This window comes from Mytilus trossulus, chromosome 12 (assembly GCF_036588685.1).
Source record: "Mytilus trossulus isolate FHL-02 chromosome 12, PNRI_Mtr1.1.1.hap1, whole genome shotgun sequence".
NCBI lineage: Eukaryota > Metazoa > Mollusca > Bivalvia > Mytilida > Mytilidae > Mytilus > Mytilus trossulus.
Window position 1 is genome coordinate 46,687,910 of NC_086384.1, and position 124,371 is coordinate 46,812,280.

General features: G+C 32.5%; 4 protein-coding genes across 4 annotated transcripts; 2 read left to right on the plus strand and 2 right to left on the minus strand.

The window, feature by feature from the left end:
- The first annotated feature begins 974 nt into the window (after positions 1–974).
- On the plus strand, positions 975–7,910 carry LOC134692696 (uncharacterized). Its single transcript, XM_063553175.1, has 5 exons — positions 975–1,190; positions 2,436–2,570; positions 3,084–3,236; positions 3,728–3,851; positions 5,293–7,910. Exons 1-5 carry the CDS (start codon positions 1,134–1,136, stop codon positions 5,451–5,453), a joined length of 630 nt encoding a protein of 209 aa, XP_063409245.1. The 5' UTR covers positions 975–1,133; the 3' UTR covers positions 5,454–7,910.
- A 12,917-nt stretch (positions 7,911–20,827) lies between these two features.
- LOC134692699 (uncharacterized) lies at positions 20,828–84,555 on the plus strand. Its single transcript, XM_063553178.1, has 34 exons — positions 20,828–20,949; positions 25,752–26,058; positions 28,114–28,301; positions 30,983–31,200; positions 33,069–33,384; positions 34,113–34,261; positions 35,020–35,353; positions 37,503–37,591; positions 38,881–39,018; positions 39,956–40,051; positions 40,935–41,018; positions 45,629–45,774; positions 47,869–47,965; positions 49,222–49,380; positions 50,438–50,557; positions 51,986–52,123; positions 54,155–54,309; positions 56,219–56,425; positions 57,334–57,468; positions 59,060–59,230; positions 60,344–60,512; positions 61,181–61,333; positions 61,734–61,914; positions 62,822–62,903; positions 63,299–63,388; positions 69,887–70,019; positions 71,474–71,575; positions 74,532–74,651; positions 75,198–75,379; positions 77,932–78,071; positions 79,374–79,526; positions 80,386–80,484; positions 81,982–82,073; positions 82,395–84,555. The coding sequence occupies exons 1-34, from the start codon at positions 20,901–20,903 to the stop codon at positions 82,500–82,502; spliced, it is 5,100 nt and encodes a 1,699-aa protein (XP_063409248.1). The 5' UTR covers positions 20,828–20,900; the 3' UTR covers positions 82,503–84,555.
- A 4,255-nt stretch (positions 84,556–88,810) lies between these two features.
- Positions 88,811–96,184, minus strand: LOC134692700 (zinc finger MYND domain-containing protein 12-like). Its single transcript, XM_063553179.1, has 8 exons — positions 95,952–96,184; positions 94,264–94,405; positions 93,400–93,571; positions 92,770–92,939; positions 91,825–91,947; positions 91,260–91,383; positions 89,980–90,125; positions 88,811–89,051 (listed from the first exon to the last, which is right to left on the minus strand). Exons 1-8 carry the CDS (start codon positions 96,056–96,058, stop codon positions 88,932–88,934), a joined length of 1,104 nt encoding a protein of 367 aa, XP_063409249.1. The 5' UTR covers positions 96,059–96,184; the 3' UTR covers positions 88,811–88,931.
- A 5,146-nt stretch (positions 96,185–101,330) lies between these two features.
- On the minus strand, positions 101,331–114,202 carry LOC134692702 (ADP-ribosylation factor 2-like). The gene is made up of 5 exons (XM_063553187.1): positions 113,901–114,202; positions 104,943–105,020; positions 104,045–104,118; positions 103,582–103,819; positions 101,331–102,527 (listed from the first exon to the last, which is right to left on the minus strand). Exons 1-5 carry the CDS (start codon positions 113,992–113,994, stop codon positions 102,250–102,252), a joined length of 762 nt encoding a protein of 253 aa, XP_063409257.1. The 5' UTR covers positions 113,995–114,202; the 3' UTR covers positions 101,331–102,249.
- Positions 114,203–124,371: the final 10,169 nt, after the last annotated feature.

The window sequence follows — 124,371 nt, forward strand, 5'->3', positions numbered from 1 at the left end:
AAGCTCTAACAATCCTCCTCGTATCTGATGCAGAAAAACAAACACAAATGAAAAAAGTTTATGTATATTCACAGCAAATAACATATACTGCAGTAAACAGGTATTGAGAATAGTGTAGGTTTCCCTACTGCAACAGACACCAAGGGGCGGTACTCAAGGAGCTGTGGTATTTACACAGTCCTCCTCGTGTCTGAAGCAGACAAGAAGGCCACATAATTAACAATTTTTCGAAATAAATTTACATGCAGCAGTGAGAATAGACTTATCTTCTGTGTTCATAAGCCATATCAGTTTATCTCTTGCGTTAAGAGTTAAAAAGTTGGGGCAACTTTTAGTTATCTCTTGAAATAGATGATTGCGGTCATCATTAAATTTAACACATTGGAATAAAAAATGATATTCATCCTCCACATCTCCGGAGTTACAACGAGTACAAGTTCTGTCATTTAGGAGAGTACCCTGATACCTTCCAGACTCAATTCTTAAGTGGTGTGATGAAATTCTTAGCTTTGTTAAGCTTCGTCTCTGTTCAAAATTGCCAATAATGGAAAGATATTTTTCTCTTCCAAAAACTGATTTAAATGTAACATAAGTTCTAAGTTTACCATCTGAATGCTTTACCAATTCAGTGTTCCACAATATATATCCAGCAAGTGATAATATCAACCTATTGATATATTTAATCTGAATTTCTCACCCTTTTCATATATCATGAAGCATGAACTAGTGGCCTATTCCAGCGGCTCATTCCTACCAGTCATTACACAGGAAGTGCCCCCCCCCCTCCCCCACTACTAAGGTAGGCCTGAAAATTTTATTACTACTTTTAAAGTAATAGGAAAGAAAGAGGATCCTTAAAATTAACATACAGTCTATCATCAAAGGTATAGGTTGCCAGACTGACCTGACCTTATTTAATCTACAAGTTATTTGGGTTAAAGTTTTTAGTATTCACACGTGTATTTGTTTTGATTATCCCGCTACCGAGCGAGCCTCCGTTCAGCTATCCAACCAATTGCTTTGTTTTTGTCATGTGATAACGCCTTCCAAAAATACATTGGGATAACCTCGTGCTGAATCGGCAGATTATAGGTCCTACTTAGTTACTGATTTTGCAGAAAGTAGATCAAAATATGGCTGAAGAAAAGACCAAACTTACCAGAGATGGAACAATGCAAGTGACTGCAAAGGTTGGTTGAAATTCGTCGTTGATTAAAAAATATATCCTTGTCCAAATCGAATGGGAAAACATAAAAAAAATGTCGGTCACCGGCATTTTTGTTATGTCAACAAAATCAATGCAAACTCGAGAAATCTTACTTGTCAGTAAATTTTATTTTAAAGGCACCTTGGCAAACTTATTTTTAGAGTCAAGTTCTTGTTTGGATTCGTCGATTTATTGTACCTTTGTCAACTAAATGGTTAAAAAAGGGGAGGGGTGGTTTGGATTTCCCATGTTTTGACTGTTTGACTCCCCTAAAATGCTCTATTAATATTTTGAAGAAAGTAGTTCATGTCTTGCAAAGATGCATTTCAAAATTTATCATTGAAAACTTAATCTGTGTCAATTTTTAAAAGATACAAGTGGTATTTTCTCTTTTTTTGATCTATCAACATGTTCAAACAAGCTCAATCCAGTTCTGTACTACCATAGTGTTCCTAAAAAACATAAAAACTCAACACAAGTAATCACAATCCCATGCATATCAAATTTTGTTGTCAGCTTCCTTAAATTGGTGTCAACATTTGCATATATCACTTGCAGCTAAATTAAAACCAGGTTATGCCCATCTGCAGATTGAGCATATAAATGTAATATAGGTCGTGTCGCTAGATTGTGCTATTTATACAAATTATCTCCCTTTGCAATTCAATTGACATGTTCACACATTATTTCGAAAAGCATTTGAAATTATCAAAATCAAGAAGTATTTCTGAATATAAATAAGCAATACAGCAGTCTCCACGCTGAGTAGCAGCCCAGGCTTGTAAAATTGCTCTCGGGCCTGTAAAAATCATATCTACAGGCCAACAGAATCAAACTAAAAAAATTCAAAAATTGAGCTCCAGGCCTGTAGATTTAACAATTCATCATGAAGACTGATACAGTTGCACGTTTATGTGATTGAATAATTTCCCTTTATGTCCCTTTGCAGATTGCAACAAAATCTTTTCCAACTTCTAGTCTGAAGACCATTTTCTTGTGTGTTTACGCAAAGTTTTGAAAAAACTAAGTTCTTAACAAATTTTACTTTTCTGGGGCATAGAACTTGGACACGCCAAAAAAAACCTAAAGTGGCACTTAAAAGTGGCATTAAAAACACCTACAATCAATCAATCAACAATGCTCTCCTCTTCCTCATATGAGACAAGCTGAATTAGACCTGGTTTGTACTTTCCTGCATATTATACATGTAGCATATTATTTTTTTCAGGAAGGAATAGATTATTTAGAATCCTCAGGGAAGGAAACTTTATTAGTAATGTCCGGTTTGAAAGACCCAGAGCCAGAACCACCTGCAAAGAAAACAAAATTGGCTAAAGGAACAACTATGGTTGGAACAGCAAAGGTAAGTGATCAATAAATGAAAAGTAATTAGATATATCTGAAGGTGTGGTATGAGTGCCAATGAGACAACGCTCCATCCAAGTTACAATTTGTAAAAGATTACAATTATAGGTCAAAGTACAGTCTTCAACACTTATGCCTTGTCTCACAGCAAGCTATTAAGGGCCTTGAAAAGAATTGAAAAATTTTTTAACGACTTTGTCTGATTTTGAGATACAAGTCATCTGAATTTTTGGCAGAAAGTGATTCTCTTGACACCTTCACTAAAATTGATTTGGCTCGTTTAATTTCACCAGTTCACATAAATATAAATATTTTAAAAACTTGAACCACACACTTTATCATAAAATTTTCATTGTATATATAGCAGTTTGACAAACACTTATTTTGATCATTGAGAAGCTTAATATTTCCTTAACAATAGAACGTAATTAAAACATTAAGCTGATTTTACAGAGTTATCTCCCTATAGTGTTATTTACTATCTAATGAATTATATTTTGTTCATTTACAGGAGGCTGATAGGTTACTTGGTGACAATCGACCAGATGCTGATGCCATGACAAGAGGTCAACAAAAACAGATTGATGCAATCAGTAAAGAGGCCCCATCCACCCCAAAGAAAGCTAAACTGGCCAAGGCAGGCACAATGGCTGTCACTGCTAAGGTAATAGAAAAAATATAAAACGGGTAGAGATATAAATGTACCTTGTCACAATTCCATTTTGATCAAAAGAAAGAAGATTCCTATCGTAAAGGCACTAGTACTACAAACCTTACATTAAGAGGCTCCAGCCGTCTACTCACTGTTCCCATTTAATGCATTGTTGAGGTTATAAAAGAAAAAAATGTGAAATGAAAGGACCATTAATTTAAGCAAAAATAACATCCCCTGAATATCAAGGAGACATCTCAAATAAATCCAATAGGTATGTACGAAAATTAAAGTCAACCTCGCCAACAAAAATTGCTGCAAGATCATCAAACATAATATCATTGTTATCATTGAATTTCACTTTCAAGACTTTAGAGGAAATTAAGGTACTATAAAGTGAAATAGAAAATATAGTAATATTGTACAACAAAAAACAGAGAAAAAACAAAATAGGGAAATGTTTGACATATTTTGTTTCTTGATTCATTTGCAAATACTTACAGGAAGGAACTGACTTATTAGGAAAAGAGAAACTTGGAGACACAAGACAGGAAACAAAAAGGAAGGCCCCTGCAGCCAAACCAGCCATGAAAAAAACAACCACCATGGAAAAAACAATAGCTGAAGGTATGCAAAATAATATATATATATGTTCATAAGTACTGTGGATTCATTTATTTCGTGGAGACTGGATTCAGGAAAACTGTTTTTGTAGATATTTGATTTTATTGTTTTGCCCAAGTCTACATGTAAGCCTATAGAAAATGTGTATCATTGATATCTACGAAATCAACGAAAATTGGTATCTATTATAGTAAATAAATACACAGTATTCATTTATGATAGGTTTGTTTTTGCAAATTTCACTTAATAAATAAAAAGTTAAAAGTTCACATTTGGATGAATGAATTTAACATACAGTCAGGGATATAACTCTATAGGGTTATTACAGGAAATAACATACATTTGTTATTGTGGACTAAAAAATCAAAGAACTGTGTTAACAGACGTATGTTACATGTTTCAAAGGGACAATATACATTTTAAGTTTAGTTAAAATGTATACAAGTTCTATTGATATTACTATTGTCTTTATGTATACTTAACTTTTGAAAGATGTTCATAATATTCCAATTTTGAATAGTACACCTATATTTTATTACAGAAAAAACATGCCCGTAATAACTAAAGGGTGTTATCACAGCTTCTCTATATCACTTCAAAGCATTTGCTCAGACATAAATCATGCTTAATTACAATATATTTTACTTTATTGTAAGAAATAATGACCAGAGCATGTAATGAGGTTCTGCGCAAGTTTCTCAGTAATTCCCAAGTGTCTTATATAATAAATTACATTCCTTTAATAACTAAGCCTTGTTATCACAGCTAAGTTAATTCCTTAATAACCTTGTCTCATTGATTAACCATGGTTAATCAAAAATGTATTAATTCAATTTAAAAATTAACTATCAAGGCTATGCATTTAGTCTAAATTTTCATCTCATGTTTTACAATTTACAAAAACAAAATGATGCTTAATTAGAGGATGTTCTAAAAGCTTTGACTACTTTGTTACTTCTTTTTTGCCTGAATGTATTTTTTTACTAAGCAGTTTAAGGGGAGATTACTCAGAAATATTTTTACAAATGAATGTTTGGTAACTTTACATATTTTGTTTGTTTCAAAAAAAAGTTTTTCTGTAAGTCCACTCTATTCTCATGTTTATATTAAATTTCAAGAGTAAACATTAACTTTCATTTTATTTACTCAAACATAGTTTTCCACCCATAATCTATACAAAAGTTGACAATTTTGCACACACGCTGTAGTTAAAGAATAGCTTGTGAATCCATACTATATTTGTTAATGACATTGTTGAAAAAAGAACAATATGAACAGTCACTATATGTAAAGAATGAAGAAAATTTGATTGTAATACAACTAATTTTTCATGAATTATATTACTTAAATAGTTTCAATGGGACATAACTCTTGCCCTCTCCAACAAATTTATAAAAACATGATAATAAATCTGTCATTAATTTTTAAATGCATTTTATTTTAGCTGCATGGACAGTACCTGATATTAATGTAGATGAAGGAAGAAAAACGAGATCTCAGGCAAGTGGGGCTGCTAAACCTGCCATTAAGCGTGATGGAACCATGCAGAAAACCGCCAAGGAAGGAAAAGCGTTTGTAAAGGCAGGAAAAAAATCAAAGAAATAAATGCATTTTTTTGTCAGACATGAGTAAATGTACATTTTGTATTTATATTCTGTACCCATACAGTTTTGTATCTGACGTTAAAATATTTTTCCTTCATTTTGTAAAAATATTCAGAACGCATGTACTCTGTAAGAATAAAATAGTTCTTTGTTTCTTTAAATTTTTTTAATGAAAATGCTTTGACAATGAAGTCCTTCCCAAAAATCATGTATGAAATTATGGAACAGTGAATGATTTTATGTAAGATTGAATTTTTATCTAAGTCAACCTTATAATAACTTTTGAGAACCCATGGCATTTGCATGGGTGGCCACAATTGTAAGAAGCCATAGATAGCCATTTAAAGAAACAAAGAATTGTTCTACTTATTAACCTGTTCTCAATTGTTGTCGTCTGCTTCTGACATAGTATATCAGTATAATGTTGTTTCACCTGTATGTAGATATAAATGAAAGGCAGCAATACATCCTCATTGTCATGGAGTGCCTGATGTTCACTTCCATACATCGTATCTTATTGTAACTATTTTTAGTTTTAGTCCAGCTGGTTTTGTTTATCACTGCTGGGTAGTAAAAGAACTGTTTCAGAATTTAAAGGATTATGGGTAATTTCATTGTTAGTTCCCAAATTTGAAAATGATGTCAAGTCATTGGTTGATTTCCATTTTTGCAGGACATTGTCAGAAAATCACAGGGTTTGGTGTAAGCTTTTGAAAATATAACCCAGAATGCATTAGATTCTAAAATGGCAAATTGACACATACTCTTCATTTACACAATTTATCAGGAAATCCCATCGTTTCATGTATTTAATGTCAACCACTGTTATGCAGTTTGTATGCTTGTGTATAAATAATTTTGAAGACAAATTTTTTGAAAAATAATGAATTTGATAAAAAATGACTGTTTGAACAATGATTTCATTGTAAGAGTGGAGAATTTTGACAACTGACAAATGAACTACATGTATTTTGCAACATATTTACATTTTTGTTAATGCTTTTTACTATTACATATGTTAAAGTTCTATAATTAAGAGTTGTGCTTTTTTATTTCATTTACCGCAAATATTTTAAAGATTTTTTTATATATTCCTAACAGCTATATACAGTTTTTGAGTAAAACCAGATTTTTGAAATGATGGGGGGGATTCTAATATATTTTTCCAATAAAAAAGATGAATAGAACACTGTAAAATTACTTCATAAAGCGGATTAGCTACCATTTAGATTGAATACTTTACATGTTTAAGTTGATGAAAATGGAATGATTTTCCCAAGATATAGTTAGATTCTCTGACAAATTGAAAGGTTTCTTACATTTCTATAAAATTCTGGTATGCATTGCGTATGTAATTAATGTCAATTTTAAGAATCTTCTGTAAAAGCATTTGTAATTGTATGGGAACAGCTGTAAAACATTGTCTATATTAAATATATATGCAGCCAAGTCACATTGAAGTAAATATTGAGATGATTTCATGAGGAAAAAAATGATTTTAAATTTATATAATTAAATGTTTTTAAATCAGTTGTATGTAACAGTAGCAGATTTATCACTATAAATATATCATGATTCACATTTTATTTCACTTCAAATGTACTATGATTCACATTTTTATTTCACTACAAATGTACCATGATTCACATTTTTATTCTACAACAAATGTATCATGATTCACATTTTATTTCACTACAAATGTACCATGATTCACATTTTTATTATACTACAAATGTATTATGATTCACATTTTTATTTCATTACATATGTACCATGATTACATTTGATCAAAACATAATGGCAGTATCTATTAATAAATGGTACATAAATGTAGAGTAATTCATCAGATTACATGTGAAATTATTTGTGTTTGACTTTTTGTTGAAACCTTTTTACTTCTTCTGTTTGTTTTTGGTCTTGTTATGTGTTCAAGAGAAACATATCACAGTTTATGTTTCTTTTTTTTACCTTCGATATCTGAACAAATATAATTTTACAGAAATTTTATATTGACCTTTTACAAATTTTATTTTGTTGAAAGCATTTTTAAAGTTGTGTATTCTTTTTCATGTTGAGCATGTTAAATTTCACAAAAAAAAATATTTGCTCAGTTTTTGCTAGAAAAGAAAGGGCCATTTTGAAAAAAACGACGGTGTGAAAATAGTAATTTTCAAGATATTGACAATCTTGTTGGGACTATTCTATTAAAATTGAAACAATTTACTTTTTAACAACATACTTTCTATAGGCAACTTTTGATACATCCATTTGACATACAATCATTCGTTGTCCACAATGTCCAAAAACAAAAAAAATATTTTAATTGAATAGTCCTGACTTGTTACCATGAAATTTTTAGAATTTAATTTAATTATATAATTTTATTTAAGTGTGATATGTTTACCTGTGATTTTGTAGATGCAATGTTATTTGAATAAAAGGAAGATTTATAGTTTTATCTTAGTTATTCTCTTTTAGAGGTCCATAAGTGGCCTATTGTAATGCAAAATTTTGGTCCCTATCTAAACATACTTCCATTTATTTAGCCATCCTAATATCCTATCTGTTAGATTTATATGTTTTTATGCCCCACCTACGATAGTAGAGGGGCATTATGTTTTCTGGTCTGTGCTTCCGTTCATCCGTCTGTTTGTTCGTCTGTCTATTACACTTCAGGTTCAAGTTTTTGGTCAAGTTAGTTTTTGATGAAGTTGAAGTCCAATCAAATTGAAACTTAGTATACATGTTCCCTTTGATAAGATCATTCTAATTTTAATGCCAAATTAGAGAATTTATTCTAATTTCACAGTCCAGTAAACATAGAAAATGATAGTGCGAGCATAGATGCCAACCATTACGATTTTTGCGTAGTTTCTCCGATTTTGCTATAAAAACTACGCTATTACGGTCAAAGTCGAATAGTTACGGATTACCAATCATCTCCGTTCAATTTTGTAAAACACGGATTTATATCATTACTTTTCCGTCCTGGTCCAGTTTTTAGAAAACGCCAATGTAATGCTTCCGGTTTCTCGGGAGTTATCAACCTATTGTCGAGTAACTAACTGACTTCCGAAGGGGCAAACTTGCATTTTATGAGTAGATTTCCCCCTTTCTCTACTTCTCCTTGACAAAACGAAAATGTACGAGTCGAGAACATCTATACTACATATAATACATACTACAGACAACATTATAAACGACAAATTTTAGTGCACATTACCTTGCAACCACTCGTCAGTATTTTTTATTGGTAAGTGCACGTTTATGAATGATTACTGAAAACTTTTCAAAAATACGGAAAATTTCATAGTTTGTTACTGATTGTGTCAAAAGGGGGTTGGCATCTATGTGCGAGTGGGGCATCCGTGTATAATGGACACATTCTTGTTGATACTGTCTTGGTGGTCTGGTTGTAATGGTTGCCTTGAGTGTAAGAGATCATATGTTTGATCTGAGGCCAGGTCAAACAAAAGACTTTAAAATTAGCGAGTGAGGGCAAAGACAGGTCATCTCAGAATCAGAATGATGTGTCTCCGTAAGGTGACATGTTTATCTGCAGACTGTTCCCTTGTGAGCGAGCATGTTAAAAAATCTGGCTTAGAGTGTGGGTCTAGTTCAAAGCATGATTTTAAAATTTGAGAAGGGAAATGGGGAAAATGTCAAAGAGCAGATAATAATATAAACATTACATAAAGATATTCTCAATCTTGAGTTATTTTCTTTTTTGACAGAAAACATGTAATTGAAATATGCAATGCATAAACGTCTGTGTTTGGTTTTATTTACAGAATAGAAAATAATGGGTTAAAATATGAAGACTATAAGAGTAATGGGATGCTTCTAAAGAGAAATAAAGAGACCATATATATGAATGAGAAAAAAATGGAACAAACTTAAACTCTTTTGAGATATATGTTTCATTGGCAATCATACCACATCACTTTGTTTTCATATTCAGCTGAATTAGAAATATGATTGGTAAAATTGTTAATTATTGAAGGCTGTACAGTGACCAATAGTTGGTAATGTCTGTGTCATTTTGTCTCTTGAGGATAGTTGTTTCATTGGCAATCATACCACATCTTTTTTATAAGTCAAACAATCCAGTTAAGACAAAATCAGAAAAAAAATCCTGTAACCTGCCAATTGTATCCAAACTGGGTAATTAAAACGTTAATATAAGACTGTTAAAGAATCTGGGCTGATAACTTAACCAACAGCATTAAAATAGGAGCAATAATTGATTTAGAAGAAATTTTTTACAAAATAATAAACATTTATACATTTCTACAACTTTATCTAAAGCATAAATTGCATTTCGGTAACTGAAAAATCGACTTGATGTTTTTTACACAAACAAAAACAAAATCTATATAGGTCAACACACAGTCTTCAATAATATGTTCAAAAATGATGCTGGAAGTTCATCTTTTGTCGAAGACAAACATGTCTTTCAAACAAAACAATATTTTGTGTGTGAAATTGCAGTAAAAGTAAATGCTTGATAAGGCATTATAATAATTGGGACCATATTCTCTTAGAAACCTCTAGAAATATTTGTATTTATGCATTTTAAATTAAACTCTTGTAAGAAAATTCAGGGATCAAGCTACGTCAGTGTATATCGAATCGAGAGAGTATTCACTTAAAAGTATATATGCATTTCTTCTGATGAGATTTCTGTTGAAAGTTTAATATGAACGTTTTACATTAAGTACCACTAAACTCAACTTTATAAATGATTCATATAACAAGTTCAAATCAAACCTGCCAGACAGAACTGTACGAAATGAACATCTTACAATAATTGCATGCTCCAAATATAGTCGGTCTATTGCTTGAAGTGTTCGAGAACAGACATAATTATTAAAATTAAACACTGAACAATGAACCATAAAATTGAGGTTAAGGTCACACAACGCATGCTCGATGCAATCATTCAATATACCGTTTGATTTTCAAATATAGTTTACTTTTATTTTATATTATCTGAGAAACAGGCAAAATCTTAAAAACAATATCAAGATCATATCAACCCTGTCAGACAGACAAATCATTCTCCATACTAAATATGATAGACCTATTGCTTATTGTGTCCAGAGACATATATACATATGTCTTTGTAGTATCTGAGAAACAGACTTGACCACACAAACTGAACCTTGAAAAGAATCCGATCATGAGGTGAACCTTGGACACTAATCCATGAAAGGAATTTGATTATCAGGTGAACCTTAAACACTGATCCATGAAACTTTTTGAAGAATCCGACCATCAGGTGAACCTTGAACACTGATCCATGAAAATAAACTGATCATCAGGTTAACCTTGATCCCTGATCCATGAAAATAATCCGATCATCAGGTTAACCTTGATCACTGATCCATGAACAGAATCTGATCATCAGGTGAACATTGATCACTGATCCATGAAAAGAATCCAATCATCAGGTGCACCTTAAACACTGATCTATGAAAAGAATCCGATCATCAGGTGCACCTTAATCACTGATCCATGAAAAAACCCAGATCATCAGGTGAACCATGAGCACTCATCCATGAAAAGAATCCGATCATTAGATGGACCTTGATCACTGATCCATGAAAAGAATCCAATCCTCAGTTGAACACTGATCCATGAAAAAAAACTTTCATCAGGGTAACCTTTGATCCCTCATCCATGAAAAGAATCCCATCATCAGGGTAACCTTGAATAATGATCCATAAATAAAAAAAACGTTCTTCAGGGTAACCTTGATCACTGATTCATGAACAGATTCTGATCATCAGGTGAACCTTAAACACTGATCAATGAAAAGAATCCGATCATCAGGTGAACCTTAAACAGTGATCAATAAAAAGAATCAGATCATCAGGTTAACCTTGATTACTGATCCATGAACAGAATCTGATCATCAGGTGAAACTTGATCACTGATCCATGAAAAGAATCCGATCATCAGGTGGACCTTAGAACATACTCACCCCTTCTCGTCCAATGAAAAGTCAGTTTTTCGCCCTCTAATTTTCATAGTACATGGTTTTCCATGCACTATGAAATGCTATACATGAATGACTTTTCATTGTCAGTTAATTATTAAAGTGAACTCTTAATAACTGCACTAATGAAGTGTACAATCACCTGAGGCATTTTGCCTTGGAAAAGAGCCTACTGATTTAAGATGAAAGAGCAAAGATTAAAACAAATTATGTTGAATTTTGCAAATTTTCATAAATGTTCTAATGGTACACATCTATACTATTAAACGAGAAGACCTCATTTTGGGTGTCGCTTCTCTTCTTTCCACAATAAATTAATCATCATGCCTCTGTGTCCTATGGGTACAGTGCATAATCGCATTTGTCATCCATTCATATGATTATTCAGATTGAGTTATTTTTGGTAAAAAAACGAGAAAAAAGACGTCCGGATATGTTTCCGTCATTGGGCGAAATTTTAAGTCAGATTAGACTTCCGGTTTGCGTTTTTCTGTATACTTTGAACATACATTAATACTACGAATACAGTGTATTTTCTGTCTTATATCCATCAATGGACGAAATTTAAGTCAGATTAGACCTCCGGTTTGCTTTTTTCTTTTTACTTTGAACAAGTACATATACTACGAATAAAGTGTATTTTCTGTCTGATATCATTTTCAAGTTTACTATCCACGGCAGTCACAGGGTTTATTTAATAGAGAGGGTATGAATAATATATCAATGACCGCTGTGGATCAAATATTAAACTGAGAATTGACTGTAAAAAAAATACACTTTCGGGATGTCGAGATATTTAATTTGTATAATAAATTCAAAACCTCGGGATTTCATGTGTTTAAGCCCGGGATATTGGGATTCAGGGCCCCTCCGCAGTGGTGGATCTAGAAATGTGCATACGCAGGGGCCTGTTGACTGCCTAAGAGGGGCCCGCTCCGGTCGTGCTTCAGTGATTCCCTATAAAACCAACCAATTATTTTCCATAAAGGGGGTCCTAAAGTCCTAAATCCGCCTCTGCCCCGACCCCCCCCCCCTTTAATGAATGTTCATTATATACAGATAAGCGCTAAAATTATTCATGTGTCATTAAAATTAATAGAGAACAAACAAAAAAAATGATTTTTTTGTGGAAAAAGGAGGACCCGGAATAGAAAAACAATTATCCTGTCCGTAAAAAATTAACTTTTAAAGGTCACCTTCCGCCCTTCAACGATAAGCAAAATCCGATACTGCATAGTCTGATATAAAAGGCTCCGAAATGACAATGTAAAACAATTCAAATGAGAAAACTAACAGCCTTATTTATGTACAAAAAATTAACGAAAAACAAATATCACTGAACAACTGAATTACAGGCCTATGTTCATAATACATGTACACTAAATGTAATTATGTTCATAATGAAATTAATAGAGAAAAAAATGGGAATTTTGGAAATAAAGGAGGAGGTTTAAAAAAAACATTTTCCTGTCCCCAAGGACCTATGACTTTTGATACTTTTCCTGAAATTTTCAAGTCATTAAATCTTTTACAAAATTCTTCCTACAACACTTTACATCATTTCAAATACGCTCTGAATGCCCGCGATTTCGCGGGTGTGTTCTAGTATATAGAATAAATAAAAACAATGGGGGTAAGATTTATGGGTGAAATAACATTTATTTATTATAAACCGGGCATTTGATGGATATTTTTTCTTTCAAGAAAACAATTTTAGACAGCTGATATATAAAGCAAAGGAATTTTTTTTACGGAGAAACACAATACATATAAAGTTATCAATAAAAAAGTTAGCATTTAACGTTGAATGGTCTGAATCTAAATGCTTATACAGAGTTTTATATTTATAAAAAAAAATCAAATTTCAAAAAGGGGATTTATATAACATTGTGTTGCCTTTCAAAATAAAAAATCTCAAGATATATTGGTATTAAATTTTACCTGAAACAGAAGAAAACAATTTATCCATTCGGTCCTCACAAACTATGTCAGTGCTATTTCATTCCATTCATTGAAATGATGATTACCTATGTTTTTGTTCATTATAAAATGTGAAATCTTTTAAAGGTTTGAATATTACAATGGGAAAGGCTAATTTTGTAAGGTCACTCGAAAGTGTGAATTTGTTCTAAATTGGTCAGAAAATACTTGGTCATTTTTTAAAGGCAGTGCTTTAAGGCCTGACTTTTAAGTCATGAGGTTCATCTTTTCATACGCAATCTATGCAGGGGGTCTTTTTGCCAGAAATAGATCCGGAAATGTTCGAATTTCTCCTATTCTTTTTATGGTAGGATATGGTTTTTGTTTCTTTCATTTACATTGGGGACTAAAGAAACGATCAGTGTGTATTGTTCGTTTTAAAGAACTTGTTATTAGTGTGTATTTTGCATTATAAGCAGTCAACCTGACTACAAACTATCATTATATGTATTCCGTGTGGAAAGAGGTCGGGTCAATTTCGAGTGTTATCTGACATCTAAAGATTCTTTCAGACGTTGATAAAACAATGAAAAGTCGACTGAACATGATTAATATTGCATCTTCTATAATTCAAAGCGGAATTCGGTTTATGAACGAGAAACCGTAAAGCGTTTTCAATTTCGGTATTAGTTATGTATGTTGTCTACGTATTATCCTGGTTCCCGGTACTACGTTCCGGGTATTAGCTATTTGATGTATGTGATGTGTAACATTACGATCGGGTACCAGCCAATCTACGTGTGTATGTGTACATGATTTCCCGCCAAAATGACCGACATACAGCTATGGAAAATAGTCCATAAACGTTCCGTATAATGATATGCAAATTCATAATTAATCGTAACTTTTTTTATCTTTGTATAATAAATATAACAAAATGGATTCCACAAAATTGAAGATAGCATTATTTTACGAGGATTTCTCATATTTTTCTCACTTCCGGGCGCAGTAATACGTATGTTTTGAAGAAGTTCGAAGAATTTGACAAAGTGAATTGAGAAGGAAACGGATAGATATACGTCCTTGCTATCAGGTAAAACAATTTAAATGTACAGAACAAACACATTTACTTCACACAAATAGTACAGGCTTAAGCTTTTATTGTCTTATACACGACTGTAGTCTAGTGTTTAAACGACGGCGGTGACCTACAAGGTACGGGTCATACTGGGTCAAGTCTAAATATGTAAACATATCCACGTGCTATTAGGTAGAAAGCATCGTAATGCAATATCTACAATTTTTCCTCCTTTATACATCGTTTAACCAGATATATTTCTCCTTTATACATCGTTTAACCAGATATATTTCTCTTTCAAATACACTCATAAAACACGGGTTGTATGTATGTATCTTTTCTAGTGTTTTCTTGTTCTTATTAAAGTTCATTTGTTGATGTTTAAATATTTTTGAACGACTGAACACAGGAGTGAATGAATGCAACAACTACATATACTGAAGACTTGGGCTGTACAATGATAGTGTACGTATATCATGCTGATAATTATTCTAGCAGTAATTATATTAATTTAGGATGTAATGCCAGGAATTCATGAGCTATGCCTCAGGCTTTCTGAAAAAATATCAATGACAATGTAAACAGGAACGAAACATTGACACGAATGATGCTCTCTTCTATGTTATAGTTATTTAGGTATGTGTGTTGCACAAGTTTCAAAAAAACTTAAGTTATAAAACTTTTTTTCAGGGCACAAACCCACATTAAAGAGACTTGTCTACTGCCATACCCATCCTATTTTCATGCACCATTTGCAAGCAAGAGACTGAATGGTTTGCAAAATTAAAATTCAGGACGGTGTCCAATTAAAACAAAAGAACTAAACTGGATGAAAATTGTAGGAGAAATCTAGAGGAAAGTTTTGATTTGTGAAATTGGTTTTCCTGAAAAGTCATTCATCCTAGCCTGCAGGAAGGAACTATAACTGTCCACCACCAACTGACGAGCTAATGTGGAGCTTCACATATGGAATTACTCAAATACCATCAATGTCTATGTTTTCAGCACAGATTTCACAAGTTATGACACAGCTGTGCTTTTTTTATACCTGTTAAAGAGTTGTATACTAAATTTTATTTTTTTATCAATAAATATATATTGTGTCATTTAAGAACTTGTATTTTGCCAAAAGATGCATACTAGTGAATGAAAGTGGTGCAGTTCATTTTGCTTTGGTATATAGAATTGAATTACAATTGTTCATGTTATTGGAATGCTTATAAAAATAAGGAGATGTGGTACAATGTATTATGTATATGATATTTAGTGAGTTTATCAAGCAAAAGTGAATAAGAAATAGGTATAAGCAGTTACAGGTACTACTGTACAATCTCAAACAATGAGAAAAACTCATACCATAAAGAGAATTTCATATTTACAAGTAAGTTTTGTTTTTGCGTTGAATAATTTTCTTCTATTGTTTTAATTGCAAATATGGGAAGTGGTTAAAATGCTAATGAGACAGCTGTTATGGCCACAGAGCCTTAATTGAAAACTTCTTTTTCATTCATGCCGGTAGATTTTGTCTGGAGTTAGAAACATATCTGACAACTTTTCAAAATGCACATGGGGGTTTTACGTGAAAGATGGTTCATATAGTCATACAAAACCTTCAAGGGGGCCTTCAAATGGAAGCAGGACAAGTCGCCCCACTGGTTAATCGCCCCACTTTTAAAAAAAACGCCACAAACTGATTTATCAAATCGCCCCACATGTGAAATTGGTTAAATCATGTTTAATATTACTCCTGCCAACTCGTCCTACTTATAAAAAAACGGTAATATTAAGATTAATATATATATAATTAAAAATAAAATCTCGCACCACTTTAATGAAAACTAATCTACACAGAATACAAACAAACCGAAAATTAATTTGATTACTACAAATGTATTATTGATATATACTGAAATTATATATAATTTGTTTTAGATTGTTGAAGAATAACTGTAAGTTTTGAAGCTTAGTAATTTGCATAACAATTGAAAAGAAACCTGTTAAATGTATCATAATGCAATATAAGGAATTGAACTTATATTCAATGGGATAACATCTTTTTCCATAAGTGGGGCGAGTTGGCATTACTAAATTCATCCTGGTTATTAATATATTTATCTAGATTTCACCGATTTCCATTAGGTGTGACCAGTTGGCAGGATTAATATTAACGGGATTTAACACAGTTCACAAGTGGGGCGATTTGGTAATCCAGGTTGGGGCAGTTTTTTTGTCAAGCCTGATTTTTTTCGCAGAAAGCTCGACATAGGGATAGTGATCCTACGGCGACTGTGATGTTAGCTCAGTTCTTAAAAGCTTTATATTTTAGAAGGTGGAAGACCTGGATGCTTCATACTTTGTATATGGTTGCCTCATGTTACGAAGTTTACGTCAGTCACATGTCAAATGTCCTTGACCTCATTTTCATGGTTCAGTGACTACTTGAAAAAAAAGTTAAAATTTTTTGTAATGTTAAATTCTCTCTTATTATAAGTAATAGGATAACTATATTTGGTATGTGCATACCTTGCAAGGTCCTCTTGCCAGGTATGTGCATACCTTGCAAGGTCCTCTTGCCCGTCAGACAGTTTTCACTTGACCTCGACCTCATTTCATGGATCAGCGAACAAGGTTAAGTTTTGGTGGTCAAGTCCATATCTGAGATACTATTAGCAATAGGTCTAGTATATTCGGTGTATGGAAGCAGTGTAAGGTGTACATGTCCAACTGGCAGGTGTCATCTGACCTTGACCTCATTTTCATGGATTAGTGGTTACAGTTAAGTTTTGTGTTTTGGTCTGTTTTTCTTATACTGTTTGCAATAGGTTTTCTATATTTTGTGTATGGAATGGTTGTAAGGTGTACAGGTCTACCTGGCAGGTGTCATATGACCTTGACCTCATTTTCATGGTTCAGTGGTCAAAGTTAAGTTTTTGAGTTTTGGTCTGTTTTTCTAATACTATATGCAATAGGTCAACTATATTTGGTGTATGGAAATATTTCATGATCTACATGTTAGGTGCACAGGTTTTATTTGACCTTGATCTCATTTTTTACGGTTCATTGCTCAGTGTTAAGCTTTTGTGTTTTGGTCTGTTTTTCTTAAACTATAAGCAATAAGTCAATTTTATTTGTTGTATGGAAGAATTGTTAGCTGTACATGCCAACCTGGCAAGGTTTATCTGACCTTGACCTCATTTTCATGGTCCAAAGGTCAATGTTTAGTTTTCTTGGTTCATGTTAAGATTATGTGACAGTTGTAATAAAGCTTTATTATTAGGACTATCAACATAATATCAATGATTAGTAAAGAAGGCGAGACATTTCAGTGTGTACACTCTTGTTTTTAAAGTGGGGCGAGTTAGTGAAAAAGTGGGACGATTTGTCATGGATTCCCTTCAAATATATTCTAATGTGGTTTTTGGCTTCTTCGTGCATTAACAAGCTCATAGCCATTGTTGAATAAATTGTTTTCTTTAAAATAGTCGACAAAATAGCTCTTACAAAATTGCCATTTGGGAGCCTCGAGCTCGATGGGGGAAATACTCTGCAAATACTGACAGTTGGCAGGTATGGTCATAAAAAAAGTTGACATGTTTCTATGTACATTTACCGTTATGTTACTTGATGTTCTTGCTATACACACAGTACAGAGACTAGTCAATCTTTGTGAACTATTTTTTATGGGAGTCATAGAATATGCGTATACAATCAATAATTAAAAATAGTCTATTTATATTGAAAAGAAAAAGTTCTTATATGTCTAAAGAAAAGGGACGAAAGACACAAAAGGGACAGTCAAACTCATAAATTTAAAGCAAACTGACAAGACCATGGCTAAAAATGCATTTCATGGGAGGCACAGACACTATATACTATCTCCATTTTGATTTTTAACATACTATAACCTCTGGTTAAAAAATAATAGGCAATATAAATAATCAGTTATCCCCTTCAAATAGATGAAAAATCTAGAGGAATCCGGATTTCATCACCTCCTGACAAATGTAAATGCCAGGATGTCCGGATCTGAGAATACTGTAAACAGTAGACTATAGATATAGGTGAACTAGGTACAAAAGAACTCTAAATCTTAAATTCTACAAACCACCTCTGTTCTATGGAAGATAATGATATAACTGGACTAGAAATACACACAACCTGTAATTAACTGCCTTTACAGCGCTTTCGCGCTTTGATTATGAAGATTTAAGCCCTCGGCTTCGCCTTGGGCTTAAATCTTTATAAAACATGACCAAGTATCGTCTAACCTATAATTAATCACTGATCCATGAAAAGAATCCGATCATCAGGTGAACCTTGATCACTGATCCATGAACAGAATCTGATCATGAGGTGAACCTTAATCACTGATCCATGCAAAGAATTCGATCATCAGGGTAAACGTTGTCTGATTGTAGATAAACTATGATGTGGTGTTTGGGGAAGTTGTATTGCGAATTCACTTAACCGTGACCTCATTATTGTAGTTTATTGGTTTTCTTGATAATGTCTATATTTGTTTGGTACTCGGGTATTTGTAACTATACGAACTATATGTATGTCAGGTATTTTTCCTGTAAAGAATGACAACAAATGGAAGTTTTTAACGATATTGAATGGCTATACAGCCCTTGCACGGTCGGTATAAAGAATGAGTAAACACGTTCGCACTTTTAAAATGCAAGTCTGCAAGTGAGTATAATATTCTGATTGGCTTACAGGAGAAGAATGTTTTATTTCCAATTAAAGACCATAAAGTGCATAAAGTCACATTACAATATAAACAATGAGATTTAAAACGGGGGAAAGGCAGGAGAAACAATAGTCCGAGATTACTCTGACGTCCAACGGCCGTTCGGCTGGGGCCGCGGGTTGTCTGGCAAAACAGCCGTTGAACGTCAGAGTAATCTCGGGCCTCAGCTTGTTCGGCAAAACAGCCGTAGAACATCAGAGTAATCTTGGGTCCAAGCTTGTCTTGCAAAACAGCCGTTGGACGTCAGAGTGCAAATTCAAAAGCCATCATATCATTCTTAAAACTGCCATCACATGACTACGCGGTAAAAGAAGATAAGAAAAACAAAGAGTTACCACAAATGGTAAAAAAATACGAACAAGTATATTTTGTTATATTTTTTTATTTTTCTTATTCTGTTTCAACTTTTGAATATACTTTAGATTGCCGGGAAATTGAGAGCACACAAAAATACACCAACCACTTTCATTTTGGTGCATATACGCAGTCAGCTATCTATGAAGTTTCTCTCAGATTATTTGTTGTGTTTTGCCGCAATATGATGACAATTTAAAAAAACTCGGTCATCAGCATTTTTTCATATTTTTTCGTGAAATACGCACACATTATCGACATCGCAACATCATCGCCAAAAAAACGGCGCACACCTTGTCATGATTAAAAATATGAAATGAAAAAAAAATACAAGAATGTCATGCACAGGAACCCCTTTTTATTACACGAATTTTCTATATAGATTTTAAATAAGATTATGTTTAGGATTGATAATGAGACAACAATCCTTGAAAAAATAAATTGAAATGGATGCCAGCAATTATATATGCAACCGTACGACCTTCAACAATAATCCCCCACCCCCTAAAAAACTTGCAGTATTATCTTTAAAACGTTTTCAGTGCGTGACATTTGTTTGCGTTCCTTATCATTGTTATAATAAATTAAAAATCAGTCGATGTTTTTATCGTTTTAAAAAAGTGCATTCTATCGTCATACATAAAAAATTACCGTTAACGTCATTTGGCAAGAATTTTTACCGTTATTCGTCATGAAGGTACCCCCAGTACCACCCTCCGACTTCATCTCCCGTTTTCACGCGCAACTTAGTAATTTGGCCCTCATGTGTAATGCTTTGTGAGGGTAGTAAATACCCTTTTAAAAAAATACTGACTTTACTGTCGGGCTTCAAACTGATATTTTCGGCTATTGTTTGCCACCTATCTCAAATTTGTTTAAAATTTTACCCTCTTGTTGTCAATTAATATGTCATGTTGAGCTTTTGATTTTGGCATTTAATATGGAACTTTCACGGTTTTGAATTTTCATTGAGTTCGGTAAATTTGAAAATGTATGTACACGCGGGAAAATCAGAAATATTTCGTCAAAATTCAAAAGAGCGGGTAACCAGGAAAATAACATCGAAAGCAAATCCGATGATGAAAGTAAACCCAAACGTTGAAACGACGCAATGCCCGCATATGCTACTTTATTAAAACATGAAAAGGAACACCTTTTTTGAAATAACAACGGAATTAAACCCTTTCAATTTTCAAAAAAAATATGTTGCTTATTTTAAAAAAGATACGGCATTATGCTATTTTGCTTTGGCGGATTGATATGTGTGACGTCATAAAACGTTTAAGTGCGTTCTAGATGAATCAATGGCGGGCCTTTCATAAATGAATTCATCTTTTTCACAATGAATATAATTTATAAAAGTCAGCTCTTTGCCATCTGTTTGTATATTGGTAAGTGATATAAAGTATTGTTTGGTATTTATACAACATTTCTATATAATTCCATACAATAGAAGCTATATAGGGTACGTTCTACATCAACGACAACGTCAATGATTGAATGAATGGACGGAGTCATGGAGTAGGACGGACTTGCAAGATAGTTTGTGGTTTGCAATGTTCTATAGAAAGAGACAAGAAGATACAAAGGGAATCAAAGAAAATGACAACGGAAGGAAACGAGATATAGTTTAGTTCGCCGTGTCGAATCCAGATTTTTTTCAGAAAAAAAGGGGGAGAGAAGTTCAAATCAATTTTTATTTCATATTTGTAAATAAAACCAAGTGAACGTCATACATTCGTGTTCATTTGTCTATTTTCTTTTCGTAAATCATGTAAAAGGAAGTGGATTCCTATCTATTGATCTAAACCAACCATCCCGCCCAGTGGTGCAAAGTTGTAAGTTTTCAAAACTGAGAGTGCGTTACTTTCCCCAATCGCTTGAGGTATTTTCGCACTTTAGCGATGGAACTTCTCTGTCCTCATAAATCATGCTGTGCCGTGGAGAATTTCCTTTAATCACATTAATTTTCTATAATTTATGTTACTAGTATTTGTTTTTCTGAAATTATTGAATTATTGACGACCCAGGCAGCATTATGCTTCGAATCACTGCGGTCTTGTAATCTCAAATGTTTATTGACATTGTGAAATGATGGCTGTGCTTGTATTTGATGGAGTAGTCCGATTTGTTGTAACTTCAATGCCTGTTATGCCAGGACCGTTATGCGTGGTATAAATAATAACCAGATAACACTGACACTTGTCTCAGAAAAATAATTTCCCTATATACCTTTTATTTAACCTATAGCTGTACAATGTAACCTATGGAAGTGCAACCCGAGTATAAATCCCAATAACCGAAAATTATACCATAGCTATCCATGGTATAATTTTCACAATTATACCATGGTTTGGTGTTTTAGGAATTCAAAAGAAAAAAAATGTCGAGACCTGGCCGAGGCCGCCTGAATTTTTTGATAGAAACAACAAAGTTAGTGTGGGGCCACTAAGCTAAACTGCCCGCTTTGCACCAGCTGAAATAAATGATTGCTTAGGGTGGGAATCGAACCCACATACACCAACTCTGTTGTCCTATATTTTAAATGAATCAAGATTCGCTCCCAGAACAAACAAAAAAGGTTTAAAAATATGTTGATTTTCGGTTATTAAATGGCAAACTTTCTATAGGTTCCATAGTACAGCTACATTTACATGAATCACATCTAACCGTTTGTTTGGCAAGGCAAGTTTTTTGGAGATGGAGGCGACAGGGAGCACAGCACGCTCCTTTTGAAGAACTTTAAATATTGTGAACAAATAATCTTTTAATAAGTACTTTCAAAAGTTTGCTTGCTTTACCCCCTCCCCCACTTTAAGGTCAAGGAACAGTAAAAGGGCTATGTCGCAGATTTTGCTAAAAATTGGCATACAACCTTGGCTCGTTGAACTACAACTGAAAATCGAAAAAATAAACATTTACCTCTTTTATTATCTGAAAAATTGCAGATTGATTTCTTTTATCAAACACTGCTCACATCTAGACTTTTAATGAGGCTACTCTATGTTGGCCGTTAAAATTAGATAGCGTTTGTCAAGTTACTCTAAACGGGAATTTATATATGTTAGATATACTTCCCAGCTCTAAATGAGCGATTTCTTTTTTTTTTAATTATATCGTCGCATGTCAATGAATTTTATCGAGAACATTTTGAAATCCTATTTAATTAATGTACGCTATTGGCAAGAGAGGATATGACCTTTATCGGGACTCCGGGATCGGGTGTCTTAAGCTCGGGATTTCGAAATTGACTCTTTCGGGTTCCAGGATTATTTTTTTCTTCTTCGATTTTCGTGTTTTAAAACCCGGCATTACAGGATTTCGTGTTTTTAAACCTGGGATAGCGGAATCAGGACCCCTCCTACTCATACCCTCCCTCATGGACTTTTAGTTTAAAGTTAAAAGTGGAATAATTCATACAAACTCTCAGACAGATTCTTGTGAAATTAATTTCCTTAACATCATTAGTTAATATAAAAAAATTAAAACATTTCGAGCATTTTGAAAACAAATAATAAAATCAAAAAACCTACCCTTTGCAATTCAATTGTATGTAAGTTTGGGATTGCAGCAATCTTCCAAAATATCAGAAATCTGTACTAGAAAGTTCTTGTGTCCTTATCCAGAACATCTTTAACAGTTTTTTTCATCACCAATGTAAAGATGCATCCACAGCTGTCGAAAAATCTTTCCAAACTGAATACCCGCCGTTTCTGAAGCCCGTGCTAGTTTTAAAAAGTAGGCGGATCCTTAAGTGAAAGGTCCGAAAAGGGTTATTTTACAGATTCTTATTAAAGTAATTTCGATGTAAACAAACAAAAATATGTGAAATTCACAATTTTTAACAGCAAAGAATGCAATAGGTTAAAACAGATATTTCATATTTTTTGGACAGTTTTGTGGTGTTTCGTAAATTATACCATAGCTTTTGTTGAAACCCCTCGGCAACCTCACTCGACTTCGTCTCGTGAGGTAAATGCCAGGAGTTTCAACAAAAGCTATGGTATAATTTACGAAACACCACAAAACTGTCCAAAAGATATGACATATAACACAAGGTACTGATCTTGCATTGTAGAAAAATGTTAGGCGGTGACGAACTTACGTTATATGCCACTTTCTAGTCTGTCAACCCCATTAAAACTTGTTATATCATAAATCTAAATTAATTTATATCTTTACAATGGTGTATAACATGCCTACATTTGTTGTCTGAATCATCCGAAGCAATCCTACCGAAGTATGTCCAAAGTATGTCTAACATAATAATTTTGCCAACTGCTGAAGAAATCTGAATCGGCAATAAATGCATCATGTCTCCTAATATATCCTGGTTTCCGATTGGTCAATTTCATGGGAAAGTCCAAATGATTATCAGAGTTATCTGATTTTGTTTCATTTTCATACCTAAAGTCAAGAGAGAGTCCATACCTAAAAAGCACTGTTAAAGTTCTGTTCAAATTGTGACTGTTAAAGTTTAGTTTGTGAGTCCAAATCCCCCCCCCCCCCCCCCCCCTGGAAATTCCTGGCTACAAGCCTGTAGCTCTTTTCACAAAATATCTTGAGTCTAAAATATTTTTTAACAATTCAACTAAATATTTTTATCGTAAGATCGTAAGATTAATTTTAAGATTTTTTTGTGAAAAGGGCTACAGGAGTCTGAATGACATTGACGTCATGGGAAAATTTGTATCTTTAAAAGAGACAAATTTTCCCATATTTACTTATTAGACATACCACAAATAACACTTGTGAGGTTTTTTTTCAAGCTATCTTATACAATTTGTACTGACTGGGAGATACATTCACGTTCTATTCAGACCAAAAATAAAAGTTTGTGAAAAGGGCTACAGGAGTCTGAATGACATTGACGTCATGGGAAAATTTGCATCTTTAAAAGAGACAAATTTTCCCATATTTACTTATTAGACATATATAGATTCTTACACTACAACAAGTGTATTACGATATTTCGTAATACACGAGTTATAGTGTCGGAATCTGTTTCTCTAATGCTTTTTATCGTTCTTTTTCAAAGATTTTCAGAAAATTGTGGTCTTTATATGCGACTTCATCAGGCAAGGTCGCCTTATTTGATGACGTCACAATAGGAAAATTGAGAAGAAAACAAAACATTTTGACGTCATAATCAAATTTCGACTAATCATTTGCAGAGAACAGATTTTTCACTAGTGAGGAGAAATATTTTTCTCACACCGGTCAGGAAATGTGAAAATAGCACAAAAATTAGAGAGACCACAAATAACACTTGTGAGTTTTTTTTTCAAGCTATCTTATACAATTTGTACTAAATGAGAGATATGTTTTATTCAGACCAAAAATAAGTTTGTTTTGAAACAGTTTTTTTTATAATTAATCATTTAATACTGTGAGAAGTTTATTGCTAATTTTGTGTAGGTAGACGAAATAATTACGATTGACATACTTAGGTAGGATTGTTATGGATGATTCTGACAACAAAAGTAGGTGTGTTATACACCATTGTGAAGATAAATCAATTAAGATTTATGATGTCACCTAACAAGTTTCAGTAGTTGACAGCTGAGAAATCGGCATATAACAGAATTTTGTCACCGCCTGACATTTTTCTAAATCACGAGTTAAGTACCTTGTGTTATATAAAGGTATATAGGAAAAAATATAATTTTGAGAAGAGTGCTTGTGCCAGGTAACAGTTAACGATAATGTTTATTTGGCGTTGGAATACAAAATGATTATGATTGACATACTTGGGTAGGATTTCTTGAATGATTCGGTAGATTTCCAATAACCAAAGTAGGCATGTTATACACCATTGTGTAGAAAAAATATAGGTCACCCATGAGTTAAAAAGATAGTATTTTTGCAAATGGAGATCATTTGGAGCTTCTTTAATTCTTTAAACATATCAAAGTCATCTGTGGCCAAACAGAATCGATTTTTTTGGTTGATTTTTGTACCATATCATAATATCATAACTCATAGTGTTATAAATAAGATTTGTAACGAAAAAAACAATGTTTGTTTTTTGTCTGAAATTTTAGTACCCAAAAATGCAAGTAAAGTACCGTTTGATATATAGGAAAACAAATTATGAGACAAGTGCCTGTGAGTCGTGAATGCGTAGAAGAAGTATAGAAATAAGTTACTTTTGAAGATGCATTTTTTAAAATACACTTAACTTTTCTTTCAGTCCCTTTGATATATGCCGTACCAACTCTTGTACTTGATCCAAATTATTCACCTCCATCTTCAATCCCAGCTGATGCTGATAGAATATACAGTGTGTCATTAGGACATATCATTAGTAAAGGTGTCATTGCCAGATTGGACGATGGAACAGGAACAACAATTACAGACACAGCCGGCTTGACCTTTACTGTGACCTCAATAGATTCAACTGGTGCATCTCCTGACACATTTGCAACTGGTGGAGCTAACCTTTGTCAGTATGCCAACAGAAGAGAATATCCGAACACGTATGAAGGCAGAGATTATAAGTAAGTGATTTATTATTCTGTTGTAAGGCCTGTATGGCTTCACAATGGTGGATCCCCCCTTTTTTCGGACGATCAATGCAATTGAATGGGAGCATATAGTTGGAACCCCCCACCCCACCCCCATTTAAAATGGCTGGATCTGCCCCTGCTTCACTATATTTTAACATTAATTTGTTGTTCTTCTGATCTTGATATTTTTGAATTGATTTTTCAAGAAACACAAATTCCTTTTGTTGTTTCTTTAAAGAGGTAGTGAAATACTCAGCTTTTATACTACACAACAATTTATTTTATTGTTAACAAACTTTTATATCCCTATAAGGGCTGTTATACAAGTCCAAAAATAAATGTAAAAAGGAGGGGGACAGAAAGTACTTTTTATATGACCCCTGACTATGCATTAGTTTTTAATTGGATATTTCCTTTAAATATTTCTTAAAATAACTACCACCCATCAAATTTTAATAAAAGAGCCTTCCAACCCCCCATACAATTTATTCTGGAAAAGCCTTAAGTTCACACTACTAAAGAAACTGGTTTTTCTGTAAAACAACTATAAACTACTTATATAAAATCTAATGCTTATTTGCAGTACTAGTATGGTAAAATTATACACTACATGATGTTAACCAGAGTTGGAGAAAACTTATTTTGACCTGTCTGTCTTATGACCTGTCAGTCTGTCACAGAGTTCGCGAAAAGTGTCAGTCCTCAGGATTTCACCACCAAAATTTTGCATAGGACTGACACAGTTTTAGTATTTTTCAATAGATTAATAGTGAGTACCAGCAGATTTTTTTCAAGGACCACCAGGGGAAAACAGATTGCGTGAACTCTGAATGACCCGGTCATAAGACCAACAAAGCATGATCATTTGTCAGTTCTACAAAGTTTTAGCCATTCCTACAAAATCCTGAAATAAAATTAATAACATATTTATCAAAAAAAACTTTTATTAATATTATTTTTATTCTTCACACCAACCAACCATTTTGCCCACAAGCAAATTAACAATGAAGGATCAGTTCAGGGGTTGAAGTCATAAAACTTTGCTCAGTGCTTGGAGCACAAAAATCATGCTCGAAACATGAAATCCAGCATTTTGATTGGTTGAATTTCTAGTATGAGTACAAAAAACTTTCGAGCACAATTTTTGTACTCAGACTCAAGAATCAGGCCTTGCTGTCATAAAACTTTCGAGCAAGAATAACTTAGATTTTTGTACTCAGACTCAAGAATCAACCAATCAAAATACAGGATTTGGTGTTTCGAGCATGATTTTTGTGCTCCAAGCACTGAGCAAAGTTTTATGACTGCAAGGCCTGCTCTTCTGATTGTTCTTATTTAAAGTCATCTTCACTATTCATTTCATCATCTAAATCTACAATATTTGTTGCTCCATTGGATTGTCTGCCAATGATGGCTCTATGAACAAATTTAGTAGCCTAGGCCACGTGTAGATCGCAGTGCTTTGGTTTGTTTATAATAAATCTGTAAACCAGTACAGGAAATTGGCAGTGTACATCTGTTAACCGATGTAAACACTCAATTATTGGAAAACAGTTGCAGTATATATCTAATGTAAAAAGGTGCCAAAATGTGTACTACAATGGCCATTTTTATATCGGTCATTGGGTCTCGCACAAGCCATCAAAATACTGGTCCAAGCCTAAGACATTTTGACGGACATAACTGACCAATTTTCGCGAACTCTGCATAACATGTATATAGAAATCATTAAAGAAGATGTATGATGGCTAAATGAATTAACTCTCCACTACAGACCAAATGACACAGAAGATACCAATTGGTCACTTATGGCCTTCAACAATGAGCAAAACCCATTTTACATAGTAAGCAATAAAAGTCCACAAAATGACAAATGTAAAATAATTCAAACAAGAAAACTTCTGGCCTGAATTATGTAAAAGTATAGATTATTTATAAATTATAGCCCATATCAATTTGATAAAAAACAAAATTCAGATTCCACAGTAATACAACTTATCCCAGTTTTCAATTTTGATGTCAGATATTATCTTTTTCTACTTTCAGATTCTACTGTAATACGACTAGTCCCAGTATGGTTATAGAAGGTATCCCTTTGCATGATGGGGTTCTAACAGCTGATGGATTATACCATGTACACACAGCTTTACCCCCAAACAACCGCCAATTTGTTTTGTCCATGGATTATCTTGGAACCACTCTATCTGTAACAACAAATGCAGTTGAAATAACAAGTTAGTTTTTATATAGTTACAATATAGTATAAAATGCAAAACACAATATGCATGTTTATGTTTTATTATATGGTCTATTCTGGAAGAAGAAAAAAAGTGTGTGTGGGGAGATTGGGGGGGGGGGGGGGGGGGGGGGGGTTTGGAGGTTGGATGGCACTTGTGTTATTTTTGTACAGGTGGAGACAGGTCAGGAAGTTCAAATTTAGTCATTATGTGTGTAAAGTAATAGCAAATGAATGTTTGGTGGCCATTTACCCTTTCGCTGACAAGTCCCGTTTTACCTGGATCTGAATACCTCTTTTATATTTCCTGCTCAAACAGTGCAAACATGAGTTATCTTTCTTTGATGAATATCTTGGATAAAAGTGTAAACATGGCGCCTCGGTTTGTTGAAAAACGTGTCAAAATCAGAGGAAATTTACGCATTTTACGAGAATTTGAAATGAGGGAACATTTTTTTTTGAAAGAATATGGAAGAATCAAAGCCAAACTAGTATACTTTTTTGACATAAGATGTCTTTTTATGTACAAAACACTTGGAATCGACATCGATCAGTGTGATGAAGTTGTACAGCCTCATAAAATTTTTCACAATTTTGCCGTTTTGGATGAAAAAATTACAATTTGGGGTGAAAAAGTTGAATTTTGAGAATTTCACCTAAATAATGCCGAAAATTTTAAAATTTGAATATTTTATGAAAAACAAATTGTCAAAACATGAACAAAACTGAACATGGTGTTAGTGAATGAAATAAATACACAATTAATTATAAACAAGTTTTTATTGACATTTATTATGAAGATCTTCCACTAGAGTAATAGTAGCCAGGGAAGCCATCGTCTCAGAGTAGCTTCTGTCAGGGCAGCAATTGGTGAAAGGGTTAAGAAAAAGAGCCTTCCAACTCAGCCATATTGGTTTTTTTTATAAGTTACTTTAGAATCTGATTATAATTTTGTTGGTATTAATTTTTGTGGTTATTGAAAACTGTTATGTCAAGGATTGATATTTCACGGTTTGGCTATTTGCTCCTAATGAAACTGAAAATTTGAATTAATAGACCACTTTCGAGTTCATCCGTCACCGGCAAAAATTTGTCAATTATGCACGCCTTTATGACGTCATTTACCAGATAGAGGGGCTCGCCTGTATCCCTGCACTATTTACGTTCATCAAGCGTCTTAGTGATCGTCTTTGTGCAGGATAAACTAGAAATAATTGTTGCTCTGTAGGTACTTACTGACAATTCCCTAATGACAGCAGTGTTGATTGTCAATTTTGAGAATTCATTTTGCCGAATAATTCGTACAATATAGAATTATAGTTTTCCAACCACTCGCTCAACATTGGAAGGAAGTGACGACGCCCCTAAACGCACAAATGACGGTGATAAAGGCGCGTATAATTGACGAGTTTTTTCCGGTGACGGATGAACTCGTAAGTGGTCTATTAAGTTTTTAATTTGAATTTGTGGTTTTCAGCTACAAATGAATTCCATGAAAATTTACTTTCAATAAAAATTTATGAATCCACAGTTCTTTGTATAATGCAGTCCATTAGACAGAAAAAAACCCACAGTTCTCATGACATTGGAATAAAAAAAATCCTGGGTTATGTTGGCACAGTAGTTGTACTGAACACCTTCAATTTAGTGATTAATAATTACAATATTTGAATAATGACAGAAAGTTTCCCCCCTCACCTCATCCACTTAAAAAAAATAGTGGTTTTGAAGTATGTTCAAATAAACTTCAAACATCAGGGAATGTTTTAACATAAAAGTAGCTTTGCCAAAACAGAATTAGAAAAATGAGAAAAAAAGTTTGTTAGTAAATATTTAACCTTAGACTCATTCCTAATTAAGTTCAATAGACACTGGTCATCGACCAGTAAAAATTGGTTTGGTTTAATTGAGTGATATGCAGTACTGGACCAAGTGAACAGTAATTGTTTTTAATTTATTTATAAGATATTATGTGTAAATGTCCAGAAAAAAAGAGTATGGTCCAATAAAAAAGAATGTTTTACCTGACCAAAAATCAATTTGATTTCTTGAAGCCTTGTGGTAACCACTGCTTTGAGGGGAGAATTAGCTTGGTAAAGCTGTAAGGCCAAAAAAAATATACGTCTGTACACGGTTACCCGACCGTCCCTATTTTTAGCGGCGACCCTAAGCCATTTTATTTCCGTTGTAAAGTGAAAAATAAACTGAACTTGTGTTAAAAGTGAACATTATGTTGCCTGATACATCCCAATGTCTATAATCATGAATATGATAGCTGTTTTAAGGAAATTCACGATTCATGTGATGAAATAAACAATTTGCCGCCATTTTTTTGCAATCAATATCATAAGGAAATAATCCAACCATTTAAAAATACGGGTTAACTTGACCCATGGACAACTCGGACCACGGAAAGACCCTAAACCATGGCGAAGAAAAAAAATGGGAAAAAAAATGAAAATGAAAATACCGACCTACCTACCCTATTTATTTTGATGATGTAACCTTAAACAGACATATATTTTTTTTTGGCCCAATAGAGACAATGTTTATAATCTTATTTGTCAGATGAAAACATTAAAAGTACTTAAACACTGAAAACTTGAAAGTATACTTAACAATGCTTAAAACACATGTGTAATTTGATACATATTAATGAATATATCTTCATGTATATAGCTCCTGCAGCCAAGATGGGGATTACGGTCTGGCCTTCAACTGGAACAGTGGCCAATACAGATTTTGACATAACTGTTGAAATACAAGATAGTGCCGGTGTCAAAGTGGCAACAGGTATTGATGCCACACTTCCTGTTATGTTGCAAGTGGCATGGTTTGAAAATTTACAGTTGTTTAATGGAAAGGCACCACTCGAGGACATGTTGTATGAAACAAAGGTAATTTTGTGGCCCCTAATGGGGGTTTCCAAATAATCAAATAATCACCAATATTTTAATACCAATATAATCACATAATCGTGAAATTTTTTGTTTACAAGTTAACCCTTTCCTTCATAATGACGCCTTTTGACGCCACCCCCTTTACTTCATAATGACACCTTTTGACGCCTGTGTAGTACCTCAGTTGAAACACTTTGACTACAAAGTGTCTGCAGTAGACTTAATAAAATTTGTATCCAATATGAAAAGGAATATCATAGGAAAATCGGACTGAAATTTATTGGAAGAAATAGTTGTTTTTCGCAATGCCTTAATACTTAAAAGCATATGTTCAGCATTTTATTAAAAAAATCCTATGCCAATCAGGTATGCAAAAAAAATATTTCAATGGAGGAAAGGGTTAATTAAATAATAAAAAAATAGATAATATCAAAATCATGAAATATTTGGTCTGGTAATCAATTAATCACTATAAAAACAGCTAACACATAATCAAAAACCCCATGCAGAGATACATAGAATAATAGGTAGTTGAGTTTTTGATACTGACTATATCATGTGGAATATCTAGACGAGCCCGTTAGGGCGAGTTAAGATCTTCAACATGATATAGTCAGTATCAAAAATTCAACTACCTATTATTCTGGTTTAATATCAGTAATTATGATGTCACACAATGTATTGCCTAATATTTTCAGTGATACAGCCAGTACGCTGATACTCGAAAATATTAGGCAGTAAGATCAAAGGGAAAATATACGAATTACTGATAATCAATGTTACTGAATAGGCCATTATAAAATAATTCATGGTTTCCCCTAACGCGCACTGGGTCATAGTTTTACCGCCAGGTCATTTAATTTTTCTGGGGAAAAAAATAAAAAAAATTTGCAGAGACAATAAAAATGTGTCAGATGGAAATATGCAAGATTAAATTTCTGCTGTAGAAGAAAAAAATTGCTGGGTCTTTAAAATTTTCCCATGTTAGGGGAAACCAACAATTAATTTTCCATGGCCTTAGTAATTAATTTAACCTTTTGATATGTTACATCTATTAAAGATGAATCTAATATGATATATGCTGTTAATGTCTGTCTGTCTGTCCTAACTAGCACATCTCACAATAATTTTAAGTACACGATCAAATTGTTCTCATAATTTTATAAAAAATACTGGTTACCATTTGACACATGGTCTTTGAAGCTCACTAGACTGATCAATTAATCACCAGTGTTTCAGCATTAGTTTGATGAGATTTTTACCAGACGGCTGCGTCTTACTAAGTAACCTCTAAACCTCACTTTCTGCATAATCAATGTAACAGTTATGTTGAATTTATGAAGCCCGCACTTAGTGGCATTATGTTTTTAGGTCTGTGTGTTCGTTTGTATGTCAGTCCTGCGTTACTGCTATCAGGTTAAAAATTTTGGTCAGGGTAGGTTTTGATGAAGTTGAAGTCCAATCAAATTGAAACTTAGTACACATGTTCCCTACGGGATGATCTTTCTAATTTTAATGCTTATCTTAATGAGTTTTGACCCCAATTTAAAGGTCCCCTGAACATATAATGATAGTATGGGTGTGGCATCTGTGTACTATGGACACATTCTTATTTTACACATGTATCTTTGAGAATGTCAATATTATATTTTGATATGATCTGTATCAAATAAATCAGACAATTTCATCACACAGATTTTTGTTCTTTTATTGTAGGAAAGACTTTCAGGAACAGCTGCCAAACTAAGTTGATCCAACTAAATATCTTGAATCAACATTGCCACAGTTTTCATAATTATATTTGCCTTGGTTTTTGGTTAACTGTTTACAGTGCTTACAGTGCTTTGATTGTTCTTTTATTGTAGGAAAGACTTTCAGGAACAGATGCCAAACTAAGTCGATCCAACTACCAGATGTACATCGATAAAAGAGCTGTAGCTGGTGAAGTGACTTTTACTGGTGTCCGTTTGTTAGATGTCCACAGCTGTGCCAAGTTGAATTTAACCATGAGAATGCCAAATTATCCACATTCTAGAATGCCAAATACCTACAATGATTTCATAATGAATAAGGTATTCTTCGATCTCTATGCCAGTGATGCAACAAAATCTAAAATTTTGTTTCATATGAATGGAACAAGCGATGGAGCTGTATTTGTGACAGACTGTATACCAGTGACAGGTAAGTGAATTAGTGGTAACCAGTTATACTTATGAGGGTCTATACAGGATTTTCAGAATAGGGAATTCAATAATGGGGCTAAAAAATCAGAATCAAGACAAGTAGACAAAAAATAAATAATTAGTGAGAAAAGGCCCTACTCAAAATAATGTTTATTACTGCAATATATAGTAGCTCTTTTAGTACAAAAATGTATTAAAATGTATGTCCTGAAAAAAAGGTCTACATCAGCAAACTTTAAATTTTTTTACTTGTGTAGGAATTCATAATTTTATAGTTATATATTATATGCAATTTTGACCACTTTGAATCTCACCAACAAAATAAGACTTTTAATAAGATATGACATTAAAATACTAAATTGAATCTCACTAATCAAATTCGACTTAAGATATGACATTAAAATACTAAATTGAATCTCACTAATCAAATACGACTGAAGATATGACATTAGAATACAGCTTTGAATCTCACCAATCAAAGAAGACTTAAGATATGACATTATAATACAGCTTTGCATCTCACCAATTAAATAAGATTAAGATATGACATTAGAATACAGCTTTGAATCTCACCAATCAAAGAAGACTTAAGATATGACATTATAATACAGCTTTTCATCTCACCAATTAAATAAGATTAAGATATGACATTAGAATACAGCTTTGAATCTCTCCAATTAAATAAGACTAGATATAATGACACTAGAATATATTTTACACTTTCAGAGCAGACGGCCACTGCATTAGAGATAGTAACACCTTCAGGTGATATCATTCCAAAGATTGGTGCCAACTTTCCCATTGAAAGTCCCATTGTCATACGGGCACTTGATGCATCAGGAGAAAGGGTTTACTCCGGTTCTGATTCTACTTTAGTAAGTACATATTGTTTTATTTCAATATAAGAATCTACACCATAGACCAAATAAAGTATAAGTATATAACTATAGGTCACTGTACAGCCTTCAAAAGATGAGCAAAAACCATACTGCACAGCAAGCTATAAAAAGGCAAAGAAATTACAAATGTAAAACAATAAACAAAAAACAATTGTGCCATAATGATATAAAACAATAAACAACTGTTTGTGACAGGTGCATACACAGGAGCTCAATTTTTGAAAAAAAATTAGTTAGATTCTGTTGGCCTGTAGATATGATTATTACAGGCCAGAGAGCGTTTTTACATGCCTGGGCTGCCACTCAGTGTGAAGACTGCTATATACTGCTTTAAAAATACTCTAAAAATTCAGTGACTGACCAGCTAACCTGAAGCAGCATGTAAATGTTTCTATTCTCAAGACACTACCTTTGTATTGTGTAATGAAGGGTGTGGAAATTATAGGTCTGACTAGTACATTTTTAACAAAGAGGACATAACTACAGCTGATGTTACTGTATGCCTTAGTAATGACCTTCAGACATTCCAATGTCAAAGTTATAGCCTATGGTGAAGGTAAAGACTATAATTTCAATTATAACATGTAAATGAAGCTACTTTTTTGCATTTCACTGTGAATAGTGTATACTTATATTTATGATGTGATGGTAGCTTCTGTTAGTTCTTGCTATTTTAACATACAAGAAATATTTTTGTAACTGTACAGCTACTTTTATTGTTTATTTTATTAAAGAACATAACAGGTACAGCTGATGTTTCTGTATGCCTTAGTGATGACCTTCAGACAATTCCAATGTCAGAAGGGTTAGCTACTGTAGTAGGCTCTATATGTGAGCCTCATGCAGCCGTCACCCTGAGCTTTGATGCCACTAGTGTTGTCACTCCTGGACCACTCAGCCAAGTTCAGGTTGGACCTGTGGAAGTGACCAATGAGATTCATCTTGCTGCTTATTATTCGAACTATGATTCTGGATCCAGTTCCAATACAGGAGCTTTCTCAGAATCTTTTGCTGTGTATGCAGTGGAGGATATTAATGCTGGAGTTATGTACCCCACTATATTACCAGGTAGGTAGTCACTCTTTTTCAGAATTTATCAAATTTGTATTGGATAGGACTGAAACTTATTGACCTTATACAGAAAAAAATTTGAAGGCCATATAGTGCAGGTTTAAGTTATCAATATATTTTTTTTTATTAAAATATATTTGTTTATTTGACTCTGATCAAATTTCAATGTGCGTCTTGTTCTAAAATCAGTGTCCAAAAATGTTTTCTAACATCTATCCAAGATGACATAATGTATTACCAAAATGGCCGCTGCTTCTCACCAATGTTGAATTTAATCAAATTAATAACGTTTGATCTCATTTGGTTTCTTTTTACATAAAGGAAGCTTATTGTTTTCATATAAATTTGTATCAAAATAAAAGGAAAAACACCAGGAAATAACCAAAAAACTACCCATGACATCATAACACAAACATGGAAAGATAACGGAACGACATCAAAAAGACAAATTAAACAGTCTCAACAATAATAGACAGAATTAAAAAGTACAGCCAATTGTTGAAAAGTATTATCATTTGGCCTCTAGTCTAGTGTGTTTTCTTTAATTTTGATTACTTTGTATTTTTCAGAGTTTATTGAGGTAAATACATATTCAGGGATCTCCATGGCCTGTTTAATGATGGCGTCCCGACATCGTTCAAATGTCTTGCGCCATCGTTCAAAACTGTGATCGTTTTTATAGCCTGACGCCAATTTTTTAGCAATTATAATCAAATGCATGTAATTGCATAACCCTCAGACATTTTTTTTTATAGTATAATCCAATACAGTTCTAACGCCTGAGGGAATTCGGATTAAGAATGGTAATCACTTGTACCTGAGCTTGGACAAGTAGATCAACAAACCAGACAGGAGAATATTATCTGAAGATAGATGATTCATTTGTCGAATAATTCAACAAGTTTCCGCAAATGCCTATGAATTCAGATTAAATAAATATATTAATAATCCAGTTACAAAGTTTAACAAGTCGAACACATGCTTTTATTTTGACTTACGCAATCAGCCTCCCCCTTTTTAAGAAGTACAAAATAAGACATAGAACATTAATTAGTATTTCATCGCAAATAACTTGAGTACTGCTGTAGTGTAACAATAATATAGAATTACTTTAACAGTTAAAAAGTAAAAACTTTTAATATTCCCCGTTAAGAAATATCGTACCGTAATTCCGAATTCATTTCGTATAAATTGATACATCCGTGTTTCCGGTTTCTTTTCAGACTCGCAAGATGCATGTTGCTAGATTAAGTCAATAAAAACCTTTTCATTTGACAACGTTTGCTTTACAAATCTTTTTTAACTTTAACATAACCTGTACGACTCGTTTTGTCGTTTCTGCAAACTAGCCATACCAGTAATGGGTTCATGACTTCTGAATTTGACAGTGTCCGTGAAAAATAAGCTCCACAAATTTTTAACCCCCATAAAAATTACTAAAAATAGCAAGAAAACTACATGGGAACCTTCATGATAGCTATTGGTCATTCTCGACCAAGGTAAAGGGAGGGGGAATGAGGGCTTGCCATTTGAAGGGTTACAAACGTCAATTATTGAAAATATATATACTTCTATATACATACGAGTCTAAATTGAAAACTACGTTCAAACCTATGATTGCGTTGGATAAAAATCGCAATTTTTATACGTGTGCATGTCAAACAAATTTCGTTGTAGAAGGGTCTAAAAACAGCACAAACAACATTTTCCAAAAGACCAAAAAAGTGAAAAAGTATACTTCTATATACATGATATAGTATTTATAATGAAAATTCAAATAAATATAATTTAAATAAGCAATGAATTAGCATCTTCACCTATCCTTATGTGAAGGGATGAAATAATTTTGATCGCGCTACACTGTACGGCGTAGAGACGGTTTCTGATTGTGAAAGTTCCTCCATCGTTCAATTTTCTTCCATGGAGATCCCTGCATATTTCATTGAACATTTAAATTCTTGGTATACCTTTTCCTCAAAATTATGAAAATAAACAAAAGTTGGTATCCAAAAGATAATAATGAATTCACATTACTAAATCTGAATTTCTCCCATAGGGCTGTTCCACAAAATACTATTGTTTATACATGAAGTCATGATGTAGAGAACGCATTGTAAAAGATTTTGTGTTTTAATTATATTCACAGGTAGACAACTGACCATGCATTCATACAATACCAAGAACAGCCCAGTTGTGACTACAACAGCTTTTATGGAGATGTTAGATCATGCTAAGGTATTCCATTTTGTCTTCTTTACTCCTATATCATCCTTCTCAGTTGCACAGTATGTTGTACCATATGTAACCTCAAGTTTCCAAAATATTCTATAGAAACATTAAAAGCTGCAACCCTATGCTTTATACCTGTTCTGATGTAGATTGTCATTTGTAAAATTTCAATTGTGAAAAGAAAAAGAAATATTCAGACATGTATTATTTGTATCAGAAAATGAAATTCTTGTAAAATTTTCTATGAATTGATCAGCAATGAGCTGTTTTTGTTTATACGTTTTTTTTTATACAGGAACTGTGGATAATAAGGAAACAATGAGGTTTTACCGATATTTGATTTCTTTGTTTTCCCAAAGTTTGCATACAAACTATATAGAAAATTTGTACTCGTTGACACATTAAAACTTTTGGTTTATCTATATTACTCGTTTATAAACCCACGTAAATTGGTATCTCACAAATAATAATGATTCAAGAGTATATTTAATGGTAAAGTATGTTTTGATATACCTTTTTATGCCCCATTTATGGGCATTATGCTTTCTAGTCTGCGTCCCTTCGTCCTTCCCGCTTCGTGTTAAAATTTTGGTTAAAATTTTTGGTTGAGATAGTTTTTGATGAAGTTGAAGTCAAATCAACTTGAAACCGTCCGTTTGTTCGTCCATCCTGCTTCAGTTTTAAGTTTTGGTTATAGTTTTGGTTATAGTTTTGGTCGAGATAGGTTTTTGATAAAGTTGAAATCCAATCAACTTGAAACTTAGTATACATGTTCCCTTATATATGATCTTTCAAATTTTAATGCCAAACGAGAGTTATTACTCCATTTTCACGGTCAACTAAACATAGAAAAAGATTGTACGGATGGGGCATATGTGTACTGGGGACACCTTCTTGTTTATAAGGAATATAAGATTTGTAGTTGTTCACCAGTCATAATCTATCCTTTTGTTATGTTTTTTTATCCTGGATGGCCTCTATTACAAGATCTACCTATTGTATTTATTGTTAACCTGTTCTCCTCCTCAACATGAATGAAATATTTGCCACTGGACATTAAGGGCTGTTCCAAATGTAAAGGTATAGGGGAGTTGGAAGGCACTTTTTATTTGACCCCACCATGCATTAATTTTAGATTGGATATATCATTTATATGTTCAAGCAATCTTTTTTAAATAACCCACCCATCAATTTTTAATAAAAGTGCCTTCCTTTCCCCTGACACAATTAAATCTGGAAAAGCCCTAAGCAACCAACAATCAATCAATCAATGTAATATTTAATTATCATTGTAGAAAACACCCAATGAAAGAGTAAGAGGGATCGTAGGATTTGGCAGCAACACAGTAACAAAAGGAGTTTCCTCCCTTTTAAATTTATACCAAATGCCAAATATAGCCACAAATGAAGATGAGTTTTCCTTCAGTGAAAAGGTAAATATATTTTAACTGAATCAATAGCATTATAATAGTTTTTATATCACAAATATATCTATTAGACATGTTATTATTATTCATCCAACAAATTTTTCTGTCATACCTTTTCTTTGATACTATTGGACGGAGCGATCATATTTGGTCAGCTCCTTGGCAGTAATGGTTTGTTATATGTTAGCACATTTTCGATCAGTCAGAAACTACTTCCTGTTTTCAAATAATATTGAGTCTTCAATATGTTAAATGACCTTCAAGTTTGTTGTCACATTTTTCTCAAGTACTGCTGAACAGAAAATCATCAGATTTAGTCTGCAGCTTGGCTGAAATGAAATTTTTTTGAAAGCAATTTATTTTATATTTTTTTAAACGTAACAATATCTTTATTGCATATTTGCTGTAACAATTTACTAAGTTTGCAGCTTTAACTAAGTATCCCTCATGTTAGCTTACCTAATAGTTAAGAGAAGCACTATTTGGCAAGGTATTATTTATTCATAATATTAGTATTCATAACATAAAATATTTCACAAAATATATTTCATAAATTATTGTGATTGAAAGCTTTTTTTATAACTTTTAGATAACAAATAAAGATTTGATTATCACCCTTTGTTTAAATTTTGATTGATATGTAATGTCCTTTTCAGTGTTTTATGAGTGCGCACAATATGGAGCCAAATTTATTCATTATTATACCCCTGTTTAATGAAAAGAAAAGAACACTAAATACATTTGATATTTTTGTGCCTTTTACAAGTGAAAACGGACTTCTTTTAAAACAAATAGAATTTTAGGCCTCCAATTTTTCATAGAATTTGAATGTTATCCTAATCACAAATTGTTCAATATATGAACAAAGTAAGCAAGCTAACCAAAGTCTCAATCTACAAGCAGTAGGAAATTAGCTCTAATTGTATTACTTTTCCTTTTTCAGAGTGCTTATCCCTATTACAACAGATTATCATGGAACATGGGATCTCTATCTCACAGTGTCATGATGTCGTGTCGAAACAGAGGCTGGAAATATATGGTTTGTAAAATAAAACAGTAAGGCCAAATGAAAATATATGTGTACCTTTTGTGTGGTTCCAGTTACCTGACCAACCCTCAAACTTGTATTTTCATTTCTGAAAAAATAAATTTTCAAATGATCAAATTTTGAGGATTGTGAATTAAAATATTTAAAAACATACATTTCTGCCATCTGAATTTCCATCTGACAGAAGTATCTGTTATGACTAAATGCAAGAATTTATAACAGAATGCAACAAAAGTAACTAAAATCATAACATGAGTAACTAATTACGTAACATGACTTTATTTTACACCAAATCACATGTAAATGGTGAACCTTCAGTTGGAGCATTTTAAATAACGGAATTAATTTCAGTTAATACTTTTTTTAAATGACCTAGAGACACTATTTTTTAAAAGTATGTGACTGGAACCACACATATATTTTTATTTGGCCTAATGTTAAAGAAAACTGAATGAGACAACAAAGTAGGTGATTAGGCCCTTTAGATCATTAAGCATTATGTCGTAATCGTGCTTTTGTCATGGTTCAACAATTAAAATTTTCATAAAATTTTGAAGCAAAGGAGAAAGAATTTTATTGAAATGCCAACTAGGACAATTACAATAAGGAAGCAATTATTTGAATTAAACAAAAGAGGGGCTGTATTATTTTTAATTTTTTTCTTCTCCCTGATTTTTGGCTATGGAGAGATAAGAGATGTAAATGCACATGGAATTGAAACCTAGGAGAACAAATGTTATTGAAATGTCAACCATTTTATTAATACATGTACTGGAAATGAGAAAAAAAGGGGATGCAGAAAAAGATTTGGTCATGCAGAGTTATAAAAATTGTAAATGCACATGAAATTAAAATAGTCTTCTTGATTTTACAGAGCATCATAAGGACTGTGGACTTTACTATTGACACTATTTTCTTTGAGAAGGCCAAACAGTTTGGTATTACAATCTTAGCAGAGGTAAGAGTATTTGTGATGATTAAAATGTGAGGGCTATTCCATCAAAATGTATGGGGGAAGGTAGGAAGGAAAGTTTAATTAATGAATGTGTGTCGTTGGTCTTTTTTCAGTATGCTTCTATTACCATTATGCAAAATTATTTTTAAAAAACTTCATAGTTGTTTGGATATTTTTTAAGCCCCATCCTACCCTCCCTCATACATTTTAATGGAATAGCCCTAAAATAAGTTTCAAATTTGAACCAAATATTAGAGCTCCCTGTCTTAAACTGTAGTCACTATAAGTGATAATTTTTGTCGAGCCTGCAACTTTTGTTGCAGAAAGCTCGACATAGGGATAGTGATCCAGCAGTGTTAGCTAACTTCTTAAAAGGTTTATATTTTAGAAGATGAAAGACCTGGATGCTTCATACTTTGTATATAGATGCCTCATGTTACGAAGTTTCTGTCTGACATGTCCAATGTCCTTGACCTCATTTTCATGGTTCAGTGACCATTTGAAAAAAAAGTTCATAATTATTGTAATGTTCAATTCTCTCTTATTATAAGTAATAGGAGAAATATATTTGGTATGTGCGTATCTTGCAAGGTTCTTATGCCCGTCAGACAGTTTTCACTTGACCTCGACCTCATTTCATGGATCAGTGAACAAGGTTAAGTTTTGGTGGTCAAGTCCATATCTCAGATACTATAAGCAATAGGTCTAGTATATTTGGTGTATGGAAGGACTGTAAGGTGTACATGTCCAACTGGCAGGTGTCATCTGACCTTGACCTCATTTTCATGGTTCAGTGGTTATAGTTAAGTTTTTGTGTTTTGGTCTGTTTTTCTCATACTTTATGCAATAGGTCTACTATATTTGTTGTATGGAATGATTGTAAGGTGTACGTGTCTAGCGGGCAGATGTCATCTGACCTTGACCTCATTTTCATGGTTCAGTGGTCAAAGTTAAGTTTTTAAGATTTGGTCTTTTTATCTAATAATATATGCCAAAGGTCAACTATATTTGGTGTATGAAAATATATTATGATCTATATGTCAGTCCTGCAGGTTTAATTTGACCATGACCTTAATTTCATGGTTCATTGCACAGTGTTAAGTTTTTGTGTTTTGGTCTATTTTTCTTAAACTAAGTAATAGGTCAACTATATTTGTTGTATGGAAGCATTGTTAGCTGTACATGTCTGCCTGGCATGGTTCATCTGACCTTGACCTTATTTTCATGGTTCATTGGTCTTTGCTTAGCTATCTTGGTTATTGTTAAGTGTATGTGACAGTTGTAATAAAGCTTTATTCTTAGGACTATCAACTAATATCAATGATAAGTAAAGAAGGCGAGCCATTTCAGTGTGTGCACTCTTGTTTACTTATTTCCTGTTTCTGTTTATTTACCTGAAAACTATTAGTAAGGTAGAAACTATAGACGAGCAAACTTTTTGCCATGTGAGCGAAACCAGTTTTTCACAGTGTAGATACTATTCTGTACGCTTTCCGGAAGTCGCGATTTTCGAAGCGAGAACGTTTTGGATCACATTTTAAATTTGTCGGATATACTATATTAAACGGTAAGATGTTCATCTGTACATTGCTTAATGATTAATTCAGCTGACATCGATATTCACAAATGGTTTATAATTAAATTTAGCACATTCATTATTCGTATCTTTGCCTTAATTAAGAGATTTCCAAGTGCATCACTAAGGAAAATCAGTCGGTGAACCTAAATACAATCTTTTTGCACTCTTACTGTACAAATTAACGTAAAATCCAGACTTAATTTACTAAATAGAGTATATTTTAAGTGGTGGTAAAAGTTTCAGCCAGATCTTTGAAGCCAGAAATAAGAAATTTACACTTGTTTGAATTTCTCACTGTACGATCAGTCGAGCTTGTATATTTTGAAACTGTATGATCAGTCTTTATTTCACTGTATTCTAGTAGTGATTTCAAAGTTATTTACGATACATTAGAAGATGTCATTTTTCTAAATAACACAAATATATTTTAATAAATGCACATCCTGTAAACTTTTCAAACATGTTTTAGCTTGATAGGGTGTACTCGACTTACTACATTAAGTATAAGGATGTTTGAATGTGGCTGAAATAAGAAGAAGGTTAAAATTTGTTTGTTTATAGAAGTTTCAGAAATGTCCTCCGTTATACTTAAAATTGTACAAACACACAGATTTAATTGTTACTATATAAAAATGCATGAATTTACAAACATTCGAGGCCGTACTGTAGCCTATAATTGATCACAGTTCCTTCACTTTGTTTTTGGATGTAGATCTGTCTCTTTCACACTCAATTGTTCACCACTTTGTAAAGCGATGGTTTATAGTGATAATGATGTCCGTCTTTCCGTTCGTCCGTTGGACTGGAACAACATGTTTCGCCAGTTTTGCAAGCGCATCTCCTCATAAACCATTTAATATACATTGGGGTTTCCAGACATTTTTAAATGGAGAGGGGGTCCAATCCAGGAGAAAAGAGGATTCCAAATATATGTTCCCATACAAATGCATTGAAAGTTAAAAAAGAGTTTCAAACCGCCGGATCCCAATTTTCTTGAATCCGTCACTGGTATAACTATTAATTATTTTTTACTTGGATTCCGTATCATAAATTACAATATAAAAAAGAAGATGCGGTATGATTGCCAATGAGTCAACCGTCCACAAGAGATCAAAATGACACAGCTATTAACAAATATAGGCCACCGTATGGCCTTCAACAATAAGCAAAGCCAATACCACAAAGTCGGCTATAAAAAGCTCCGAAATGACAATGTAAAACAATTCAAACGAGAAAATTAACAGCCTTATTTATATAAAAAAAAAGGGATATATTTCTTATTTTATTAAAAATATTTTAAGGGGTTTCTTTATATAAGATACGGACTTGAACATTGCATTATATGGGGGCACCCATCAGGTATTTCCAACTGTGACCTCCAAAACGAATTGTTAAACTTTTCTAAAATCGCTCCATTTTAAATCTATTAATGTACTATGGACCTTCTATTTCGAATTTTTTATAAAAATATTTTTGATGTTTCTCTATCTAAAATACGGACTTTGTCATAACCTCATATTGGGCGTACCTATTTTATATCCACAACTTCCTTAAGACACTTGTCATAAATTAATGAATATTTTTCAGATTCCTTATCATTTAATTCAATTGTGTACCTCTTATTTTGGTTTTTCGAAAAATCATCAGTTTTTTATTTCCATGATATGGACTTTTCCCTACCTTATTGGGTGGTACCCGCTTACTATACGCAACTTTCAAAAACTTACCATATACTAGTACTAGTATTAATAAAAGTATAAACTTTCTCATATTCGTTATTAAATGATGCCCCTGTGTACCTATAATTTAGTTTTTCTGGTGGTTTATTTTTTTCCAAAACATGGACTATAGAAGTGGCGGGGTATTATTTCGTTAATTCTTTCCTCAATACCTAAAGGTTTTAAACAAAGCTTTCTCTATCTATTTTTTGTCATTTTAAAAGAGACATGCTTGATGTATGTAATCACCAATTGGTCAACGGTAGACGGTGTAAATAGTCTTAAAAATGTAATAGTTAAACAGATAACTGCAACGACACACTAATACAAAGTCCACAAGCGAATCATGTATTGCTTTATAGGCATTTGATTTTAAGTAAGACTGACGAAACAAAAATATAATTATTTTTCCGTCTACAAAAATCATCAGAAATATATTTGTATTGTCTGATGAAAGAAATTACACGTTATAGTTCCATGGACATAATCATAAATTATATCACATAGACACGTATATACCTTCAAATTGCCGTTGTTTTTCAGTCAAGGTCGTTAAAAACTTCCATTTGTTGTTGTTTTTTTCTTCAAAATCACGACTGGTCATACAGACAAAAAATCTGAAATCGCTACTAGAATACAGTCAGTTTTAGACTGATCGTACAGTAATTTATTTTGGGATCCTCAATGAAAACATATTTTTTTATTTGAAATACGAACATTCTACTTAAATACGGTAGGAATATTGAAACAGTATATATTTTACTGTAAACTGATGCAAATATTTGCAATAAAAGATTATTTGCTTTGTACTACGAGAGCAAAATTGTCAATCGATTTCACTTTTTTCTATGAAGTTGGTGTGATGCACGCGTATATTTTATATTCTACTGCATGTTTTTGTTACAGTTACTGATATTTATGATGTTGTACATACATTTAAGATGTGCAAAGCACTTTATAGATATAGGAGTAAACAAATGATGAGAAAAAGCACCCAAAACAAAACCGTTCTGTTAGCCAGTTTGAAATCCTCGCTTCGAAAATCGCGACTTCCGGATAGCGTACAGAATAGTATCTACACTGTGGTTTTTGTGAACCAATTGTTTAATAGCCAGTCAGAGCATGGCATTTTTTTTCTTCAGATTTTGAGACATTAGTGAGACAATGGATATTTAGATAGAACCATTATTTATTTTTGTAAAGAAATCTTTCATATAAAACTATTCAATGTGTCAAAGATTTTTCTGGATTTTTGTGTTAGGACAGTAGAGCATTTTTGTCTTTCCAACAAATCAAATTGTTTTGTTATAAAATAGGTGGCTATTCCAAAAGTATGGGGAGCTACTTATACACCTAATGCCTTCAACAGTTCCTTAGAGAAGATCAAAGATGCAGGGAGTCGTATTGTCTGGATGTTTGTGATGCCACCAGTCAGCTATTATTTCATGAGAGAAGCTATTGAGTAAGTTTTAAAAATTACCATAGTTGGTCCTGTATAATCTGCACTTTTTTACCCAAAATATGAAGTTGATATAGTGATGGGTATTATACTATAGAAGGTTTTTTATTTTTATAAACCTGATTTACAAAGTAAAAAACAGTTCTTGATTTGTGGATGGAAGGTGGGTGGCTTTCAGGCATGGTTGCCAAACAGTATCTATGCATTTAGTCCTGAACCATTCACCCAAAATCTTTTCAAATTTTAGTATGTTGTTTCTGATGATAAAATTGAGGTAAATTTCCATATTGACAATTTTCACTTTTATCGTTTAAAAGTTAAGGTCTTTGTGTATTGAAAAAATGCCAGGACACAAATAGCTGTAAAAAAAGTCAGGTTTGCGGTCAGTCTGACAGACTCTTGTTAAAATTTGGAATCATGAGAGACACAGGGACTAAACTTGGGAATTTCAAGCTAGGAGCCCAGACCAGATATTTCATAATTAGTTTGTATATGTTCAACTAAAATTTAACTGAAAGTTTAGGGGCCCAGCTCAAAATCTAGGAGCCATGGGCGACTGGGCCCCCTTTAAGTTTTGTTCCTGAGACACAATTGATTGCTTCTTTAAACTTACCGGTACACACCTAGTAGTTAGGCAAACTTGACAGAAGACAAAAAAACCGAAGTCTTCATTTAATTTAACCCCTGTCTGAAATAGTTTACACGATACATGTGTTGCTGTTTTTCAGTATTTGATTTTAAGTTGCACACACACGTACAATCATAAGATTCAGATTGTGCCAAAAGATAATTGTCCTCCCAAATGTCACGGAGCTGTTATAAGGCCCTTGCTACTTTCATGACTTTCTCACACATTAAATAGTCATTCATATCCAGATCACACAAGTATAGGGACAGAATATAAACAAACACAGACATAAATTAGCTTCTAATTAGAAATTATTACAGTTAAAACACAGCTGCATCATACATTAATTTAATGGTCAATCAGACAGTCTGCTAAAGTTCAGTAAAGCAACAAATCTACAAATACTTAATATGCTTGACCATAGTAAATTAATGTAGGCAATTAAATACCAATCTTAGATAAGAAATAAATATGGCAAAGTTTCACCCTATGACACAAAAAGGGATGCTGGCCCTCTATTAAACTTGTAATTTTTTGTATAAACTGATTGTACTTAGAAGAATCCACCTTATTATGATATAGACAGTGTCTGGCAAAACTTCTTATGTCTTATATTTAAGTTTTTTTACATTTGTTTAATTGAATATTAATCTATATTTCTCTTCTTCAATTCATTAAAATTATTGGAAACAACACCTTAACCCATTATTTGACGTATAATTTGCAAAATGCCCAAATTTTGTCTGACCTATGCGAGGGTCAAGACTAAATGAGTAAATCCTTAAAATTGGGAGCTCAAAAAGGGCAACTAACTTGTAGTTGGATTGACTTATACTAACTTGACTTGAGTACCAACATTACTTGACACAAACTCAGGAACGGATACTAATAACTTATTGTACGTGAAATCTTGTTTCTGAACACACACATTGATTGGAATATACCAATCAAGTCTTATATTTAAGTTTTTTTACATTTGTTTAATTGAATATTAATCTATATTTCTCTTCTTCAATTCATTAAAATTATTGGAAACAACACCTTAACCCATTATTTGACGTATAATTTGCAAAATGCCCAAATTTTGTCTGACCTATGCGAGGGTCAAGACTAAATGAGTAAATCCTTAAAATTGGGAGCTCAAAAAGGGCAACTAACTTGTAGTTGGATTGACTTATACTAACTTGACTTGAGTACCAACATTACTTGACACAAACTCAGGAACCGGTACTTATAACTTATTGTACGTGAAATCTTGTTTCTGAACACACACATTGATTGGAATATACCAATCCTGGAACATGAGTTTTACCATCATTTTGGTTTTAGTCACTGATGTTCCGAGCCTGACCCAAAGTTATGTACATTAACTACAAAATTAGTCAATTTTAAGTGGTAAAATACAACTTTCTTTTATTTATTGTGTAAATAATTTATGGAAAAACAATCTTTGATTATTTATTTTACAGTAAAGGAATGGGCGGTATAGATGGATGGCAATGGAACATGTTGGGTCTGTTCGGATGGGCCTTTCCTTGGGCAAACCAAGGTCCAACATGTATGGGAGTAAGTACTTAAACAAAAGGACTTTTTCCAAAATTAATTGAATTGGTTTGGGTTGGAAGGCTATTTTATGAATTTAGAATTAATTTGGGGGGGTGGGTGGGTTTAGACAGATATGTTTGATGTGAACCAAGGCTCTGTGTTAAAGTCCCTGCTTTGACATATAATTGTTTAAAATTGTTAAAATTGCAACTTTGATGGATGGTTGTCTCATTGGCACTCAAACCCCATCTTGTTAAATGTATGTCTTGGTAGTCTTAATCATTTTACTAAATTATCAGTAAGAATTTATGCATTGAGGTTATAAAAAAAACTATCTTTCAACCCAAAACAACTCAATAGATGTGTACCCTTTGTGATAAATCATGGTGGGGAAAAACCCCACTAAATCACTATTTGAAGAACAGGATGCTGAAAGAAATTTATCTTCTTGAAATTTAAAAATAGTCTCATTTTGTTCCTTAATTATGCCCCACCTACAATAGCAGTGGGCCATTATGTTTTCTGGTCTGTGCATTTGTTCGTTCATTTGTCCTTCCTTCCGGTCGTCCCGCTTCAGGTTAAAGTTTTTGGTCAAGGTAGTTTTTAATGAAGTTGAAGTCCAATCAACTTGAAACTCAGTACACATGTGCCCTATGTGATCTTTCTTATTTTGATGCCAAATTAATGTTTTGACCCAATTTTCCTGGTTCACTGCACATAGAAAATGATAGTGCAAATTTCATGTTACAGTTTTTGGTCAAAGTAGTTTTTGATGAAGTTGAAGTCCAATCAACTTGAAATTCAGTACACATGGGCCCTATGATACACTCTTTCTTATTTAAATGCCAAATTAGGGTTTTAACTTATTTTCCCGGTTCACTAAACATAGAAAATGATAGTGCAAATTCAGATTAAATTTTTTGGTCAAGGTAGTTTTTGATGAAGTGAAGTCCAATCAACTTGAAACTCAGTACACATGTGCTATGATACAATCTTTCTAATTTTAATGCCAAACAAGTTTTTTTACCCCAATTTCACGTTTCACTGAACACAGAAAATGGTAGTGCGAGTGGGGCATCCGTGTACTATGGACACATTCTTGATACTAAAATTCCAGCAAATAATATTTTTAAAAATTAGATTAAATTTTTGGTCAAGGTAGTTTTTGATGAAATTGAAGTCCAATCAACTTAAAACTTAGTATACATGTTCCCTGTGATATTATTGTGATACTAAAATTCCAGCAAATAATATTTTATCACATTTCTATATTTCAGAATATAACCTGTTCACAAGGTATGGTCGGTGGTCACTGCTGGATTGTTGGCTATGATATGACCATGGAGACTCCTGTATGGAGAGGCCTGATAGAAAAACATCGTCATGCCTTCAGGAAGGATTATCTTGGAACTGTTCCTAAACTACCTTTCACTGAAGTAAGTTATATATAAAGAAGAAAAAATTGTGTCAGTTTTCAAAACCAAATAATATTAGTTATCTTGGAGTAATCAGGGTGTACAGAATTTTCAACAACGGTGTCAAATTCCGTACACCCCTGATTACACCAAGATAACGAATTTATTTCTTATGAACAATTCCTTTACTCATTTTGAAACCAGGATATAAAATTGTAAAAATGGTAATGAAAACTTTCCAGCGTAATATTTTTTCAATGTCCATGCTGCTGCTCATTGTCAAATACTTTTATTACTTTATTTTTGGAATGATTCAGAAAATTTTTGTGTTCTTTTGAGTTTACGAAAAAAAAACCAACATTTTCTTATTATTATTCATTTTCTTAATTTTATAATCTTTTTCTTTATTTCGACTTTTGGCAGAATTCATTTAATTTTTAAATTTGGCAAAATTTTATTTATTCCCCGGGTGAACCAGGGTGGGGTGTTATTTACACCGGGGTAGTCAACCAATCAGATTGCAGTATTTTTGCTGCATAAGAAATAATATCTGTTATTCAATTACTATAAATTCAGAAATTATTGCAATTTTGTCATTTTAGAAAACCCTTTTTAATTCATATAAAAAATTTAAAATGTGAGTTCAAATCATTGCAAATATAACCCTATCGCATTTTTAGCAATAATAAAAAAAAACGCAATAACTTCTGAATTTACAGTATTGGAATATTTGCAGTGCTTTGAAAAATCTAACGATGATTCACCTGAAGAAGAAAAACAGCAAATTTATTCCAACCAGAAACATTTCTGAAAATAAAATGGACTTTATTACTTTGTTATGGCTATTAATTGAGAGAAAAAAATGAATAGGGGATAGGAGAACAAAACTTTTTTTTTACCCAACCACCCCCTTTTTTTAATTTTTTTTTTCATTTGTAACAAAGAGTATTTTCTTCAACCTCTAATACTGACAGAAACAAAAAAATATCATGCAATGTCAAAACCTTACATACATTTATGCCTGGAATTACCATAAAAAAAAAGCTTCTGTTTCTAATTTTTCTAATTTTAATTTCAGATTCTTGCTGAATATTCCCTTGCATATGATGCTGTCAAAATGTTTGGAATGGCCATGTCAAAACTAATTAATGATTCTAGGACTATAACAGGACCAAGACTTACAGATGAAATAAGAAATGTAAGCAAAGTATTTAAAAAATCTGATGGCTGTTGGCTAGAACCACCATGTATCATCAGTACACCGGATATAGGTACTATTAACCAAGCAGGCATGATCGATTTTGACCTTACACCGTAACAAAAAATTTTGTCTTGCTGTATCAATATTCAATGCACATTTCTCAACATTTGAAATTCCTGCTTCCAAATAATTTATGCATCGATTTTTTCCTTTTTATAAAACAACTTTCTAATAAGAACAATTAACTTGTACATGCCCAATTAGTTGTGAATGTCAACACTAACTTTTAATTTCGATACAGTTGTTGGGACATTTACATGTTTTATCTGAAATAAACCTAATACAGGGCAAAAGTAATTGTTACCATTGAATCATAAACCTACCTGTGATAACTCATTCCTTGAAACTTTTTGGGTAATAAACGAGTGAAAATAAAGTTTTTGTGTATGGTGTACAACAACTAAACTATGCACCGTATATAAGGATTTATGTGGTCAGCTAAACACCGTACACAACTCTTCTTTAGGGATAAAATATAGAAAAATAATATATGTATGAAAGATTTCAATGCCAATTATTGAAACAGCTATACTTGTTATATTACACAAACATTGACGGTCTATCAGAAAAAAAGTTTAAATGAATATAGAATTATATTGGATGAGACGAGGGCCAACTTCTTTTACAAGTATTTCCACATGCTTTTAGTAATCCCTCTTGTTTAGGGAAAATGATGAGACATCTCTAATCATCAACCTACGACTAAATCATTTCTTAAAACAGCATTGCAATTATGTTAAGATTTAAATACACATTGGTATTTAGGGCTATTCCAGAAAAAAAATGTATGGGGGGGGGGGGGGGGGGGGGGGGGGAGGCACATTGTATTAATAATACATGGGTGATGGGTATCAGAGCAACTTTTCACACTATAATGCACTATAATTCTCAATTACAATTGTCTGGGTGGCGGGTGCTGACGAAAACTGCCTTCCAACCCCCCATACATCTTTTTCTGGAATAGCCCTTATGTGAACAAAACAAAGATTTGTAATATTTATTTTTACTCTCTGCCAAACAGGAGAAAAGCTCATGATCAGCCAACTCACATTTTTGGTCTTGTTTCTAGAGCTCTTACAAATAAATCTTATATTTTCCAACAATGTACATATATTGCATATAGGTTTGATTTTTACAGTGGGCATTTGATAATTTGATAGCTATAAGAGAGTATTATGATTTTCTAGATTTTAATGGATTTAAAATCTGCCATTTTTTACAAAAGAAAATGCCTGTACCAAGTCAGGAATATGAAAGTTGTTATCCATTTTGTTTGCTATTTTTGAGCTTTTGATTATGAACTCACAGATTCCATATTTTTATGACTTACTTTTGAAATGTTAGTTTTATTTCTCAATTTTGTAGATTTATATGGAAAAGAGTTTAACAGGTGAACTACAATTAAATGCAAATGGCGATAGACCAGGATATATTGGAGTCATTGTGAATGTAAATCCACATCCGTTCTCATGGCCAGAGCACATTAATGCTTATCCACCCACTGTGAGTATTATATACTGTAAAATTCGGAAATTATTGTGTGCTTTTAATTTTGTGAGTTTTTGAAGACTGAGAAAAAATGCATGCGCTAAGACTAATAATGTGATTTCATTAAACACTTAATGGGAACTATGTTTTCTGGTCTGTGCTTCCAAGTCTTTCTGCCCCGTTTCAGGTTAAAAAAAATTGGTCGAGGCAGTTCTTGATGAAGTTGAAGTCTAATCAACTTGAAATTTTGTAAACATGTTCCCTTTGATATGATCTTTCTAATTTAAATGCCAAATTAGAGATTAGATTTTACCCCATTTTCATGGTCCTATGAACATAGAAAATTATAATGTGGATGGGTCATCCCTGTACTGGGGATACATTCTTGTCTAAGAGTGTTTTTATGCCCCACCTACGATAGTAGAGGGACATTATGTTTTCTGGTCTGTGGGTCAGTTCGTCCGTCTGTCTGTCCGCTTCAGGTTAAAGTTTTTGGTCAAGGTAGTTTTTGATGAAGTTGGAAGTCCAATCAACTTCAAACTTAGTACACATGTTCCCTATGATATGATCTTTCTAATTTTAATGCCAAATTAGAGTTTTTACCCCAATTTCACGGTCCACTGAACATAGAAAATGCTAGTGCGAGTGGGGCATCCGTGTACTGAGGACACATTCTTGTTTAGTCTTCATGCCTATCTGATTTCAAAAAAAAAAATAATTCATAGGACTATAACAGATGGCAGGCAATCAAATATATTCTTTTTTTATTGCCGTATAAATCAAAATAACATTACAAGTAAAATCTTAACCCTTTCAACACTATACACGGCATATACTGAGATGACAAAAGATTTTTCACCAGGATTCTTAAACCATTCAGCTGTTATTCTGGTTCTCTCTAAGTTTTCCTTGTTTGAATCAAGGATATACATGGTCTCATTTGTGCTTGAAATCTCGGCAATTTTTATAGTAAAATTATGCAGTAGAAGGAAAATAACAAATATTTTGACAAATGCAAATGGCAGAAATCTGAAACAAAGCTGTAAATATGGAAATAATTCAGCATTTCTATGGCGAAACTAACAATTCGGATTAGTTAAAAGGTTTCTTGTTATCTCAATGGGTTTATAACATTTAATTGGTGTGGGAAATATGATTTGATCGATCATTACGACCAGGGAAAAAGAAGGTTGACTAAATTTTTTTAGAACGGATCCATTTATTTGTGCCACGATTACATATGTTGTGTATGCTGCAATACACTATGGAATCGAGTAACTGGTGTCTTCTTTATTATATGGCAGATAAAACAACAAAATAAATGAAGACTAATAGTTAGGTTTTTTTTCAAAATTCAACACAAATGTAATAAATTACCCCTTTAACCTGTTAGTTACCTTAAAAAAAATTCAGTAAAATAATTGCCTAACATTACATTTCATGCTCTCCTGAGCTTTTTTCATGCAATAACTTTCTCTGTATCTTATATAATAAAAAAGATACATTCTGAAAAGGAATATACTGTTCTAATGAATGAACACCCAAAAAATGCAGCAGCAGCAGCCATTTTTCTAATTTTTTTGTGTAGCGTTGAAAGGATCAAAAGTAGAACAAACGACACTTATATTTATTGTGTAATGGGCCTGATAATCACAGGGTGGACACTAATTTAACAAGCCTTGGCTGTTGAGCTTGTTGTTAACCTTGAAAACTTCAATATATAAAATAAGAAGATGTGGTATGATTGTTAGTGAGAAGACTCTCCACCAGAGACCAAATGACACCTATAAATAACCATACAGTCTTCATCAATGAGCAAAACTCTCCACCAGAGACCAAATGACACCTATAAATAACCATACAGTCTTCATCAATGAGCAAAATTCATACCTCATAGTAAGCTATAAAATGTCTTGAAATGACAAAATTTGAACAATTCGAACAAGAAAACTAACAGCCGGATTTATACTATTTTTACAATGAACCCAAAAATGGAGAATGATATACAGCAACAATTGACAATGACAAAATGATATACCTTTACAGACAGCCATGTTCACTAGAATGATATTTATGGACAGTGATACAGCAACCTCACAGAGAGAATATAGCATGCAGGCTAAACGTCCAATGGATATGATATACGGGATGGAAGTAGCTAACTATACCATAGCTTTTACAAAATATACAAACTTAAGGCGGTAAGTGTATCTTGGGCTGTTTATATCAACATGATCTAGACATCAATTTTGTAATGCCCCCTGCCCAGCTGTAGGAATTGTGAATTTTACAAGTCTTACTATCATAACTTCATTGATTGGCTTATGTATTGATTTTTAAGAATTTGCCATCTCTTTTTCTGTCAGAGATCAAACATTTTAAAAACATCTAATGTTTTTAATTATTTTTCTAACATCTAGATACATGAATATTTGTAACAAACAAAAATAAACCTTAACATGTAACTTTTGAGCTCACCTGGTCCGTTGACGTTAACTTTTACAAAAATCTTCTCCTCTAAAACTACAGGGCCAAATGTATTCAAACTTGGCCACAATCATCCTTGGGGTATTTAGTTTGAAAAATGTGTCCAATGATCTGACCGACCAACTAAGATGGCCGCCATGGCTACAAATAGAACATAGGGGTAAAATGTAGATTTTGGCTTTTAACTCTGAAACCAAAGCATTTAAAGCAAATCTGACATGGGGTTAAAATAGTTTATCAAGTAAAGATCTATCTGCTCTGAAATTTTCAGATGAATCAGACAACCGGTTGTTGGGTTGCTGCCCCTGAATCGTTAATTTTAAAGAAATTTTGGCGCTTTTGGTTATTATCTTGAATACTATTATAGATAGAGATAAATTGTAAACAGCAATAATGTTCAGCAAAGTAAGATCTACAAATAAATGATCATGACCAAAATGATCAGTTGACCCCTTAAGGAGTTACTGCCCTTTATAGTCATTTTTTCATAATTTTTATACCCCCCTTTAATTATACCCCCGCTTTAAAAAAGGAAGGGTATACTGTTTTACCTCTGTCTGTCCGTCCGTCAGTCCATCAGTCAGTCCGTCCCATGAATATTTTTCGTCGCATTTTTCTCAGGAACTACAATACAAGGATTTCTGAAATTTGGTTTCAGGGTTAATTTAAGTCAGCTATACGGTGTGATGTGTTTTCAGATTGATCACTTGAAAACTTCCTGTTTACCGACACTTGTATGATTTTACACATGATAGCCAAGTTGAAAATTTTCATCACACTTTTCTCAGGAACTACAATACAAGGATTTCTGAAATTTGGTTTCAGGATTTATATAAGTCAGCTATACCGTGTGATGCGTTTTCAGATTGATCACTTGACAACTTCCTGTTTATCAGCTATACCGTGTGATGCGTTTTCAGATTGATCACTTGAAAACTTCCTGTTTACCGAACACTTGTATGATTTTACACATGATAGCCAAGTTGAAAATTTTCGTCACACTTTTCTCAGGAACTACAATACAAGGATTTCTGAAATTTGGTTTCAGGATTTATATAAGTCAGCTATACCGTGTGATGCGTTTTCAGATTCATCACTCGACAACTTCCTGTTTACCGAACACTTGCATATTTTTACACTATTTATATTATCCACTTGCGGCGAGGGTATCATCAGTGAGCAGTAGCTCGCAGTTTCACTTGTTTGTAATCTTTTACAAAAATCTTCTCATAACACTACAGGGCCAAATTTATTCAAACTTGGCCACAATCATCCTTGGGGTATCTAGTTTGAAAAATGTGTCCTGTGATCTGACCAACCAACCAAGATGGCCACCATGGCTAAAAATAGAACATAGGGGTAAAATGTAGATTTTGGCTTATAACTCTGAAACCAAACCATTTAGAGCAAATCTGACAAAGAGGTTAAATTGTTTATCAAGTCAATACCTATCTGCCCTGAAATTTTCAGATGAATTGGACAACCGGTTGGTAGGTTGTAACATTATTAACTTATTAAATTTACATAATGTTTATTATCAGAGTCTGTGATTTTAGATATTAAAATACACTTGTATGACCAGAATCTATTAAAATTTAATTATTTATGAACTCTTACTTTTAGGTTTAATGGTTCTGAAGGAAGAATTGGAACATGGTCTTTAAAACTAGAGCAATTGCCATCACTTAATGGAACAGCAGTAACAGAAGAAATAATTGAAAAGAGTGTGGCCCCTTTTTATTGTACAGGAGGTTGTGGAGGAAACAGAACTGATGATTTTGACATAACACTATATGAGTTTGGTCACTGTGCCAGCTTTAATATTTGCGAGTGAGTATGACTCCTATGGCTCAGGAGGCAGACTTTGATTAAGGGAAACAAGACTAAAAATCGTAATTTTTTATGCCCCACTTATGATAGTAGAGGGGCATTATGTTTTCTGGTCTGTGGCTCTGTCCGTTTGTCCCGCTTCAGGTTAAAGTTTTTGGTCGAGGTAGTTTTTGATGAAGCTGAAGTCCAATCAACTTGAAACTTAGTACATGTGTTGCTTGTGATATGATCTTTTTGATTTTAAAGCAAAATTAGACTTCTGACCCCCAACTTAACAGTCCACTGAACATAGAAAATGAAAGTGTGAGTTTCAAGTTAAGTTTTTGGTCAAGGTAGTTTTTGATGAAATTAAAGTTCAATCAACTTGAAACTTAGTACGCATGTACCCTATAGTATAATCTTTCTAATTTTAATGCCAAATTAGATTTTTACACAATTTCACGTTCCATGGAAAATGAAAATTATAGTGCGAGGGGGGTATCCGTGTACGAGTGGGACACATTCTTGTTCCTAATAAATTTTAAGCTTTTGGTTACATAGATATTAATTTCCAACTTTTTGTTTTATGTAAATGCTTAAAAGACATGTAACTAGACTTTTATAAACACATAACTGATATAAAGAGATATCTCCCTGAGTAAACTATCCTGGATTCCTACCAAACTTGGTCAGAAGCTTGTTTAGGATCATAAGATAGTATCCAGATTCCAGAAGTAAATTCTGAAGGGAAAAAAATCCTTGTTTATCTGTATTTTACTTATAAATGGACTTTTCTGCCAGTTGACATTACATTGACTCTTCCGTTAAGATTTTGATAATTTTCTTAAAATATCCTGGATTTTTACCCAACTTTGACAGAAGCATGTTTATGATCAAATGTAACTTTTATTTTCATGTCTGTGTTGTAGGTGTAACGAAGGTTACTATGGCTTATCATGTCAGGACATGACCTGTAACTGTGTAAATGGAGAATGTCTTATTCCATTAGTATGTGTGTGTGAAAATGGATGGACTGGATCAAGATGTGAAGTACCAATCTGTGGGTAAGTTATAAATAGATCAAACCTAGGTGTGAAGTACCAATCTGTGGGTAAGTTATGAATAGATCAAACCTATAGGTGTGAAGTACCAATCTGTGGGTAAGTTATGAATAGATCAAACCTAGGTGTGAAGTACCAATCTGTGGGTAAGTTATGAATAGATCAAACCTAGGTGTGAAGTACCAATCTGTGGGTAAGTTATGAATAGATCAAACCTAGTTGTGAAGTACCAATCTGTGGGTAAGTTATAAATAGATCAAACCTAGGTGTGAAGTATCAATCTGTGGGTAAGTTATAAATAGATCAAACCTAGGTGTGAAGTACCAATCTGTGGGTAAGTTATAAATAGATACTAGTGAGTCTTTCTTTGTTGTGATGTTACACTATTGCTTCAGGTAAGGATGAAGGTTGGTACCTATTAAAACATATAAACCCGCTGCTTGCACCCGTTGTTTACTCCTGTCCTAAGTCAGGAATCAGATAGATATAGGAAGATGTGGTGTGAGTGCCAATGAGACAACTCTCCATCCAAGTAACAATATAAAAAGTAAACCATTATAGGTTAAAGTAAGGCCTTCAACACGGAGCCTTGGCTCACACCGAACAACAAGCTATAAAGGGCCCCAAAATTACTAGTGTAAAACCATTCAAACGGGAAAACCAACAGTCTAATCGATTTAAACAAAACGAGAAACATGTATATATTACATAAACAAACGACAACTACTGTACATCAGATTCCTGACTTAGGACAGGTGCAAACATTTGCAGCGGGATTAAACGTTTTAATGGATCCAAACCTTCTCCTTTTTTCTTTAACAATAGCATAACATCACAACATAGAAAAACACAATAAAATATCAATTTGCAGACTTAACTCAATCAAAAAACGTATGATTACACAATGAACGAATAAATTTGATCTGCAAAGGTTGTTGTTTATTGATGTGGTTCATAAATTTGTTTAGTTTGTCGGTTTTTTTTAAAGATCAGACCATTGGTTTTCCCTGTGATAATTCAAAGATCATTTATTATTGAAGTGAGTCCTGGGAGGCAACTCCCCCCCCCCCCCTTTTTATGAAATATTCTATTGGATTTTACATATATAGATATAACTATGTGAATTCTTGCAAGTTAACTACTGAAGATGAGGTCAATATTATACCACATTAATAAGAAATGGTTAGGAAACAAATAAATTGTTTAAGTGCTGTTTACTCAAATTCATTTACTAAATGCAACAACGTTGTTCTATTTGTATTCATTATAAGACTTATTTGGAACTTTCTTTGCAATACCTAAGTAATTTTGTATACCATCTCATTACAAAGACTGTTGATTTTTTTTTTAAACCTACTGCAGATTCTTTTATTTTTGAAGACTGAACAATAACTGAAATAATTGTGCATACTTTTGTGGTTTTGGAAAATTTTGCATACATTCCTTTAGAATTCTGTTGACCATATATTTAAATTCATGGTTCCCCAGTTCCAACAAATTCACGAAAATTGAAATCCATAGAATATAATAAAAGCACAGTAATTATTAATACAAAATATGAAATGAAATATTAATAATGGTCTTTTTTTTTCAGTTTTGACTGTGGAGATGGTAAATGTTCGGGACCAGATACCTGTAAATGTAACTCTGGATCTGTAGGAGCACAATGTAACCAGTCCATATATGTCGTGACGATCATTCCAATATTATGTTTTATAATATTTATTGTTATCTTGGTCTTCCTCATCAGATGGTTATTAAAAAGGTAAGAATATTCCAAAAATTTATTTGTTAGGCCATGGAAAATTAATTGTTGGTTTGGCCATGGAAAAATAATTCATGGTTTCCCCTAACCCGACCGGGTCACTGTTTTACCGCCGGGTCATTCAATTTTTTTGTGAAAAAAAAAAAAAAAAAATTTTTTTTTGCAGATACAACTAAAAGTGTGTTGGAAGTATGCAAGATTAAAGTTCCGCTGTAGAAACAATACATATAGAAATAAAATTATGCATGGTTACAAAAAAAAAAAAAAAAAACCTGCCTGCCGGGTCTTTAAAATTTTCCCATGTTAGGGGAAACCAACAATTAATTTTCCATGGCCTTTCCCCTAACATGGGAAAATTTAAAAGACCCGGCAGGCAGGCTTTTTTTTTTTTTTTTTTGTAACCATGCATAATTTTATTTCTATATGTATTGTATATGTTATAGTGGAACTATAAACTTGCATATTTTCAACACTTAAAGTTGTCTCTGCAAAAAAAAAAAAATTTTTTTTTTTTAATTTTTATTTGTTTTTTGCAATAAAATTAAATGACCCGGTCGGGTTAGGGGAAACCATCAATTATTTTTCCATGGCCTTATATTTCTTTTCTGCTGATCTTGGTTTTTTTTAATTTCACCAAACAGAATGGCATGTGATCTCCTTTTATAGGGCATTTGCTATTCAGTTATGGATTTTGTCTCTGGCAAACAAACAAACATGCCTTCTAAGGCAAAAAAAGGTATATGTGCATGTGTTTTCAGTTACCCCACTGATTCTGATGGTAAACTTCCGGAAGGGACATGTATAATACCTAAATTCAACTCAGTACACAGACATTTTTTTACTGGATTTTGACTAAAAAAAAAGAAATTTATAGAAAAAATTGCCAACCTACCAACCTTATTTTAAAAAAAAATGTTAGTGGAACCACACATATACTCTATTTGGCATAACTCAGAGACAGAACTAAACTATTCAGACATTTGGTATTTCAAAAAATACATAAATAAAAGAATTTGAAAACTTGGCACATTTTACTTTATTTCTATAGTTTGAGTATAACCCTGTTGGAAACTTATTTTGTTTTTACATTTATTGTATTTATTTGATTTTTAGACATCATTTACGTCAAGCTTTGAAGAACTTAGATTGGCTGATAAAATGGGACGAAGTAGTTGTTGGTGACACCAGAGCCATGAGTATTATGTCCACAGCTGGTGATGATTTTGCTACATCTGCTAAAAGTAATATGTGCACTTGGAGAAGTCAAAAGTGTTATATCCAGGTATAAGCAATTTCACTTAAAAATTGCAACGAAAATTATTTCTTACTATTTTTATACCCCACTTATTCATTATGTTTTTCGTTCTGTGCATCTGTTTGTTAGGCTTCAGGTTAAAGTTTTTGGTCAAGGTAGCTGAAGTCTAATCATCTTGAAATTTTGTACAAATGTTCCTTATGCTATGATCTTTGCAATTATACAGCCAAAGTGAAATAAGAATAGAGTATTGACCCCGTTTAAGTATTTCTATTTTAATTTCAATATTTGCATTATCAAAAAAAATCGAAAAAAATGGTAAGACATAATTCTGTGTTTAAGTTTATTAACTTCATAAATATATAATTTTTATGCCCCACCTACGATAGTAGAGGGACATTATGTTTTCTGGTCTGTTCGTCCGTCTGTTCGTTTGTCCGTCTGTTTCGCTTCAGGTTAAAGTTTTTGGTCAAGGTAGTTTTTGATGAAGTTGAAGTCCAATCAACTTGAAACTTAGTACACATGTTCCCTATAATATTATCTTTCTAATTTTAATGCCTAATTATATTTTTTATCCAATTTCACGGTCCATTGAACATGGAAAATTATAGTGCGAGTGGGGCATCCGTGTACTTTGGACACATTCTTGTTTATAAACTATATTTGATCATCAGTAATTCATATTTATTTTTCAGAAATTCAACTGTGATACTTTGTCAGTGGAAGATGAAAATCTGAGAATGGAAGTTGTCGCCATCAGAGAATTGCGTCACAATAACTTGGTTCAGTTTGTTGGTGCCTGTTTGGAATATCCTAATGTGTGTTTACTGTCAGAAGTTACACCAAAGGTAACAGTTCAATAGTGAAGGCAATTATTGGAAGGTCTACTTAAATAAATTAATTAAAGCTAGGGGTCTCTGTATGTGTTTGGTACATATTTAGAAATAGATATGTATAAGGGTATCAAATGCATACTTAAAATCTGACTAATATATACTGTGGATTCATTACTATTATTTTTATACCAATTTTCGTGGATTTTGTGGATAATGGTGATCCACGAAATTAAATGTTCAACGAATAACAAATTTTCTATGGGCTTATATGCAGTCCCCAAATGATATGTAAGTTTTCATTAATCCACGAAAATTGGTACCCACAAATATAAATAAATCCACAGTAGACCACATAATTTGTTGTTATTCATGATATTTGTGTTTTTATTAATACTTTTAATTTTGCTTGCAGGGAAGCTTGGAAGATCTTTTATCCAATGACAATGTTAAACTTGGATGGGACTTTAAATTCTCCTTACTAAAAGACATCTGTCGTGGAATGCACTTTCTCCATTTATCAGAGATACAATCCCATGGAAGACTCAAGTCATCAAATTGTCTAGTAGATAATAGATGGACATGTAAAATATCAGGTATGGAAAAAGTAATGATATTCACGCTTGAATTATAGGTTTATCAAAGACATTTTAATGCCATATTTATGGGCATTATGTTATTTGATCTGTGTGTCGGCTTCAGGTTTAAGTTTCTGGTCATGGTAGTTTTTGATGAAAAAATGCCAAATTTCTCAATTTTTTACTTACTTGGCATGCAACTGGAAGCAGTTGTTTCCTATGCATATTTCAATAACAAACAAGATCAGCAGTCATTTGGCCTCTGAACTTCATGTGTCAGACTTCGAAAAGAAGCCCACCACTCAACAAAAAATAGCCCACTTTCATTTGATTTCAATTTTGGAAGTTTGTATTTGAGCTCAAACTGAACATTAAAATGGAGAAACATGACAATAAATTAATTTAAATGTGTACGATTGAGATAACGCATACACTTGGTATAAATAAATGTCATACAGTAGATCTCCAAAAGTATGGAGAGCAATTGGAGCTAAATATTGGTATATTGAGTACAGCTGTAATATTACAGCCGCCTCATGGTAAGGGTTAAGAACAATTTTCTTTAATTCATATTAAAAAATTCAAAATGCAAGTTAAAAATATTGCGATTATAACCCTGTTGCATTATTCACAATACTTTTTTAATTAACAGTATTAATTTAACATGTGTATAAAAATAAAGGGATGTGGTATATTTGTCAATGGGACAACTAGCCACCAAAAATCAAATGAAGGGGGTGTAAGAAATTGTAGGTTACTGTTTATACACCAACATTGAGATAAGTCCATACCAAATAGTCTGCTATAAATGGCCTCTACATGAAAAATATGAAGCAATTCAATCTTAAAAAATAACAGCCTAATTTGCAACTAAAAAATATAGTTTTACGATACTCTATATATATATTTTCTGGGTTTTTTTTAGGATTTGGTTTACCCAGTCTTAGATACAATGGACCTAGAAAGAAGTTACCTGATGATGACGAATTTACTGAAAAGAAATTAACGTTTGTTTTAATTTGTTTATAGATTCTTGTGAAGAAATAAATATTTGTTTTTATAGTTTCATTTACTGAACACTTGTAAATCAATTCTGAACTGAAATCGGCATTTTATTAAGGGTTGATAAATATTAAGACTTGCAATCTGATATCTTGTTCATATATCTCTTTTAATGCAGATTTTTCTGAAATTACAATAATTATTCCAACATTTTTGTCCAATTATCAAAAATCTCAATAAAAAATGCACACAATAATTTCTGAAAGTACAGTGTATCAAACTTAGAATCAGAAATGCAGCCACATGTGAAATTTTGCCAGATCTTTTTTTGATTCTTACTTCATTTCTTATAATATAAAAAAAATATAGTTTTGATAATTTGACAATTTCTCTTTTCCAGCTCATTGTTTTGGACAGCTCCAGAATTGTTGCCAGGCTGCAAAAATATTGATGGTGTTAAACAGGGGACTAAGCATGGAGATGTGTACTCGTAAGTATGTGACAGAAAACACATGAGAAATGCTGCATATCTGCTTTCTCTCCCAATTTAAGTGTGAACTACACAATTTTGACCATTTGTCACAATGGCCAGATCGTTATCATTGAAAAAAACTCTAAAACACAATTTTGTGAAATTCCACATGAAAAAAAATATTTCCAGATTTTCAACTATTCATTTAAATTTGATTGGACATTATCAAATATATCAAATTTACCTATACATATTTTTCGAAACATCCTGGCACTTTTAATTTCTAGGAGGTGAAATTCTCAGGATTTTACAATAAACTCTATGGGAAAATACAATTTTTAATTCCAATTTGAAACCAAACGGTAAAAGATATCACAAAGATTTTTAAAAGCCATATCTAATATGACAAGGAGATTTGAAAAAAAATGTTCTCAAAATTAATTTTAATGATTCAACAAAAAATAAATTGAGTTGTAAGTTTGTGTACCTATATATGGTAGAACCCAAGGATTTGCCACAGCTTCAACTCCAATATTCAAATAGATAAACACAATCTAATCATCTGATTGGTCAATCTTCAGCTGTGATGCAAGCATGAAATATATTTACAGGTTTAACTCTGCCTACTTATGTTGTAAGCAGATGTCAATCTTTAATTACAATGCTTGAGAAAACTTAAGGTGGTACCTTGCACTACAGGAAGATAACTATGTAAAATCAACTAAACGTTTTATTTAAGTTGTGTTGTAAAGGGAATGTTAAGCTTCTCAATGATCAAAACTGGTGTTTGTTAAACTGCTATATAACCAGTGTAATTTTTCTGAAAAAATGTTTGGTTCATAATTTTTGAAATTTTTATACTTTTGTTGAGGGGTCAAAGTAAATACTTTGTCAAAATTTTATGTAAATTAAATGAATGTAAAGTCAGCCATGTAGTTGAGAGGAAAAATAAAGAACTGAAGAAGGCCAATGGCCGAAACGTCTTGAAAAATTGGTTTATTTAAACAATTATATAAAGTATGTTCCCTATTAGAATTTTGAAAACAAGGATAAATTAAACGAGCCAAATTAATTTGAGTGAAAGTGTTGTGTACCACCTTTAATACTGTGGATTCATTTATTTTCATGGATACTAATTTTTGTAGAATAGGAAAAACTTTGATGGTCATTGATATTTAATTTGGTGGTTTTGACGATGTCTGACATGTCTGCATACAGTACTTGCAACCTTAGGCGTTACTATTTCAGCGATCAGTCAGCGGTCATCGATCAGTCACCGATCAGTCAAGTTCGCGTCAAACTCACGTCAGCAATCCGTCAGACTTATAGTAAAAGTAATTGACTGATCGGACGGATAGAACCGATCGACCTTGATGACGGATTGACCTGTAATACGTCACATGATAAACTAATACAAATTACGGAATCTTAGTTTCGTTTAGTTAAATTAAAATGGTGACTAGTGAAAATCGAACGTTCAATGATCATGATGATACATTTTGCTTTATTAATAATAATTTAGCAAAGTTTTATTAAAAAGAAATGTACAGATAAAACCCAACATAAAAATTATTATTAAAGAATGGTCTTTTTGTTTTATTTAGGTTATATATTTTCAAACCCGGCGGGTTCTAAAACGGTGTCTACATCACGATTTTGATTTTATTATTTTCCAAACATACTCGGTAAAAGCAAAATGAAAGGATCAGTCAATGAAAGATGTAGTCTATATTTTTTTTTGTATCCTTATCATGATAAAATTCTTTAAAAAGAACTTATCATAATCAAGGACTTTTTATATTCCTGTCACAATGGAAGCCTATAAAATTTTAATAAAAGAAGACTAATTTTGGATATTTTAAACAACGCGAATAAGATTTAAGTAAGATTTATCTGACAATCTTAATGTCATGAAAAAAAAACTATTCTTATCTATATAAAGTACAAAATCCAATGGCGGTCAATAATTTTTAGTAAAATGAAGAAATATTTACATTTTAGGCAACGCATACAAAATTTAATATTTTTTTCCTTAAAGTAGGCATATTTTATGAAGAACAGCCAATCCTGATGTACAAAAAGAACGGAAATGATATGACGGTTAATAATTTGTATCAAAATAATCAATAACTGCATTCTAATTCCACAAAAATATTGTGTAAGCATTTTAATTGTCATTATATTTCAATTTTGATTAGAAGACTTGTCTCAAGATGGTACAAATAATTGATTTCAAATAAAATAGCATCATTTTTAATAAAGAGAAGACTTTTTATTGGTTATTTTAAACAACACCAATAAAATTTTAGTGTGATTTTTCTGACACTCTTTTAATTTCATGAAAAAAACTATTCTAAACTATAAAAAGTACAAAAAATCCAATGGCGGTCAATAATTTTTAGTAAAATGAAGAAATAATTGCATTTTAGGCAACGCATATTAAAATTTAATATCTTCTTCCTTAAAGTAAGCATATTTTATGAAGAACAGCCAATCTTGATGTACAAAAAGTATTGAAATCATATGACTTTTAATAATTTGTATCAAAATAAATCAACAACTGCATTCTTATTCAACAAAAATAAAAGTTTAAGTATTTCAATTCTCATTATATCTCAATTTTGATCAGAAGACTTGTCTCAATATGGTAAAAATAACTGATTTTAAATAAAATAGCTTCATTTTTAATAAAAAGAAGACTAATTTTGGTTATTTTAAACAACGCGAATAAAATTTTAGTATGATTTCTCTGACACTCTTTTAATTTCATGAAAAGAAACCTATTCTAATCTATAAAAAGTACAAAAATCCATTGGCAGTCAATAATTTTATGTAAAATGAAGAAATATTTGCATTTTAGGCCATGCGTACAAAAATTTAATATCTTTTTCCTTAAAGTAAGCATATTTTATGAAGAACCGACAATCCTGATGTACAAAAAGTACTGAAATATGATAACTGTTAATAATTTGTATCAAAATAAATGAACAACTGCATTCTTATTCAACAAAAAAAAAAGTTCAAGTATTTAAATTCTCAGTTTATCTCAATTCTGATTAGATCACTTGTCTCAAGATGGTAAAAATGACTGATTTCAAATAAAATAGCATCATTTTTACAACAATGTTTTAATTAAAAGAAGACTAATTTTGGTTATTTTAAACAACACGAATAACATTTTAGTATGATTTCTCTGACACTCTTTTAATTTCATGAAAAAAACCCTATTCTAATGATAAAAAGTACAAAAATCCAATGGCGGTCAATAATTTTAAGTAAAGTGAAGAAATATTTGCATTTTAGGCAACGCATACAAAAATTTAATATCTTTTTCCTTAAAGTAAGCATATTTTATGAAGAACAGCCAATCCTCATGTACAAAAAGTACTGAAATCTTATAACTGTTAATAATTTGTATCAAAATAAATCAACAACTGCATTCTTATTCAACAAAAATAAAAGTTGAAGTATTTGAATTCTCAGTTTATCTCAATTCTGATTAGATCACTCGTCTCAAGATGGTAAAAATGACGTGATTTCAAATAAAATAGCATCATTTTAACAACAATGTTTTAATTAAAAGAAGACTAATTTTGGTTATTTTAAACAATGCAAATGAAATTTTTGTATGATTTCTCTGTCACTCTTTTAATATCATGAAAAAAAAACTATTCTTAACTCTAAAAAGTACAAAAATCCAATGGCGGTCAATAATTTTTAGTTAAGTGAAGAAATATTTGCATTTTAGGCAATGCATACAAAAAATTAATATCTGTTTCCTTAAGGATGTACACCTCTGAAGGGCCAAAAATTTCTAGAATTAAACTTTTTTTCTTAACCTGATTTTTGGGTTAATAAGACTGTAACAAAATAATTGGTAAAGAAAAAATCATATGGTGGTGCACTTCTTTTTTCGCTACCGCCCTTTGAAAATGCCCAATTTTGATGATTTTCCCATTTTTCATCGATTTTAACCTATTTTTGGGCTATTATCTTGAAAAAAATCACAGTTCCACAATTAAACTTTTTTTCATACTTTCTATAAAGATGAAGTGGACCAATCTGAATAAAATTTAATTAAAAAAACTATAGGTAGGTGTTGAAATAAGAAAGTTTTATCATATTTTGACGCTTTTTTGTGTAAAATTTTCCATGCTTTCAATTTTGTTTTTTTGTGATTTTTCTCAGTTTTAAGAACAAAATGCATAATATTTTAACTTTTTTGTTATAAATGATTGAAAAAATTCATATCTAAGAAATTTGAAAAGACCAAAATGATATGGGATGTACATGATTCTTGTAAAATCATTTTTTGTATCCCTCACCCATTTTCTCAAAATTTTTGCCAAAAATACAGACTTGATTGGTCATAAATTTGAAAACTGGATTACTAAAAAATCATTCATTGTAAATACTCAATTTTTTCACAGAGTTATGTTTGATTATGATAATTTTAAAATTCATTGATATTTTCCACTTGTATCACATGTTTTGGAAATAATTCAAGAACGAGATTTCAACGAGACTGAAAAGTCAGAAGAATACATCCTTAAAGTAAGCATATTTTATGAAGAACAGCCAATCCTGATGTACAAAAAGTAATGAAATCTTATAACTGTTAATAATTTGTATCAAAATAAATCAACAACTGCATTCTTATTATAAAAAAATAAAGGTTTAAGTATTAAAATTCTCAGTATATCTCAATTCTGATCAGAAGACTTGTCTCAATATGGTAAAAATGACTGATTTCAAATAAAATAGCATCATTTTTTATTAAAAGAAGACTAATTTTGGTTATTTTTAAACAATGCGAATAAAATTTTAGTGTGATTTGTCTGACACTCTTTTAATATCATGAAAAAAACAACCTATTCTTAACTCTAAAAAGTACAAAAATCCAATGGCGGTCAATAATTTTTAGTAAAATGAAGAAATAATTGCATTTTAGGCAACGCATATTAAAATTTAATATCTCCTTCCTTAAAGTAAGCATATTTTATGAAGAACAGCCAATCTTGATGTACAAAAAGTACTGAAAAAAATATGGCGATTAATAATTTGTATCAAAATAAAGTAATATCTGCATTCCTATTCACAAAAATAAAAGTTTAAGATTCTAAATCTTATTGTATCTAAATTCTAATTAAAAGATTTTGGATATTTTAAGTAATGCAAATGAATATTGTATGATTTCTCTGACATTCTTTCAATTTTTTTAGCAAACCATGAATTTTAACCTATATACAGTAAAAAAATCAAATTTTGGTCAATAATTTCCATTCAAATAAAGAAATGATTGCATTCTGGTTCAACATAATTAAAAGTAAAATACTTATTCTTCAAATATTCAAATTTAATACAAAATTTGTCAATAGAAGGAATTCATAGCAACTGATTGCAATTGAACATGTTGAAGTTACAATATTTTCAAATATGAGAAGAAAAATTGGCATTTTATGCAACGCGTACAAAAATTCAATATCTTTTCCCCGAAAGTAAACATAATTTATGAAGAACAACCAATCCTGATGAACAAAAAGTACTGAAATCATATGGCGGTTGATAATTTTTATCAAAATATTCAATAACTGCATTCTTGTTCCACAAAATAAAAGTTTAAGTATTTTAATACTTATTATATATCAATTATAATGAAAATATTTATCTCGAGTTGTTGGAAATAACTGATTTCAAATAAAACTGTCATTTTTTAAAGAAAAAAGAGTTTTTTGGTATTTTTGAACAATAGGTATAAAATTTAAATATGATTTATCTGACGTTCTTTTAATTTTATGAAAAACAACATTTTCTAAATTATAAAAAGTTCAAAACTCCAATGGCGGATTATCGGCATTTTCGTAAGTAGAAGTTCGTGTTAACTGAGACATATAATACTATTATGTATTATATATGTTTCTAATGTTTACAATTTTTAATACAACACTATTAATTAACATAAACAATTTAACGCTTTAATTAAGAATCTAATATAACTGTTGCACTTTTTTACTTTTTTATTGCAACCAAATTAACGTGTACATTATGGTGTCTTCGTCGAGGTCCGCGTTCATGGGTCGTAAACACTGTTGAGTTCGGTTTACATAAGAATTTGAAATATACACGTATCCGTCAGATCCGTGCATAAATTTGATTTACTGATCGATCGATGACCGTTGTCACAGTAACTCTCACACAGGTTTTTTGACTTATCTGACAGATCCTATGGGTCACCGATCAGTCATCAATCAGTCAAAGACCCGTCACCGAATATTCACCCAACAGTCAAGTTCACGTCAAACAGTAACGCTTAAGGTTGCAAGTACTGTACAAGCCTTTTGATAATTTGGTGAACATTTAATTTGGTGGTTCACCAGTACCTACGAATGCGGTGAATGCCACAAAAATTGGTATCCAGCGAAAAATGACTCCACAGTAGAAACTTGCAAGCAAGTAAATCAATCTTTTAACTTGCTAGCATTAGGATAACAGCTGTAACCATTTGATATATTTCAGATTTGGAATAATTTTGACAGAATTATGTACACGAGAAGAACCATACAGTTCAGAAACTGGTTATCTAGAACCAGAACAGATTTTAGAGCTTGTTGTAGATAAAGATAGCCCTGGAGCAAGTGAGGCTAAAAAGGTAAGTTTGTAACATAAGGGTTATTCCATTACAATGTATGTGGGAGCTTGTCGTAGATAAAGATAGCCCTGGAGCAAGTGAGGCTAAAAAGGTAAATTTGTAACATAAGGGTTATTCCATTACAATGTATGTGGGAGCTTGTCGTAGATAAAGATAGCCCTGGAGCAAGCGAGGCTAAAAAGGTAAATTTGTAACATAAGGGATAGCCCTGGTGCAAGCGAGGCTAAAAAGGTAAATTTTTAACATAAGGGTTATTCCATTACAATGTATGTGGGAGCTTGTTGTAGATAAAGATAGCCCTGGAGCAAGTGAGGATAAAAAGGTAAATTTGTAACATAAGGGTTATTCCATTACAATGTATGTGGGAGCTTGTCGTAGATAAAGATAGCCCTGGAGCAAGGGAGGCTAAAAAGGTAAATTTGTAACATAAGAGCTATTCCATTACAATGTATGAGATAGCCCTGGAGCAAGCGAGGCTAAAAAGGTAAATTTGTAACATACGGGCTATTCCATTACAATGTATGTGATAGCCCTGGAGCAAGGGAGGCTAAAAAGGTAAATTTGTAAAATAAGGGCTATTCCATTACAATGTATGTGGGAGCTTGTTGTAGATAAAGATAGCCCTGGAGCAAGCGAGGCTAAAAAGGTATTATTTCACAATAAAAGACTGTCAATCAAACTCTATTAATCAAATTATTAAAAAAATTAAATAATACACAAGCATGCACATTTTTATATTTCAAAATTAAATTTATTTTAGCTTTATAAATGCTTTATAATTGGTTGATAACAGATTAAAGTCATAAGAAACGAGTGACCGGTGAAAAATAATGTTCTTCCAATTCTTAAACCAATGCATACAAACATCATAAACTTAGTCTTCTGTGCTCGAATTTATCATTTATTTTTTTTCGTGTAAACTTCGTATAATCGTCAATTTTTTTTTCAATCGGTCAGTGTTGTTGTGAAAATATGGCAGGTAATTAAAGTTCGTGTTTTAAAGCCGAAGTTTAACGATTGTCACCTGTTTGTCAACAATTGACGAAAAATAAACAAAAAAGCATGGAAATTGAGCACGTGTTTAACAATAGTTTATTTTAAGGACATCAGTGCGTATTGTGGTCACCGGATTTTTACGAGATGGGTCACACTGAGGTCACCTTGCATACGGAAAATATATCGGGGGAATTGCTTGCTGGAAGGAAGCAATTCAAATAAAGTAAACTTCTTCTAAATATGAATAAATTAAAGAATTTTCTTCAGAAAAAAGAATATGTACATAAGTTTTACAATGAAAACTATCGATTGAGTTATAAAAAACATATGCATTATTTTTTTTTGATTTGAGGTTTCTTATGACTTTAAAGAATTGTCTAAGGTATGTTCCATTGTACTGCATTAAAGAAACTCCTTTTGCATAATGAGAATTATATTTAGCATTTCATTTGTTTTAGATGTGGTATAAGAGTGGTGGTGATACAACAAAACTTTTCAGACCTAGTGTGAAAAATGAACATCTGCCTGACGAATATGCTGCAAAATCTGGATTACAAAAGGTAAACATTAATTTTTAGAAAGTTGAAATAATTTGGCACAGTAGGGTATAGATTGCGTTAAATTGTCAGTGGAAAGTAAAATTGAATATTGTATTGTCAATAAAGAATTGGTTTTAGTCGATTCAACTACAACTCTGAATAATGGGAGATAACTTAAATTTTTGATAAAGTTGACTCAATAACATCATTTCTAAGTTTAGAACATATATTAGATTCCTGCACTTTGCAAAAGTTATGTAATTTTCTTGACAGGTGTAACATTATTTTGTGAGTTTTTTTTTTTATATCTTAGTATATATAACATTGATAAATTTCTGGAAATGTTCATAGATAGAATGCATAAAATGTTATGATGCACTTTATTTTGTGATTCTAAAATGTAGTGATACACATTGAAAGATTTAGATATCAAGTCAGGGCTGTTCCAGAAAATACTATGTTCCCCCCCCCCCGCCCCCCCAGGGACGGCACTTTTTTTTAACCCCCACCACCCACAGAAATAAAATTTAATTAGAACAGCACTCCCTTTGCATTTTGGTATTTCAAATACAACCACCCACATAATATTTAAAAAAATTGCCTTCCCTGGGGGGGACATAGTATTTTCTGGAACAGCCCTCAGTAATATAAGGGTTTTGATTGCATTTCATGCAATCTTTACCCAAAAAAAAATATGACCAGAAAAACCTTAAATGATCGTCGATTTTCCCAAAAGTTTTGAAGTTGCACATAGGAAGTAGAGCACATTAGAAATCCTTATGTAGTTTATACTCCCCTGAGCTTTTGGCTAAGATGTCAAAAAACAAATGTAGGAACTATTTAATCGCCGAAAATCTCTTAAGACAAGTAGTTAAGATTTCCCAAATTGCAAAAGTCGTAGGAATATTGTTTGTCGTCAATACGTAGTCATCATAAGTCATGTATACGTCAGTAGTCTATTATATAAGTTCAACTGATCACGCTGTTGGCGGCAATTTTGAATCAGAAAACGACAATTTCGTATCTTTTCAATATGGACGCAAGGTTTCAAATTAGCGGTGGTCCGAGGTCTGCGACCTTCCAATTTTGCAGTCGGACTTTCTACTTGGTTACTAGCTACGCCCTACATGCCGAAGGACCTTGAAAGAAAATGAAAAAATAACTTTGCAAACATTTTTACCAAAGTTTCCGAATAAAGATCAATAAACGATCTCAAACTTGTTTTTATCATTACCATTCATGAGAGCGATGTTCAATTTGTTCAACCGCTAGCTTTATACAGAAAATCGCCGATTAATAATGTGTAAATCCGAGTAAAATCGTATCACACTCTCTGTCAAAAACAACATTGAAAATAAAATGGCTACCGCGAGATTACAATATCGGATCCGATTCCGGAAGCGGATAAGGGTAATCCCGGGTTTTGGCTATTTTAAACTAGAAAATCCAGACAGGTGACAAAATACATCTATGCATGGTTAATAAATATAAACACTAGAATTGAAAACCAAAAGATATATGCTGAGACTACTATAACCAAAGTAGTCTCAGATATATATATAAAAGATGAAAAAGCAGAAAATATTTTGTACATCAATTATAGTGTCAAAATCCAATACAATGTGACAGTGGTAACAGTTTATCTAACAGTTTAAATTTTTTTTATCAGTGATAAATGTTGGTAATGCATGTTAAATGTTTTTCAAGTTAAACATATTACTGCAATTTCAAGGGGTATTTTTTTCTTCTCAGTTTTGATAGGTCAGTTAAAATAGCTGGAAGTTTCTTATATAAAAAAAAAAAGATGTGGTATGATTGCCAATGAGACAACTATCCAAAACAAACCAAAATGAAATATAAGGGAAGTCCCTGTGGTCACCCTACCCCTCATGTTTAAGAACTTTGAAACAGTTGGGATCCACAACTCTTAATTAAATGAAATATAGGGGGAGTCCCTGCAGTCACCTGATTGAGAAATTGGAAACAGTCAAGATCCCCACCTTTTGATTAAACCATATATATTCATGTATGAGAACTAATCAAATGAAATATAGGGAGAGTCCTTGGGGTCACCCTACCCACTCCTGTTTGATAACTTAGAAACAGACGAGATCCCCACTCCTCAACCATATATATTCATGTATTGGACAATATAACAAATCAAATGAAAATTAGGGGTAGTCCCTAGGGTCACCCCACACACTCTTGTGTGTGTTTTGAGAACTTGTAAAAGATTGAGATACCAGCGCCTAAACCATATTCATTCCTGTTTGTCATTTCAAAAAAGATTGAATGACATACAAGGTCAATCTCATAGGCGACACATATGCATATAACTTTGCTAGACCATAACACCTGTCATTTTATTACAAACTTAGACATCATGGACTTGGGGTGAAGGTGGGAGTCATTTACATTTATCAGTCAGACCTCACCATTGATCCCTGTAGTAGTAAACATTTGTCTGATTTGTGTCTCATAACTTTTGTACTGAACAACACAAACTCAGTTTTTGTTTCCAGGGAAGCAAGTCCATTCATACTTTTACAAGCTTGTACTAAAGTCAACTTGAACTACTAACAGTCAACTAACACGAACAATTACGATCAAGTAGAAGAACTGCAATCATTGCAAATTTGTACCACTGCTGACTCATTAAAGACTCATGACCATTCGTGGTCATGTGCGTTGCTATTGAAAACCTTGATAAAATATGAATTATTTGCCTTAATGTTTAATTCATTAAATGAACATAATGATAAATGTACAATTATATATGAATATTTAATGTTTGTTCTTTTAAACCTTTAAAAAAAAAGTTGAAGCAACATTGCCACAGTTTTCATAATTATGTTTGCCTTGTTTTTTGGTTAACTGCCTACAGTGCTTACAGCGCTTTGATTTTAGTCTATATACAATTGTAATAAGAAAGCTTTTTTTAACCAAGCTGCATTAAAACTTGTTATTTTTCTTGTAGCTGATGGCTCAATGTTGGGGTAATCATCCAGAACTCCGTCCATCATTTAAGAATGTAAACGAAAAGTTGAATGAGATTTATCCAATTAAAGGAGAATTGATTGATAACCTTGTCAATATGGTAAGTTACTCTGTGTTTCACTACCACATAAATATATAACTAATTATTAACTCAAATAGCCGGAAGATCTTGAAAGCCTGCAAATTTGACTACCTTTACTAAGAATTTGGCACACTGGGAAAATGAAAAAAATATATAAATGGAAATTGTATGAATGGCCAATTGCTACCATACTAATGGAACCAAAGGACCTTTTCGGGTGATTTGACCTTTGTTTTTACAGGAATTGATGATTTAGTTATCTGGACTAACTATTTTGGGGTCCAGGAGAGAAAGCTTAATTTTTGCAGGAACTCTTGAAGACACCTGTTCTATCAAAATACCAAAAGTCTTAATGGGAGTAACAAAACTATTTTTGGCTGAAAAAAATTGCATTGAACACTATTAATCAGTAATCACATCAATATGTGATGTTAAAGTTTTTTATAGATACAGAGAAAAAAAAATCTAGTAGATAATCATATCTTTAAAAAGTATTGAAAATAGAAAAATATTAATTTCACAACTAGATGGCATTGTTAACATTTATGTTATTTATCATTTTAGCTTGAAAAATATTCCAGTAATTTGGAACAAATTGTAGCGGAGAGAACCAAGGAATTAGTAGAGGAGAAACGTAAAACAGAACAACTCATTAGTCAGATGTTACCAAAGAAAGTTGTAGAAGATCTTAAACATGGAAACCCAGTCGAACCTGAAAGCTTTGAATGTGTAACCATCTTCTTCAGGTAAAAAATAGTTCATAATTTTGATTTTATATGGATATTTAGGTACTCTTCATTCACTCCCTATAAAGATCAGGGCTGTTCCAAAAATAAATGTTAGGAAGGAAGGCACTTTCTACTTGACCCCACCATGCCTGCATTTATTTTAAATTGGATATATTTCATTTAAATGTTAAAGCAATCTTTCATAAATAACCACTAGTCATCAAATTTTAATAAAAGTGCCTTCCTTGCTCCCATACAATTAATTCTGGAAAAGCCCTCCGATCTTTGCTATTTGAACATTTCAACCACCAAAAGTTTGTCAGTGACTGCATGCTTTTGGTTATTTGATACAGGTCATAATTTGCTTCTCAACTTTGTGTCACATTTTTTAAATTGATGGTTGAGTTAATAACCAAAACAAAAGGTTTATGATTATACAGCAGTGACAGATAATTTACACCCTATTGATGATCAACAGATTAGTTTATGGCACACTCTTTAATTTGTTCAAAGTAAATAAACAACAATGGAATTTATTGTGTAATAATTTTTGGTCTGGGCAATCTTCAATGCTGTTAACCCTTTCCTCCATAATGACGATTTTTGAAGCCACCCCCTTTACTCCATAATGACGCCTTTTGACGCCTGTGTAGTACTCCAGTTGAAATGCTTTGATTAAAAAATGTCTACATCAAACTTAAAAAAATTTGTATCCAATATGAAAAGGATATTCATGAGAAAATCTGACTTAAATTTCATGGATGAAATATTTGTTTTCACAATGCATTAATACTTTAAACCTGATGATTTTTTTGCATTGAAAAAAATCCTATGCGAATCAAGTATGTGAAAGAAAAAAATCCATGGAGGAAAGGGTTAAATACTGCCCTTGGAACTTTACATCAAAGAATGGGCACAACACCTGCCTTTTTAGCTCCCCTGGCCTGAAGGGCCAAGTGAGCTTTTCTCATCACTTGGCGTCCGTTGCCTTCGTCGTTAACTTTTTACATTTTGAACTTCTTCTAGAGAACCACTGAATGGATAAAACCAAACATGACATGAATGTTCCTTATGAGAAGCTGACCAAGTGTTTTTACTTTGTAGCCAATCCATCATCCAAGATGGCCGCCTGCAGGGGGACTTAGTCTAACATTGTCTCTATGGGAAATGCATACAAATGACTTCTTTTAGAGAACCACTGAATAGAATGAAACCAAACCTGGCATTAATGTTCCTTATAAGGTGCTGACCAAGTGTTGTTACTTTGTAGCCGATCCATCATCCATGATGGCCGCCAACGGGGGACTTAGTTTAACATAGGTCCCTATGGGAAATATATACAAATGTCTTCTTTTGGAGAACCACTGAATGAAATGAAACCAAACATTGCATGAATGTACCCTATGAGGTGCTGACCAACTGTTGTTACTTTGTAGCCGATCCATCATCCAAGATGGCGGCCAGCGGGTGACTTAGTTTAACATAGGACCCTATGGGAAATGCATACAAGTGACTTTTTTTAGAGAACCACTGAATGGAATAAAACCAAACATGGCATGAATGTACCTTTTAAGGTGCTGACAAAGTGTTGTTACTTTGTAGCTGATCCATCATCCAAGACGGCCGCCAGCGAGTGACTTAGTTTAACATAGGACCCTATTGGAAATGCATACAAATGACTTCTTTTAGAGAACCAATTAATGGAATGAAATCAAACATGGCATGAATGTTCCTTATAAGGTTCTGACCCAGTGTTGTTACTTTGTAGCCGATCCATTATCCAAGATGTCCGCCAGCGGGGGACTTAGTTTAACATAGGACTCAATAGGAAATGCATACAAATGACTTCTTTTAGAGAACCACTGAATGGAATAAAACCAAACATTGCATGAATGTTCCCTATGAGGTGCTGACCAAGTGTTGTTACTTTGTAGCTGATCCATCATCCAAGATGGCTGCGAGTGGGGGACTTAGTTTAACATAGGACCAATGGGAAATACATACAAATGTTTTCTTTTAGAGAACCACTGAATGGAATGAAGTCAAACATAGCATGAATGTTCCTTATGACATGCTGACCAAGTGTTGTTACTTTATAGCCAATCTATCAACCAAGGTGACTTTCAGCAGGGGACTTGTTTTAACATAGGACCCTATGGGTAATACATACAAATGTCTTCTTTTAGAGAACCACTGAATGGAATGAAAGCAAACATAGCATGAATGTTCCTTTCTTAATGAGGTGCTGGCCAAGTGTTGTTATCTTTTACCAAATTTTATCTTTTTACATAATTTCAAAAACCCAAGTAGAATCAGGTGAGCTATACAGGCTCTTGCGAGCCTCTAGTTTATATTGAACACTTAGTTTAGAAATTCCTTAAAGTTGTATGTTATATCTAGACACACAATGTCATTTTCAACTAGTTCTTATATATGTATGCAATCAGCAAAATAAAAAAAAAGTCGGGAATTAGAATAACTGAAATAAGTCAATAAAATTTATGTTTACTTTTTCAATAGATGCCTTATTTTGTCAAATGGATAGTACATTTTTGCTTTTTACATTGTAGTGACATTGTTGGATTTACTAACATTGCCAAGGGCAGTACTCCATTCCAAGTTGTAGACTTACTGAATGATTTGTATACTACATTTGATGCTATTTTGGATAACTATGATGTATATAAAGTGGAAACCATTGGAGATGCTTGTATGTAGAACATAAATCAGTTTAAAATTAGCCTGATATAGGTGTCAAGTTGCAAATTGTTTCAGAGAAGCCTCCCAATATATTTTAAAAAGTAGGGGATTGCTATTGAAAATTTTGTAACATTTACTGTAAATTCAGAATTTATTGCATACATTTATTATTGCGATTTTTCAAGAATGGACAAATAATGTGAGTTTAATTATTGCGATTTTGGGGGGATACTGCATACAGATTGATATTTCGCTTATCCGAATGTGAGTTCCTGTTATTGCAATATACCCATCCAGTCGCATAATTCACAATAATAAAAACTTGCAATCATTTCTAAACTTACAGTATCGAGAAACCAATATTTTGTTATGCCTTAGCTTTTTCAGTTTGTTAACTGTTCCATTGTTCATCTGTCTGTTCTCTTAAGGTTTAATTTTTTGGTGAATGTAGTTTTTGATGAAGTTGTAGTCCAATCAGTACACATGTTAACTTTGATATGATCGTTATAATTTTAATGCCAAATTAGAGTTTCAAGGTTTACTGAACATAGAAATTATTAATGTGAGTGGGGCATCCATGTACTATGGATACGTTCTTGTCTATATCCCAGTCAAAATTACTGTATTATTGCATTTGATTACATTTGTATCAATCTCTTTTAGTCTGTCCATCCATCATGATATGTCTTATAACTAACTAGGTGTATTGAGTCTTTTTGAAATTTTATTACTATGAATCACGAATGCTTCTAAGTTTTGATTGTTTATGAAGATTTTCAAATTTTCCTTTTAGAGTTATGGAACTTTTAATTGTTAAAGATAAGACTTCAGAGCTTGGGTTGTGAGAGCTCAGATTTGATTTAATAGAGGTTTTTAAACAGATTTTATACTGTGATTGATATCCTCATGCACGATTTTGACCGAGCTTCTTTATCTTCTTCTGATTAAATTCTGTCTACTGTGGATTCATTATTATTCGTTGGATACCAATTTTTGTGGGTACAGGTAAACCATGAAAATAAAATGTTCCATAGACTTGTATGCATACCTTGGCAAGACCCTGAAATTAAATATCCATAAACATACAAGTTTTTCTTTATCCACAAAAAATTGGTACCCACGAAAAATGAATGAATCCACAGTATCCCATTATATTTTTAAGACAAATAATCACTATGCACAGTAAGGGTGTATCATATTCTTTTTATGGTGCAGCTGTTTATCTAATTTATTGAAACAATTGTGTTTCATTGGTTGTAAATATAACTTGTTTCTTGTTTCTTGTTATTTATGATACAATTATGTGTTTTAGACATGATTGTAAGTGGTTTGCCTATACGTAATGGTGAATTACATGCTGGAGAAATAGCCACATGCTCACTGGATTTAATGGCTTCTATGGTTGGATTTAAAATCAGACACATGCCAGAAACAATGTTACAGCTGAGAGTAGGAATGCATTCAGGTAATTTATTATAAAGCTTTTGTCCTATTAGTTCCTCTATTAGGACAGTAACAGAATTACTATGTGCATCTTAAATCCTTGTTGTCACTTATATCCTGGGGTTGAGGCAGGTAGTTGAAAATTTTAATTTTATTACATTGGTCGCAATAACATTGATTTCCCAGTTAAATAAAAACGGATAATTTCACATGTGAAATAAACGTTGTTATTTCACTCTCCGACGTCATACAACAATTGGCGTTGTCAAGACGTCGATAATGTCGGATCAAAACAAATTATCAATGCTTAGGAAAAAGATATAGTTCCTTACATTTTCTACATTAATTTCATAAAAAAAAAGCCATTTGCCAATGTAATAAAAAGAATAACTAATGGCTGTATTTGAATATCTGAAATAAGACAACTTGTGACCGAACGCCGCTATGGATTAAACTTGTGCTGCACACTTGTTTAATCCATGCGTCTTTCAGTCACCCGTTGTCTTAATTTCGATATTCAAATACGGCGATTAGTTATACTATAACTAATATGATGTGCTTCTCTCGCTTTTTGTACAACACAGTGATAAAATTCTCAATAATTTTACTTAGCACAGACGCCGATATGTACATCATAATGGCCGTTTAAATATACCTCCCACGTAAATCCACATTTATTGTAACTTATTTGCAAAAGCCAAGCCAATTTGGCTGTGTTAAAAATTGCAATTGAAAAAAAAACTACATATCCTTTATTCTTATTTTGAGGCATTACAAAAATTATTAATGCATTCAAGCTAGAAAAAATGTTTAAAAACAAAGTAAAATTCCACTTTCATAATACTGTATTATATTTATTTTCATACTTTTAATCTTTTCAGGACCTTGTGTAGCTGGAGTTGTTGGTCTTAAGATGCCCAGGTATTGTTTATTCGGAGATACAGTAAACACAGCATCCCGTATGGAATCTAGTTCTATGGGTAAGTAATCCAGTTTTCAATCTGGCAATAATGGCAGTCTGTGCCAAACTGTTGAGTTGTTTCACCAAAAAAAAATTGACCTTTACTGCTATATTTTCACAAAACAATCTGTGAAAATTTCTGTCTGCCCAAATTACTTTTTGTCTTGCATTTTGTCTGTCTGACAGAGTTTTGGATACACTGTTATAAAGGTTTTATTAATTGATTTAAAAAAAGTACAGCACTAAAATGTAATGTGTATCTTAGATTTAAGGTAGTAACAGGGGATTTACCCTTTCAATGTTACACAACAAAATAAATGATATGGCTGCTGCTGCATTTTCTATGTTGTTTGCAGTGGCCTTTTATGCTTTGCCCCTTCCGTTGCGAGAATAAGCTCCCAATCTGTTCATATTTTCTCCCTTTAGTTTTGTCTGGAAGAGGAGCATTTACTGCCTTATCTATGAAGGTGCGAATAAGACATTGGTAGAACATTTGATGTGGTTTTTTTTGTTTTGTAGGCATTCTGTATTTCTTAACCAAGACAATCATTGACAAGAAGAATATTAAATAAATGGAAGTTTTCCCCCACTTTACACTTTTTGTGGCACTTGTAGTACTGAAAAATCTGATCATTCATGTCTACACGCTCTACACCCCCCATGATTTTACAGTTATCCTAGATCAGCTTGAGCACAGGCTCAATGTCTTTGTAAACTCCGTCTGTGACATAAGTTTTGCTTGATGGAATTTTATTGCCCATAAATTCCCTATTCTACTAAATATTCCTTGCCCTTGTTTCAATTTTTATTACTTGTGTAAATGCTTTTGGAACCAGTTTTCTATTGGTACTGACAGAAACACAAACATACATGTTCAGTAGGTCTAACTCGTTCAACTGTTCAGGACTACAATAATAGTTGTAGAGGTATACTTTATACCCCTTAAACAACAGACCACACACAGAAAGCTTACAGTCCAATTACAAACATCAACAGTTTAGGACTACAATAATAGTTGTAGAGGTATACTTCATACCCCTTTAACAACAGGCCACACACAGAAAGCTTACAGTCCAATTACTAATTTGGTTGTGTTATTACAATCTTCTCCAACATCAGCATCATACCGGTAAATGTCAAACCAAATATTAAGTTCTGGCTTCACAACATTGGTACAACTTTATATCTTACTTGTTTGGTTTCATAGGATGTTGTGGACCAATAGTGAAATAACCCAATACCGGCAAACAACTTATGCTGCAAATAGAGTTGAAAGGGTTAAAGAGTCCAAATTCCATGGGCTAGTAAAAAGAAATTTAAAATTGGTCAAAGCATCTAACCAGCCCACAAAATGTTTGTGATATTGCAGTTATATCACTCACAAGATAGACCATTTGCTGTGTCCAAGCATCACTATGATTCATTCTAAAAATAATTTTAAGTTTCTCATTTCACATGGGATTATACTAATATCAATAGTTTTTCTAGTATGCAATTCTTAACATTTTCTTTGTAGCTTTGAGAATTCATATGAGTGATGCCTGTGCACAGATTCTGATAAGACTTGGTGGATATCATCTTGATTGTCGTGGAGAAAGAGAAGTTAAGGTGAGAGTGACGTATATTTAAATTGGAAGTAGATAAAAAAAACTATTATCAATTTGGGACCCTTTGTCTAATTAAAATTTTTATACAAAATGGAAAGTGGTAATTAATTTTGTATTTTGTCATGATATTAAAATAAATTAATTATGTGTTTTAGTGATATTTTCATCAACAAACGAAAACTACTGAACATCAGGTTCCACACTTAGTACATGTGCAAAGAAATGCAGAAGGTTTACACGTTTGAATAGGTACCAATCCTCACCCTTACCTGAAACAATAGTGAAATATAAGCTACATATTCAATTATATTCCTTTTTTTAGGGCAAAGGTGTTATGACAACTTGGTGGATTAATGGAAAAGATGGATTTGACAAAGAACTTCCTGGAAAAGATATGGCCGTCTCATTGTCACAGCATGAGTTTAAATAAACAAATAGATAGAACTTATTGTCTAAAGAATGTCTTTCATCAAAACCATCACCTCTGCCTTTGAACAGCCTTGATTACGACCTTTGCCCAAAGGGGAGGAGACTTGTAACATAAATGGCAGATTGTATTGTTTATCGTGACGTTTGTACAAACACTGAGGGAATACTTGAATGTAATAATTAAAAGACTACTTTATCTTCAACACCTTTATGTAACTTTACATTATTATGGAGACTGTTCCTAAAGAAGATTTTTTGAAAGATTGCTATTTCATTTGATCATCTCTCTTTGCATTAATGTGAGCTTTATGAAAGAGCTATAAAGATAAATTCATAATAGTTAGAATGGAGAAATCCTTCTAAGGGAAAACATTCATTCTTTTTAGAAAGCTATTGCATATTTAAAGCACAAGATAAATGTTCAATATCTTTCTATAAGAAAATGACCATCCCTCTGCATCACAAATTACCATTATGTGCAAACCTTTGTTAAATATTTTTTGTAAGTTACCATATTTGAAGCACAAGTCCAATGCATTGATATTTTTCAATCAGATGTCAAATTAATGCCTTAAATTATGATTAAAAATACACTAACTCGATTATTTTCATTCTGAGAAGAAAAATGTTGACACATTTAGAGCACAAGTCAAATATCTTGATGTTTTTCTATCAGAATGTGATGTACAATTTTAGCCTTAAATTCTGATGTAAAATTTGTAAGTTATAGGTACTATAAAACTAAGTTTGTTTGGGAAAATGTTGACATATTTGGAGCACAAGCCAAATATGTTGATATTTTTTTATCAGATGTACAAATTTATACAGTAAATTTTGATGTAATATTTTTTAATCTATAGACATAATGCAGTTACAAAGTTTTTTCACTCTGATAGAAATAATGTTGACACATTTGGAGCACAAGTCGAATGTCTTGATACTTTTCTATCAGATGTACATTTTGACTTCAAGTGTGTTGAACTAGAGACAAAATGCCATAAAATTAAGTTTGTTTCAGTCTGTTCAGGAAAATGGTTACATATTTGGAGCACAAGCCAAATATCTCATTATTTTTCTATCAGCTAAACATTGTAACAGTTCGCTTAAAATTCTGAGGGAAAGTTTGTTACGCTTTATAAACAATACAATAATTTAGTAAGATTTCACTGATTAGAAAAATGTTGATACATTTGGAGCACAAGACAGTTGCATTAATGTTTTTCTATCAGATGTACAATACTAATTCTGGTTTAAGAATTGAAAAAGTTGATCACAAATTTGGAAGCACAAGTCAAATTTCTGATGACTTTTTACTTTTATTATATACAATTTTTGAATCTAAATTTACAGAGAACATACTGTTAAATGTTAAGGGCATACTGATACAGTTTTGATCACATATTTACAGTTTGATGAAAATTTCTATATAAGTTATTTTTTGCCTGATTAAATCAAATATGTAATAAAAAATATACCTTCATGTGCTACTTTTTGAGTTAAATGAGGTCGAAATTTTGTATATTTGCTCAAAATTCGGAATTTGTGGCCGTATTTTGGCTTTCGAAAGAAAGCCATAACTTTTTTGTGTTACATTAAAAGATAAACACAAATTGTTTTTTGTTAAATAATTTGTAATTTCTGTATTTATTTGTATCCTAATAATTTATGCATTTTTTATTTAAAAATAACTCATATTTTTATCAAATGGTCGTGAATTGAGAAAAAAACATATTTTTTGCTGTATTTTTATCACAATTAAAAAAAATTGCACTATTTACAGTTTTATAAAATTTGGTTCACATAATCACCCTGCAAAATGAAACCAAATGTTGTTTTAATAAATAGGGGTCCATGCACTCGTTTTCAAATTAAATCAGTTTGAACAATAAAAATCAGTCAAAAATGCATCTTTTCCCATTATGTCATAGTTTGACGTCGCGAAAATAACATTTTATGTTAGCAATGTCATTATCTCCCCTGCTACTGTATCGTATGCCCTTAAGTCACATATTTCAAGCACAAGGCAAATATCTGGCTTTCTTTTTAACAGTTTGTTGTTTGTTTAAATAATGATTTAAATTTTGGAGACCCTTGTCAAAAGCATGTTATACATTTAGGAAAAAGTATGCAAAAATATTTAATTATGAAAAAAGCACATATACCAAAGCTTCAGTTTGAAATATCAAGATTTCATCTAACATTTTTACTTAAATTATAAACATTTAATGTTGTTATAAAACTGTAAACCAAAGAATTTTACAAACTTGAAATGCAATACAAATATCTTGTATTTTTTTCACAGAAAATTATCTTAGTTTTAAAGTCTGTTAAAAATATACCAATCATATACAATGTTAATGTCATGTATTTGAAGCACAAGTCAAATATTTGGCTACTTTCTTAACTATTTAGATTTATGAACTTAAAAATATTTACAAAAATAATAATGATAAATCTGAATTTACAACTGTTTCAAAAAGAAAATAATTATATCAATAAAATAGCACCGTATATCTCAAAGCAAGGATAGTTTTGATTTTTAGATAGACTAGGCTTGCTTATACATTCATTGCCTTTCAATGCTCAATGGTCACATCCTGAAGCACGAGAAAGTCACCGTAAAATAAGAGAAAACTGGATCCTCTAAAACTGAAATAATTTATGTCTCCATGAGTATAAGTATTTCTCATTTTTACTTGTATTTAAGCATTGTTATTATTTAATGGTTGATATTATATAGTTTTATTTTTACAAATGGCAACATGCATGGCTTACTCAGGTTTATTATATTTCAAGTTATTTTTGTGGTGTACTTATAATGCCTGAATTAAGTATTCCATTTAATTTTTATTTATTTATGTGATGTAGTGTAAATATTTGTAATGAAATACTTTAAGAGGTAAACAATGTTTGTATCAGAACAAGATTTGTAGCAATCTATGTTTATTATTTCATTAAATTATTCATAACCTTATATTTGTTTTTTGCTGTCTATAATAGGGCTCTTCACGGTTAGTTCAGCCATATTGGATAAGGGGCAGATTTTTTGGAAGAAGGTGGAAATAGTATGTAAGTATTGGAAATCCTATGCATGTTTCCAAGCAACTGCTATATTTATATGATGTTTTCCCGTATTTTTCACACCATTTTTACCTCCAGTATAAAATCTGCCCCCTATCCAAATTGGCCAAACTAACCGTGAAGAGCCCTATATATAATGATTATTCATACTGTATTTGATCCTGAATTAAAAAATGATGTGATGTGAAAAGATTGCCAACGATTTGACTATCCATCTGAGTCTAAATAATGTCATCTTTGGTAGCAAATGGTTACAATCCCCTCCACTTCTCTACACCCATGACAGATTAAGCCAACATTTGTGATAACAATGTTGTGCCAACTGTCAGTTGATTGAAGTCACGCCCATTCCGATTAAATTGTTTTGACCAATGGTATCACTTGAAGTTTTCTATGTTGTGTCATGTGTACTATTGTTTTTCTGTTTGTCTTTTTCATTTTTAGCCATGGCGTTGTCAGTTTGTTTTTAGATTTACGAGTTCGACTGTCACTTTGGTATCTTTCGTCCCTCTTTTGAACTCTTCAGTGTGCAGGTGAAAATATGGTTGTGTCTAAAGTTTGCAAAACTTGGGTGAAGCAGGAAACGAAAATACATTTACATTCCAACATTTGTGCGTCAAAAATACAAAGAAACTTCTGTGTTCTATTAAGAACATTTAAATTGTCACTAAAAATCGTCAGATCTTATGGAGGGTAAAGACTTGTTGCACAATCAGCATGTAGCAATTGTTTACCTACATTTACATGTGATCATATTATAGGTGCTTTTTGATTGGATGCAGCCAGTTATATCTGCAACCAATGAAAATCATTACCTTGCGGATCTTAACCCTTGGCTAGTGTAGATGAAATAATGTGACTTTCAGCCACTTTTATCTTTCAACAATGAGCAAAACCTAAAGCCTATAGTTTGATGATTGCAAGGTGTACATGACCATCTGGCATGATAGTACTGACCTTCACCTCATTTTCATAGTTCATTGGTCAATCTTTACTTACAGCCTTGATGGTCTTGTGGTAGTGTACTAGCCTCAATTGCTGGAGAGTATGAGTTTGAGCCCTGACTAGGTCATTCCTAAGACTTTGAAATTGGTATTGAATGTTTCTAGGTTAAGCATGCAGCAAAGACTGGTTGAAATAATGTGTCTGGGTAAGGGTTAACTTACATGTCGTTTATTGGACTAAAGTTGTGAACTATAAAAAAGATGTGGTATGATTGCCAATGGGACAACTGTCCACAAGAGACCAAAATGACACAGACATTAACAATTATAGGTCACCATACAGCCTTCAACAATGAGCAATGCCCATACCGCATAGTCAGTATGTTACAAATCTGGCATAGGGTATCATTCTTATACAAAAGCAGGGTCAATATTCATATTGCATTAACATGTACTTGTCATGAATATGCAATATATACCATATTTGCTTCTTCAGGTTAAACAGTCATCCATCATTAAAAAAATGTAAAGTTTACATTATTTATTAGGTAGTTTTTGCAGATTCTTCGACAAAATGTCAACTTGTTTTGGTTAATAGAATTGTATAGTGTGCATGTGGACCTCATTTTCAATTCTTAGTTCCTTGGTCAAGGGTTAAGTTTTAGTCCACAATTCTTAAGTCTCTTCAATTTGACCTAATTGATAAAGAAGATTTTTTATATTGGCCAATTGGATTTTTAGACTTTTATCCAATCATGATAAAATTAGATTAGTTTGTAGACAATATTTCATCAATAATTCCTGTGATATTTACATTTACCATGGAGTTGTATCCAATCATCTTGCTCTTACATTTACCATACCTGCCAATTTTTCAAAATCTACATCCGTTATCTCAAGCACAAGTGAAGCTAATTCGTACTTGTATAAGTCATTTTTATACTTAGAACATCTATGGTTTTGGATGAGAAAGTATTTAGTATAAGGGTCAGGTCAACTGTCAACACCTCTTGACATTTAACCAGCAGTTTAAGAGAGGAAGATTAAAACATTATTTTCAATTCAATACACTACCAAATTTTCCACCTTTTCAAAATTAAATAAGAATATTTTTATGTCCCACCAACGATAGTAGGGGGGCATTATGTTTTCTGGTCTGTGCGTCCGTCTGTCCCTCTTCAGGTTAAAGTTTTTGGTCAAGGTAGTTTTTGATGAAGTTGAAGTCCAATCAACTTCAAACTTGGTACACATAATCCCTATGATATCATATTAGAGATTTTACCCCAATTTCACGGTCCACTGAACATAGAAAATGATAGTGTGAGTGGGGCATTCGTGTACTGAGGACACATTCTTGTTTTTATATAACTTGCACATGCACAGTAATGTGTTTCTATTCAGTGCTGAAAAGTCATGTCACATAATATCTACTAGGCCTGGTCTGATTGAAAAAAGACCGACGAAAGATACCATAGGAACATGCAAACTCATAAATCGAAAAAAAAACCCTGACAGCATCATGGTTATAAAAAGAAAACATAAAGAGTTTTATCCAAGATTCCAGAATTGAGAACCATTTGAAAAGACCATCATACCGGTAAGTCTGTTCAGCTTGTGTAAGGATGTCAGTTGTTTTAGAGCAGGTAAAGGTTTAAAAAAAAATGTAATGGCTTAGTGATTCATTCAGCTGACATAATACAAATGGGCCAGTTAAATAGTTTGTCTCAGTGACAGTTATACCACACCTTATTTTCATACAGGTCAGCTAATGCACAATGACAGAATTTTCTTTGAAGTATGTTTTTCTTTGTACACTTTGCTAAAAGAGCTTTTGGGTTTGAGAAAGAAAGGTTTGCTAATTAATTTGAAAGACAGAAATGTTATCCTTGAGATTTGAAATTGCAAAGCCACAAAATAATACAGCAGAAAGTAATTTCTTTAGAATAATCCTTAGTTTTATCCACAATACATATACAAACACTATTAAAGGGAAATAAGCCAACCAATAAGTGTGATCTCAGAAAATTCATAATTTCTTTACTGTTCAGTTAAAAATCTTAATTATTATAAATAGATATAAGAAGATAAGGTATGAATGCCAATGAGACAACTGTCCATCCAAGTCACAATTTGTAAAAGTAAACCATTATAGGTCAAGGTACAGTCTTCAACACAGAGCCTTGACTCACACAAAACAGCAAACTGTAATTTTAGGCCCCCTAAATGACATTCCAAATATTTCTTTCTAACAGCTACTGTTTCACTATCAATAAATGATAATAAATAACTTACATAATTATTTAATAACATAAGTATACAGTAATTTCCTTAAATAATCTTCATTTTTTACAGAATCATTTAAGAATTAGTCAATATCACAGTTATATACAAATAATCACAGTATTTCAAATGACCCTCTGTGTCTGTGATTCTAAATTCTTCATAAATTCAACAATAGTACGAGACAGTGAGTCATCAGGGTGTCCTTCGCTGGCAACTACAGCTTTTCTTCCAAATTCTTTAGCCTGAAAATACAAGATTAACAAAACTTTTATTTAAGGTGGTACATAAGACTTAAGGGAGATAACTCGTTCAAAATCAGCTGCACGTTTTAACAACATTCTATTGTTAAGGAAATAGTAAAAGAGGGACGAAAGATACCAAAGGGACAGTCAAACTCATAAATCTAAAACAAACTGACAACACAATGGCTAAAAATGAAAAAGACAAATAGACAAACAATAGTACACATGACACAACATAGAAAACTTCAATGATAAAAACCAGTGTATGTCAAAATGCTATATATTCAATGAAATTTTTCAAATAAATTGTGGTTCAATTTTGTTCAAATTATTATATTTTTGTCTTTAATTAATTCAGTTTGAGCAAGGTGTTTGATACCACCTGAACACAGTTTTTAAATATTAATTTTTTTCAAACTATAGAAACTGTAATATGTGACAAAAGAGATCTTGCAATTTTGCCATGCTTTTGTGATCATTTGACAATATAAGTATATACTAACAAACGCTGATCTCTATTAGTGTAAGATTGAAATGATTCAAAAGTAAGTTTACAGATTTCAAGATATCACAGACTTTACTACTTTTAAAAAAATCAACGTGTGTCATTTACAATACCTTTTAATTAAGTATTTTTTATAAAAAAAAAATATTACTGAAGATGACATTCCTCACCATACCTTCTATGATAATTAAAAAAAAACACCACAACATAGCAAAATGATATATTTGTGCATCTGCTTAGATTCACAGTGGGGGGTCAAGAACTTACCATTATAACTTAAGGGGGTCCTCTGACTGACCTAAAAAGGGGGGGGGGGGCTGCTCACATCATGCTTCAGTGATTCCCTATGTAATCAACTAACTTCTTCCCACAAAAGCCCCCACCCCCATCTTAGATCCACCTATGATTCAGGAGAAAACATACCTTAGAAATATCCATCAGTATAAAGTATAGCATGGCTAAAGCATGACAAATGGTGGCCAGATCTTGTGGCTGTCTGCTTTGCTGGTGTTCCTGCATGTCGTAGATGGCATTTAAAACTTGTATTGCTTCAGCCTCTTGTGCCTCATCTATTGAATACAAAAAGAAATAATTGATTAAGTAAAAATAATGTGTCCTCAGTACACGAATGCCCCACGCACTATCATTTTCTATGTTCAGAGGACCGTGACTCTTATTTGGCATTAAATTTAGAAAGATCATATCATAGGGAACATGTGTACAAAGTTTGAAGTTGATTGGACTTCAACTTCATGAAAAACTACCTTGACCAAAAACTTTAACCTGAAGCGGGACAGAGGAACGAACGAATGGACGAACGGACGCACAGACCAGAAAACATAATGCCCCTCTACTATCGTAGGTGGGGCATAAAAAATAACACAACGTACATTGTTAAATAAAAGAGCCTATTGACTAAAAAAGCTTGGATTTGAATTCATGCAAAATATTTGTAAAGTATCCTGAATTTGCAGACATTTTGAAAAATTTTCAAGTAAACATGTGGCTAAAACTTTAAGAATGTTGACTCTGTTTTCATATTTATTCTTACTAATTACAGCCACACATTTCTTCACTTTTCTTTAAAAATGTATTTTGCATGTGCTTTTGAAGGCAAAAATCTCCCAACAGAAGAATATTCAGGAATTTTGTGACTTCACATATTCACATATATTTACTGTATATTCAGAGATTATTGCGAGGTTTTTATTAATGTGAATAATGTGACTGGATGAGTAACGCAATAATTTGAAGTCTTATTCTGATAAATTAAACATAGATTTGGAAGAAGTTTTTCAAAATTGCAATAATTAAACTTGACTTTTTGTCCATTCTTGGAAAATCACAATAATAAATACTGGTAATAATTTCTAAAATTACGGTATACAGTTGATATTTAGATGCAAGACAAATTGTGTATGACCCTCATATTATCTGCAAATTTCAACCTTCATGACCCTTTTGCTTTCCACAATTTAATGACTACCTACAAATATCAAATTCTGACTTTTTTCAAATATAGTCTTGTGTTATCAAAATTGTCTCCCCTTTGCCAAGATCCAATTTAGACTGGCCACAAAAACAATACATGTAAGATACTGATTGATTTGTAAAATATGTAGCTTAAAACACTAATATCACATATAGTATAGGGACCTTTGTGTCATAAATATTCATTAGTATACTAAAGTCTATACATATACCTAGAGTATCTTCCTTCTCATCACTGGATTCTGTAATCAATGGACCAATTCCTTGTGGAGTATCAGGAGTTTTGGTTCTTATTTTCACAATTTTTTGTAAATGATTATACCATATATTTGAAACCTAAAATGAAACAAAAATATTGTTCATATATAAATCTGCTTTTTCTGTTCCGTAAAAAAAAATTAATATCTTTTGGTTACAGATTATCAAGAGTTATCTCCCATTCAAAATAAGATATATTTTTTTAAAGTTTTCTACAGGTTTCACTTTATTTATTTTTTACCTTTGTAGCTTATAATGTAGCTGACAGCATAGGTCTTGTTTGATTATAAAACACTGTGAAAATATTTTTTTATTCTTTTGTTTTTTGATGAATAGTTTTCTTGTTGGTATGATAAATAAATAGTCATTTTATAAAATCTAAGTTTAATATCATGAAATCTTTCTATTCTTTTGAATGTATTACATGCATTTAGAACACTTTACACCCATCTTATAAAAAAATAATTGGACTGGAATTCAAAGCTAATTTTTTGGAGACAGAAAATTCTATAGTTTTACCTGTCGATATAAGGAATCCGCAATCTCCATTCTTCCTTGTCGGAAAAATACATTGGCCATGTGAAAATAACCTCCAGATGTCCTAATATCGTCTGTACCAAAATTTTCTGAGGCATGATAAATCTGTAAATAAGACAAGGTAGGTATAATACAAATTCATAACAGTAAAATTAGTGGTCAATAATACTTTTCAGTACTGTGAATCATTTATTTCATATTGCCAATTTTCACGAATCAAGGAAAATATTTTATATATCTAATTTTGTTGCTTTGGCAAAGTCTGCATAGAAGCCTTTCGGAAATTGGTCACCCACGAAAATTGGTATCCAACAAATAATAATGAATCATCAGTATAAATAATCATGAACACAAATTGACCAAATTTGACAGTACAATTTAAATTTACATGATAAGAATAAAATTTTATATCATTCTTAAATGATGCAAACTGAAAGACAACTTTCAATTCATGCATTTTCCTGTACAAATCCTATCAAATTGTCATTGGTGTCATTATATGACGAGTAAGGATAGATATTTTACAAATTAAATTTCCTTTGCAAAGGTTCTTATCACATAATTTAGAAAATGTCAGTAAATAAAAGAAAAAAACACCTAAAAATAAAATTCATTTGGCTTGTTTAATTTCATTAAGTTTTAACAAAATATCTACATTATGTAATTTGACCCTTTGACAAAAATATAAGTTTAAAAAAAAATTGAACCACACCATTTATCTATATAAAACTGTTTGACAACCACTAATTTTGATCATTGAGAAGCTTAATAATTCCTTAACAATAGAATTTGATTAAAACATTCAGCTGATTTTTACAGAGTTATGTCCCTGTAGTGCTATGTACCATCTTAATTTAGAACTGCCTCTCTTTTGTATGTTCACTAATTGAGTTATAAAAACAAATCAAAAAGAGAGATTTGACTTACGTCGTCAGCTAACTGTCGTAAAGAATCGTCATACTCTCCTTTGGCTGCATATAACAGTCCTAGATTTCTGTATAGTTTAGATTTTATAGCATTTGAACACGATGGGGTCTTTAAAACAGTCCACTGAGCTTGGGCCAAATATTCTTCTGCTTGTGATAAACGTCCTAATCCTGCAAAAACATATAATAGGTAAATTATCTCCCTATAATACAGTATACATTGTACAAAATGTGTCAATAAGATTATCTGATAGCAAACAATATAATACATTAAAACCAAAACAAAATGACAATAAACAAGATTGATCAACTGATGTTTTACACTTCTTTCAGTACTATAACTATTGTGCTATTTTGTTTCATGGCAATCAGTTTTCATTGGTGGAATGTGAGTGCCCTGAGAGAACTCATTAGCCTACCATAGTAATATAATTTTTTTCAAAACTGAAAATCATTATTCAATTTGACAATACATTGTAATTATTGCTAAAATAGCCTTGATTTTAGAGATATTATGGCTTAGCTTACATAGACCACAGTTAATTTTATAAATCTACCCAATTTCTTTGGAATTAAATGTATTGGTAGGAAACAAACTCTTAAAATTGATTTTTATTAGTTAACAGCTGACCTATACTAGCTTCTCCAAGGATAAGATAAGATGGCACAAGCTCTATGCTATCTAGACCATGGACATCAATAGCAAATCTTAGGGACTGCATTGCTGCTGGTACTGCCTGTTCATGACGACCTTCAAAGAGTAACTTCTGTCCTGTTGTGCGTGTAAGGTCTATCATTGTTGTCTGAAAAAATACTAATATTTTTTAACTTTGTAATCTTCAGAAATACAAATGCAATTGATTGTGTGATGGTAAATGAATGAATATGTTCTCTGTAAACTGTAAATAACTTCTGTCCCATTGTGCGTGTAAGGCCCTTAGGGGTATTATTGTTGTCTGTTTAAAATGTATTAAAAATTGTTTTACATTACATTTTTAAAAATAAATTTAAACATGCAATTGATTGTAAGATGGTAAAAAATATGTTCTTTATACAGAGTTCATAAACTTTTAAAAGCATCCTGGCAAAAAGAGAATTTTGGCATTTTGTTTCTATAAGTTGTAACACATACTTCATTAAAACACATTGTACATATATAATAAAATCATTTTAGATGCATGTAGTATCATATATTCAAGCAATATAGCATCACATTACCCTCTGCCTTTTTTAGATCACTGATAATATTTATATAAATCCCAAAAAGTCTGTGCTTTTATACATGTAACGATTTATGTCATTGTTTTGATATAATAACATATCTTCAATATTCCATGCAAAAACCTACATTGTACTTGGTGGAACTACATGTATGCATGACCATTCAAAACATTAATATGTTATTACCTGCCATTAATATAGAGAACCATTTTAATGAGATAACCCATGTGTTGTTATCGAGATCCTATTTGCACATAAAATCATTAGGCCTCACCTTTTTCATTAAAATATGTCTTTCTCTTTTTTGTCGTTCTTCCTGTGATGGTAAAAAGGGGGCACCTTGTCGTAAAGCTATCAAACTTTGACATATTTTTTCATGAATTCCTACCCAATCAGCTTTCTGATGTTCCACTCCACTGAAATAACAATTTAAATTGTAAGATTTATTACTGATTATTGAATGTATTCTGTTTGTCATGTCTTTTCACAAGTGATCCCAGTACTTTTTTTTTATATACATTTACAGTTAATTGTGTTTGTACTATAATTATGCATACTCAATAGACTTCTACTTTGGTTAGAGGTATAGGGGGAGGGTTGAGATCTCACAAACATGTTTAACCCAGCCGCAGGAGCCTCTGGCCTTTGTTAGTCTTGTATTATTTTAATTTTAGTTTCCTGTGTACAATTTGGAAATTAGTATGGCGTTCATTATCACTGAACTAGTATATATTTGTTTAGGGGCCAGCTGAAGGACGCCTCCGGGTGCGGGAATTTCTCGCTACATTGAAGACCTGTTGGTGACCTTCTGCTGTTATTTTTTTTTATTTGTTCGGGTTGTTGTCTCTTTGACACATTCCCCATTTCCATTCTCAATTTTAAATGTTATATAAATATATAATTTTATAACTTCTAATAGAATTGTAATCAACATAAATGCTTTGTTTTTGGTAATGCATATATATATATATTGATCCAAACTCAGAAAAGGCCTAGGTCAAAAATAAATTTTATATATTTCATACATGTACAATTCAATTAAGAAATCTTATTATTTTACATTATACCAAGTACTATACAAATCCTTTATTAAACAAATAATATAATTTGATATGAAATCTAAATGTAAGTTAATTAAAATATTATTAAACACAATGTCAATCATTGTCAATATTTGAATTAATGTCTCTTCTAATAAAACTTCATCTAAATATTTTTTTAAAAGTGGGGCGATTCGGTAATCCAGGTTGGGGTGGTTTTTTTTTAAGTGGGGCGAGTTGGTGAAAAAGTGGGGCGATTAGGTGTTGGGCGACTTGCCAGTGGGGCGACTTGTCTTGCTTCCAGACACCCCCTCCTCAATGCACCTAATCGATATTTGTCCACCATAACTGAGAGGGGGTAGGAGGGGTCCTGATTCCGAAAACCCCAGGCTAAAAAAATCCTGATCTCGAAATCCCAGGCTTAAAAACACGAAATCCTGAGATTAAAAAAAAAGACGTCCCGGATCCTGAGGTCAATCCCGAAATCCTGAGCTTAAAAACACTCGATCCAAAAGTCCTGTTAAAGGTCCTATCCCCCCTCATAACTGGACATCACAAAAGTTTCTATAAAAAACGTCATAATAGAAAATATCTGACGCCACAATGCAAAAGGGATTTTTGTTTGATGTCAAATGTTCAAGTGGGACAAATTCTCAGGTCAGGTCAGTATGACAAATTTAAAAATATTGATTAGGTCAATAGGTGTATCAAAAATACAATTATGAAAGCTACTTTACCTTACATACAAACTAATAAATATGCTATGTTTTATACGCAAATATCGAACTGTTTAAATTTCTGCCACAAAATGCTTTAATATTGTTGCCAATAAAATACAAACCCCATGGTGTAAATACTTTTCGCAACTGGATATACAATTTCGTAATTTTACTAAAACATGTTTCAATTACTCTGTCCTTACCAATAATACGTTACTCGACACTTTGTACACTGAATAAATGCTGGTTTCTGACAAAGTTCACAGTTTAAATTTGTCCCTTTAGGGTTTGCAAGTGGATTCAACGTCATTTTTACATTTGTACGAGATCACATTTCATTCAGTCGTCCATCTTTATTGATATGCTGTTGCTACGAAAGCCGTCAATCATTGACTGCGTTGATTCAATATTGTTGCATGTAAAGGGAGAAAACTTTTGTTAAGTTACTGTTGCTAACAACTACTAGTGCTTGTATAGTCGTCACATTAAATGCCGTCCCCTTTAATAAACCTAAGCAACACACTCGCCATTTTACCATCAAGTAAATTTACTCAATTCTTACTTGATTGGTAATAATTAAATATGGATACTGTGAAATAAAATAAGACAGGTTTTGTAGAAACATTATTTTTTGAACCTTTCACATTATCTTAGGACATGCGTGTGTTTTATTCTCGTCCTATATAGTTTCGCCCCAAATATATAAAAAAAATATGATTTGAACAAGGATTTGTATAGTATCTTATATCTATTTCTTCAGTTTATTGTTTAAAAAAAATGAAATTCGAACACGTTAGTGCACTTGACGAACTTGACAACAATTCGTGAAAATAGTTATCATCATTTAAACTAGAGGCTCTAAAGAGCCTGTGTCGCTCACCTTGGTCTATGTGAATATTAAACAAAGGAAGCAGATTGAAAATTGACTACAAAGGTCAATAACTCCTACAGGGGTCAATTGACCATTTCGTTCATGTTGACTTATTTGTAGATCTTACTTTGCTGAACATTATTGCTGTTTACAGTTTACCTATATCTATAATAATATTCAATATAATAACCAAAAACAGCAAAATTTCCTTAAAATTACCAATTCAGGGGCCGCAACCCAAAAAACAGGTTGTCCAATTCATCTGAAAATTTCAGGGCAGATAGATCTTGACCTGATTAACAATTTTACTTCATGTCAGATTTTCTCTAAATTATTTGGTTTTTGAGTTATAAGCCAAAAACTGCATTTTACCCCTATGTTCTATTTTTAGCCGTGGCGGCCATCTTGGTTTGATGGCCAGGTCACGCCACACATTTTTTAAACAAGAAACCCCAAAGATGATTGTGGCCAAGTTTGGATCAATTTGGCACAGCAGTTTCAGAGAAGAAGATTTAAGTAAAAGATATATAAAATTTACGAAAAAATGGTTAAAAATTGACTTTAAAGGGCAATAACTCCTAAAGAGGTCAACTGACCATTTTGGTCATGTTGACTTATTTGTAAATCTGACCTTGCTGAACATTATTGCTGTTTACAGTTTACCTATATCTATAATAATATTCAATATAATAACCAAAAGCAGCAAAATTTCCTTCAAATTACCAATTCAGGGGCCGCAACCCCAAAACAGGTTGTCCAATTCATCTGAAAATTTCAGGGCAGATAGATCTTCACCTGATTAACAATTTTACCCAATGTCAGATTTGCTCTAAATGCTTTGGTTTTTGAGTTATAAGCCAAAAACTGCATTTTACCCCTATGTTCTATTTATAGCCATGGCGGTCATCTTGGTTAGTTGGCGGGGTCACCGGACACAATTTTTAAACTAGATACCCCAATGATGATTGTGGCCAAGTTTCAAATAATTTGGCCCAGCAGTTTCAGAGGAGAAGATTTTTCTAAAAGATTACTAAGATTTACGAAAAATGGTTAAAAATTGACTATAAAGGGCAATAACTCCTAAAGTGGTCAACTGATCATTTTGGTCATGTTGACTTATTTGTAGATCTTACTTTGCTGAACATTATTGCCTTTTACAGTTTATCTCTATCTGAAATAATATTCAAGATAATAACCAAAAACAACAAAATTTCCTTAAAATTACCAATTCAGGGGCAGCAACCTAACAACAGAATGTCAGATTCATCTGAAAATTTCGGGGCAGATAGATCTTCACCTGATTAACAATATTACCCCATGTCAGATTTGCCCTAAATGCTTTGGTTTTTGAGTTATAAGCCAAAAACTGCATTTTACCCCTATGTTCTATTTATAGCCATGGCGGCCATCTTGGTTAGTTGGCGGGGTCACCGGACACAATTTTTAAACTAGATACCCCAATGATGATTGTGGCCAAGTTTGGCCCAGTAGTTTCAGAGGAGAAGATTTTTGTAAAAGTTAACGACGGACGACGACGGACGACGACGGACGACGACGACGGACGCCGGACGCAAAGTGATGAGAAAAGCTCACTTGGCCCTTCGGGCCAGGTGAGCTAAAAAAGGGGGATGGGTTACAGTGGCGGATCAAGAAAAAAATTTGGGGGTGGTCCCAAATAAATATTGAATGGTATGAAAAAGGTTAAAAAATTCCTTCGACATTATGGAAGATCATGAATTTGGACAACACCATGCGATGCACATATTCCTAGGTAAAGGAATTTAAAGACATGTAAAACGGATTTTTTTTAATACTCCATACAATATCTTGCAATCTAAAATAGCACAACATACAACTATCATCTGAATAAGGCAAGCTGTAAAAAAGGTTTAGCTAAAATGTTCCGAATCGGTAAAAATAGTTTTACGTAAAATTGTTTACAATTTATTAATTTAACAAACTTAAGAGTCGTTTGTCAGGTCATTCAACATCATGCTTCGCGGGGTTTCCATGCAAAGTTATCTATAATTTGTTAATATGTTTAGTTCCAAACTGTAGTGCACATGCATCAACGCAAGTCTGTTTAAACGCGATTGTCCCATAGTTGTTCTCAGGTAGGTTTTCAGAAGTGATAACTCACTGTTGGATCGCTCACATTCGCAACTCGTCACCCCATGGTAGCTATGAATTTTAAGATAACAGAAATAATTGGAAAGTCGGTTTTGCAACATTCTTTCAGAGCACCGGCTACAGTTTCTGGTTTTGAAAGCATTGACTCGCAAGTCTTTTGCCACAAACGCAGTACGGAAGGCGTTGTAGATGGACTCGGCAAATCAGTAAGGTAAAAGTCTACAAAATGTTTAATTTCATCAAATGTTGCGCTTTGTACAAATGCCGGTACCAACTTCAGTGCTTGAATTGCTGTTGATGTTGGGGGAAAAAGGGGGGGGGCTCAAAGAGATAGATAAACAAATTTAATTTAATTCATTCATAATGATTGGTTTTTTTTCAAAATATACATAAATGAAATTTAAAACCGAGACTCCGTTAGTTGGAGAATGCAATTATATATGGAAATTTCACTTAAAAATACAAAAATAATTTGTATTGACCTTTCAACGATATTGACGAGCTGTTCTGACAATTTAATTACATGTATACAGTTGAAACGCATTGATCCGTATTCTATCATTGTGACACCTCCAGGTATCCAGGTAATCCATAACCAATAAGTGCGATGACAGGATTAATCTTAATTGTTAATTTGTTAATTAGCTAGTTATTGAAAAAATAGACACTTTAAAAAAATTTGAGGTTCGTCATGGGGGTGGTCCAGTGCGCCGTGGGACCACCCCCTGGATCCGCCACTGCGGGTTAACTAAGTTTTAAAAAAAGACCATTTTGTCATGAGGGAACCACTTACAGTTTATAGACAACAGGGTTGAGATATATCTAATATTTGTCAAAAAGAAACAGTGTCTTAAAAAACTTGATAAAACATAACTTGTAATATTTAATTTACTTCTAATATTACTCTATTAACCTACTCTTATGTGCTAATATTACGTTTTGTATGCTTGTGTGTACTTGTTTTAATAAATAGAACATTGTTTATTGTGATAATTGTACATATGATATTGTCAGTTGTAAGATCTTGATTCTTTTTGCTGATATGTTTCTGTTACTACTTATACATGTAATATACATATGTCCTGTTTGATTTTTGGTTGTTAATGTCTGTGTCTTTTTGGTCTCTTGTGGACAGTTGTCTCATTGGCACATCTTCGTTTTTATAACTTACTTATTTGTTCGCTGTTGAAGGCTGTGTTCGAATTCGCATAAGTATCATCTCCTCCAAAATAACGCTATTTGTGTGATATCCTCATATAACATGAATATTGGTAATCCTTTTGTATGTTTGTAAATATTTTTGTCTTGCTATTAATCCAATATCTTAGTGTTTTTTCACCAATAATAGAATTTGAATTTGAATTTGAATTTGAATTTGAATTTGAATTTGAATTTGAATTTGAATTTGAATTTGAATTTATATTTGAGTTCGAATTTGAATTTCGAAATTTGAATTTGACCCTAATTTTGTTGTAATTTAAGTCTCTGCTCACTCTTATTTATTATATAAAGTAAAAAAAAACAACAATCAGTTCAATTTAAAAGCTTAAAAAAAAATCAAAATCACCCATTCAAATAAGTTTTCTGTCAGGTCTATTTATTTATCCCCCTAGTATACAAATGTTTACACTGCCCCCCCCCCCTTTCCACAAATGAAAAACACGAAGAAATGTATTGTGTAATGCCTTCACATCATGCGTGTAATACTTCGATTACAAATGAAATTTTGACTACATCTGAATTTTTTTCTATCATAAAAAAAAAAACCCAATGCTTTTCAACATGAAAATGGTAACATTCGCTATAAATGTAATTCTTTGGGATACCATACGTCATATTTTAAAGTGAGAAAAAAAACACCAGGTAAAACATGCTACACAGAGGAAAAAAGTGACCAGTAAACTGGAGTTACTAATTGACAAAATAATTGTTGTCTTTGAAGGTAGACTTTTTCAACAAATTGTCGACATTCCTATTGGAACGAACTGTGCACCTATCCTTGTCGATAACTTTTTATTTTCAAATGGATCACCCCAATATCCTATATTTATAATTTTTTTTACTAGTTTTCTCTATTTTATGTATATATTTTGCACCTTTAAATTTCTCCACTTTAAATTTAGCCACCAATTATACCCTCTGTCTCATCCGCTAGAGTGCAAACTGCAAAGCTATAATTTTTTTTAGGTCAGAGATCCAAAAGATTTCTTCACTTTTTTTGTGATGTCAAGGCCATTTAAAGCTAATTTACTCATTCTAGAAGACTGTACTGTGAAATAAAGTTGGCTTGGAGTTTATATCTCTGGTGGATTACTGTCTCAAGGGCAATAATACAACATCTTAATGTTATGCAACTAAAGTTCACGATATACTTTGATTCAACTACGGTACATGTACATGTAAAATGGAGAATGGAATGGGGAATATGTCAAAGAGACAACAACCCGACCAAACGGAGCAGAAAACAGCCGAAGGCCACCAATGGGTCTTCAATACAACAAGAATATGTGATTATTTTTGTCTCTCAAGTAATTGGAGGTAAAACGAAATAAGAATGAGCACATAAAATAAATTTCCAGTACAAGCGAACAATACATATATATTCAATATAAAGACACAATCTTTATAAAAAAAAAATGTTTTTCAGACTTGTGATTTTTAAATATATAAAACTCTATGATGATTTTCTAGATGAAAACATGTGTATGATAAATGACGAACTAGATCACAGCTAAGATTATCATCACCATAAATGACCGGCACATCCATTTATTCTTGTTTAGTACGCAACCATCCCTCAGACAGTCTTATATATATATATATCCATAGACACTTAATAGTTGCATTTTTTGTATGATGGAAACAATTCATTATGCAATACAATGGCTTAGCTTAATTTTTGAATTCGAGGAGGTCAGTTATGAAGATTCGTTTAAGTTGAATAGCGTTGATAAAGACGACATAGCTTAATTTTTGAATTCGAGGAGGTCAGTTATGAAGATTCGTTTAAGTTGAATAGCGTTGATAAAGACGACATAGCTTAATTTTTGAATTCGAGGAGGTCAGTTATGAAGATTCGTTTAAGTTGAATAGCGTTGATAAAGACGACATAGCTTAATCTTTGAATTCGAGGAGGTCAGTTATGAAGATTCGTTTAAGTTAAATAGCGTTGATAAAGACGACATCAGCTTTTATCAATCCATCCATGGTCTTGAATTTTCATAATGGCATTCCAATTTCTTTTAAACACACTTTGCAAATGCACCTATCAAGTCATAAGTAAGGTGGTTTACTACTGAGTCGTCACATGTTCTTCTTGAATGGTTGCTGAATTGAACGTCCATTACTAGATAACTTGACTAGACATTTACACACCATTCTTTAGAAAAAAAAGGCAAAGCTCTACTATTATTATTAAAAAACTGATTTTAGCTTGAAGTTTCTGATGGATGAAAGTTGAATTGATATGAAATCTGTCATGATCGATTTTTATCGTGACGTCACACATCATCGACCTTTTCATCGTCGACATCACGATCATCATCGTCTTTGTGAATACCAACTGCCTGGGTTGGCCTAATGAAAAAACAAGCAAGAGCACTATACGATCGTTCACATGTTTCAGGATGATTTTGTGGCGGTAAAAAATGCGTTACTTCAGTTTGTATTTTATTAATTTCAGTAGTTTGTTTTACTTGACTTGATCCTAGTTGTAGAGCTAGCCAATCGAATGCCTCCGTGATGCCATCTCCAGTCAAGGCACTTATAGTGAATATATCTGAAAGAATAGTTAATTGCTCTAATAAATCATTTGTGTGAAAACATTGGTACATAATATAAATCAACATGTAGCCCTACCCCAAAACATGTTTTTTTGTGTGCATGAGTTAGACATGTGCATGGTGCATACATACGTCTTTTCCTTTCAAGTATCCATTCATTTTCAATATCCTCTCTCCTACATTTCACGCCTTTCCTCCCATCTACCATCTTTAATTGGGTAGTATTCCACAACCTCTTTATATCTCTCACCCCTCTCCCCTCTCCCCTCTAACAAATCACATATCTAGTCTCTCCGTTACTGAGTATTGTGTCTCGATGTACTTTCAAATCAGGCGTGTCTTAACGTGTGCTACATACATGCATGGTTCCCAATTATACTAAACAACATAATTTACGTCTTGATATAGGCAACCAATTCAACTAAACAACATCATTTGCATCATTATGAAATACAATCATAAGTTAACTGCTAAAGCAAACTCAAAGTACAGACTTTTATATCAAGACGAAAAGTATGTGTTTAGTTTAATTGGAGGCCTTCATAACCAAAATGAAAATTATGTTATTTAGTGAATCGGGGAAAGTATCGATAATAAGGGAAATAAAACTCACAGGTACAACTAGAACAATTTCTAGTTGTATCTGTGAGTTTATTTCCCTTACGTTATAGATACTTTCTGGTAAGGCCCTTTTTCTAATCTAATTTAATTGTATATGATAGCATATTATAAATCAGTTGATCGATACTACAAATTGGGGAGGGTAGAGTCTTCAAAAAATATTTAACCAGGCATTGAGGCGTTTTTTCCATATCATGAACCCTCGAGCTTGAACCTCTGCAATGGTTTTCAGTGGCGGATCCAGAAATTTTCATAAGTGGGGGCCCACTGACTGACCTAAGAGGGGGCCCGCACCAGTCACGCTTCAGTGTTTACCTATATAAGCAAAAGGAGACGGGCCTCCTGCCCCCCCCCCCCCCCCCCCTAAATCCGCCTCCGGTTTTGTCGACGTGTAAACTTAATATTCCTCTTTTAATCATAAATACTTACTCCACCTTCGCTTTAAATTATTTAAAGCCAACGAGGCGGATATTTCTTGTAGACTCATTCCATCCTCAATGTCTGATTTATTTGCAAGGAATAAGAACACTGCATCTTTGAGATCTTCAGATTTTAGTGCTGGTTTTATGACGTCATATGTGACCTCCTCCAGCCGTTCTCTGTCTCCACGGTCTATCATGATAACGACCGCATTACTGCCTTTGTAGTAATGTTGACACAACGGACGCTACAAAAAAAATAAAAATATAAGAAAAATACTAAGCAAATGTGTAGAAATATTCCTCCAAAATCTAAAAGGTGCCACGAACGATACTTGCAATAACATTTATGATGCCAATTTTACTGCCCCAGATGCGCATTTCGACAATTAATGATTTCTCAAAAATATTAAATAATTCAAAACCCATTTACAAACACAGCAGAGCTGTAATAAAACATACAAATCACATACCATTTTACCGCCAAATCCAAGGTCCCACGCATTGAGAGATAAGTCTTTATATTGAAACGATTCAACGTTGAAACCTGAAATAAAAACATAAATATGTAACATGTATATATTATATTAGATGTATAGTCTTCTCAAATCAGGTTGAGTGGCGCGAGCCACGACGAAATGAGACGACTTCATGCATCTACTTAAAAAATGCGATTATTAGAACACATGTGTGTTACAGTAATCTCAGCATTGAAGTAATAAATGATTAATTTATCTTTTCTCTTGTTTTAAAAAGAACCATTATTATATTTGATAACACAAGAATATATAGTGTCATTATCTCAAATAATGCAGTAACTCTTTCAAAAGATGTTTTATAGTTATGAAGTCTTAATTGCGTTTATATTTTTTTCTGTCATCAGACTGATATCTTATCAATGCTATATTGTGCTATTGTATTGCAATATGACTCGCTGTACTGATAATTGCCAAAACCTTTTTTGTTTGTTTGCTGATAGATGATAACCCTTCTATCGCGGTAAATTGATTTATAAAAGTGTTCTTAAAAGCATAATAATTCTATACATTCATATAGTATTTTCTAAGCACTCGTGAGTGAAAATAATAGTATATGATAACATAAAACTAATATTACGTGATAATAGCAACTACTTATTTTTTCCATTTGTTATTTACGTGGTTATAGCCACTTCTTATTTTCGCAATTGTTGTTCATTGTTTACACGAATTCACTATTACATGTTGGCATCTTAGATGTCTACATAATTACCTGCACTCATGTTATATAAATATATACATCAGTATTCAGTAAAAAAGCATGGAAATCATAAATATCTTATAGCATATTTTTTCATCAACGCACCGGAAGCTGAGTAAATATGCCACTCACCAATTGTTGGCGTAGCCTTTATTGGTTCTCCCAACTTCAGCCTATATAACAATGTTGTCTTGCCAACTGATTCCAGACCTGGAAAAAATAAACGTTAACAATAAATCGTCCTCGTTCGATGTGAGAAAAGGGAATAATTTATTGTGTGGAAGAATACTCACTATATATGGTCTAACGCATGACGAATTAAATTAGTTACAAAGACAGTGGGGAAAAAGAATCCAATTCACTACAGTGAAAGACTATAAATAAACCTTTGAAAAAAGTGTAGAACTTTGGTCTAAGGTACACTGCCCATTCCCAGAAGAAGAAATTTGGAGTAGGTCCAGTAAGACCCCTTTTTGGCCCCAAAATATAGCAGTTTTACAAAACTGTTAAAATGTAATCTTTTAGTTATTTATTGGACAGAAGAATGCTTCTGCTACATAGAATTGGGCTGTTTTTTGACAATACAATGCATAAATATCGGGTAGTTGCACCATAAAGTCATGCTAAATTACTGAAATCTCCAGAATTCTAGCATTTTAGTTAAATTTTAGACGGTTTCAGATTTAAACGAAAGTGGCCGCATTCCTGTTCATCCTTAATATTGAAATGTAAGTTGTATTTGATGATAATACATAACATGTATAAAGGATGTGGATGAACACGGATGCGGCCACTTTCGTTTTTGACCTAAACCATCTGAAAAGTGAAATTTTCCGGCATATTTGGTAGATTTTTAATATTTGAGCTTGAATCGGATCGTTTTTAATGACTGAATCAGTTAAAATCTTTCACATTAACTAATTGAATCAAATGAAATAGACACTTAAGTGTTTAAAAAGTGATCTAAATCTTTCGTCAGATGAACTTGAAATTTGAGGCCAAAATCGGTCCTTACCGGACCTACTCCCTTGATGGAGACCAGGCCAATTGAAATAATTTGATTTGTTGCAGTGTTTTTTTTTAAATTTCGCTGTTAATAAAAACAAGAGTTACGTAACACAATTCAATCAAACACGTGAAGATACTACGACAAGACATAAAGTTATGCACCTATACTATTTCAGTTTGAAATTTTTAGTAATGTTTTGGGGTTTTCTGTACCGCTGAAAAACATTGCCATTTCTCAGACGACCATTGAGAACTCAACCATTTCTTTATCGTTTGCATTTGATGATTATAACTAAGCATATTATCAGCCTTCATTCTACGTTTCTCGACTGAGACCCATTCATAGAAAAGTCTCAGTGGTTTTGAATATTTTTCATTGACAATTGAAATATATCATAACCGTTTGAATAGTAGAGATTGCTCATTTTACTCTGACAAGATAAAAGCAATTTGTTGTTAGACACTCGTAGTTGGCAACTGCAATAAATTGATATAAATTTAGAAGGTATACAACTATCTGTTTTCCCTCATCGTAATAAATTTTAGACAAGATAAATACATGTTTGATCTTATGTGCAATTTTATCATTTAATGATGAAAAAACTAACGCACGTGTCATTAGAAACACGTGCAAGATCAATTTCTTCTGCTATATCAACAAACCATCTGACGTGAGAATGATGCAAAATCCTGTTGTCAAGGTAGTTTGTTTTGGAGATGCATCATCACGGCATGATAATGAGTGGATGATTCGAGGATTTTTTTTAAGTGTGATGTATATTTGTTTTGTTATTACTATTTAGAAGTTTCGGGGTTAAAAAGGGGAATCATGAAAACTTTAACAAAAATTATAATATGTCAATGTTTCAGATGCTTGGATAGTTAATCTAGCAATAATTCGGATAATCTTCACTCGGCAAGTGAAAATAGACTCGTGATATCGTTTGATGTCAAAGATGAAATACAGTGTAATATTTTACTTCTAAATCAGTTTTTTTTTATTCTATAGGACCATTTACAAAAAATAAGAAAGGATGTCGTTACAAGTTATGTTTTGTATTTTAGAAAAAATAGATATATATCAAATATACAGAGGTGTATATATGAAAAAAAACCAACATGAAAACAACACTAATTGTAACGCATATACTGAGTCTGTAATAATTAGAAAAAAATATTTTAGAAGATGAAGCTCACGTTATCTTAAGGTGTCCAAAGGAGGGACGAAAGATACCAAAGGGTCAAACTGTCACGGAATAGAAGTTCCTTCACAATTATATTTTATAAGTTCCAAAAGGAAAACATATTCTAAAATATTATTTCCACAAGAATAACCAGATGCTCCGCAGGGCGTAGCTTTATACGACCGCAGAGGTTGAACCCTGAACGGTTGGGGCAAGTATGGACACAACATTCCAGCTGGATTCAGCTCTAAATTTGGATTGTGATTAAATAGTTGACACAGCATAGGTTTCTGACACAGAATGAATGTGTTCTAATGAACTTAAAATTTTTGTTTTCTCTTAGAGCAATTCACTATGCTATTGAATATTAATCCTCTCAAAAAAATGTTTGAAGAAATTTTCATTTTATTTATGAAATTTCATTTCAAATGAGAAAATTGAACCCAATTTTTTTAATCATATCCCCCTTTCCCTTATTCCAAATTAATCTCAATTAAATTTCTAATGGAGTTTGCAACAATAACTACTCATTTAAATACATCATAAGATATTAATATGAAAAAAAACTGCTTGTTATCACTGAATGGTAAAGATTATTTTAATTTATCAGTTGGTAGTAAAAAGTGAATATACAATGTATATAACAAAGATTTGAGTTGATTATGGACAAAGAAAGATAACTCCAATTAAAAAAAAATATTGCTATTTCACAATATTGTGCAATTAGATATTTCTTGCTTACTATTCTGGACAAAGAAAGATAACTCTAATTAAAAAAAAATATTGCTATTTCACAATATTGTGCAATTAGATATTTCTTGCCATTGTGCAATACTGTGCAATTGAAAAGACTTGCTATTGCACAATACTTAATATAATATTTTAGATCCTGATTTGGACCAACCTGAAAACTGGGCCCATAATAAAAAAACTAAGTACATGTTTGGATTCAGCATATCAAAGAACCCCAAGATTTCAATTTTTGTTAAAATCAAACTAAGTTTAATTTTGGACCCTTTGGACTTTAATGTAAACCAATTTGAAAACAGGACCAAAAATGAAGAATCTACATACACAGTTAGATTTGGCATATCAAAGAACCCCATTTATTCAATTTTTAATGAAATCAAACAAAGTTTAATTTTGGACCCCGATTTGGACCAACTTGAAAACTGGGCCAATAATCAAGAATCTAAATACATTTTTAGATTCATCATATCAAAGAACCCAACCGATTAATTTTTTGACAAAATCAAACTAAGTTTAATTTTGGACCCTTTGGACCTTAATGTAGACCAATTTGAAAATGGGACCAAAAATTAAGAATCTTCATACACAGTTAGATTCGGCATATCAAAGAACCCCAATTATTCAATTCTTCCCTTTGGGCCCCTTTTTCCTAAACTGTTAGGACCAAAACTCCCAAAATCAATACCATAATCATACTTTTATGGTCATAAACCTTGTGTTTAAATTTCATTGATTTCTATTAACTTAAACTAAAGTTATTGTGCGAAAACCAAGAATAATGCTTATTTGGGCCCTTTTTTGGCCCCTAATTCCTAAACTGTTGAAACCAAAACTCCCAAAATCTATCCCAACCTTTCTTTTGTGGTCATAAACCTTGTGTCAAAATTTCATAGATTTCTATTAACTTAAACTAAAGTTATAGCGCGAAAACCAAGAAAATGCTTATTTGGGCCCTTTTTGGCCCCTTATTCCTAAAATGTTGGGACCAAAACTCCCAAAATCAATACCAACCTTCCTTTTGTGGTCATAAACCTTGTGTTAAAATTTCATAGATTTCTATTCACTTTTACTTAAGTTAGAGTGCGAAAACTAAAAGTATTCGGACGACGACGACGACGACGACGACGACGACGACGCCAACGTGATAGCAATATACGACGAAAATTTTTTCAAAATTTGCGGTCGTATAAAAATTACAGTTAATGTTCTTAACGGAATAAATGGTATAGAATATTTGTTCCATCAGGAACAGCTATTATGACATTGTATATAACAAAGTTTCCAATGGAACTTCTGTAAGGAGGAAAAAATATAAGTTGACAAAACTCATAAATCTAAAAAAAAACTGACAACGCCATGGCTAAAAATGAAAAAGACAAACAGATAAACAATAGTACACATGACACAACATAAAAAAACTAAATAATAAACAACACGAACCCCACCAAAAACTAGGGGTGATCTCAGGTGCTCCGGAAGGGATATTTTAAGCAATACTTATTACATGATTCAAGGAAAGCATTCTTATACTGAGAAAACTTATTTCAAGTGGGATAGAACATTTTCATCTTGACGGATGTGTTGTTTACAGTGCACGGAATTTTAGAAACGATTTGGTAAACTGATCTTTTCTTTAAACAAACTCATTCTAAAAGGTTACTAATTCAACACTGTAATTAGATCGATGAATATTGTTTTATTGTTATTGATATTGATTTTGTCATAAAAAAAACACCTAAATATTATTTTTAAATACATATACACATTCATGGATCTACAATCTTATATATTTTGTCGATACCTGCATCTTGACATTGTACAAGGTAATGTTTACTCTGTCTGATTTGTACGTCTTTACACTAAATCCATTGAATGTTGGATGTGTACTCATTGGTAGATGCATGATTTTTTTTATTAGTTGTTAGTGGCTTTGGACTAGCTGTCCGAGTAACTGCGACCACTCGACGATCTGTAATGTTTGTTTTTGTTGTTGGGATACACACATACCCTACCACGTCCACTTTGTGTAGCATTCGTATTTGTCCGTTAGTTTTCTCGTTTGAATTATTTTACTTTAGTAATTTCGGGGCCTTTTATAGCTGACTATGTGGGATGGGGTTTGCTCATGATTGAAGGTCGTATAGTTGTTAATTTCTGTGTCATTTCGTCTCTTGTGTCCAGAGTTGTTTCATAGGCAACCATACCACATCTTCTTTTTTTTTAATAAAAAATCGTGTGTCTTTTGATATTAAACAGAAATCAGTAGTGTTTTTATTCACATATATTGATATGTTTCGTAGCTATGCCAACACCTGTTTTCCTATTTATATTGACATAGATATGTTTTATACTGTAAATTAAGTACATATAACTAGTTTTATAGAGGAATTTTCTATAACGAACTAATGTTTTAGTGTTATAAAGTATCTTATAACTCTGTATAAAATGGCTCTATATTTCAAACCTATTTTACTCACTTTAACTTGATGTTATGTCTTTATATTATTGAGACACGAGACTTTGAATAAAATATACAACTGCATTTCCATAGTTTAATGTGATAATAACCCAAACATGTGGATACAGAGCTCTTCTTATATATGGAAAAATAGTCAAAACTTGAAAAAGTACATACATGCAGTTTGTATAGAAAAAAGAGCAGACATGACAATTATAAGATGATGTCATAGTACTGTTACAGTATACCGTAGTCCCACTTCCGGAAAAAAGTAATTTTTATTTCCCTTTTCTCTGTGCGTATTTTGAAGAATCTTTGTTTAAAAAAGTCAATTGCATTTCCCCTTCCTTGTAAGTATATGCAAGATGTTTTATTTTCAACAATATCAGTATTAACCCTCAAAGTATCCGTCTGTATGAATAGTTGATTTCCTGATATGATAAACGTTTGTACTATTCAAGTCCTATAGAGTAAAACATCCGTGAGAATTTCTTCCTTTTCTTTTTTAATTTTTCTTATGGTTTACATCTGCATGTACATGACAATTAATAGATCTTGAAATTAGAACCGAGACATATCAATATACAAATACTATATATTGCTTTGAAAAAGTTAAAGATCTAACTAATACATGGACCACATGAACAAACTAGTTATACAGAGGCGGATCCAGAACTTCTTATAATAAAAGGGGGCGCTGACTGACCTAAGGGGGCCAGTCCAGTCACGCTTTAGTGATTCCCTTTATAAGCAACCAAATGTTTCCCTCGAAAAGGGGAGGGCCGGGTCCCCCAGGCCCCCTGGATCCGCCTATGTTATAAAATGAGTAAAATGTAAGCTAAGATAAATTGATAAACTAGCAAATACATAAATATTTTTTTTCTTTCAAAACACCAGTTGATTATTTTAGTTACAAGAAAACCAAATAACGGAAAATATGAATGTCTACCGCCCATCAAAGGCCATATATTCTTATTCTTAAAAAAATTATCCTAAAAAACAAACGATTTTTTTTACATGTACTAATAAATAAAAAGACGAGCACAACCGTTTTATCTTATTTCCCCGAAGATTACACATAGATATATTGTCAAAGCTCAGTGTACGACAATTTAACGTTTTCATCAATATCAAATATCAGCTGAAATTCATTATCAATCAAAGCAGATTGCTTCAAACAGATAATACAACCATGTAAATTTGTGCGTAACGGAATTCCATTGTGCCTATATGATTTGTCATTAACAATTAATTAACGGAATTCTTCTGTGTACAAGTTTTGTATTTTTAATTATGACACAGAAGCTGGGTGCAGAAGTGGGAAAAAAAGAAATTAATTTCAATCGATTTTCCTGATCTAAACAAACTGGAGTATAATACCTGTCGATGACTCACTATACTGTGTGTCATAGACCTTTCAATGCCAAAGTATGATCACAGAGATTTCAATGATTATTCTAAATAGCGTAGATTTTTTTTAAATAACAATGAAACATACACCTTCCTGTTCAAAGTCTTCTGTTCTCATTTAAGCACATACTAATATAATGATGAAAGCTAAAACCGGTATATTTTAAAACAAAATTTGTATAAGTTTTAAACAAAACTATATAAAATGGAGGAGGAGGAGGGAGGGGGCCCCGGTATTCATTATAACGCGACATATATGATGAATGCATATGATTTAAACAATCATCATTCCACACTTTGCCATATAACTAGCCCCGACCTCTTTTCCTGGGTCTGCACCTGTCCAGAGACACAGAATAAGAAATTTGTTAACATCTGAAAACGTGCCTTCAATTTCAATATCAGAAGACTATTTTTTAGCAGATGTAAACATGTTCTTGGAAGAAGAATCGTCCAGATATAACTGCTGAATAAGGAGTTCCAACCACCTGACCCCCTTTTGGATTAGCCACTGATTGTTGAAGACTGAACATAATCATGTTGACGTTTGGATGTCCTTTGGTTGTCAATGTTTTTCGGTTGCTGTCTCATTAACGTTTACCCCAAATCCGTTTTTATTCTTATGTTTATTAATGTGTTTATTAATGAAGTTAACATATTATTTACTGTGCATGAAACCACTCATTTTACTGTATAAATATATATATATCCTGTACTTTATGGTACTTCAAAATACCATGCTATTTGAAAGTCGTGCATTTATTAGAAAAGTAAATACATTGGTTGTCAATGTCCCTCCCCCTTTTTGATAATATTGATACAAGATATTTCGGTATAAGTAACTAATTAACTAAATTAGAGAGTGTAGCAAGTCACAAATTTGCTTTATTGTTTTCAAATAAATCTGTCACATGTATCTCTAGATTCTGGCCAATTGCAGGGGCTAATCTAGACTTTTAAAACACAAAAAGGGGGGGAGGTCCTACACAGAGAAAGGGGAATTTCAACTATATGTCCACATTCAAATGCATTGATCGTCAATAAAAAAGGGGGCTCCAATCCCTTGAATCCCCCATATAGATAAGCCACTGAATTGATCCACCATACGCACTGAAAACTGGGGAATAAAGTGAAGGAAGCTGGGTATGGTCACACTTGAGGCATTCCTTATCACTTCTGGTAATGGATAAGGGGGAACCTGTACTGCACTAAACTTCAGTTTTAAGTGTTCCTTGTTCGTTTGTTTAACAATACACCCGTGTGTTTTTCTCAGTTTTGTATTCTGCTCTGATCTCTTGCTTTATATGCTCCCTTTACCACTTTTTGTCCGTCATCTTCAATCTTCTGTTCTATAACCATTGCATACACAGTAGAAAGTTTGTTTCCTTGCGTTCGCAAACTCCTCAAAACCAAACGATTCAATGAAACTTAAACACAATATGAGTGCAAAAAGAATTGTACATTCCATTTTTTTGTGGGTTTTCCACAAAGCAAAGTTTGAACATTACGATCGCTGTATAAACGTTTAAGGAGGACAGGAAGGATATGATTGTCTGGTTGGGCGTGCCTAATAATCTCTATTCTTTTAAATTTAGCACCCCATTATTATATTCTCTCTATTGGTTTTGCCTATTATTCTCTAATCTTTATATTTAAGCACTTCATTATTGGATATTCTTTATTTTTGGGTCTACTTTTGTCATCTTTTATCCCTTCATGTATTATTCTCTATTCCATTTTAAGCACCAATTTGATCGAAATCCTTTCAGTTGCTTCACTGCCCCTAGCACCGACTCGAGTGGGGTTACTTGTTAGATATCACGACCACTGTACATTTTTGTATTTAATTAAGAACACAGATGCATGGTTAATTCAACAAATCTATATTGATCTATTTGTAAGTAAAAACATATCTATGTGACGTAGAACATTATTTTTTTTTATGTGCAAGCATAAACATACATGTATTTTCAATATGGAATATACATTAGTGATGTATTTACATTAGTATAAGAGTGTAGATGAAATGCACACCTCGAGCAGTGCCAGACACTTATCGTCTGCCTGATGAAATTATTTACTAACAGATGTCTACGTACAAAAAGAGCGGGATTAATTTAGAAGAACTAATAAAACAAATTCGTGAACCATTATTTCTTATGCGTTTTCTTATTGATTATAATAAAAACCTGAAATTAGTATAACATACAAAATGTTAATTAAAAAATGATGATTATAAATTTGAATAGTAAGTATAATATATAATTTTATTTAACTTACCTAATAAAAGTATTCTTATTTCCTTTGATCTGTATTTAGAAATTTTATTCCAGGCTTGTCCCATCACTTTTGTAAACAAACCATTTCTAACCATGGTTTAATAACATTGTGTCATAGTCTTGAATACAATCAGCATCCTTCATCATAGTCTAAAAATAACCTGAAGTTGGAGAGTTCCGAATAACGACACACTTAATCATAAGCGGAGGTGTTTTCTTAATTTTGAAAAATGTCAATTTCTTAACGATCTATTAATTTATTCGAACTTAAACCTCAAACCGTAATTGATTATGAAATGAACAATTTATAATCGATTCTTGCATCTTAACAGTCACGGTTAAAGAATAATACACTGCTGCGATGTAGTAATATCTCTGCTATTCAGCATGCAGGTTGGTTTTGAATCAATAATAAGGTGAAATATCGAATTTTAATGTTAGATATTTCATTTGAAAATGCATAGCAAAACGTCAATTTTATTTCGAATTGAAATTCGTGTCAACTTTGCTTTACTGTCCAAACGACGTTAACTTTTAATTCGTATTAACAAAAACGTATTTCTAATGCGAATTGACTAATTCGAATTAGTTAATTCGAATTAATTCTAATTAAAAATGAAGTGTGTGTGAACGCTATTAGCGAATTCGATTCGCATTCGATTCGAATTCAATTCGAATTAAATGTCCGTGTGAACGAGGCATTGCATATGCTACAACCAGTCAGCTAGACAAAGCGTATATTTGAAAAATATCCAATTGAATATAAACGACAGAAATGAATCTCTCTTAATCTCTCTGTAAATTGTTAAAGAAGGTGTCTCGAAAAGCAGAACGAGTAATGAATATATTTTCTTGGGGACAGGACATTATTTTAGCCCTCCCCCTTTTTTCCTTTTAAACCGATAATTTTTGTATTTTTAATTATTTTCAATTATTTTCGCAGTTCTCTATATAATGTACCGTTGACTACTGTGGATAATAAACTTGGGGTTGATAGTAAATAGCATTTACAAGTTAGTTGAAGTATATTTATGTTCGTATAAAACGAGACTTGACTGAAAACGCGTAATTGAAATTAAAACAACGATATAGGGAGACAGTTCCAACGTATAGAAGAGATCTTTTCTAGTAAAAAATAAGGTAAAAATAACTGATCATAACATAAAATTGAGAATGGAAATGGGGAATGTGTCAAAGAGACAACAACCCGACCAAATAAAAAACAACAACATAAGGTCACCAACAGGTCTTCAATGTAGCGAGAAATTCCCGCACCCGGAGGCGTCCTTTAGCTGGCCCCTAAACAAATATATACAAGTTCAGTGATAATGAACGCCATACTAATTTCCAAATTGTACTCAAGAAACTAATATAAAAATAATACAAGACTAACAAAGGCCAGAGGCTCCTGACTTGGGACACGCGCAAAAATGCGGCGGGGTTAAACATGTTTGTGAGATCTCAACCCTCCCCCTATACCTCTAACCAATGTAGAAAAATAAACGCATAACAATACGCACATTAAAATTCAGTTCAAGAGAAGTCCGAGTCTGATGTCAGAAGATGTAACCAAAGAAAATAAACAAAATGACAATAATACATAAATAACAACAGACTACTAGCAGTTAACTGACATACCAACTCCAGACTTCAATTAAACTGACTGAAAGATTATGATTTCATCATATGAACCTCAGGCACAATCCTTCCCGTTAGGGGTTTAGTATCATACCATCATAACATATATGAGAAGAACATAACCCGTGTCATGCCAACAACTGTTTTTAGAATAAATGTCTTTAGTTCCGACGCAAAGACCTTATCAGTGACTCAATATTAACGCCAAAATATGCAATCTTTAATGACTTGACAACAGTATCGTAATTATATCCCTTCTTAATCAGTCTATTTAAAGGTTTTGTAAGTTTCTGAGGTGAATACTGACACCTTTGTGCTTTATAAAGAATATTTCCATAAAAAATTGGATGTGAAATACCTGAACGTATAAAAAGTCTGCATGTTGAGCTATATTTACGAATGATGTCTTTATACCGATGATAAAATTTAGTAAAAGTTTTGACTAGTTTGTGATATCGAAAACCCTGGTGTAATAATTTTTCAGTAATACATAAATTTCTCTCGTTAAAATATAAAACATTGTTACAAACACGAGCGAATCGTACAAGTTGAGATATATAAACACCGTAAGATGGTGACAAGGGAACGTCACCATCTAAAAACGGATAATTAACGATAGGAAATGAAAAATCATCCCTTTTATCATAAATTTTAGTATTCAGCTTTCCGTTAGTGATATAGATATCAAGATCGAGGAAAGGGCAGTGGTCATTATTAGTATTAGCTTTATTTAAAGTAAGTTCAGCAGGATAAATTTCATTAATATACATACTGAAGTCGTCATTATTGAGAGCCAAAATATCATCCAAATATCTAAAAGTATTATTAAATTTGTTAATCAGATGTTGTTTTGATGGGTCTTTGCTTATTTTTGTCATAAATTGTAACTCATAACAATACAAAAAGAGGTCCGCAATAAGTGGTGCACAGTAAGTCCCCATTGGAATTCCGATAATCTGACGATATACGGAATCCCCAAAGCGAACAAAAATGTTATCTAGTAAAAATTCAAGGGCATATATAGTATCAAAGCATGTCCAATTAACATAGTTTTTTTGTTTATTGCTACTAAAAAATGACCTAAAAGAGTTTGAACATATATATTCACATTCTGATTTTTTGAATGCCCATTTAATTAGGTGTGTGATTTTTTTCTTAATGAGAATGTGAGGCAATGTGGTATACAGGGTAGAAAAATCAAAACTTTGAACAGATTCAAAATCACCAATATGAGCATGCAATTTATCAAGTACTTCCAACGAGTTCTTGACACTCCAAAAGTAATTTATTCCACTATTTTCGAAGGCCTTATTTGAACAATTTATTATAAGGTTTTTAATTGTACCAAGTGTGCTGGTAAGAAGAATAGACAATTTAGTAGTTGAACAATGGCTTGAAGACGAAATAAATCTATATTTGTAAGGGGTTTTGTGTAGCTTTGGAAGCCAATACATAGTTGGGACTTTCATTGTATTTGGCTCTGCTTGTAAAGCGGTGGCTAAAAGTTTATGTTTGTTACAGATTTCGTTTTCTGAAAATGGAGTCAGTTGGAATGTTGGTGAATTGGTGATTTCCTTTTTCAGAACCTCAATGTAAAATTTACGTCAAACAATAATAATATTATTAGCAGCTTTATCGGCCGGGACAAAAACAAATTCATTGGCTAGTTCTTTTAGTTTATGTTTGATACGAGAAATAGGTTTATTGTGGTTATTGTTAATAGTAAAATGTTCTTTAAAATGTTGAATACGTATATCAACTATCTTCATTACTGAATTAAAAAAAGAGTCCAAAGATTTTTTGTCAGCTTTTTCCCGTTTTATCCATTTCATACAGTAAGTATGGAGTGAGTCGTGGATGATATTACGACACTCATTCAAATTAATAATTGACGGGGGACGATATTTAGGTCCTTTACTGAGGAATGATTTTAACTCTCGGTCTTGAACGATGTTAAGATCTCCTGTTATAACATGGGAAATGGGTCCATAAATATATGCGGAATTACTGCAATTACATGAAGTAGGTGTATTTTCACTGATATTAGCATCTTTACACAATTGACTATAATTAAACACAAATTTCCGGGTAGATTTCTTGTGAATATAACAAATAAGAGGTAGCTCAGTATTGTCAAAATAACCAGGAATTTGTTCTTTAACAGAATGGTCGTTAAATATACCGGCAATATTTACAAAATCAAAGCCTGTATTGACATACTTTATTTTAATAAAATGTTTTTTTATGATCTTCAGTTTGAAGATAAATATGATGTTTTATAAACATTTAGAAAAAGCTATCTAGAATTTCAAACGGGTCTTCGTTCGGTGTTTAGAAAGTCAGTAGTGGAAATCTCTGATAAAAAATTACAGACTCCATAAAAAGTTCTTGTGTGTGGAAGAAACAAACCTGATTTAAATTCAGGCCTATATTAACTCATGTGCTTGTATGAGTAAAATGAAATTAAAGACCGATAATTTATTTAGATTGTAATTGGGAAAATTAAACAGTTTCACAGACGACGACGGATAAGTTCCAATTGTTGTAACCATGATCCCGTTCTCGTAACCTCTATATAACCTATAGAGTTTGTTAGATCTGTCATTGAGTTTTTAATTTAAATGATGAGCAACACGGTTGCTACAATGAAAGCAGGATATGATAACCCTTTCGAAGCACCTGAGTTTTAAAGGTAGGGTGTCAGTGTTGGCTCAGAGTATGGGTTGCCTATGAATCGAACAGATATAGAAAAGACAGCATTTTCGACACCTGGGGGTGGTCTATACCAATATGTTACAATGCTATTTGAATTGTGCTGTCGATTATATTTTCTTCGTTTTTAGTTTTATTGCCAAGGTATTGTCAGTCTGTATTCGACTTATTTGATGGAATATTCTTATGGAATGTATTTTACCTCTGTTTCGCACTATTACGGCCGTGTATCGGTTCAGCGAATGCACAAGATCTCGTTGTTATAAATATGATGTACAAACTTCTCTTCAACTGAATTTTAATGTGCGTATTGGTATGCATTTACTTTTCTGCATTGGCTAGAGGTATAGGGGAGGGTAGAGATCTCATTTACATGTTTAACCGCGCCGCATTTTTGCGCCTGTCCAATGTCAGGATCCTCTGGCCTTTGTTAGTCTTGTATTATTTTAACTTTTAGTTTCTTGTGTAGTGTACAATTTCGAGTTTAGTATGGCGTTCATTGTCACCGAACTAGTATATATATTTGTTTAGGGGCCAGCTGAAGGATGCCTCCGGGTGCAGGAATTTCTCGCTGCATTGAAGACCTGTTTGTGAATATCTGCTGTTGTCTGCTCTATGATCGGATTGTTGTCTCTTTGACACATTCCCCATTTCCATTCTCGATTTTAAGTTCCAGTTTTGTGTTTGAGTCTAATATTTACAACTAACATGCTTCGTTTTGTTTTGAGACTATGTAAACTTATTATCCTTGGACTATATCATCCCAAAATGTTCTACTTGTTTTTGGTTCATTTGAAAAAAATAGTTTGTCATGACACGGGTTATGTTCTTCTCATATATGTTATGATGGTATGATACTAAACCCCTAACGGGAAGGATTGTGCCTGATATTCATATGATGAAATCATAATCTTTCAATCAGTTTAATTGAAGTCTGGAGCTGACATGTCAGTTAACTTCTAGTAGTCTGTTGTTATTTATGTATATGTATAATTATGATAAAAAAAAAATAACTTTTATGTTCCTTTAGTTTTTTTTTATATGCGTTTCAAAATTTTATTTCATTCTTATTGCATTGATTGTTTTAATGTTTAACACCTTTTTTTTAAACTGCAGTTAATGTTTTATGTTAAGCGTTTAGAGTAATTTTTAATTAGATAATGCGCTATATAAATATTGTAAATAATAATAATTGTCATTTTGTTTATTTTCTTTGGTTACATCTTCTGACATCAGACTCGGATTTCGTTTGAATTTAATTTAAAATGTACGTATTGTTATGCGTTTACTTTTCTACATTGGCTAGAGGTATAGGTGAGGGTTGAGATCTCATAAACATGTTTAATCCCCGCCGCATTTTTGCGCCTGTCCCAAGTCAGGAGCCTCTGGTCTTTGTTAGTCTTGTATTATTTTAATTTTAGTTTCTTGTGTACAATTTGATAATTAGTATGGCGTTCATTATCACTGAATTAGTATATATTTGTTTAGGGGCCAGCTGAAGGATGCCTCCGGGTGCAGGAAGTTCTCGCTGCATTGAAGACCTGTTTGTGAATATCTGCTGTTGTCTGCTCTATGATCGGATTGTTGTCTCTTTGACACATTCCCCATTTCCATTCTCGATTTTAAGTTCCAGTTTTGTGTTTGAGTCTAATATTTACAACTAACATGCTTCGTTTTGTTTTGAGACTATGTAAACTTATTATCCTTGGACTATATCATCCCAAAATGTTCTACTTGTTTTTGGTTCATTTGAAAAAAATAGTTTGTCATGACACGGGTTATGTTCTTCTCATATATGTTATGATGGTATGATACTAAACCCCTAACGGGAAGGATTGTGCCTGATATTCATATGATGAAATCATAATCTTTCAATCAGTTTAATTGAAGTCTGGAGCTGACATGTCAGTTAACTGCTAGTAGTCTGTTGTTATTTATGTATATGTATAATTATGATAAAAAAAAAATAACTTTTATGTTCCTTTAGGTTTTTTTTATATGCGTTTCAAAATTTTATTTCATTCTTATTGCATTGATTGTTTTAATGATTAACACCTTTTTTTTAAACTGCAGTTAATGTTTTATGTTAAGCGTTTAGAGTAATTTTTAATTAGATAATGCGCTATATAAATATTGTAAATAATAATAATTGTCATTTTGTTTATTTTCTTTGGTTACATCTTCTGACATCAGACTCGGACTTCGTTTGAATTTAATTTAAAATGTACGTATTGTTATGCGTTTACTTTTCTACATTGGCTAGAGGTATAGGTGAGGGTTGAGATCTCATAAACATGTTTAATCCCCGCCGCATTTTTGCGCCTGTCCCAAGTCAGGAGCCTCTGGTCTTTGTTAGTCTTGTATTATTTTAATTTTAGTTTCTTGTGTACAATTTGATAATTAGTATGGCGTTCATTATCACTGAATTAGTATATATTTGTTTAGGGGCCAGCTGAAGGATGCCTCCGGGTGCAGGAAGTTCTCGCTGCATTGAAGACCTGTTTGTGAATATCTGCTGTTGTCTGCTCTATGATCGGATTGTTGTCTCTTTGACACATTCCCCATTTCCATTCTCGATTTTAAGTTCCAGTTTTGTGTTTGAGTCTAATATTTACAACTAACATGCTTCGTTTTGTTTTGAGACTATGTAAACTTATTATCCTTGGACTATATCATCCCAAAATGTTCTACTTGTTTTTGGTTCATTTGAAAAAAATAGTTTGTCATGACACGGGTTATGTTCTTCTCATATATGTTATGATGGTATGATTCTAAACCCCTAACGGGAAGGATTGTGCCTGATATTCATATGATGAAATCATAATCTTTCAATCAGTTTAATTGAAGTCTGGAGCTGACATGTCAGTTAACTGCTAGTAGTCTGTTGTTATTTATGTATATGTATAATTATGATAAAAAAAAATAACTTTTATGTTCCTTTAGGTTTTTTTTATATGCGTTTCAAAATTTTATTTCATTCTTATTGCATTGATTGTTTTAATGATTAACACCTTTTTTTTAAACTGCAGTTAATGTTTTATGTTAAGCGTTTAGAGTAATTTTTAATTAGATAATGCGCTATATAAATATTGTAAATAATAATAATTGTCATTTTGTTTATTTTCTTTGGTTACATCTTCTGACATCAGACTCGGACTTCGTTTGAATTTAATTTAAAATGTACGTATTGTTATGCGTTTACTTTTCTACATTGGCTAGAGGTATAGGTGAGGGTTGAGATCTCATAAACATGTTTAATCCCCGCCGCATTTTTGCGCCTGTCCCAAGTCAGGAGCCTCTGGTCTTTGTTAGTCTTGTATTATTTTAATTTTAGTTTCTTGTGTACAATTTGATAATTAGTATGGCGTTCATTATCACTGAATTAGTATATATTTGTTTAGGGGCCAGCTGAAGGATGCCTCCGGGTGCAGGAATTTCTCGCTGCATTGAAGACCTGTTTACGACCTTCTGCTGTTGTCTGCTCTATGATCGGATTGTTGTCTCTTTGACACATTCCCCATTTCCATTCTCGATTTTAAGTTCCAGTTTTGTGTTTGAGTCTAATATTTACAACTAACATGCTTCGTTTTGTTTTGAGACTATGTAAACTTATTATCCTTGGACTATATCATCCCAAAATGTTCTACTTGTTTTTGGTTCATTTGAAAAAAATAGTTTGTCATGACACGGGTTATGTTCTTCTCATATATGTTATGATGGTATGATACTAAACCCCTAACGGGAAGGATTGTGCCTGATATTCATATGATGAAATCATAATCTTTCAATCAGTTTAATTGAAGTCTGGAGCTGACATGTCAGTTAACTGCTGGTAGTCTGTTGTTATTTATGTATATGTATAATTATGATAAAAAAAAAATAACTTTTATGTTCCTTTAGGTTTTTTTTATATGCGTTTCAAAATTTTATTTCATTCTTATTGCATTGATTGTTTTAATGATTAACACCTTTTTTTTAAACTGCAGTTAATGTTTTATGTTAAGCGTTTAGAGTAATTTTTAATTAGATAATGCGCTATATAAATATTGTAAATAATAATAATTGTCATTTTGTTTATTTTCTTTGGTTACATCTTCTGACATCAGACTCGGACTTCGTTTGAATTTAATTTAAAATGTACGTATTGTTATGCGTTTACTTTTCTACATTGGCTAGAGGTATAGGTGAGGGTTGAGATCTCATAAACATGTTTAATCCCCGCCGCATTTTTGCGCCTGTCCCAAGTCAGGAGCCTCTGGTCTTTGTTAGTCTTGTATTATTTTAATTTTAGTTTCTTGTGTACAATTTGATAATTAGTATGGCGTTCATTATCACTGAATTAGTATATATTTGTTTAGGGGCCAGCTGAAGGATGCCTCCGGGTGCAGGAATTTCTCGCTGCATTGAAGACCTGTTTACGACCTTCTGCTGTTGTCTGCTCTATGATCGGATTGTTGTCTCTTTGACACATTCCCCATTTCCATTCTCGATTTTAAGTTCCAGTTTTGTGTTTGAGTCTAATATTTACAACTAACATGCTTCGTTTTGTTTTGAGACTATGCAAACTTATTATCCTTGGACTATATCATCCCAAAATGTTCAATTTGTTTTTGGTTCATTTGAAAAAAGTAGTTTTTTACTGTTTTATTTCTTTTCCAGGAAAGTATATGATGTCAGAGACCATCATGGAAATTGACACGGATCACAATTTTTAATTTAATTGCAGACCATTTCATAATTTGATCTTGTTTATTCGACAAACTTATCAATGATTTAATACATATCTTCTTTTTTTAATACACAGACAGTCAATGCATGGTCAATGTATACTAGCATATAATGATACTTTAAATTTGACTCAATATTTGTGGTGTTAAAGAAACAAAAATGCAATCCAACGGCACACAAATATCAGACGACATTTAGACCTTTATATTAGGTTTCCAACGATACACTTTTGCCAATCAAAATAAAATTCAAATTCTGTATAATCACAGGGTCCTTTCGGCATTTCCCTTTTGATACGTTCATTCAAACTTTTAATCAAACTCTTTTTCTCTCAGCTCATCCTGTTTATGTTCTCTCGGTACCGCACTAAACTTCAACGGTGTGTAGGGAGATAGTTCCTCGAGAGTTGGATAAAGAGAGATAACTCTATATCTATATAATGACCACTTTTACAAAGTAAATAAGTATTCGAAGTTTGTCTTCGTTTATCATTATCAATTAATTATAATAACCATTAGGCAGCAACCATTTGATTTTCGGGGGGGGGGGGGGGGACAATCTATTATTTTTCGCAACAAGTCGAAAACATTTTTTTTCCTTTCAATTCTAGCATTACATATAGTGTTTTCTCCAAAAACTGGAAACACTTTTTTTCCAAAAAAAAACTAATAGCCCCCCCCCCCCCCCGAAAATCTAATGGTTGCTGCCTTATGGTTGTGCTGAAAAACTTTTGAGTGGTAAATTGGTTATGGTATCCGAAAAAAAGACACAATTATCTGTATGGGTACTTCGTAGTATCCCAAGTGGACCATAGACAACCTTGAACAAGTTCTACAAAACGATTTGAAACGAGGACTACATATCTTTTAATTTTCTAAAATTATTCAAGAAAATACTCTTCTATCTGCTTAAATATCGTCCTGAACATGCATGAAATATTTGTCACTGGACGTTAAGCAACCAACAATTAATCATGACAATCTTTTTGCTCTCATACTTTTTCCAGTACGTTTTCTCTATGTTTTACATCAATTTGACTTCTAACTGCTGTCTTTAAATAAAAGAAGAACTTTTAAACAGCAAAATTTTCAAAGTCAACAATTATACTAACTGCATGTGGTTTAAACGGAAGTTGAACATGGAGACGCCCAACATTTTATTTAAAAGTGCAAAGCTCTCAGAACATCATACATTTTCAGGAAGCACAAAACGCAGAGCAACTCAAGAGTTATGACAACAGCGACATTGGGAACTATAACCAGTGCTAAGATTTGTAATTACTACTTATTCACGAAAATGGTATTCTAGACTGATCAAACCCTTAGGTACCCAATTCTCAATCAACTGATCGGGAAACTGTAAAGACTATGATCAATAAAGATGTTATGAAGTGT

What these genes read in the sequence shown, in the direction of transcription:
- LOC134692696 (XM_063553175.1), top strand. Translation starts at nt 1,134, where the DNA reads ATGGCTGAAGAAAAGACCAAACTTACCAGAGATGGAACAATGCAAGTG. An exon ending in CTATGGTTGGAACAGCAAAG is followed by an intron (nt 2,571 to 3,083) that starts GTAAGTGATCAA and finishes GTTCATTTACAG; the next exon opens with GAGGCTGATAGGTTACTTGG. An exon ending in GGAAAAAACAATAGCTGAAG is followed by an intron (nt 3,852 to 5,292) that starts GTATGCAAAATA and finishes ATTTTATTTTAG; the next exon opens with CTGCATGGACAGTACCTGAT.
- LOC134692699 (XM_063553178.1), top strand. Translation starts at nt 20,901, where the DNA reads ATGAATATAATTTATAAAAGTCAGCTCTTTGCCATCTGTTTGTATATT. An exon ending in AAATGCAGTTGAAATAACAA is followed by an intron (nt 28,302 to 30,982) that starts GTTAGTTTTTAT and finishes TCATGTATATAG; the next exon opens with CTCCTGCAGCCAAGATGGGG. An exon ending in TGTCAGAAGTTACACCAAAG is followed by an intron (nt 61,334 to 61,733) that starts GTAACAGTTCAA and finishes TTTTGCTTGCAG; the next exon opens with GGAAGCTTGGAAGATCTTTT.
- LOC134692700 (XM_063553179.1), bottom strand. Translation starts at nt 96,058, where the DNA reads ATGACGTTGAATCCACTTGCAAACCCTAAAGGGACAAATTTAAACTGT. An exon ending in TGTCGAGTAACGTATTATTG is followed by an intron (nt 94,406 to 95,951) that starts GTAAGGACAGAG and finishes TTGTTATTTCAG; the next exon opens with TGGAGTGGAACATCAGAAAG. An exon ending in TACTGATGGATATTTCTAAG is followed by an intron (nt 89,052 to 89,979) that starts GTATGTTTTCTC and finishes TTGTATTTTCAG; the next exon opens with GCTAAAGAATTTGGAAGAAA.
- LOC134692702 (XM_063553187.1), bottom strand. Translation starts at nt 113,994, where the DNA reads ATGGTTAGAAATGGTTTGTTTACAAAAGTGATGGGACAAGCCTGGAAT. An exon ending in AAAGGCTACGCCAACAATTG is followed by an intron (nt 104,119 to 104,942) that starts GTGAGTGGCATA and finishes TTTTTATTTCAG; the next exon opens with GTTTCAACGTTGAATCGTTT. An exon ending in TTGGATTTGGCGGTAAAATG is followed by an intron (nt 103,820 to 104,044) that starts GTATGTGATTTG and finishes TTTTTTTTGTAG; the next exon opens with CGTCCGTTGTGTCAACATTA.